The sequence below is a fragment of the Sus scrofa genome, chromosome 4 (assembly GCF_000003025.6).
Source record: "Sus scrofa isolate TJ Tabasco breed Duroc chromosome 4, Sscrofa11.1, whole genome shotgun sequence".
NCBI lineage: Eukaryota > Metazoa > Chordata > Mammalia > Artiodactyla > Suidae > Sus > Sus scrofa.
This window is the reverse complement of record NC_010446.5, coordinates 36,109,623-36,253,801: the sequence shown is the minus strand read 5'-3', so window position 1 is coordinate 36,253,801 and position 144,179 is coordinate 36,109,623. Positions and strand designations below refer to the sequence as shown.

Genomic DNA, 144,179 nt, shown 5'->3' with positions numbered 1-144,179 from the left:
CAGTTTTGTGGCTCGGGTCACTGCTGTGGCATGAGTTTGATCCTTGGCCTGGGAACTTCCACATGCCATGCACCAAAAATAATGGGAAACTTTCAAAAGGACACGTAAGTCAGCTTGAAGGGACTGCCATTAGCCAGATCATGGACAATGGGCACATATATTTAATAATGATAGTAACAGATTAGCACCCTCTGTATAAAGTAGGAAACCATGGCTCTGTGCGGATATAAATAAATCCCATCGTGGCTCAGCAGTAACGAACCTGACTAGTATCCATGAGGATGCCGGTTCAATCCCTGGTCTCGCTCAGTGGGTTAAGGATCCAGTGTTGCCGTGAGCTGTGGTGTAGGCCAGTGGCTATAGCTCTGATTCAGCCCCTAGCCTGGGAACTTCCACATGCTTTGGGTGCAGCCCTAAAAAGAAAAAAGAAAGAAAGAAAGAAATCAATGAATAAACGGAACATTTGACGAGAAACTGGGTATGTACATAGTTTCAAAATATTCCTAATGAAACAGGTATTAATTACAAAGGAAAAAAATAGCAACTAGGCGTCAGGTACAGACCTAAGTGTTCAAAATGAACATCCTCCCCCCGGCCCCCAGCAAAAAAAAAGAGTTCCCATCGTGGTGCAGTGGTTAAGGAATCCAACTAGGAACCACGAGGTTGCAAGTTCGATCCCTGGCCTTGCTCAGTGGGTTAAGGATACGGTGTTGCCATGAGCTGTGGTGTAGTTTGCAGACGAGGCTCGGATCCCGAGTTGCTGTGGCTGTGGCGTAGGCCAGCGGCTACAGCTCCAATTAGACCCGTAGCCTGGGAACCTCCATATGCCGTGGGAGCGTCCCTAAAAAAGGCAAAAAGACAAAAAGGCAAAAAAAAAAAAAAAAAAAAAAGAAATGAACATCATCAGTCATGGGACAAATGGAAATTGTAGTCCACCTGACAGGATGTACTAAGAAAGCAACATCAACTCTGTGACATTCCCATCAAAAACATAGAAACTCTCCATCTCACAGTGAGGAGACAGATGCGAATCATTACAGAAAAACTGGTCTCTCCTGTCCCCGCTCAGGAATGGGAATGGGAAGCGCAGACTGAACATTTGAAGGAGACAAAAAGGCATGACCACCAAATGTAACATGTGCTTTTCAACTAAACCCTTTTGCTGTAAAGGATGTTATTGAACCCCCGGGAGAAACTTGGGGTCTGAGAATTTAGAGGGTAGTAATGTATCACTAACACAGATGGTGGTCTTATGGTTCTGTAGGAAAATGTCCTTGTTGACAGAACACGAGCACTAACGTAGTCAAGGTCAAGGACATTAGGTTGGCAACTTAATCGCAAATGGTTTAGAAAAAATTCTTGGTATGTCCAACTTTTCTGTGACTTGGGGTTCTTTCAAAATAGAATTTTAAATTTGGTTTTAAAAAGAGTATGCTCCGTAGCATAGCAGGTCATTTCATCCAGCTACTCTGTGGCAAGGCATATTTTGATGGAGGCTTGATTATGAACATAATTGTTTGGATTTGGCTGTGTCAAAAACTCTTGGCGAAAAGAAAAAAAAAAAAGTTAAACTCTTGCCCGAAAACATAAAAGTCATTCTTTTAGGATGCAATAGACCCTTCTGAGATTGACTTTGTATTTCCCCATATCCAACCTCTCCCCCACATACACCCAGTTATAAAGGGCTTGGACTTTCCATTTCATTCTGAATCGGCTTTTAGGAGGAGTTATTATATGTAGACTAAGTGAAAGGAAAAAGCAATACAGACACTGTCTGAAAACGCGCCATGGGTCAAATGAGTGAGCAGGACCAAAAAGTACAAACTTCCAGGAGTTCCCGTCATGGCGCAGTGGTTAACGAATCCGACTGGGAACCACAAGGTTGCGGGTTCGATCCCTGGCCTTCCTCAGTGGGTTAAGGATCCGGCGTTGCCCTGAGCTGTGGTATAGGTTGCAGACATGGCTTGGATCCTACATTGCTGTGGCTCTGGTGTAGGCTGGCGGCTACAGCTTCGATTGGACCCCTAGCATGGGAACCTCCATATGCCGCGGGAAGCAGCTCTAGAAAAGGCAAAAAGACAAAAAAAAAAAAAAAAAAAAAGTACAAACTTCCAGTTGTAAAATAATGGGGGATGTAATCTACAGCATGGTGACTGTAGCTAACGACACCCTTGATTCTAGGTTTGAAAATCGTTAAGCAAGTTGATCTTAAAAGTTCTCACCACAAGAAACATTATAGCTACATGTGGTGATGGATATTAACTAGGCTTATTGTGATCAATTTGCAGTATATACCAATATTGAATCATTGTTGTGCACCTGAAATTAATGTTACTAATATATAAATATATTTATATATTTAATATATACTTTATAAATTATATAAATATATACTTATTTACAAACCCAACTAGTATCCATGAGGATGTGGGTTTGATCCCTGGCCCCCTTCAGTGGGTTAAGTATCCAGTGTTGGCATGAGCTGTGCTGTAGGTCACAGACACAGCTTGGATCCTACGTGGCTATGGCACAGGCGTAGGCCAGCCGCTGCAGCTCCAATTCAACCCCTGGCCAGGGAACTTCCATATGCTACAGGAGCAGCCCTAAAAAGCAAAAAAAAAAAAAAAAAAAGAGGGCAGACACCCTCCCCCCGCCCAGAAGCTTGTATTCAGAATGTATAAGGAATTCTACATCTCAATAAAGAGGTAAAAGCCTAATTTTTAAAACTTTAGCAAAAGACTTTAACAGACATTTCACAAAATAAGATACGCATGCAAGTGGCCAAGAAGCAAGGAAAAAGAGCCGTATCACTAGTGGTTGGTAGAAAGAACCTTTAAATTAAGAGAGGCTTGAGAGACGCGTCAACCAAGACAAATAAACCGAACTTATTAAATCCTGTTAGCAAAAAAAAAAAAAAAAAAAAAAAAAAAAAAAAAAAAAAATCCTGAAACGGAGAAATATGAACATTGACTGCATACCTTATGGTATTAAAGAATTACTGCTAATTTCTTTTAGCTAGAATGATGGCGTTGTGTTTAAGAGTCTTTTCTTAGAATTCCCATTGTGGCTCAGCAGAAATGAATCTGACTAGCATCCATGAGGACGTAGGTTCCATCACTGGCTTCGCTTAGTGGGTTAGAGATCCGGTGTTGCTGTGAGCTGTGGTGTGGGTTGCAGACACAGTTCAGATCCCACGTGGCTGTGGCTGTGGTGTAGGCCTGCAGCTGTACCTCTGATTCCATCCCTAGCCTGGGAACCTCCATATGCTGCAGGCGCAGCCCTAAAAAGCCAAACAAACAAAACAACCAGAAAAAGTCTTTCTCTTTTTTTTATAGATATCTTCTATAATAATTGGAGATAATAACTGGAGATACAGTGATAATGTTTGAAGTTTTCTTCAAAATAATCTGAGGGTATGTGGATTGTGGGGATATAGATGAAGCAAAATTGACCAAGTATTAATAACTGTTGAGTGGGTGATGGGATTTATTGTAATATTTCCTCTACTTTTATAGCCTCTATGCGCAAATTTCCAAAATAAAAATTTTAAAGGTCAAAATGACAAAAATGAAAGGAGAAAGGAAAGATAAAAGTGAAGCAGAATAAGATAATTGACTATAGATGATTAATACTTAAGAGTTAAAGGCTAGCCTTAAAAACTCAATTAATGTCATCCATCACATCCACAGGCCAAAGAAGAAAAATCACATGATCACATCATTAGATGCAGCAAAAACATTTAACAGAATCAATTACTCATTCAAGATAAAAGGCAAACTAGGAATAGAGGGGACCTTGTTCACTTAATAAAGATTATTTACAAAATCCTACAGTTGAAATCATACTTACTGGGGAGCCTCTCAAAGCTTTCCCACTAGATACTAGAAAACAATATCCCACTGCTCTTTTTCAACATTATACTGGCATTTCTTGCTAATACAAAAAAGCAAGAAAAAGAAATCAAAGAAATACCTACAGATTGAAAATGAACACATAGAGCTGTCTTTGGTTGCAGATGATATGATTGTCTACATAGGGAAAAAACCAATAAACTCCTGTAACTAATAAGCAATTATAGCAAGGTTGAAGGTACAAGGCTTAACATATAAAAACCAATTGCTTTCCTATATTAACCAATAATTAACAAGTGGAGTTTGAATTTTTTTTTTTTTGTCTTTTTGTCTTTTCTAGGGCTGCACCTGTGGCATATGGAGGTTCCCAGGCTAGAGGTCAAATGGAGCTGTAGCCACCGGCCTACGCCAGAGCCACAGCAATGCAGGGTCTGAGCCCTGTCTGCGACCTACCCCGCAGCTCACGGCAACACCGGATTCTTAACCCACCGAGCGAGGCCAGGGATCGAACCCACAACCTCATGGTTCCTAGTTGGATTCATTAACCACTGAGCCATGATGGAAACTCCAGAATTTGAAATTAAGAATACCATACCACTTACCTTAGAACACAAAAATATTTAGGTATAAATCTGACAAAGTATGTACAAAATCTATATGCGGAAAACTATATAACTCTGAACTACATCAAAGAAGAACTAAATAAATGGAAATTTGATGCTAATGGATAGGAAGATATTGTCAATATTGTCAATGTGTCTGTTCTTCTCAACTCGATTTATAGATTCTATGAAATCCCAATCACATTCCCAATGAGTAAACTTTGTGGATATCAACAAAACGATTGTGCAGATACATGGTTAGGTAAAAGGACCCAAAATAGCCAACCCCACACTGAAGGAAAATCAGAGTTGAAAGTCTTATGCTTCCTGGTTGAAGACTTTAATCAAGATAGTGTGGTATTGTTCAAACAAAAGACACATAAATCAATGCAATAGAATAGAGTACCCAGAAATAGACTCCCAGAAATCGAGTCAACTGATCTTTGACAAAGAGGCAAAGGTAATACAATGAAGCAAAAATAATTTCTTCAACAAATACATGCTGGAACAACTGGACTTTTGCATGGAAGGAGAAGAGAAAGAAGCAGGAGGGGGCGGGGGAAGAGGAGAATCTAGACAGAATTTAACCCCCTTCACAAAAATTAACTAACACTAGATCATAGACCTAAATGTACAAGGCAAAACTATGAAACTTTTAGACAATAACAAAAGAGATAACAGGAGAAAATCTAGATGACTTAGGGTATGAGGGTGCATTTTTAGATATAATGCCAAGGACACATTCAATGAAAAACAACTGATAAGCAGGACTTCATTAAAATTAAAAAGTCTGCTCTGTGAAAGACACTGTGCAGAGAATAAGACAAGCCACACAACAGGAGAAAATATTTGCAAAAACATAACCTGATAAAGGACTGTTACCAAAATATACAAAGAACTCTTAAATCTCAATAACAAGAAAACAGTCTGATTGTAAAATGGACAAATATCTTAACAGGCACTTAACCAAAGGAGAGATACAGATGGCATATGGGCATATGAAAAGATGCTTCACATACGTCATCAAGGAAATGGAAAGTCAGGAGTTCCCGTCGTGGCACAGTGATTAACGCATCTGACTAGGAACCATGAGGTTGCGGGTTCGATCCCTGCCCTTGCTCAGTGGGCTAAGGATCCGGCATTTCCGTGAGCTGTAGTGCAGGTCCCAGATGTGGCTCGGATCCTGAGTTGCTGTGGCTGTGGCATAGGCCGGTGGCTACAGCTCCGATTCGACCCCTAGCCTGGGAAGCTCCATATGCCTTGGGCGTGGCCCAAGAAATGGCAAAAAAAAAAAAAAAAAAAAAAAGGAAACAGAAAGTCAAAGGAAATGCTGCTACACACTGAGTAGAATGGCTGGAATGCAGAGCACCAGCACCACCAAATGCTGGTGAGGCTGTGAAACAACAGGAACTCTTACACAGTGTTGGTGGGGACGCAAAATGGTGTGGTCACTTTGGGAGGGTTTAGTAATCTTTCACAAAATTAAATATACTCTTAGCACATGATTCAGCAGTCATGCTCATTGGTATTTACCCGAATGAGTATAAACTTTTGATCACACAAACCTGCACGTGGATTTTCCTAGCAATTCGATCCCTGGCCTTGCTCAGGGGGTTAAGGCTCTGGCATGGCCGTGAGCTGTAATTATAAACTTTGGCTAAAAATCACAAAGCTGTATCCTAGATTTTTGTACCCAACTGAATATAATTATCTCAATTTAAAAAATAGAATTCAGGAGTTTCCCTCATGGTGCAGAGGAAACAAATCCAACTAGTATCCACGAGGATGCGGGTTTGATCCCTGGTCTCAGTGGGTTAAGGATCTGGCATTGCCATGAGCTGTGTTGTAGGTCGCAGATGTGGCTCGGATCCCACATTGCTGTGGCTGCGGTGTAGGCCAGCAGTTGCAGCTCCTATTCAACCCCTAGCTTGGGAATCTCCATATGCCACGGGTGCAGCCCTAAAAAAGCCAAAATAATAATAATAATAATAATAACAATAATAGAATTCAGGAGCTTTCTTGGGGTATAGCAAGTTAAGGATGTAGCGTTGTAACTGCAGTGGCTTGATTTGCAGCTGTGGCATGGGTTCGATCCCTGGCCTGGGAATTTCCATATGCCATGGAAGCAACCAAAACAAGATAGGATTTATGTAAAAATAAAACCTGGTTGTAGTAAAAACAAACAACAAAAAAACTTTCAGGCAGGGCATGGGGTAATGCTCCCCAATTGCCACATATCTAAGACATGATTAGAAGGAAATATACCAACGATACCTTTTTTACAGGGAGTTAAAAAATCTCTTAACTACACTCACACATGATACACTATCTCTCCACAAGACCACTGGTTTGTTTCTTCATGTGGAGAGCCAGGATGGCATCTATATTTATACTCAAATGCAACAAAATATATGTATTGCTCATCTATAATTTTCCTAGCTGAATCTTATTTGGCATATAATGTAAATTTAAGGTGTACATTGTTTTAATTTAATACACAATATACAAATAATTTGCATATTATACTTGCACTGTAGTGATAATTAGCACCTCTATTATGTTACATAATTGTCATTTCTTTTTAGTGGTTGGAAACATTAACTTCCAGTCTGTTACTAATGTTTGCGATTGTAATGCATTTTTTGTTGTCTGTATTTGCTAAACTGTACATTAGATCTCTAGGACCTATTTACTATTTGTTCAAGGTTTTCCCCTTAAATAATAGCTGTCCTATTCCCCCAACCCTCATCCCCTAGTAACCACCATGTTACTCCATGCAAGATCGCTTTTTAAAAAGCCAATTTAGGAGTTCCCGTCATGGCGCAGTGGTTAAAGAATCCGACTAGAAACCATGAGGTTGTGGGTTTGGTCCCTGCCCTTGCTCAGTGGGTTAATGATCCGGCGTTGCCGTGAGCTGTGGTGTAGGTTGCAGACTCGGCTCGGATCCCGAGTTGCTGTGGCTCTGGCGTAGGCCGGTGGCTACAGTTCCGATTCGACCCCTAGCCTGGGAACCTCCATATGCCACGGGAGTGGCCCAAAGAAATAGCAAAAAGACAAAAAATAAAAATAAAAAGCCAATTTAGGGAGTTCCTGTTGTGGCACAGCAGAAACGAATGCGACTAGTATCCGTGAAGATGCAGGTTCGATCCCTGGGCCCACCCAGTGGGTTAAGGATCCGGTATTACTGTGAGCTCTGGTGTAGGCCGCAGATGCATCTCAGATCCTGTGTTACTGTGGCATAAGCCTCGCCTGCAGCTCTGATTGAACTTCTGGCCTCGGAACTTCCATATATGCCAATTTAAGTTCATATTGATGTATAATTGTCATGTAACAGTATATTAGTTTCAGATGGAGCACAATCATTTGATACTTGTATTTATTTCAGAATGATCACACTAAGTCTAGTGTGATCCATCACCCACATACTTAGAATCTTTTTTGTAGTGAGAACTTTTTTTTTGTAGTAAGATCTACTCTCTTAGCAATGTTCAAATGTGCAGTACCGTATTAGCAACAATCGTCACCCTGCTGTATATTACATTCCCAGAGTTTATTTTTATAATTGGTATAATTTGTACCTTTTGATCCCTTTCATCCATTTCACACACTCCACACCCGACTCTGGCACCCACCACAGGTTCTCAGTATCTTTGAGCTCAGGGGTTTCTTTGTTTTTAGTTTTGTAGATTCCACATACAAGGTGACATCCCATGGTATTTGCCTCGGTCTGACTTATTTCACTTGGTATAATGCCCTCAAGGTCCATCGGCATGGCTGCACATGGCAAGATTTGCTTCACTTTTATGGCTGCATAATATTCCATTGTATACAGAGACATAGCCAGCCCTCCATATCTGCAGATTCTGTGTCCATGGATTCAACCAACCATGACAGAAAATACAAACATATGTTTTAATTCCAGAAAGTTTAAAAAAGCAAAATTTGAATTTGCTGCCTGCTGACAACTATGTATATAACATGTATATTGTATTATATTGTATGTAATTTAGAGGTGCCTTTAAAGTACACAGGAGGATGTGCATAGCTTATAGGCAAATACTTTGCCATTTTATATAAGGGGCTTGAATACGGGGGCTTTTGGTACCTGTGGGGGGTACAGGAAATAATTCCCCTCAGATACTGAGGGGCGATTCTACTACGTTTTCTTTATCCATCATCTGTATCTTGGCTACCGTAAACAATGCTGCAGTGAATACGAGGGTATAGCTTTTTTAAGTTAGCATTTTCATTTCTTTTGGATAAATACCTAGAAGTGGAACTGCTGGATCATATGGTAGTTCTATTTTTAATTTATTGAAGAAATTTTATACTGTTTTCCAGGTGGGAATAGAAATTGATGCAGCCACTAACAGTACACAAGTTTCCCTTTGCTCCACATCCTCACCGACACTTGCTACTTCTTGTCTTTTTGATAATAGTCATTCTAACAGGAGAGAGGTTATACCTCACTGTGGTTTTGATTTGCATTTCCCTGATAATTAGTGAAGTTAAGCACATTTTCGAGTACCCATTGCCATGTGTATGTCTGCTTTGGAAAAATGTCTTTGAGATCCTCTGCCCAATAATTAATTGAATTGTTTGTTGTTGCTATTGAGTTGTGTGTGTTCTTCGTATATTTTTGAGTGTTAACCCCTTATCAGATAATATGATTTGCAAAATTTTTTCCCCACTCTATAGGCTACCGCTTCGTTTTAATTGCTTTGTTTGCTGTGCAGAAGCAAGACCAAAGTCAAGGAGCTTTACACCTGTTTTCCTCTAGTTGCATGGTTTTGGTCTTATAATTTAAGTCTTTAATCTCTTTTGAGTTAATTAGGGAGTATGGTTTAAGATAAGTGGTACAGTTTTATTTTTGCATGTCCACTTTTCCCAACACTATTTATTGAAGGAACTATCCTTTCCCCCACTGTATATACTTTGCTCCTTAGTTTTAAATTAATTGGCCATATATGTGTGAGTTTGTTTCTGGCCTCTCAGTTCTGCTCTACTGAGCTCTGGTTTTTACCTAAAAATACACACATACTGTTTTGAGTATAGACCTTTGTGATACCGTTTGAAATCAGACCACATGGTGCCTTCAGCTTTGTTCTTTCTCAGTATTGTTTCGGCAATTTGGTGGATTTTGTTTGTGTCTATAGTTTCACACAAATTCTTGAATTGTTTTTCTATTTCGGTGAAAAATGTTACTAAAATTTTTATAGGGGTGTTCCCGTCGTGGCTCAGTGGTTAATGAATCCGACTAGGAACCATGAGGTTGCGGGTTTGATCCCTGGCCTTGCTCAGTGGGTTAAGGATCCGGCATTGCCGTGAGCTGTGATGTACGTTGCAGACGCGGCTTGGATCCCGTGTTGCTGTGGCTCTGGCGTAGGCTGGCAGCTGCAGCTCCGATTAGACCCCTAGCTTGGGTCTAATGCTGTGGGAGCGGCCCTAGAAAAGGCAAAAGACAAACAAACAAAAAATTATAGGGATTGCATTGAACCTGTAGATTGCTTTGTGTAGTATAGACATTTTAACAATCCATGAACCTGGAATACCTTTCCATTTGTTTGTGTCTTCTTCAATTTCTTTCCTTAATGTTTTATAGTGTTCGGTATACAGGTGTTTCTCCTCAGTTAAATTTATTCCTATTTATTTTATTCTTCTTGATGCAGTTGTACATAGGATTATTTTCTTCATTTCTCATAGTTCATTATTAGTGTGGAGACCTTTGTATTAGTTCCAACAGTTTGTGTGTGTGTGTTATCTTTGAGGCTTTCTAAATATAATAGCATCTGCAAATATTGACACTTTTACTTCTTCCTTTCCAATTTGGGTGCTTTTATTTCTTCTTCTTGCTCCGTTGCTGTGGCTAGAACTTCAATACTACATTGAACAAAAGTGGGGAGCGTGGGCATCCTTGTCTTGTTCCGGACCTTAAAAGGAAAGCTTTCCTCTTTTCTCTGTTAAGTATGATGTTAGCTGTGGGCTTGTGACATATGGCCTTTATTATGTTGAGGTATGCTTCCTTTATGCCCACTTTGTTGAGAGTTTTTATCATAAATAGATGTTGAATTTTGTCAAATGCTTTTCTGTATATACTGCAATGATCATATTTTTTTTATCCTTCATATGTTAATGTGTTATATCACCTTGGTTCTGTGTATGTTGAGTGACCCTTGCATACCTGGAATAAAGCCCACCTGATCACGGTGTATGATCCTTTCAATGTATTGTTGAAGTTAGTTTGCTCATATTTTGTTGAAGATTATTGCTTCTATATTCATCAAGGATCTTGGCCGTTAATTTTTTTTCTTGTGGTGGTCTTGTCTTATTTTGGCATCAGTGTAATGCTGGCTTTGTAAAATGAGTTTCAGAATATTCTTCTAGTTTTGGAAAAGCTTGAGAAGGGTCAGTGTTAATTCTTTTAATGTTCGGTATAATTCTCCAGTTAAGCCATGTGTTAAGTCCTGGACTTGTGTTTGTTAAGAGAGTTTTGATTACTGGTTCATTCTCCTTGCTAGCAATCAGTCTGTTCAGATTTCCTATTTCTTCGTTTGGTCTTGCTAAGTTGTATGTCTCCAGTAACTTCTCATTTTCTTCTAGGTTATCTAAGCTGTTGGCGTATAGAATTGTTCATTATAGTTTCATAATTCTTTCATTTCTGTGGTATCAGCTGCAACATGTCCTCTTTTGCTTTTCTGGAGAAATCTTTACCTCTTCTTTAATTCTGAGTGACAACTCTGCCTAGTAGAGTTTTATTGGTAGGTGTTTTTTTCTTTCAGCACTTGAATATACTGTGCTACTTCCTTCTGATCTGCAGTTTCTGTTGAAAAATCTACGGATGGTCTTGGGATTCCCTCGAATATAACAAATGCTTTTCTCTTGCTGCTTTTAAGATCTTTTCCTTGTTTAACTTTGATACTTAATCATAATGTGTCTTGGTGGTGTTCCCTTGGGTTCATTTTTTTGGAATTCTCTGGGCTTCCTTGATCTGGATTTCTGTTTCCTCCTCCAGGTGTGGCAAGTTTTCATCCATTTTTTTTTTCAAATTAATTTTCTGCCCCCCTTATCTCTCTCCTTTCTTTTATTTTTTCTTTCTTTTTTTCCCTGAACTAGTGGCATGCATAAGTTCTGGGGCCAGGTATCAAACCTATGCCACAGCAGCGAAAATGTCAGATCCTTAACCGCTAGGCCACCAGAGGACTCCCTCTCTCTGCTTTTTCTGATTCCCCTATAGTGTGAATGTTGGTCTTTTGGATGTTGTCCCATATGTCCCTTAAGCTATCTTAACTTTTTCTTTTCTTTTTTTGCCTTTTTTAGGGCCGCACTCATGGCATATGGAGGTTCCCAGGCTAGGGGTGGAATCGGAGCTACAGCTGCCGGCCTACACCACAGCCACAGTAACACAGGACCTGAGCCGAGTCTGTGAGCTACACCACAGCTCACGGCAACACTGGATCCTTAATCCACTGAGCAAGGCCAGGGATCGAACCCGCAACCTCATGGTTCCTAGTCAGATTCATTTCCGCTGTGCCATGATGGGAACTCCGACTTTTTTTTCTTGTCTTTTCTTTTTTCTGCTCTTATTGGATAAGCTGTACCTTCCTATCTTGGATTTAATTGATTCTTTCTTCTTTATCTAGTCTGCTGTTGAAACTCCTCTAATGTATTTTTCAGTCTGGTTATTATATGCTTCAGCCACATGACTGTTACTTAGTACCATCCTATATTTTCTATCTCTTTGTTGATATTCTTCTCATTGTGTTCACTCGTTCTTCTCCAGACTTTGGTGAGCACCGTTATGACCATTATCTTTTTTTTTTTTTTTTTTTTTTTTTTTTGTCTTTTTAGGGCTGCACCCGCAGCATATGGAGGTTCCTAGGCTAGGGGTCGAATTGGAGCTACAGCTGCCGGCCTACACCATAGCCACAGCAACGCAGGATCCAAGCCGCGTCTGCGACCTACACCACAGCTTACGGCAATGCCGGATCCTGAACCCACTGAGCGAGGCCAGGGATCGAACCCACAATCTCACGGATGCTAGTTGGGTTCGTTAACCACTCAGCCACTGTGGGAACTCCTATGACCATTATCTTGAATGCTTTATGAGATAAATAACTTTTCCTCATTTCATTAATGAATTTTCCTGAGGTTTTACCTTGTTCTTTCTTTTAGAACATATTCCTCTGTTTGTTCATTTTTTCTTACTCGTTTTCCTTGACACTATATGCTAGTTTCTCTGTATTAGATAAAACAACCACTGCCCCCTGTCCTGGAGTGATCTTGGGCAGGAGATGAACTTTATCATCCCACCTTCTCCTATCTTTTGATTGTCTCTCAAACCTTTGTGATTGTCCAAGCAGCATATGTTTCGAGGCTCCCAGTAGTTGAGGATATGTAAAGACCTGTCAATACTCCAAAGGGAAAGATCTCACTCTGGATGTCGATTCAGGTTGAAAGCTAGACTCTCAGGCAGCAACTTTTACAGAATGTAAATAGATACAGCCCTGTGGGACTGCAAGCATAACTTCCGCTAACCTTATTATGCTCAGATCCAGGTGATCTTGAGATGTTCTCTGGCGGCGGGGGCGAGCCACAAAAATTGAAACAACAGACTTTGGAGCAACAAATTTTCGAGTTCCCTTTGTACCAGTCCCTTTCAGGTGGTGACCAGGAGCAAGGTAAAGATAGAGTGGAAAATGGTGTCCAGCTAATCCCAGGAGCCTGATTAGCTCCTTGATGTGTGTCCAACCAGAAGCCTGCCCCTCAGGTTGAAGCTCCAGAATAAGCAAATGGACCTCTTTCACAGCAAGTGTGGGGGTGAATCTCCGTCTGTTTGCACAGCACCCTGGTAGCCAGCCAAGAATTTTCTTTCCGTTTGTCACAGTCCCATGGGACCCAGGAACACAAGCCCCTTGCAGCTAGGCAATCAAATGGCCTCCCTGGACAATAGCCACCAAAACCAAGGCGCCAGATATGTGTTCAAAGCTCCTCTCCAAGAGATACTGGTACTCTGGACCATGGCAGAAGGAAAGCACGAAGATAGTGCCCACACTTGATGTCTCTGGAGAGGGTGACAGGGGCCCCTTGTGTGTGTGTGTGTGTGTGTTTAATGAGAAGCATGCCTTTCAGGCCACAGCTATAGCCCTAAGCTAATAGGCTTCTTTCACAGGAAAAACGGGCATCTTAATCTGTTGCTTGTGTCCTGGGGTGGTAGCCAGTTAAGAATACTTTCTCCATGGGTTACATGCCATGGGAAGCCAGCTGATCCTAAAGGTCTTCCTGGTGGCAGCCACAAACATCAGAAGGTTAGAGGAGGGTACAAACCCCTTTCCCAGAGATACCAGCAAGCTGATGTGAGGCAGAGAGGGCAAAGATGGCACCCACCAGTGACTATGGCCAGAGTACTCCAGCAGGCCCCTAGGTATGTGTTAAAGTAGATGCCTTCCCTATAGACCCGTGTTTTAATGCAAGCAAATAAACCTTTATCACAGGAAGTCTCAGTGCCTCTGTGTTGGTCTCTGGGATAGGTGACCTCAGTGCCCCTGTGCTGAGCCCTTTAAGAGCCATTTCTCAGTTCCATATACCCTTGTAGTTACCACGGACATAAGCCCCAGTGGTTTTCAAAGCTAGGTGTTTGGGAAACTGTTTATAAAGTGCAGGTCTTAAAAGCCGGGGTGTTCAATATGAGGTTCAAACTCTTGGCTCTTTGAGAACTCCAAATTTTGGAGTTCCTTTTGTGGCTTAGTAGATTAAGGATGAGATGTTGTGTCTGTGAGAATGTGGGTTCAATACCTGGCCTCCCTCCATGGGTGAAGGATCTGGCATTGCCGCAAGCTGCGATGTATGTTGCAGATGCGGCTCAGATCCAGTGTTGCCGTGGCTGTGGCCTAGGCCTCAGCTGCATCTCCAGTTTGACCCCCCTGGCCCGGGAACTTCCATAGGCCGCAGATGTGGTTGTAAAAAAAACAAAACAAAACAAAAAACTCCAAAATTTGAGTTTCCTCCCAATTCAGGGTTCTCTGCACCAGGGTACCAGGGGTCAAGTTGATGGCAAGACTGTGTCTCAACCTCTACTATCCACTTCCTCGTGTGTTTTTACCTCATTTGCTTGATGTGTAGGAGTTGCTCAGCCTAGTTTGAGGGATTTTTTTTTCCCCAGAGGAAATTGTTGCATAAGTAACTATAGATTCAGTGTATCTATGGGAGAAGTGAATTCAGGATCTTGCTATATTGCCATCTTGAACCGGAACCCAGTGTGTTTTGGCTTTTGTAGATTCCACATGTAAGTGAGGTTATGCGGCGTTTATCTTTCTCTGTCTGACTTGTCTCATGTAGCACAATGAGGCCCATCCATGTTGTTGCACATGGCAAGATTTTCTTTTCTATTTTTTAAGGCTGAATAATATTCCCTTATGCATAGACCACATTTTCTCTATCAGTTCATCTGTTGATGGACACTTAGGTTGTTTCCATATCTTGACGATTGTGAATAAGGCTATAGTAAACATGAGCATGCATACATCTCTTTAATATCCTGTTTTTGATTCTTTGGGGTATATACCCAGGAGTGGAGTTGCTGGGTCATAGGATTTTTATCTTGAAAAGATGCATTTTGTCAAGTATTTTTTCTGAAAGTATGGAGATTCCTCAGAAAACTAAAAATAGAACTCCCATTTGATCCAGCCATCCCATTCCTGGGCGTCTATCCAGAGAAAACCATGACTCGCAAAGACACATGTACTCCAGTGTTCATTGCAGTGCTATATGTAATAGCCAAGACATGGAAACAACCTAAATGTCCATCGACAGAGGAGTGGATCAAGAATATGTGGTACATATACACAATGGAATATGACTCAGCCATTTAAAAAATAAAAGAAAGAAATAACGGCATTTGTGGCAACATGGTGGACCTAGAAATTATCATGCTAAATGAAGTCAGTCAGACAAGGAGACACCAACGTCAAATGCTATCACTTACATGTGGAATCTAAAAAAAAGGACACAATGAACTTCTTTGCAAAACAGATAGTGACTCATAAACTTTGAAAAACTTATGGTTTCCAAATGAGACAGGTTGGGAGGTGGGGGGATGCACTGAGGGTTTGGGTTGGAAATACTGTACAACTTGGTTGTGACAATGGTTGTACACCTATAAATGTAATAAAATTCATTAAGTAATTAAAAAAATTAAACAGTATTTTTTCTGTATCTGTTGGGATGAACATGTGATTTTTATGCATCATCAATTTTTTTTTTTTTTTTTTTTTAGGGCTACACACCTGTGGCATACGGAGGTTCCCAGGCTAGAGGTCAAATCAGAACTGTAGCCACCAGCCTACGCCATAGCCACACCAATGCCAGATTGAGCAGTCTTCAAACTACACCACAGCTCATGGCAATGCTGAATCTTTAAGTCACTGACTGAGACCAGAGATTGAACCTGTGCGTCCTCATGGATACTAGTCAGATTTGTTTCTGCTGAGCCACAGCAGGAACTCCCTATCCATCATACTTTCAATTTTGTATTATTGTAGTATTGTTTTGCATATGTTGAACCATTCTTGATCTCAGTGATAAATCCTACTTGCTCATGTTGTATAATCCTTTTTAATATGTTCTTGAATTCAGTTTGCTAAATATTTTACTGAGAATTTTGCCTCTGTATTTATTATCAAGGATGTTGACCTATGGTTTTCCCGTAGTGTCCTTATCTGACTTTGATGTCAGAGTAATGCTGACCTTGTAGAATGAGTTTAGAAGTATTCCCTCCTCTTTAATATTTTGGAAGAATTCGAAAAAGATTGGCATTAATTCTTTAAATGTTTGGTAGAATTTTCCAGTGAAGCTGTCTGGTTCTGGGTTTTTCTGCGTTGGGAGGTTTTGATTATTGATTTAATTTCTTTACTCATTATTCAGATTTTCTACTTCTTCCTGATTCAGTCTTGGTAGGTTGTGTGTTTCTAGAAATTTATTCATTTCTTCTAGGTTGTCTAATTTGTTGGCATTTATTGTGTCTCTTATGATCCTGTGTATTTCTGTAGCAATCAATTGTAATATCTCCTCTTTCATTTCTAGTTTTGAGTCTTTTCTCATTTTCTTAGTGTAACTAAAAATTTGTGAATTTGGTTTATCTTTTTAAAAACTAGCACTTAGCCTTGTTTATCCTTTGTATTGTTTTTCTGTCTCCATTTCACTTATTTCCACTCTGATTTTTATTACTTATTTCTGTTCACTTTGGGCTTAATTCTTTTAAAGTTGTTCCTTGAGTTCTTTTAAAGTTGTTCCTTGAGGAGTTCCCGTCGTGGCGTAGTGGTCAACGAATCCGACTAGGAACCATGAGGTTGCGGGTTCGGTCCCTGCCCTTGCTCAGTGGGTTAAGGATCCGGTGTTGCCGTGAGCTGTGGTGTAGGTTGCAGACAAGGCTCGGATCCCGCGTTGCTGTGGCTCTGGCGTAGGCCGGTGGCTACAGCTCCAATTCAACCCCTAGCCTGGGAATCTCCATATGCCGCAGGAGCGGCCCAAGAAATAGCAAAAACACACACACAAAAAAAAAATAAATAAAAAAAAAATAAAGTTGTTCCTTGAGTTGTCAAGTTAGGTTGTTTATTGGAGAGCTTTCTAATTTCTTAATATATGCATTTAATTGCTTTAAACCTTCCTCTCAGAACTGTTGCAACATAGGATTTGATATTTTGTGTTTTCATTTTCATTTGTTTCAAGATAATTTTTAAATTACTTTTCAATTTCTTCTTTGACTTACTGATTATTCAGAAATAAGTTCAGTTTCCACATGTTGATTTTTCCAGCTTTCCTCTTGTTGATTTTTAGTTTACTGTTGTCACAAAAGATAAATGTTGCAATCTTCTTAAATTTATTAAGACTTGTTTTGTGGCCTAATATATGATCTAGCTTGGAGAATGTTCTATGAGCCCTTAAGAAAGTGTATTCTGCTGCTATTGGATGAAATGTCCTGTGTCTATTAAGTCAATTTGGTTTAAAGTATGGTTCGATTTCAATGTATTCTTTTTTTTTTTTTTTTCTGCCTTTTTGCCTTTTCTAGGGCCGCTCCTGAGGCATATGGAGATTCATAGGCTAGGGGTCCAATTGGAGCTGTAGCCACCAGCCTACACCAGAGCCACAGCAACCTGGGATCTGAGCCATGTCTGTGAGCTACACCACAGCTCAGGGCAATGCCGGATCCTTAACCCACTGAGCAAGGCCAGGGATCAAACCCGCAACCTCATGGTTCCTAGTCAGATTCATTAACCACTGCGCCACGACGGGAACTCCAATTCCAATGTATTCTTGTTATTAATTGCGTGGATGATGTATTAATTGTTGATGGTGGGGTACTGAAGTCCCCTACGGTTATTGTATTGTTATCTATTTCTCCCTTCAGGTCTGTTAGCATTTGCTTAATATATCTAATGTGCTCTAATGTTGGGTGCATATATTTTTATATCTTCTTTCTATATTGTCCCTTTTTATCACCATATAATAACCATCCTTCTCTATTACTATTTTTGGCTTAAATTTGGCTTAAAAGTCTATTTTGTCTTGGAGTTCCCATCGTGGCGCAAAAAAAAAAAAGTCTATTTTGTCTGATAGAAATATGATCACCTTCATTTTCTTTGGTGTCCACTTACATGGAATACCTTTTTCTATCCCTTTGCTTTGAGCTCTGTTTCTTTAGGGCTTAGATGAGTCTCCTTAGGCAGTATATATTTATTAAGGGTTTTTTGTTTTGTTTTTCATCCAACCACTGGCCTGGAGGATTCAATGCATTTACATTTAGGGTGATGATTGGTATATAAGGATTTACTACTGCCATATTATATGTCTGGTTGTTTTGTATCTCCATTATTGCTTTTTCTTCTCTTTCTGCTGACCTTTATAAATTGGTGATTTTTTCCATGGTGGTATGCTCTGTCTCTCCCCTCCCCCTTCCTTCCTGAATCTACTCTAGATCTTTTGCTTTGTCTTTACCATGAGGCTTAATTAAAACATCTCATAGATAAAAACAGTCCACTTTATGCTGATAACAACTTAACTTCATATGTCTATAAAAGGCTCCACACTTTTTCTCCTCTACTTTTATGTTTTTGATGTTTTCATTCATCTCTTAAGCTGTGTATTCATTACAAACTATTGTAGCTATTTTTAATTCTTTTTTCCTTTAACCTCTATACTATAATAGTGGTTAATACACCATTCTAACACTGAGTTAGTTTTCTAATTCTATTTTTTTCATCTCTATCAGAGAATTAATATACTTTCATGTTTTCATGTCTCTAATTAGCATATTTTAATTTTACTTGGAAGAACCCTTTTCAGTATTTTTTTGCAAGGCAGGTCTAGTGTTGGTGAGCTCCCTCAGCGCTTGTTTTTCTGGGAGAGTATTTTACTTCATGTCTGAAGGATAATTTTGCCTGATTACGTATTCTTGGCTGGCTTTTTTTTTTTTAATCTTTCAACACTTTGAAGATATCATTCTACTCACTCCTGTCCTGAAGAGTTTTTGCTGAGAAATCCACTGCTAGCCTAATGAGGGTGCCTTTGTAGATTACTTTGTTTTCTGCTTGTCTGCCTCTAAGATTCTTGATTATTGGAGTTCCTATTTTGGCTCACTGGAAGCAAACCCAACTAGTACCCCCCCCCCCTTTTAGGGATGCACCTGCAGCATATGGAAGTTCTCAGGCTAGGGGTAGAATTGGAGCTGCAGCCTACACCACAGACACATCAACATGGGATCAAACCCTGAGTCCTCTTGGATCCTAGTCAGGTTCATTAGTGCTGAACCACAACGGGAATTCCAACTAGTATGCTTGAGGCTGCGGCCTCCTTAGTGGATTAAGGATCTGGCATTGCCACGAGCTGTGGTGTAGGTCACAGATATGGCTCAGATCCTTTGTTGCTGTGGTTGTGGTGTAGGCTGGCAGCTGTAGCTCTGATTTGACCCCTAGGCTGGGAACTTCCATATGCCACACCTTTGGCCCTAAAAAAAAAAAAAAAAAAAAAAAAAATTAAATAAAAAATTCTTTTGTCATTGATTTTTTTTTCACACAGTTTCATTATGTCCTACAGAAGGTCTTTTTGCATTGAAATATTAGGCTGTTCTATTAGCTCTGTGGTATGTATGTCTAAGTCCTTCCCTAGGTTTGGGAAGTACTCAGTTTTTCTTTAAATAATCTGTCTTCTTCCACTCTAGTACACTATTCTTGCCTTTCATATTGAATTCAATAGCTCTCTTCACTTTTTTTTAGACATTAATTCTCTCATCTTCTAACTGAATTATTGCTATATTCTTGTTCTCCAGGTCACCTACTCTCTCTTCCATATGGTCTGCCCTGTTACTGATGCTCTCTATTGGTATTCTTAATCTATTCATTTAATTCTTCAGCTCCAGAACTTGTTTGCTTCTTTTTTACAATTCAAATCTCCTTGGTAAGTAACTTCTTCTGTTCATTAATTTTTCTGAGTTTATTGAATTATCTGAGTTTTTTCTTGTAGCTCATTTAATTTCATCAAAACTATTTTGAATTCTTTTTCAGTTAGACTGCAATGCTCTGTGTCTCGTATTCAGTTGGTAGAGAATTATTTTTCTTTTTGTGATACTATATTTTCTTGATTATTCGTGTTTGCAGGCATGCACTCTTGCTTTCGCATTTGAAGCAGCAGCCACCTTCTTAACTAAGGTTTTATGTCCTCTTTGGTCCTTACAATTTAACAGATTGGCTATTAGAATACTTTGTTTTGTATTCCAGACTGTGACTCTATAGCTCAAGTTCATGGTTTTCTCCCTTGCCCACCATGATTGGTGGGTTACCTGAGCATCATGTGTCTACTGGAGCTGCCTCTTGGGATGCATTCAGGAGTGTGCATAAAGAGTTGGCACTTGAGTGGGGTTGGGGTGGGTTTGGCACTTGGAGCAATAGGGGTGCCACAGCCTGGTGGGGGGATCCTTCAGTGGGATACTCCAAGAAGTTTGTGGGTAGACTTCCTGCTTAAAGCAGACACCAGGAAATGCATTTCTTTAATGCCCACTGATATTCTTATATGCTTCCTTACCTTTTTCTTTCCTCTCTTCAGTCATGGAATCCTATCCTCTAGAACTCTAGATGCTGCTGGAGAGAAATGGGTTTCTCCAGCCAAACCCTGCATAACTGTGGTTGCTGGGCATTCATTCATCACCTCCACTTCCATCTGCAAGGTCCCCACTCTGTACCTCCTCTGCCATAGAGGTTGCCACTGCTATCACCAAAAGCCCAGTTCCTTGCAGTGCCCTCCTAAAGACAGGGGCTGCCCTTATAAGTTCTTTCCTCTTTTCTGCATCCACACTCATCTGTGTGTCTGTGCTGCTCTGATGAGGTGCTGTAATCTCCCCTCTGGCAGTCTGAATTTCCTCTAGTTCTCTCTCTCATGGGTATCTGCCCAGCTTTGCACTCTCCAAGCTTTTTACCCTCCATCATGACAAGAGGTGGGAGGTGGGGGTACAGGTTCACCAACCCCCTTGGATCCATATCCCTTACTGAAGTTTTTTTTTTTGTTGTTTGTTTGTTTGTTTGTTTGTTTGTTTTCACAAGTGGGCTGGTGTGTCCCTTGGTGTAAAGGGCAGAAGCACTTCTATTCTGTTATGGATGTCCAGTTAGTTGTTATAAAAGGAGAGAGAAGAGAGGAATGATGTAGACCACCATGATTCTGATATCACTTCATGATCTCTAAGACCAGGTGAAAGCTAAGTTTAAATGACCAAAAAAAGAAAAAAAAAATCTGTTTTTTAAAAGTTGTTATCCATTAATATAGTTGGTAAAGAAAATACAAAGAATTCCTGTCTGTTGAATTTTTTCATTATAAAGGATTAGCAAGAGAAAGAAAAAATCAACTGAAAACAAAACAAAAGTTAATGGCTCAGTCTCTGGAGTCAAAGAGCCTGGAGTTCTAGATTTGGCTTTGCCACTTACTAGCACTATGTGCTACTTAAAAACATAGCTAATTTTTTGGAAATTTCTTCTTTAGCAGCAATTGGCATTTTATCTAACATACTTGTAGAAAAGGCTGCTATCTTCCTAATTGGCACAGAAGTACAATACAGGGTCAGAAGGTTAATTCTTCAGGATTTATAAAAACCAATAATTAAAGTTTGGTTAAGCCCATTTACCAATTCCAAGGGACTCTAGAATGAGAACATGAACATGCTCAAAAAATGATTATAGGGCTGCTAAAGGAAATGTCTAATATTCCCAGGCAGTCCAAGATGTTCAGAAAAAAGGAAGATATTCTGATTTAGAATTTTAAGCTCAGTTTGGTTAAAGACCTCCTTTTTAATTTTTCTAAATAATGACTTTCTCTTTTCCTTAGTTTTCTGACTTTGTAAAATGTGTCAGCATTAAAGCATTTTTATGTTTTGGCTTACTGTCATGCACTTTGATAAACCTGTCATCCCATCTCCTGTCCCCAGGCTGAAGGTAGCCCAAGTACCTGAGATTTTACAGAACTTTTTCATAGTTCTTGGCAGTTGACACAGTGCCTAAGAGCAAACTCTAGAGCTGATAGGGTTGGATTCAAATATAGCTTCACCACCACTTACTATGTGACTTTGGACAAGTCACTAAGCTTCTTGAAGCTTTAGTTTCTTCATCTGTAAAACGGTAATATATTATTAAACCAATCTCATAGGGTGGTTATAAAAAATAAGTGCATGTAAAGCATCAACTTAATAAGTTAACATGTAGTACATGCTCAGTATTCAAAAACAAGCTTTGCAATGTTTAAAAAAAATTCTGATTTTTCAAATGCCCCACTCATCTTAAGAATCCCTGCTCTACACAGGTGCCCAACTGCTGCTTTTTAGTGGAGTGAGCTCACTTACTTTATAATACTTGTCACTCACAATTTGGTTCCATAATACCAGATTAGCATTGCATAACTGTAAATAATCACCAACACGTGTATATAACTTTAAACATGTTCAGATTTAACAAGTTTAAAAATTGAAAAGCATGTGTGTAGTATATAATTGGGCATCTGACTCACTTTATATTACTCGAACTTTTTATGCTGTTACTTAAGAAAATGGTCAAAATGTCTTTGATGACAACAGTTTAGGAAAAATACTCACATTTGGAGGAATATAAAATATCTTTGAATGTCTGGTACATTTACTTACCAATTTGAGAACGAGAATAAAGTATTCCAAGTACATTTTTTTTTTTTTAACTTGGAGCTGGAGATGCAGTGAAATAAAACTCCATCACCAATCACAAATCCACCTGCTCATACATATCTTATCGACTGTTCTCAGGTATTTTGTAGGATCTAAAAAATATTTCCCCACTTGTTCTCTACAGAGAATGTTAGGTTAATATTCCTTAGCCTAAACGATGTTGTTTTGTTTTCTGGGGATATTGTCAGTAAGAGTCAGTAAATAAATTGCATGTTTTTCTACCTTTGTAGATAAGGCAATTTTTCCCTCCAAGCTTGCCATGACTACAGACAGATAAAAGGTAAGTAACACCTACAGTTTGAAATTTACTCTTATCCTACCACGCATAGACATAAGCAATTGCAGCTAGGTGGTTGAGAAGACATAGCAACATCTGAGATGTATCAAAGAACCTAAAAAACTCTTAACTAGATTATCTAACTAAAGGTAAGTCATAGTCATAGGAGAGAGTGGGTCAATGTGAAGTCGACGAAGGTAAGACAAGAACGCATGCTGTCTCCAGAACAGCATGCGTCAGACCATCATAGCTGGACACTGCTGGCCAGTTCCACTGACTGCTTCCAACTTGAACCAATTTCTGGTTTTCATTTTGTTCCCAGGAGAACTGGTCTTACAGGGAGGATGCATTTATTTTAAGAATCCAGGTCCTCTTCATTTACCTACTGCAAATAGGGACCATGGTTCTCTATCAAAACAATAAGAAAATTTCAAAGTATTCTCCAAGATGTCACTCACTTGTGACCCATTAGTTTTGATAGGAAAGAAGTATAATCAAAGGTAGCATATTGTGAACAAGGTTTATTACCTTATTTTATCCACAGAAGTCTCAGTGTGCATGTCGACCTGGAGAAAAGATCCTAGACTAGAAAAAGTTTCCAAGTAGCTATTATACATCTACTACCTGTAGAAAATATTATCAGTTTAGTTTTTCTCAAACGTTCCAACAGAAAAAGCCATACACATGCCATAGAAGACATGGCAGTAGTGTCAGCTGCTTTGTCCTGCTTCCTCTTAAATCCTGCATGAAGCCATGTGTTTAGACAATTACAGATTGTGAGCCATCCATTTATCAGACACAACTAGTCAGTTCTCAGTTAATTGTGGCAGTGAAGTTTTGCCAACACAGCAATGAGTAAATACTGAATCACGGCCCCTAGGAGAAATAAAAGGGTTAAGTACCTGAGAGCCTGTCACATTTTCATCAATTGACACATAGCTTTGTGTTTTTTTCTAGACACCTCATTTAATATGTTAACGTTGAACCCACAGCGAACAGCTCTGTAACTTATGCACAAATAACTTAAGAGTTCCCATCATGGCTCTGTGGGTTAAGAACCCGACTACCATCCATGTGGATGTGGGTTCGATTCCTAGCCTCGCTCAGTGGGTTCAGGAATCTGTTGTCACAAACTGCAGCGTAGGTTGTAGACGTGGCTCAAATTTGGCTTTGTTGTGGCATAGGGTGGCAACTGCAGCTCCAATTTGACCCCTATCCTGGGAGCTTCCATATGCCATAGGTATGGCCCTAAAAAGAATTTTCTCCTCAAGGCACATCAGAGCCTTCGTGTACACACAAGTGCATGCATACACACAGCACAAGAATGTCAAGGTTGTGGCACTAAACAAACCTTGAAAAGGACACTCGTTTATGAGAGCTGAACCAGGCAGACTTGACCTCAGCTGGGAATGTGCGCATTCCAGCTGCCTCAACATTTTCAATGCTCTATGCATGTCTATGAATGACTATTATTTCCACAAAATTTGGAGGGTACAAGTCTAGTGAGTAAATGTGCAAATTCATTTACTTGAGTTTTGTTGGTTCCCCTCAATAGCTCTAACAGATTTCAGAAAACAGAGATGATTTATATTTGTCACAAGAATATTGAATTCCAACGAACAAAGTTACCCTAACTGCAGCCCTTGATTTAGAATGATTTTCATCCATGAGAACTTTAATGTGAGACACCTTAGAAGCTGCTCCTTTTAAAACCTCAAGGCTTGAACTATTTATTTTGTATTTTAAGAATAGTATTTCCCTGCTTTTCTAAAGTATTGGAGAAAAGCTCCCATGGTCACTCAGATTTTTTTCAACAGTCAGGGTAGGACTATAGTCAGGCAAAACACAAAACATTTATTACGTCTGCTAGGTACACTGACTTAAGCCATGGGATAGGAGGTGGGGTTTGTGTATAGCCTGAGTTTCAAAAAAAGCCAAAGTGGAAAGCATTCTAGGTAAAGAAGCATTGTAAGGCTTCATCATGCAGGGAGGGCTAACATCAGAGCCAAGGTTTTATTTGGATTTATTTGTTCCCAAAGGCTAGAGAGCTAGTGGTAGTTCTAGCCTGGTGGTAAGATAGTCAGATGTGCAATTTAGAAAGCTAACTCCAGGAGTAGTATCAAGAAAATGGAATAGAGATCAAAACTAGACCTTTCTCAAAAGTGCATTCAAATTGCCTGGGAAACTGTTTTATACAGATGTCCTGGGCCCTAGTCCTGGTCTAAATCCATTCTCCAGATGTGGAAGCCCTACATCTTCATTTATCACAAATACTTTGGATAAGGTATTACACTGAGTTAAGTCACAATCAACAATCAAATTAAGGTCTCTTTAAAATACAGTTCGAGTTCTGGCTGTGGCACATGATGGGTCTGGAGTGCTGCGACGCAGGTTGGCTCCCCAGCCCATCACAATAAGCCAAGGATCTGGCATTGGCACAGCTTCGATACAGGTTGCAACTGTAGCTCTGATCTCTGGCCCAGGAACTTAATATGCTGCAGGGTGGCAAAAAAAAAAAACAACCAAAGAAAACCCAAAAACAAAACAACCAAAAACCCTCTAATCCTAACTTTTGTACACTTGATATAATATGGTCTTAATATATTCCTAGGTTAACAAATTCATTTGTAAAATGAACTAGAGGAAACATCTTACCCCTCTTTTCCAAAAAACCAAGACACCTTTAAAAAATAACATCTTTTTAACACCAATTCTAGTTTATCACCTATTATAATTATAAAGAGAAATAAAACAGCATAACATCACTGTGCACTGTTTAAGGAATTTTTATTAAAGCAAGAATTTTATAATCCAAATTACGTTTCCTTGCTCAGTTATCAATTCTGTTGTTTCAAACAGAAGTGACATTCTGAGCTATTCCACAGTAAAGAATTACAAAATTAAAGAAAGGAATGCTTTAAATTTTTGTACTTTGCTGAAAATTCTTTTCCCAGGGTCTATAAAACATTAATTTGTTTTTATATTTTACTATTTTTTTGTGGTTTTTTTGTTGTTTTTAAATCAATAAGTAATCTAGGACTAGCATTGTCTGCTAGACCTGGCCATTGCTCGGTACATAAGGTTCAAAGTTTCCTTTCCTTTTTTTTATTTATTTTATATTTTGCAATGTTTTTTTTTCATAATATTAAGTTTTTCGATGTTTAGGTTATTTTTCTTCGGTGAAGCACGAGTTTCTTTTCGTGGTCCCTGATCAATCTATAAAATGCGGGGGAAAGAGAGAATAATTATCAAATTAGTTGAGACAGAACTTAATGATTCCAACGTACTTAAAGGATCATTACAAAAGTGAGGTGCTAATAATTATAGCTACAAAGGCAATCACATTATAATAAATATATCAAATTAGTATGTTGCACAGCTTCCCTTTGCTCACTAGTTTGTTTTTAAAAATATTTGACATGTAACAGCAGCAATTAAAAAAAAAAAAAAAAAGATACTGGCACTTGTCAGTAGTGAATTAAAAAGCCCTTGGCCAAATCCAGTCTGCAGACTGACTGTGTCAAGCTCTACTGGGAAGACGGGCACACCACTGACTCACATGAATGAGTCTGTGGCTGCCCTCACACTGACAGTGGAGCAGAGTTAACTGCAGCATATAACACGGCTTACAAAGCCCCAAGTATTTCCTATTTTACAGATGAGCTTCTCTTTTCCCTGGCTCCGGCTACATAGCTGCTAGCTCATGCCATTTCTTGGGGGGTAATGAAGGACAACAGTAGAGGCCAAAAGGCAGCTGTTGTTGCTGCGATCCAAGAAAATGTATACGCTATGAAAGTCCTTCAGAATAGTTCTACAAAGTGCCAATCCTGTTAGAGCCCTTAACACAAATTACCATACAGGTAAAATTTCCTTTAATCCCTCTGTATTTCTATTTCTCTTTGAAAAATTAGCCATACATTTAGAATAATGATAAAAAGAGGTTTTGCTATGTTTCAAAATATGTTCAAACTGTTAAAATAGATTTTAAAAAAACAGGCTCACTTTAAACAGTTGGAACACCAGTGGCACTGTTAACTGCTTTCTGGGCAGCCTCTTTAGCTTGGTGAGCTTGTAGTACAGCTACAGCTTCATCAACCTGAAAAATGGAAAACATTTGTTCTGAATAGAAGAGAATTTCAAATTGACAACACACAAATGTCCAACAAACGCAAACTCCTTTCCTCAGATGAAAGTGGGAAGAACTGTTATCAAAAAACATTCCAACTATGTCCAAATCTTTTGGGGTCCAGTCCACCACTGTTGTAGAATTACAAACCTCTTATACTTCTTACTCTCTTCCCCACCGAAAATCCCCCAAAGTTGAGAAACAGCAGCAAACAGCCCTTTCTCCAATAAAGAAGCACAGTTAAGAGAACAGCACAGATGTTGGAGTTACAGCGACTATACGAAACCAAGCTCTAACATTCACTAGCTGCTTTGTAATAAGCACTGAGCAAATTATTCAAGCTCTCTATGCGCTTCAGTTTCCCCATCTATAAAACGAGGTAACAGCATCATAGCTTATTATTAGGATTTACAATAAGTATTTACAAAGCTCTTAGAACTGTGCGTGGCTTGTATAAAGTACTCGTAAATGTTCCTACAAAACATCCTGGAATATGTGATATAAGAAGCTGCTAGATAAATGATAAATTTAAATTACTTTAGAACGGAGAGACTCTGGAGACTCAAGCATATGAAGAAGTTCTGAATTATCAATCTCCAACAACATGCCAGTGATTTTACCAGCAAGAGTAGGGTGCATGGCTTGAATTAGAGGAAAGAGCCGTTCACCTAGGAACAAGAACATTCAAAAACTCCTTCAATCAAAAAAAAAAAAAAATTTTAAGGCATCTACCATATTAAAACTGGAGTTTGAGAACCTTTTGTATATAGCAAATAAATGCTAACCCATAATCCAACATTTTAATATTTTTCATGAGAAGACTGTTATAAAACAAAATTAAGATCCATCACAAGGCAATTAATTCTTGGCAGTTACCAGTTTGCCAAAAAAAAAAAAAAAAAAAAAAAAAGAAATGAAGCTATGCTACTGTTAAAGTGTTAAATCTGCGTTCAGGGAAAATCAAGATGGTTTACTCATTTGGTTTAAAATCCTTCTTCCAAAAATCTGACGAGGTCCATGGCAATAGTACACCATTACCCTGTCCATCAAAGGCAACATTTTAATAGCTTTCTAGTCTTTTAATTAGTTAGGCAGACAAACTGTGCCACTGTAATCATTCATGCCAACTCAGATCCCTAGCTGTTTCTTAGTTGCAAAGGAGGTCTAAATGCCTTCCTATTTTCTAGTCTCTCTGTAACTGACAAGGTGGGACTAAAGTACTTACCCAACATTTGCTTCTGCTCTTGAGGAGGGGCAGATGCCAACATGGAAGCAGTCAAAGGCTCCTGACCTTGTACATGAACAGCAGGCTAGAAAGAAAATGGGAAGATTCCTAAGTTTAAAGTACAGAAGTAAGGGCAAGTACATAGTTATCACTGGATAAAAACTGTAATCTGTAATCTAAACACAAATGGGAAAAGCTGAGTGAGTCAGAAAAACAGCCTAAGGTAGGTATTAACACCTAAGCGCTATTATAAGCACATGGTACATACTGACTTTTCTTCCTCTGGCATCATCAAAGACAGTATATGTGTGTTGATGTATGGAGTAAAATGTCTCCCAACTATCTCACCCTTTCTTAAAACTATACTACACTGTCAACTCACATTAGTACTTCAGGATAGACTGCTGAGTGCTTGTCTAGTTCCTAGAGTATAATGCATGAGACATTTTTTATATACTATCAATTGGACCTCAAAATGTTCTAGATAGCTTAAACTTTGATGGAACATACAGTTGTCTTCAATGTCGCTGACTACCATCAAGGATGTCATCTTTATAAAGAAATTAAATCCACACCTGTTGCATGGTAACTTGTGGCTGGGCATTAAGATGTTGTTGAGGATTGCGAACTCCCGCAGCATATTTATACTGTGGAACGGTGCGAACAGCAGGAGTAGCTGCAGCAGCAGCAGCTGCAGGACGTGGACCCATTGTCTGTGTTGATGTGTTAGCTGAACAAATAAAAACATTTTGCTATTTATCTTGTTATTTCAAATTGGAGACCAACTTTTACAAGAAGGGTTAAGACTCACCAACACGCTGTGTGGACATGACTCGTGGAACCTGTGAAGAAGCTGGTCTCATAGTACTAAATGGTGGTCTAGGAGCAGCTGGGCGGATAGCACCGGGCATGTTTTGGAATGCTGTATTTAAAAACATGAACCCACATTAACTGGGGAAAACTTAGCGTTCAAGCTGCTTTTTTGCAGCTTAAGTTTGCACACGATAAACATGACTCAATATAAATGTGGTCATTGACTATCTGCCATTTCCCTGAACTTATCAGATCAAAAAGTATCAGTAAATAAATCTTTTATTCATGCAAGGGCATGTACTTATTAATATCTGAACATGATACATGGACCTAGTTCCCAAGTGTACCTGCAACAGAGCACTGGTCCACAGGACAAGGCGAGGTAACAGCCTGGTCCTCATACATAGAACAAGGTTCTTTTAAAACTACTGCCTAACTAAATATGAAATTCGGCTGGGTCCATTCCCAAACTTGTCATAAAGGAAAAGAAAAAAAAAAAAATTTCAAATCAGCATAGCAATTACTGTCTTATACTGTTGGGTTTAAAAGCTAACCTGCCCCATGTGTATTTATAGTCCAAATAGCCTGCAACCTTAAGTTAAAAGGAAAAAAGCTTACGATGAGGTCTGGCACCCTGAGCAGTCCAGCGAGGACTTGGTCTTAGTTGAGCAATTTGGCTAGGAGGATAGTATGCAGCACGGTTCTGAGTCTGTAAAAAGCAAGAATGTTATCAAGCTAAAGAAAAAAGCAAATAACTAGTTACAGGTTGTCAAAATATTTAGCAGGTGCTCACACTAAGCATTTTTTAAATCCAGTCACAACTCACATTGTAGAAGCTCCCGGGTGGAGACTGAACCTACTCCCTAGCAGTGACAACATGCTTAGCCCACCAGGGAACTCCCACATCTCTTAATGTTTTCATCCCGACTTTATTTTTTAGGGGGACACGAAACACTAAAAGGACCAATCAAGAAAACCTCATGTAGATGGTCTCTTCTAAAACCTACCTGTGGGATAGCTGCCATGAAGTAACCTGAAGGAGGTGCTGGCTGGTAGGGGTTGATTACAGGGTTGGGCACAGCTCTTACACTTGCCATTCTCTGCATATACTGGTTAGTGAGGTGGGCCTGGCGCTCTTCTTTGCGCTGAGCTAAAGCTACATACAATGGCTTGGTGGCCACAATTCTACCATTCATTTCTGTAACTGCTTTAGTGGCTTCTTCTGGGGAGGAGAAACAAACAAAACCGAAACCTTTGCTGCGACCACCCTCCATCATAACCTATTAAAAGAAAAAATAAAAACCACAGGATTAATGCAATGGTAGGATGAGGCACAAAAAGGAGAGCAATTACTATTTAGTCAACTAGATATAGCCCTTGACTCACATTTAACTAAATTCTGTCAAGGCTTTCATCGTTTTCTTCATAGTTTTTCCCTTAATACCCAAACATGAAGGGTAAACTACACGCATGCACTATCCTAACCAGCAAAAGAGTAAGTAAAGGAGTGGAGGGATAACAGTAACTTTGTTAAAGTTTTAGCTATTCAATCAGATTTTCACTATTAAGGCTAAATTCCTAAATATATTCAAGGCCTACAAAATTTTAGCACCACTAGAAACATGCACAATTAAAATTTTGACTATTCTAGCAATTCAAGACGACAAGATTTTTTATCACTCCTGGGAGGGGTAGGAGAACAATTTTTTTTTTTTTTTTTTTTTGGCATTTTTAGGGCTGAACCTGCAGCACATGGAAGTTCCCAGCCACGCCACAGCCACAGAAATGCCAGAGCTGAAGTCCATCTTCAAACTACACCGCAGCTCATGGCAATGCCAGATCCTTAACCCACTGAGGGAGGACAGGGGTCAAACCTACATCCTCTTGGATACTAGTTGAGTTCATAATCTGCTGAGTCACAATGTCAACTCCTGAACCTTTTAATATCCACATTTTAAAATAAAAATTTCAAGAGTTCCCGTTGTGGCTCAGTGGTTAACAAATCTGACTAGAAACCATGAGGTTGCAGGTTCGATCCCTGGCCTTGCTCAGTGGGTTAAGGATCTGGCGTTGCCGTGAGCTGTGGTGTAGGTCGCAGAATCGGTTTGGATCTGGCATTGCTGTGCTCTGGGGTAGGCTGGTGGCTACAGCTCTGATTAGACCCCTAGCCTGGGAACCTCCATATGCCTTGGATGCGGCCCTAGAAAAGACAAAATAAAAATTTCACATTCAAAATTGTAAGGACCTTAAACATTGGGATATAAACAGTACTTATTAGGAAGCTTCAATGACTGCAAAGATCTTTTAAACAAGCAACGAGATGCACAGAACTTCTCACTAGCCCTGCAATGTACGTAAGCATGCTGTACAGCTGCATTAATCAGTATGCTGGTGGCACAGGAACTAACAAAACAGGAATAAAAGGGAATCCCATGATCTTACGTAAATGTGGAATCAAAACAAAAAACTGGGCTTATGGATACAGAAAACAGATTGATGGTTGCCAGAGAGGTAGGCAGCAGGTGAAAAGGGGTGAAGGAGGCTAAAAAGGCTATCTTGCCTTTTTTTTTTTTTTTCAAGGCTGCATCTGCTGCATATGGAAGTTCCTAGGCTAGGGGAAAATTGATGATAGGACAATATTAACATTTATTGAGAGCCTACATTATGGTGGGAACTCTGCTAAACCTTTTTGAGTACTAATTTGCTTTTTTGGTTTTTTTTTTTTTTTTTTTTTTTTTTTTGTCTTTTTGCCTTTTCTAGGGCCGCTCCTGTGGCATATGATGGAGATTCCCAGGCTAGGGGTCTAATTGGAGCCGTAGCCACCAGCCTATGCCAGAGCCACAGCAACGCGGGATCCGAGCCGTGTCTGCGACCTATACCACAGCTCACAGCAACACCAGATCCTCAACCCACTGAGCAAGGCCAGGGATCGAACCCGCAACCTCATGGTTCCTAGTTGGATTCATTAACCACTTCCCCATGAGGGGAACTCCCTAATTTATTTTAAAATATACCCATCCCTGGGCATTTCCATCATCGCTCAGCAGAAACGAACTGACTAGTATCCACGGGACGCAGATTCGATACGTGGCCTCACTCAGTGGGTTAAGGATCCTGCACTGCCGTGGCTCTGATGTAGACTGGCGGTTACAGCTCTGATTCAACCCCTAATCTGAGAAACTCCATATGACGTGGTGTGGCTCTGAAAAGACAACCCCCCCACCGGGCCAAAAAAACCCAAAGAACAAAAACCACTTCCTACTAAATTGACAAGACCACTATTAATTTCTTCAGCCTTTTTGGACAATTCAGTTGTATTAATTTTAATTACACATACCCACTACCAATTTTAATTCTAGAACTTCAGAAAACTGGCATGTGATATGATCCAGCAATCCCACTACTGGGCATATATCTGGACATTTGTAATAATTCTAAAAGATACATGCATCTCATTGTTCACTGCAGCACTATTTACAATAGCCAAGACATGGAAACAACTTAAATGTTCAATGACAAAGGAACAGGTGAAAATGTAGTACATATATACAATGGAATATTACTCAGCCATAAAAAAGAAAGAAATGCCATTTGCAGCAACACAGATGGGCTTAGAGATAATCCTATTACATGAAGTAAATCAGAAAGACACTATCATGTATCACTCACATGTGGAATCACAAATGAACTTATCTATGAAACAGACTCACAAACTCATGGTTGCCAAGGGAGAGGGTGGGAGTGAGGGAGAGACTGAATGGGAGTTTGGGGTTAGCAAATACAAACCACAGAATGGATAAACAAAGATCTACTGTGTAACACTGGGGAAACTATATTCAATATCCTATGATAAAGCATAATGGAAAAGAATATAAAAATGTATAATAAAAATGAATATATATGTATAACTAAGTCACTGCTATATAGAAGAAGCTAAATCAACAGTGTAATCAATTATACTTCAATGAAAAAAAATACTGGGATGTGTGCAAAGATCTACGTTTATTAGAGTGGTGGGTCTAACAGTGTTAACATGTAAAACTTAACACAGGTACAGTAAAATAAATTATGGTCCATCTATACAATGAATATTCATCCCTTGGCCAAAAAAAAAAAAGCCTGAAATATGGACTTAGATCTACTATTAAGTAAAATGGCAAATTTTTACAGAATTCTTATAATACAATCCAATTTTCTGAAAGCTGTTTATATGTATACGAAAATGTACAAGCATGGAAAATTATCTGGGAAGGCCAAGCAAACTGCTTTTGGAGACTGAAAAGGAATACCAGAGTCGTATTTTACTTTTTACACTTCTGCCTTGATAAATGTTTCTCTCAGCAAGCATTATCGAGTTAACGTAATGACTCCCTCCTCTCAATAAATTCTTAATGAACTTTTCACCTCCTTGCCAATAGTGATACGATCCACAAAGACTTTTTAAAAGGGACTTGCATTTTTGTATTCACCTACTGTGCCCATAACATTCTCACTATCAATGGAGAATGGAGTTTGCAGAATAAAGTTTTAATCTTTTAAAGTTGACTTTTAATGTTTTCTATACTCTTTTGAGAATCTAGTTAAAGTTTTAAATACTCTTCCCAACACCCCAAAATACATGTGCATAAAACTTTACATACAGAAGGATTCTTGGACCATGGACACCAGAAAACAAAACAAAAACAAATAACCACCCAGAGCAGAGGTTCCTGTATTAAAATTCTAGAATTTAAACTAAAATCTTACTGCTGTTCTTTCATAGTTTCTGATTTCAGGTAAAAGCAAGTATGATCTCTACCTTTACCGTTAGGGGGCTTTAAGTTTGACTCCTCAGAATGAACTGTTTGTGAATATAAATTAGCCTGCCACTAACAACTACAGTTCCTTAATAAATTACCTTCTTTAATCAGTAAAAAACTAGTGTAATGAGTACAGAAGGGTGCATACCACGTAATGATTACTCACTACCTACAGTCATCAAATGCAGCCTTCCTTGGAGTTGCTGTTGTGGCTCAGCGGTTAATGAACCTGACTAACATCCATGAGGATATGGGTTTGATCCCTGGCCTCACTCGGTGGGCTGCCGTGATCTGGCATTGCCGTGAGCTGTGGTGTAGGTTGCAGACGCGGCTCTGACTCCGAGCTGCTGTGGTGTAGGCCAGTGGCTACAGCTCTGATTGGACCCCTAGCCTGGGAACCTCCATAAGCCACAGGCACGGCCCTCCTCATTACCTGCAAAAATAAACCACTGGCTACAACATCCACTTCAAATCTGAATTTATGCTTTTGAAGTAAAGATATAATTGTCTGAAAAATGATTTAGAGAAGAGAAAAAGAATGTTTGACCATTCATTTAAAGAAAAACTCTTTGAAGAAATTTATATACATATATCCATGTGCACAATTTCTTCCCAAATCTTATAAGTGCATCATATGCTTTACCTTTGCACTAGTGATTGTACCAAATGGAGAAAACTCTTTCCGGAGACGTTCATCATCAATACCATCATCAAGATTTTTCACATAAAGGTTAACACCCTAAAAAACAAACCACAGTGATTCTTAAGCCTGCTTACCATTATCTTAGTCCCTTTCTTATCCCATGTTTCTTCTCCTCCTCCCTTCTCAAACCCTCCAGTTACCTGACAGTAACTGAAATAAATGAACATAAAATAGGTTTCCTTATCCCTGTCTTATTTCTGCTTGTTTAGCTTAGAAGTGAACCTGGTATCTGGTGATCCTATCTTGCTTCATCTGTTCAAATTTGCGCTTAAGTTCCGTCTGCCGTTCCACTTTTTTCTGGGCTCGACCGACGTAAATTTGTTTTCCATTGAGCTCCTTTCCATTCATTTCATCTACGGCCTTGGAGAAATCACAAAAATTAATCGCTTGCATATATAAATCCATTTAATTTAAAAAATTTGTTATGAATATAAAAGCTTAACATGAACCCATCACAAAACTTAAAATCTGAGTTCCCCCCCACACCCCAGGGCCATGTTTTAGGACAGTACCTTTGGCATATGCAAATTCCCAGGTTAGGGGTTGAATCGGAGCTGCAGCTGATGGGCTAAACCACAGCCACAGCAATGCCAGATCTGAGCTTCATCTGCCACCTACACCACAGCTCACGGCAATACCAGATCTCTTAACCCATTGAGTGAGGCCAGGGAGTGAAGCCAAGTCCTCATGGATACTAGTAGGGTTCTTAACCCACTGAGGCACAATAGGAACTCCTCAACTTTGAGGTTATAGGACAATATAAGCTCTCAATTTATACTCTTTAAGCTTATATATATATAATGCAAGCAATTCAAACATGTAGAATAGCCACTGGCATCCATGTATATTTCAATGCAAGAGCAACTCGACTTTATATCCCCTGTGTCTGAATATAAAAATACAGAAAATCTTCAATGTGTTTGATTAGTATATTTAAATTCTTACTTTCTGTGCATCTTCATGCCTTTCAAAGCTTACAAATCCAAAACCTTTGGATTTTCCACTCTCGTCAGTCATTACTTTCACACTTAAGGCAGGTCCTAAAAAAAATTTTTTTTAATGATTCAAAGATATTCTATAGAACGTTTAGCTTATACATTTCAAGTTTCAATACACAAAGCCATAAAAAATACAAAAATGGGGATTAAAAAGAATTCCAAACATTTATTCCTCCTCTAACCACTCCCTCCCACTACAGGCATAAACATTTCCTTCAAAGATGTTTTATTTCTATTAAGAAACTAAGTAAATACTCTACTCCCTGAAACATTCCTCCTTCCACTTAAGCAGGTATGTTTTAGACAACTGTAAAAGATGATGTTTTAGTCTTAACATTAGTATAAAACAGATGCATTATTTTAAACAATTTGATTAATCAAGAATTTCTTAAGCCTTGGCCCACTTGATTTTCAATAGGAAGTAGAAAGAACAGAGTTTGACCTTTAGGGAGAGAGCAGAATCGCCTAGAAAAGGTGGCATGTTTATGAAGATACATGTTCCCTGGCCCCCCATGAAAAAGACTTAACTGAGGTGGGTCACTATCTCAGGTAGGTGGGGAAAATGGTTAAAAATGACATCTGATCAAAAAACTTTTAAGATGTATGGACACAGACAGGTTGTTTCTTTTGAATAGGCCTCTGTCCTAAGGCTCTACTTCCAATCTTGGCTATGCAAAAAGCCAAGAAAATATTCAACAAATTTACATATTGATGGTCAACTAACATAGCATTTCATTTATTCATTTGTGAAGTGGTTAACAATCTCCAACTTTAGAAATAGCTTCTAATTATAAAAGAAACAGACAGATGAAATATACAAAAACCAGTCAATAAAGAAAATTCAGAGTAAGATGCAACTATTTTCCTCATCTTACACAATTTACCTTTGTACAAACTGACAAATTTTTGCTCAAAATGGAGGGTTCAATGTGGCAAGCCACCTGGCAAGATTAAAGTATTAGATTTCCTAATTCTTTATGACTTGAAATGCAAAAAAAAAAAAAAAAAAAAAAAAGGACCCCTATTTAAGTCCAACAAAAGGAAAAGCAAAGGGTAAAGAAGTAAGCAAATCATCTTACAATTTAAAGTTCATCTTCTGAGAAGATCGGCTGCACAACTATCTCAAGGGAGGCTGGGTATACTTCATTACAAAGTTTAAGAAAGTTAATGTTAAAGGCAAGAAAAGAATAGTCCAAGATTCCACAGATTCAGAAGGCCATCCCAGGAGACATCCCCAGAAAATCCGGGTCTTTGTCTTTGAAAGTCATTCTTTCAAACTGCTCAAACGTGATGCTGAGACTGACCAAATATCCTAAAACTGGCCATCTTACCTGTCCCCTAGTTAAGCGACTACCTTCCAACCTAAGTGGACTGTCTCACATGCAATACCTTTGATGAGATGGGATCTGTAAGCGCATAAACCCAGTACAATTTAACATAGGAAAACCTTTTAAAACTTATTTCAATTACAGTCACACCTCACTGTGCCAATACGCTATTAACATTTAAACTCAACAATTTTACTTACATGCTACTTCATCTTATAATGGACTATCAGAAGCTTAATCTAAATAACTATGAATTTTTTTTAACTGAATATTTTCAAGTACCCAAGTATAAAGTACTACTGAAAACTAATACTGAGCAACTACTTAGAACTAAGTATAAAAATTTAATTCAGACACATTACCAAACTTGCCAAAGAGATCCTTAAGGCGCTCATCATCCATGTCTTCTCCAAAATTCTTGATGTAAACATTGGTGAACTCTTTTGCCCTAGCTCCAAGTTCGGCTTCTCGTTCTTTACGAGACTTAAATCGTCCAACGAATCTAATAAAATATGTCAGAACTATAAAATTAGATTCTATTTTATGAAATTTGGGTTAATGAAGCCTGATGGTTAATTCTGATAATTTCAGAATCCCTAATAAAGAATATACTATAAAACAGAAATACAGCCTGAAGGGAAGAAATGAAAGCAACAAATTTAAGAATAAGCCTCTTAAATCACAAAAAAAGAACACTTTTCTCTTCATGCACGCTCCTTTCCCTTCCTTCTAGCTAACCCTGAGTTAAGATTACATCCATCAATACAAATGAGTGGGAATACACCTGCAAAACATTCTTTACTGCTTCACCATGGCTTTTGCACTTTGTTTGAAATATTTCAATAGAAATTTAAACTACCCAACCTTTTTTTTTTTTTTTTGGTCTTTTTAGAGCTGCACATGGAAGTTCCCAGGCTGGGGGTTGAACTGGAGCTGTAGCGGCCGGCCTGTGCCACTGCAATGCCAGATCCAGGCCATGCCTGCAACCTATACTACAGCTCATACATGGCAACACCAGGTCCTTATTATTAACCCACTGAGCAAGGATAGGGATCAAACCCACATCCTCATGGATACTAGTTGGGTTCGTTACTGCTGAGCCACAATGGGAGCTCCTAAACTACCCAATTCTTTACTCTTAACATAAAACAGATTGTAGCAAACTTCTCTGCAGCATTATCAACGTTTTAAATATTTAGGTTTCCGGAGTTCCCGTCGCGGCGCAGTGGTTAACAAACCCAACTAGGAACCATGAGGTTGCAGGTTCGGTCCCCGCCCTTGCTCAGTGGGTTAATGATCCGGCGTTGCCGTGAGCTGTGGTGTAGGTTGCAGACAAGGCTCGGATCCCGCGTTGCTGTGGCTCTGGCGTAGGCCGGAGGCTACAGCTCCGATTCAACCCCTAGCCTGGGAACCTCCATATGCCAAGGGAGCGGCCCAAAGAAATAGCAAAAAGACAAAAAAAAAAAAAAAAAAAAAAATTAGGTTTCCCCAAAAACAAAAGCAGCACAAGTGTTATTGAAGAGCATTATCATATACATCAAGATAAAAAACCAGCTCCCAGGAGTTCCCTTCAAGGTCCAGTGGTTCAAATGCAACTAAGATCCATGAGGATATGAGGGTCTGAGCCCTGGCCTCCCTCAGTGGGTTAAGGATCCGGCACTGCCGTAAGCTGTGGTGTAGGTCACAGATTCGGATCAGATCCTGCCTGGCTGTGGCTGTGGTGTAGGCCAGCAGCTGTAGCTTTGATTCGACCCTTAGCCTGGGAACTTCCACATGCCTCAGTTTCAGCTCTAAAAAGCAAAAAAAAACCCACAAAAAACCAAAAACCCAGCTCCCATAATCCCACCTAAATTATGACTGACTTTTAGTATATCTTTTTGTTCTCTGTGTTTAAGAGCATTCCTCCAGCACAACTTCTTTCCATAGGAGATACCTAAGTTTATTTCCTTAATCCCCACCCATGCCCTTCCATATGATGGTGCTTCTCCATGATATTAGTTTTATAATGTTCTCAAGGGGAACGTAATATCCCACTGTGGACAGCACAACTTTCTACTTTTGTAAATAATGACCTGACTTTATGATACTTTCTATTATTTGTCCTTAGGGTAGAGTGGCAGAAATCATAGCAGTTCAAAGGGCATATATATGATCTTAAGTTTATACCTACAAACTTCTTTCCAAAAGGGTTTTATCATTTTATACTCAAAAGAGCAATAGAGAGTTCCTGCTGTGGCTCAGCGGAAACCATCTGACTAGTATCCATAAGAACGCATGTTCAATTTCTGGCCTTGCTCAGTGGGTTAAGGATCGGCATTGCCATAAGCTATGGTGTAGGTCACAGCTCCAATCTGGCATTGCTGTGGGCTGTGGTGTAGGCCAGCAGCCACAGCTAGACCTCCACCAGTGGGAGCCATCCCCGTTCTGCCCCCAAGCAATGCTGACAGGCAAAAGATAATCTCATTTGCGAATGCTAATAATGCTGACTACTTCTTTCATTTAAAAATGTTTATTTTTACGAAATTAGCCTTTGCAATAAGCATTCATCACTTTGAGGTCATACCACCTGATGCAGTGATTTATGAGAGTCACAACTTAAGAGTGATGAGTTTACACAGCAACATAAACTCAGATACTTAGAGATGAATAACCTTAGAGATGAATCTGCTCAGATAATTAAGCAAAATCCACTTGCACTGAGGATAAAAAATGAGATTTGTAATTTCTTTGGCTTCACAAAAATCTCAATTTTTACAATCTATAGCAAAAATAGTCCCACAGAGGTTTTACCAATGTCATTATTTTAAAGTTTGGATTTTTTAAGAACAAGTTTATTTCAGAAAAGATTAATCATGAAGACTTCTGGCTGAATTCCAATTTATCTTTATCTGAGGAATGGAACCAAAAGGTGTTAAAACAATCTTTAAAACTCCATCAATAAATTATGGGAGTATGGCTCTGAGTTCAGACCACTAGGTTTTTACCCTAGCTTATCTATCATCCCAGCTAAATACAGGCAAATTATTTTAGCCTCAGCTTTGAATGGAAAATGGGCTAATTACTACCTTGGGAATTATGATTAAATTTCTGCCTAGATTTCTAGTTTTTCAACTATGGACTTTATTTTGAAAAAGCTTTATATTCCAGCATACCCATCTTCTCCTGTCTTTCTCTTGGGTCTGAATGCTAAACAACTGCATCAATTTACTGTTATTTGTATGTTATATTGAATGTGGAGAAAAAACAACACCAAGATGTGGTTTATTCGCTTTTACTCTAGTTCTATCTCTTTAGGAGCACCAATATATTACTCATATATCTCTATTAAAAACAGATCTGAAGTATGATTAACTAAATATTTATACTTACACTTTTCGATCATTTAGAAGCATCCCATTCATTTTTTCAATAGCTCTTTCAGCTGCTTCTTGTGTCTCAAAATGCACAAATCCATAACCCTTGGAACCATTTTCATCACAAACCACCTAGGGAAAAATGTATACCAATTTTTCATTACTTGCTATTGATTTAGCATTTTTCCAGTATTCACAGATAACTTGTAAGCCACCCAACCTGGGTATCTGGGAAATAGAGATACCCATTCACAGAGAGCATGGTTGCTGTTTTAAGGGATAAACTATGAAGTAGCTAAAACACTGTCTGTATGCTTACCTGTCACATTTTTACTAACCTTACATGAAAGGATGTTACCAAAAGCTGAAAATGTATCATACAGTGCTTTATTATCAATGGATTTGTCCAAATTTTTAATGAATATGTTGCCCACTCCACTTTTGCGAAGTGATGGATCACGCTGAGACCACATGATGCGTACTGGCTTGCCCTTTATAACATCAAAATTCATGGTGTCCAAAGCACGCTCCGCTGCAAGAAGAACATTTTCAAAGTAAATATTATTTCAAAACTTTTACAGCCCACGGAAGATTATATAAACTACTGTGGAGGGTATGGCTGGGCACATGGTCTTCTACTTCTTTAAACTTCAAGATGGCTGGACCGTAACTTCATACCAGTCTGGATTTGAATTTTTTAACACAAAAAGAGAAGACAAATCCAGAAACCCTACATTTATTATGTTAACAGATATTTCTGAAACAATCTCTTCCTTTAATTGCCATGAAATTTAAGAGCACCTCTTCGTTCCTAGTCAACATAATATTGAGATTCTCCTTAACAGACAGTATGTTTATTTAATGAGCAACATAAAAGCCACCAAGCAACGACAGATTACCCACAGGCACAGCAGTGTGTGGGGATTTTCAAGCACTTTAACATCTTCCCTATTACTTGCCAAACTGACTTTCAATGCTCATCACTGTCAACATTATACAAAAATTAATCCATTTTCTTAAAAAAAATTTTTCTGACTTATTGGGGAATTTCAGTGATTCACGGCACAACTTCCTGTGGCCATGTGGAAAAAAAAAAAAAAAGGCTTTACCCAGTCAGGGCAATATCTGAATCAGGCCTTCAAAAACTAATGCTGCACACCCAGTTGTAGAAATACAAACTTTTTGAAATTCCAGGTCTACAGTATTCAGAATTCACTATTAATGCTTTAATTACATATAAAACCAATTTTATCTTAGATCATTTATTTAATAACTAATGGTTAATTATTTCTGGATAGTACTAGAAAAATGTCAATATCTACCCTACAATTTCAGAGTCTATAAAGGCTCAAATAATGTGCACCTGTACCATTAAAGAAATACTTCAAGTTTATGTAGACTCTAAATAGAAAAGACTAGTCCCTAAACAGGGGGAACACAGTCTGTCTGAAGTCCTGAAACACAAATTTTCACAAATTCCATGCCAATGTAACTGAAAAGTTAAGAGGACAAAATTTCTGGCTACTTCTTTCTATAAATGAAAGTTTCAGTTTCTAGAAGATAGTGACAACCAGCTGTCAGTTCATTATCAATTGACCACACCTACTCAGCTCCCCTACTTTTTTAGCTGACTTTGCTTGAGCTTCTTTTGAATGAGTCACCTCTTCCGGTTAAATTGGAAACTGGTCACTTTCAGAAGCTATTCTAAAAGTCCATCAATGTAGCAGTAATTAGGGGGTGGGGGGTTAAAAACCACTGAAAATATTAAAGAGGATCACTTGTACACATACAAATGAAATAAACATTAGATGGAAAAAAATGCTACCTTCTGTTGAGCAGTTTTAGTACTAGTCTACTGGTATAGATAGATAATATGCAGTGTACTGTAACCATGGTAACCTCCAAGTTTGACTTTTCAAATTCCAACAAATTTTTAAAAATTGTTTTTTTGGGATTTACATGTAAGTTTAGAAAGAACAACCACTTTCAAAGGTTTCCATTTTATGGTCTCTAGAATTCGTACAGATTTTCTCCATTGACTCTTTAGTTTATCTGCCCCCAAATTATCTTCCCTGATCTTACTTTATCTTCCATTCAGTGATAAATCTCTCCCAGAGTTGAGAAGAACTGCTAAGGAGTGACATGTGGAGCTACTGCTTACAGAGCAAAAGGGCAGGAAACCTGCAGTGCAGTTTTACAACTTTTGGCTCAGTGTCACTCAACAGTCTGCCTCCCCAAAAATCTCAGTATCAACTTTACCTAGTGAAAAGCTGACCACTAAATAACTCTAGGTCTGTTATTAGAAATTCAAATTCTACCCTTTAGATCTTTCCTACAAAAATAAATTCCTTGTATTTTGTAATACTTGACATGTATTCAAGTACCCTGGGAAAAAAGGAGGCAAAATAGGGTCATAAACTCAAGTGAAAATGACTTTTGTAAGTCAACTAATCCAAATATAAAGAAAAATCCTGGCAACTCATCAGGCTACATAGTTTATCTGTTTGCCAAAATCTGGATTTTTTTGAACTGTTTAACTTCAAATTAAAAATACAAGGTTGCCTGCATTTTCCCTCATAAATTTCAAGCTAACTCTGTATCTGTTAACATTGTGAGCAATCATTCCCCATGTAGGGATACTCTGGACCACTTTTAAAAATAAAGACACCCCTACTTGAATGCCACATAAGCATATTATGGTCCAGTCCACACCACACTCACAAGTAACATTTTACAGTCAAAACAGATGACATTTAAAAGTTAAACCCCTCCAAACCAGAGAAACTACTTGAGAGGGGAAAAAATATTCTGAACAAGTTACTAGTACTGCGAAATTAGTTTCATTAAAAAAAATTAAGACGACCTAAATTAAATTGCCTGAGAAAACGATGGCCTTCAAAGGGGTCATTTTCCATATCCCCTCCTCCCATCCTGTTAACGCTACAGTGAGAAGTGCCTGATCTCGGGGAAAACCCCCAACGCTGGGCTCACTGGTAATTTACACTTCTAGAGCCATCAGTCACTGACAAGTTATTAAGAACGGGAATCAGAAACCTGACGACCAGCACAAGATCCCCAAATTAACTTTATTCTAAGTCCCTGTGGCTCCCCCAGGCGACTGGGCCAGTAGCAGGAACAGGCCTCGGGCCTGTGAGGTTACAGGGTTCAACACGTGGTATTTTTCGAGCACCGAAAGGCACTTCCTCCCGGTCCTGGGGCGCCGGCAAGAACCTGGGGTGGAAGGAGCGCCTCCACCTATTGCCGGAGAAGGGGGCTCGACGCTCGACGCCCCAGAATCCCGCAGCTACTGGCGGGAGTGCCTTGGAAGAGTCCAATCTCACCCACTCTCCCGGCGCGTCATCACCCTAAACTTTGAGCCGCTGAGGCCGAGAAAATGGTCGCAGAGGAGGAAGTGCCAGGCACGCGAGGGGCGTGAGGCTACTGGCGGCACGGGTCCCGGAGGACACGGGGAACCGGGGTCCCGGCGCCCGAACCTCGCCCCACTGGCCCTGTGTGTGGGGGGGTGACATGCCCTCCCGCTCCCTCCCCCCGGGCCCGCCGGCCTAGCCCGCCCGCCGCCGCCGCCACCACCACCGCCTGAGCCTCATGGCCGCTCGCCCGCCCGGCCCGCATCTCACCGTCCGCCGGCTGCTGGAAGTTCACATACGCGTAGCCCAAGGAGCGGCGGGTGATCATGTCCCTGCAGACCCGGATGGAGAGGATGGGCCCGGCCGGGCTGAACTTCTCGTAGAGCATCGCCTCGGTCACGTCGGGGTGTAGGTCCCCCACGTAGAGCGAGGCCATGGGGTAGCTGGGGGCGCTGGGGTTCATCTTGGCACGGCTGCCCGCAGGGCCACAGGCCGCGACCTTTCCGTGAGAGGAGAGCGAGTGCTGGGGCCGGGGGGCCGGAGCCGGGGGGAGGGGAGCGGGGGCAAGCGCAGAGGGACAAAAATCAACCGGAATCGAAAACTACTCAACGGCCGCAGAACGGAGTCGATCCGCTTGCCGCTGGCTGCTGGCTGCCGGCAGGGGAGAGAGGGTGGCGGTGTCGGGTCCGGGCAGCGGGAAGGCCTCGGTCTCTTGGTTCCTTCTTGGAGCTGCTGCGGGGCCGCGGGCGGGCGGGTCGGTCTCGGCTGCTTCACCGGGTTATTTTATAAAAGAGGAAGAAAAAAAAATAAAAGTCTCCGGCGGGGGAGACGCGGATTTTTTGTAAATTTTTTTTGGGTTTTTTAAAAGATTTTTTTAGATTTTTTTTGGATTTTTTTAATAATAAATGTGTGTTCCGAGCCCGGAGCACACACTCCGCACTCTCAGCACTAACCGCCGGGGAGAAGGGGAAGCACCGCCTCCTGCACCCTCTACTTATACCCCCCGCCGCACTCGCCCCGCCCCCGCGCGTCTGACGCTAGGGCCCTACGCGAACGTCAGCGCCGGAGGAGGAGGAGAAAAGGGGGCAAGGAGGAGGAGGGAAAAGAAAAAAAGGAGGAGGAAAGAGCCGAGAGGAAGGGAGAGGTGGCGGCGGTGGCTGCTGCGGGCGTGGGGGTGGGGCTGGGGCGGAGGGGCGGGGCTTCTGCGCACGCGCCGCGGCCGGGGGAGGCGGAGCCTGTGCTGCGTAGCGCCTGTGGGGGAGGGGAGGGCCGGCTCGCGGGCTGCACTTGGAGGAGGTGGGTGGGACGGCCCCTCCTCCCACACACCCCGCCCCACCTCCACCCGGGAGAAGCGTTAACCCGTCACCGCGGCTGTGGGCGGCACGCGGGGCTTCCGGGTTCCCGGGCGCTAACTACCCCCCACGTGCACGGCCACCCGGGCCTCTTCCCGCCGCAGCCAACCCTGTTCCATTCGCCCACGCCCCCAAGGGATGCCGGGCACGAGTGGATGGGCGTGATCCCTTCCAGGCCCGGTTTCCCAAACGTGGGGGAAAGGAGCCAGGGCTGGCTCCTCCGTTCTCCTACCGGACCGCACTACGAGTCCCAGCGGGCAGTGCCGCCGCGCGCCTCGACCGCAGAAGCGGTGCTTGCTGGGAGCTGAAGTCCCCAACGGCCGCAGCGCTCGCTGACCCCAACTGGCCGCGGGTCCTGGCTGCCAGCTCGGGGACCTCCAACCGTCCGGTCCCTGGGCCCCAGTGGCGGCCCCGCGGTGCTTCCAGTAGAGGAGGAGAGAGGGGAGGGGCCCTCAGACTCCAGATCCTCTCGCTTCCGAGCCCTAGACTCTCCTCGTTCTGCCCGAAGGAGCTGTCGTTGGTCGAAGTGATTTTAATTTGGGGAAACTATTTTGGGGGCTTTGTCCACTTGCCTTTTTAAGGCATCGTGATCACTATTCACTTAGGTGGTAGACTGGAATCACTGATACGTGCCGTTTCTGCCAGAAATTTCTTTGAGGTAGAAAAAAGGTCTCGAGAAAAATTAATGTTTTTCTTTAAAGTATGAACATCAGTCATGCGTGACAGCACAGACCTGCAACCAAGCAAAATTAGTACTAGTCAAAACGCAGTATTAAAAATGTTTAAAACAATTTCGTAGTTAGTTATGGGCTTTAATAGGAATGCTAAACGTAATGAGTTGATAGCCATAAAAAATACTAGTTAATAGGAATGATGTTAAGTCAACATACAGATCCCACTTTAAAATAGTAATGCACTTTACAGATTTTAAAGCACTTGCAAAAACATCCTATCATTTGTTCCCTACAGCAATATTGTGTGGGAGGTGGAGCAAGGAGTAATTATTTTACTGTTAAAGGAATGGTCTCAAGTTAAATGCCCAATTCATTCTTCAATGCATGCCAGATACATTGCCAGGTGTGGACTGGGTACTTTATTCTCATTTAATTAAAATGTAAACTTGCAGAATCCCCCATAAGTGCTAGTCTGTCCCCAACTGGTAGGAAGAGTATAATATTTTGGAAAATACGTTGCTTTATGTGCCTTAGTATGCAAAAGAGCAAAACTGAGGACTATGCATTAAGAAGACATATCTACTACTAATGATAAATCACCATTCAATCTATTAGAACTCTGTGGTTAACAGCCGTCCATATATTTATTGAATACTTAGCAAGTGTATCTGTAGGGAAGGAAAACAGATGAAAGACACAAATACTTGTCTTCAAGAAGCTTCTAATGAGCTCTCTGGTAATCATATAAATATCAGCATTAGTCAGTACAATTAACAGCCAAGCCTAGCGTTTTATCTGGCTCTGACAATTTTCTATTAGATACTAAATTAGTTTTCTTAAAAAGAATGATGGAAATGCCATTATTGTACTTCAAAGAAAACATAATTTCCTTTTATTTAGTATTTTCCTTAAATTACTGAACAGAGACAATATGAAACACCAAACAGGGATAAAAGAAGAGGTGCACTCATTAAAAGCAGGGTGAAGGGAGAGCATCCCCCAACAACTTGCAAATTAGGTTACACCAAGGGTGAAAATTACCAAAACCCATTCATAATCACTCAGATCATCTATCCAGGAGCTTCAACATATTCCTCTGGTAGAGAAAGACGAGGGAGAAGTTTCTGGTGGACCTCACTAAACATTGTAAATAACAAAGGTTAAAAAAAAAAAGTCTTCTTGGGGTCTAGAAATTTTGTCAGAGGACAAGAGTTTGGCAAGCACTCTTCACAGTGGGTTTGGGAACTTCAGTCACTAGAACGGGCTTAACCTCAGGTTTCACTAGAGCCTGGATTAAGTAACTCTCAAAAGACTTCTCTTTGTTATAATCCATTTTGAACAAGCAACCTCCCAATTGCTAAATCCAATTAATAGTCAAGCCTCCAGGGCCTCTTGACAAAACAGGTTGCTCTGGATGGTAGACAAAAGTATTCTAGCTGGTCATCAGGATTTCTAGGCAGCTGTGGCTCTTGACATTCAGTGGGCATCACTGTCATATTTTAGGGAGGGACAGCTGAGTACCAGGGAGACTAGAAGCAAAGTCCATCCTTGAGGGGAGGAAACAAGTAGAATCAGGACAGGGAGTCAAGAGTCCATCTCAGAAGGAAACAGGAGTGGGATCTGGAACTGGAATCAAGAACCTGTTCCCTCGATCCATCCTCCTCCTCTTTCTCTTTCTCTCCAACCAGCTCCTTTCTTTCAGATTAGAAATCTCTCTTTCTGATTAAAAAAAAAGAAAATCAAAACAAACTTTCCCTTAAGGACGTATTCCTCTCTAATTCACTCTCTTTTCACAGCTGAGATTTTAATTTCCACTTCTCGCCTTCCCTTGATTCCTCATGACCACTACACTGTGACTTCTCATACCTCAACCTCCCCTCTAACTGCCTGTCACCTGTCACCAGCAATTCCCCCTTGTATTTGTCAAATCCAGTGGGCTTTCTTTAAGTCCATCTTGTTCAACATCTGCAGGAGCTGACACTCTCTCTCCATGCTCTTGGCTTCTGGTCTGAAACTCTCCTGGTTCTTCCAGGCTCACAGACTATTCCCTATTTCCTTATCACCCTTCACTGACCCCCAGATGGGGCTAGGTACCCTTCCTCTGGCCTTTACCCACACCAGCCCTCTGCTACTACATTCATTACATCATATTAAAATGGTCTGGTTTTGAGCTGTCTCCAAGATAAGTTTAAGCTCCAAAAGATAGCCTAGGTCCTATTTATCTGTATTCCTGGCACAGAGCATGAAGCCTGACACACTGGAGGTGATTTTTCTTTTTTGACCCAACCTCAGGGAAAAGGCCAGCCAGGTTTGGGGACTGACCACACAGGATGGAGGTTAATAGGGAGATCTCAACCTGAAGTTCACATGGGCAGCCAGGGCTGTGTTCAAATCCGGACCACGTGGTCTGCTGTGCTGTACTACCTCTGACCTCCACAGGCTACTGGAGGGGGTATTTCCTAACACACAGGCTCAGCACTCATTTCCACTTTAGATGTTTTACTATTTTAGATATTTCATTATTATTATTATTATGCTTTTTCAGGGCTGCACCGGCTAGATATGGAAGTTCCCAGGGTAGGAGCTGATTCAGAGCTGAAGCTGCTGGTCTACACCACAGCCACAGCAACCCGGGATCTGAGCTGCATCTGCGACCTATGCCATAGCTCATGGCAATGCTGGTTCCTTAACCCACTGAGCAAGGCCAGGGATGGAACCTGAATCCTCATGGGTACTAGTTGGGTTCATAACCCACTGAACCACAACGGGAACTCCAGGAGGTAGACTTAGTACCCGAAGTCAGGCAATCAGAAACTTACAGGGATGCTGGAAAAAAGGACTTTCTGGACCTCCAAAGTTGAGGACACTATAGCATGGCAATCCCATTAATGTCCTGTCATCCTTTAGAGGCTATCAGACAGCCTCCCTCTTGATCTTTTTGTTTTTGTTTTTATTTGGGGGGGGGGTTGTTTGTTTGTTTTGGCCATGCCCAAGACATGTGGAAGTTCCCAAGCCGAGGATCAAACCTGTGCCACAGTAGCAACCCAAGCCACTGCAGTGACAATGCTGGATCCTTAACCCACTTCACCACAAGGGAACTCCAGTATGATCATTTCTGATAGAGGTAATTAAGGCTACACGTAAAAGACAGAAGATGGAATATTTGTCAATTCCCCTTGACGTTTTGATTCACTACTCTCATTTTTCTCTCCCATCATTTCTTTTTGGTCTTAAAAAATGTGCTGTCTATGTTTATCTGGCTTGCCTGTGTATATCTAATTTTAGGTTGCAAGCTGTGGCACAGAATAATGTCTTTATATGTGTAGCATTGCACTGTGGGTGCCTAAGAATGTCTAATGACATCAACATCATTCAATTAACCCATTTTTATCTTAGCAAATGAAATGTAAATTTCTCCAGAGAACTTGTTCACTTGACCCTCACTAGAGATTTCTAAATAATTTTCAGGCTATCTCCTGAATATATTTGGAAAATATCCAGAATAATTTATAGTATTTCACGTAATGCATGACAAATTAAAGTTGACTGGCCTTGTGAGATCTTTAGGTAATACTGAGAAATGTATTTGAACTGACTAATAAGGAAATATAGCAGCTCTCTCTCAGCTGAAGAGCTGTACTTTTCTGTAGCTCCTTGAAATTGAAAAATATTAAACAATGTCCATGACAAGACCTAAAGTATATAATAGGTTCTTTAGATTAGCTCTTTGCTTCACTGATTTGCCGGATTGGTGAAGAGCATAACACCTACTGAATTTTTTTTTTTTTTTTTTTTTTTTTTTGTCTTTTTGCCATTTCTCGGGCCGCTCCCGCGGCATATGGTGGTTCCCAGGCTAGGGGTCGAATCGGAGCTGTAGCCACTGGCCTACACCAGAGCCACAGCAACGCGGGATCCGAGCCGCGTCTGCAACCTACACCACAGCTCACGGCAACGCCAGATCCTTAACCCACTGAGCAAGGGCAGGGACCGAACCCGCAACCTCATGGTTCCTAGTCGGATTCGTTAACCACTGCGCCACGACAGGAACTCCCCACCTACTGAAATTTGTAAATTTGTAAATTTGTAAATTCCCTTGTGGTGCAGTGGGTTAAGGATTTGGCATTGTCACTGCAGTAGCTCAGGTCACAGTGGTGGTGGCACAGGTTCAATCCCTGACCCCAGAATTTCCACATACTGTGGAAAAAAAGATTTTTTTGTGTGAAGTGTCATGCTTGTGATCAGAAGGATTCCTATAATGAGTCCCATTCATATTTTTTGTTTTCTCCCTTATGCATTACATATTTTCCTTATGCCGAAAGAACAAAGAGGTTTATAAACAAGTTTGCAATTGGTTCTGACATTGTGTGTCAGATGATGTAACATGACGTTGGTTCTGAGAAAATGGCTGCCAAGCAGGAAGACAGATCTTGAAACACAGATCTTGAGGCTCACTTAGGGTCATTAACTTACTCATAAACCGAGAAAGAATCTTGGGAGAGAAGGATAATTAATGGCTTTCTTGTGGAAGAGAATAAGAAACCCAGAGAAATCTCAGACTACTTAGGTTTCTTACAAAATGCTCTTTTAATGGCATAGCCATCCATGTTAAGCCAGTGTGTTTGTTATGATAACAGGGCTACTACTGTAACAGGCGTATTACTATCGCCCTAATAGGGTTATCGTGAGATCTGAAAAAGATACTATATGTAAATCTAAATTACATAATGTACGGTGTTACCATTTATTGAGCAGCTCCTATTTCTGTAAATATAACCACACATTAATTTGGCAGATACCAAATTCATACAGAAAGCACAAGTGTTATAGAGACATCCAATATACAAACATACAAAAGATAAGACTGTTACTGTCCAAAACTAATGGGGAAGAGAGAAAATTGCAACAGTTGTCTGTTGAGACGATATTAGGTGAACAACAATAACAACAATTAAAGTCGATTATCTCTCTAGGGTGTGGATTACGTGGGGAGGAGTCAACACGAGAACTTTGAAATGGATTCTACTCTAGGACCATGGTTCCTAAAGGCACAGATATCTTTTTTTTTTTTTTGGTCTTTTCTGGGGCTGCTCTCGCGGCATATGGAGGTTCCCAGGCTAGGGGTCTAATCTGAACTGTAGCTGCCTGCCTACTCCAGAGCCACAGCAACATGGGATCTGAGCTGTGTCTGCGAACTACACCACAGCTCATGGCAACACCAGATCCTTAACCCGGTGAGCAAGGCCAGGGATCGAACCCACAACCTCATGGTTCCTAGTCAGATTCGTTAACCACTGAGCCACGACGGGAACTCCAAGGCACAGATATCTTAAATACATAAGATGTAAAGAATGACAAAAATATCTTTCAGGTAAATAGAAGAAATTTTGTTAAAACTCAGACCTGATATTTCTTGAGCACTTACCCGACTCCTCACAACAACCCTATCAGATAGGAAACAACAATATTGCCAATGAGGAAACTAAGGCTTAAAGAAGTCAAACAACTTTGATTAATTTTCTTTTTTTTTTTTTTCCGGGCCACACCCACGGCACATGAAAGGTCCCAGGCTAGGAGTCAAATTGGAGCTGTAGCTGCCAGCCTACACCACAACCACAGCAACTCCAGATCCAAGCTCCATCTGCAACCTACACCACAGCTCACGGCAACACTGGATCTTTAACCCACTGAAAGAGGCTAGGGGTCGAACCTGCGTCCTCATGGATCCTAGTCAGATTTGTTTCTGCTGAGCCATGACAGGAACACCAAAACAACTTTGATTCAAACACAGGCAGTGCAAGATCGAAGGATGAGGTCTCTGATTTGGGAATTAAGGGCAGCAATACCTGGAATAATGAGAGCAAAAGGCATTGCAAGGTGAAGGAACCAACATCAGGAAGATGGTGGAGGTGGAAATAAACAAGGTATGTTGAGGGTGGGAGAAAATCTTATGGCTGAAACATGGCAGACAAAGGTGGGTAAAGGCAAGGGAGAGAGTGAAGGATCGGGGGCAAATATAAGGAAAAATGGAGCTTGAATATTAGAAAAAATAGATTGGGGCTTGAATGAAAAAGGAGCACAGAGTCTAATCTTGTGACCTTGTGGCGTATGGGAAGGTAATTCCAAGGTAATTCCGGTGGCAGTTTAAAAGAGGATTTGAAAGACAAAGACCAATTAAGATATTCTTGGAATTATCCCACTTTGCTCTTCCTAGAAATTCAAAGAACTTGAAAATAAGTTCTTACTGTCTAATGAAAAGAAGCACACAAGTTTATTCAGGAAGACAGACTGTTTCCCTGTAATAAATCTTAGAAAAGATTCATTTAGGTAGCTCTTTATATATGGGACACTGAACTATAGAATTCATTCATTCTTTTTGGTGACATATCTAATAAATTACTGCCATAGCCAATGTAAAAAAAATCATTCATTCATTCATTCACTACAAATCAAATATTCATTTAGCCCTACAGTATAAGCTTTAGGCCCTGTATATAAAACAATAAAACCAGTAAAGTCTTTTCCCTCATGGAGCTTACTTTCTAGAAGATTGGGCAATTCTCTCAGAGATTTTATCAAAAAAAAAAAAGTGCAGGAACAGTTTTCATGTGGACATTTTTATTTTGTCAACTCTGGTTTTTGTTTTTTTGTTTTTTGTTTTTTATTGTCTTTTGTCCTTTTCAGGGCTGCACCCACGGCATATGGAGGTTCCCAGGCTAGGGGTCTAATCGGAGCCGTAGCCACCGGCCTACACCAGAGCCACAGCAAGGCCAGATCCAAGCTGCGTCTGCCACCTATACCACGGCTCATGGCAACGCCGGATCCTTAACCCACTGAGTGAGGCTGAGGTTGAACCTGAAACCTCATGGTTCCTAGTTGGATTCATTTCCAATGAGCCATGAAGGGAACTCCATCAGTGTTTTTTTTTGTTTTTTTTTTTTTTTTGCCATTTCTTGGGCTGCTTCCACAGCATGTGGAGGCTCCCAGGCTAGGGGTCTAATCGGAACTGTAGCCGCTGGCCTACATCAGAGCCACAGCAAGGCCAGATCTGAGCTGCATCTGCGACCTACACCACAGCTCATGGCAACGCCAGATCCTTAACCCACTGAGCAAGGCCAGGGATTGAACCCGCAACCTCATGGTTCCTAGCTCGATTCGTTAACCACTGAGCCATGACGGGAACTCCTGGGCTTTTTTTTTTTTTAAAGACAGATTGATGTCACTTTCCAAGTGAGGTTATTATGTGGTTGACTGTTTTTATGAGGTATTTAAGTCTAACATTGAGACCGATTTGATATGAATAAAGAGGGAATATAGCAACCCCCAGCTGAAAAGGTAAACTTTCTGGAGACTTCTATAATGGTAAAATATTGCATGAAGAATAGTCAAATGGGTGACAGATGTGATTGCCAGCAATCACAACGCAACACAGAGAGTGGCATAGTGGTAGAGTGAATACAAGGTACTTTGGGTACATAAGCAGGTGCAGTGAACTCAGCTTTGGGTGTTTGGGACCAGGGGCATGAGAGAAGCATGAGTTTCCCTATTCTAACAACAGTCACCAGGAGTTTCTGTTGTGGCAGAGTGGAAACAAATCCGACTAGGAACCATGAGGTTACGGGTTCAATCCATGGCCTCACTCAGTGGGTTAAGTATCTGGCATTGTCATGAGCTGTGGTGTAGGTCGAAGACGTGGCTCTGATCCCACGTGCTGTGGCTGTGGTGTAGGCCGGCAGCTGTAGTTCCAATTGGACCCCAAGCCTGGGAATTCCCATATGCCGCAGATGGAGCCCTAAAAAGCAAAAAACAAAAAACCAGACCAAAAAAAAAAAAAGAAAAAAAAAAAAAAACAGCCACCATTTGGCAAGCTTGATTATACAACACACAGCTCAAGGCAGGAGCAAAGAGGCACCCAGGGACGGTCAGCACAGAGCTAGATCCAGGCCCACTAGCAATGCTTTAGAGAGGATGCCGCCTCCTCTGGGTTAGGCCCTGACAGAGAACTGCAGCTGCTCTTGTGAGTCATTAGTGACCTACCTGTCAAATTAAATGAAGAAAATTAATTCTGGTTCTGTATCATTAGCGATTAGGCAGCTCCTTTAATTGCGGTTCATTGGTTTACTTTGTTTTTTCTTCTAGGAAACCAACCAGGTATGAATAACTTCCTTCTAGAAATCTTTCTCTGGGCTCATTCACAGGTTAAGCAAGAAAATATATTTATGCTAAATGATGGATAATTGCCTACATCCTCACATGTGTACGTTAAATGATTGTAGTGACAAAATTAGGTATGTTTCTGACCTGGAAATCTATAATGGTATAGTTTGAATGTTTAAACCTGCATTTAATTGGTTAGTATCACTTCAGGCTTTCCATGCGACACCATTTCCTTTTCATTAATCAGTTTGGACCATTGGCCATGTCTTTCCATGTAAAAAATCTATTTTAACTTTTTTTTTTTTACTTTTTAAAAGTTTATTTATTTCATGATTTTTATTTGTTTCCGTTATAGTTGATTTAAAAATCTATTTTTAAAAGGTAAGGTGAAGATAGCCACTCTGCCAATTATGACTATTGATAATTTGCATTTGAAAAACAAAAATCCTAGTTTCTTTCTTTTTTAATCTCCTTGTATTTTTTTAACTTTTTTTTTTTTTTTTTTTTTTTTTTTGCTTTTTAGGGCCGAACCTGGGGCATACAGAGGTTCCCAGGCTAGGGGTATAATTGGAGCTACAGCTGCCAACCTACACCACAACCATGGCAACACCAGATCTGAGCCGCATCTGAGACCTACACCACAGCTCACGGCAACACCAGATCTTTAACCCACTGAGCAAGGCCAGGGATCAAACCTGCAACCTCATGGTTCCTAGTCGGATTTGTTTCCGCTGTGCCACTACGGGAACTCCATCATATTTTTTAACTTTTAATTTTATTTGGTGTAGTTCTTTTTTTAAAATTGCAGTATAGTTGATTTACAATGTTGTGTCCAAAATCCTAGTTTCTCAAGAGGAAAAACTGCGAAGCTGAAAGCCACTTTATCCAAGAACTCAGAAGTGTCAGTTGGCTGCCTGCTGCTGCCCTCAGATGGACCAAGACAAGAGGACCAAGCCCTACAATGTAAGCATAATACAGACATGCAGGATGGAGGCTTATCAAGTGGCAAAGTGGTTGATCTGGACAGTCTTAGTGAGATGCGGTCTAAGAGAAAAGCAAAGAAAAATTTGAATGTTATAGTTTCACTGTTAGTATCACTATTTCTGTACTGTTCTATGCTTTTATCATCAGATAAAAGAAATGAATAACTATGGTAACTTTGTTTAAAATCCAACATCTTTTTTTTGGCTATGCCCATGGTATAAGGAAGTTCCTGGGGCAGGGATCAAACCCATTCCCCAGCAGCAACCCAAGCTGCTATAGTGATAACACCAAATCCTTAACCTGCCGTGCCACAAGGGAATTCCAAGAATCCCACATTTTTATTTAGAGTGCTAACTGAATGTTTTGTTGAATTATATTTAAAAAGGAAATATAATTTGGATGAAGAATAAAACATTAAGGTAGGCATACTTTAATGTGAGAACTAGATTGGAAAGATTAATATAAATTAATGCCATTTAATAAAACATGTCTTTTCTAGCTCTGCTCAATGAAATGGCCAAGGAATAATATCACTCCACCATCAGGAGGCTGATGCTATGAGCTCCTAATTTCTTTTTCTTCTTTTTTATGGCTGCATCTGTGGCATATGGAAATTCCTGGGCCAGGGGTCAAATTGGAGCTGCAACTGAGTCCTATGCCACAGCCACAGCAACACCAGATCCTTAACCCACTGAGTGAGGCTGGGGAACGAACTCGCATCCTCAGAGACAACATCAGGTTCTTAACCTACCAAGCCACAACGGGAACTCCTGGGCTCCTAATATTTAAATGCTGGGATGTGATACTGTATTTCACTTAAAGCAACATGTCTAAGACTGATTCATGTCTGGTTTGGGGAAGGTACCGGTAAGTCTCGGAACATTTTATTGATCCAGAAAGCAGAAAACTCTCAAAAATAATGGTGTTGCACAGAGGTAAATAATGGTGAACACAGAGGCCAGTTTAAAGGGACACTCATTACCTCTGTCAATTTGAGTATCAAAAGCAAAATGGTGGAGTTCCCATCGTGGCACAGTGGTTAACGAATCCGACTAGGAACCATGAGGTTGCAGGTTTGGTCCCTGCCCTTGCTCAGTGGGTTAACGATCCGGTGTTGCTGTGAGCTGTGGTGTAGGTTGCAGACGTGGCTCGGATCCCGCATTGCTGGGGCTCTGGCGTAGGCTGGCAGCTACAGCTCCGATTAGACCCCTAGCCTGGGAACCTCCATATGTCATGGGAGCAGCCCACGAAATGGCAAAAAGACAAAAAAAAAAAAAAAAAAAAAAGCAAAATGATGATTATGGTCAGTCGAAATGTGTTAATTTGTGAAAAGCTGAGGTCACAAATGATTGCAAAAATGAGAAAAGTCGACAAATTGTGCTAAAGAAATTTCATAGAATTGAATGTCATTATTCACCCTTATCATGTTAGTACTATTGATTCATTTATTGAATCAGTGCAAAATATCAAATTCAGTAAATATCAAGTATGTTAGTTTTACTTAATCTGTTTACATTTAGAAAAACAATTCCTAACTCTTAGGCTATAACTGCCAGTGTCTACACTGGCACAAACTGATTTTTCCGAGTGACAAAATTATATCCTTGCTGGCCTTAGAAATCTATGGTGGGAGTTTGTTTATTTGTTTATTTGTTTTTAGGGCCACACCTGTGGCATATGGATGTTTCCAGGCTACAGGTCGAATTGGAGCTGCAGCTGCCTGCCTACACCACAGCCACAGCAATGCCAGACCTGAACGTTGTCTGCAACCTACACTGCAGCTTGTGGCAAATGAGCGGGGCGAGGAACTGGACCCACATCCTCATGGATACTAGTTGGGTCCATTACTGCTGAGCCGCAATGGGAACTCGTATGGTGGGAGTTTTGATTGTACCTCAAAGTACCATTCTAGTGAGTCATCTTGGAAGATCAGCACTGGAATATATTTGAATCATTGTACTCCTGAGTTTCTGTGTATTGATCAGCTAAGTGTTGAGAGCTAGATCAGAAACTGGGAGGTACTCTGCATAAGTCTATATAGTAGGCTGATAGAACTTTCCATGACGTGGAAATGTTCTCGATCTGTGCTGTCCTGTGTGCTAGCCATTAGTCACATGCAGCTAATGACTACTGAGCACTCGAAGTGTGGCTACTGTGACCAAGGAACTGAATATTAAATTGAATTTTATTTAAATTAATGTAAATACACATGGCTCACAACTACTGTATTGAAGAGCATAGGTTTACATTTTAAACTTCCTTTTTTTTTTTTTTTTTTGGTCTTTTTAGGGCTGCACTCACAAATCCAAGCCATATCTCTGACCTACACCACAGCTCGCGGCCACACCGGATCCTTAACCCAATGATTGGGGCCAGGGATTGAACCTGCGTCCTCATGGATGCTAGTCAGATTTGTTTCCTCTGAGCCATGAGAGGAACTCCAAAATTCCTTTTAATTGCATAGAATAACTTGAAGTTTACTCAGCAATGCAAATTTCTTCTCATTAGTTCTGGGACATAGTCCATTTCCTTTAAGATATTGAAAGGACTGGGAGTTCCCGTCGTGGCTCAAGTGGTTAACGATTCCGACTAGGAACCATGAGGAAAAAAAAAAGATATTGAAAGGACTATATTGAAAAAAATTTAGGATTAAAATTTTGTTTTGAGAAACTTATAAACCAACTAAACTTCAGTAAAACCTTTTTTTGAATAGGTAATACATTTATATTGTTTAAAACATTAAAAAAATTTTAAAAGTATACAGTAAGAATTCTCTCCCAGATGGAGTTCCCGTCGTGGCACAGTGGTTAACGAATCCGACTAGGAACCATGAGGTTGTGGGTTCGATTCCTGGCCTCGCTCAGTGGGTTAAGGATCCGGCGTTGCGAGCTGTGGTGTAGGTCGCAGATGCGGCTTGGATCCCGAGTTGCTGTGGCTCTGGCGTAGGCTGGTGGCTACAGCTCCGATTAGACCCCTAGCCTGGAACCTCCATATGCCATGGGAGCAGCCTAAGAAATGGCAAAAAGACAAAAAGACAAAAAAAAAAAAAAAAAGAATTCTCTCCCAGCTACCCAGGTCTCTTCACCATTGGTGTGACCTGTGTTATCAGTTTCTTATGTATCCCAGACATACTCTCTGCGTATATGAGGGATGATAGCACACCTTTGTTTTACATGAGACTTTTTCTTCTTAACATATTTTAGGGATATTTCACAGTAGTACATTAGCCGTTTCCTTCGTTATGACTGCATGGTCTTAAGAATCTATTTAAAGGATCTCTGGGAGTTCTCTTGTGGTGCAGTGGGTTAAGGATCCAGTGTTGTCACTGCAGCAGCTTGAGTCACTTTTGTGGTACAAATTAAATAACTGGCCTGGGAACTTACACATGCCACTCGTGCAGTCAAAAAAAAAAAAAAAAAAAAAAAAAATCCCTGAGGTTGACCTCTCTGCTGATGAGATAGCTTGCATTTGGAATGTTAGGAATTCTAATTTCACAAAACAAGGAGGTTTAACTGCAGATAGAACTTATGGCAGCTGCTCCCCAGTATGCCCCACCCATAAGTAGGAGGCCCAAATTAAAAAATGCCTAGTCCTTTTTCTCTTAAACTTACATTTTGAACCAAATCATGCTAAGCTTTGTGAAGTGGTCCAAGATATTGTAATACCGATTATGACTTTTAAAGTGATAGTATAATTATAATATCAATGATAGGTAAGCCCTGCTTATGGCTTTCCATTGCACATAGAATAAAAGACAAACTCCTCACCAAAACCCACTGGGCTTTGCATGGTCTGGCTCCAGTCTTCTTAATCTCCAGGCTTCGATCACATAGGCCCCTTAACATAGCTGGCCTCCTCCTGCCACAGGGCCTTTGCACTTGCTCTTCTCTCAATCTAGCATGCTCTTTACTGGGATCTTTTTGTGGCTCTCCACTTTATCCTGCAACCTCAGCTTAAACATCACCTCCTCCTTGATGTCTTTCCTCAATGTGCCATCTATAGTGTTCCCTCACCCTGCCCCCTCATTCCTACTTTCCTCATAGCACTTATAATCTACAACAATTTTGTTTGTTTACAAGTTCCCTCCCGTTGGAATGTAAGACCCCTGAGAACAGGAACTTGAACCATCTTCACCAGTGTATCTCCAGAACCTAAAATAGTGCTTGGTATACAGTTGGGGTACAATTAATACTTGCTGAAACAAAAAAAGTTAAATGAGTAAATTTGGGGGGGGGGCAGGCCCTCAGCATGCCAAATTTCCCAGGCCAGGGATCAAACCCATACCACAGCAGTAATCAGAGCCACAGCACTGACAATGCCAGATTCTTAACTCACTGAGCCACCAAATGAGTAAATATTGAATACATTTCAAATAGAATGCCCAGAACTTGAGAGAATTCGGTCAAGTGCCATGCCTTTCAAATAGTCTCACATAACTAAATAAACATACTAAAGTACTCTAAAAGAAACTCTATTTATATATGAGTTTTTTATTTCATGACCATCTATCTGGAGTCCTATTTACGCCTTCTCTAAGTCAGAGATGTTCAGTATGTTTGAATTACTAAAGCTACTTGCATCTGCTGTAATATGCTATCTATGAAGTCATGCTGCTTATGCCGTAATGGTATGTGCTCTTCCTCTTATAATCTTTTTGAGTCACTAAGGCCACATGTCTTGGTTATTATGTCAACACTTATTAGTCATGTGCTTACTTCGCATCATTACTAAAAAACATGCATTTACATGGTACTTTAAAGTCTGTTAAAAGTTTTTTATTGATGTCAAATTATTTGATTTTCACAACCCCCTCTACCCTGTAAGGTATCTTATGGTCACTTTACCGGTGAGGTCATTGGAACTCAGGGAAGACTAAACTTTGCTTAAAACAACATAACTGGTAAAAAAAAAAAAAAAAAAAAAAAAGTGGAACTGGTAAGTGAACTCTTGTCTTCTGACTCCAATTTCCCAATCTAAATCCTTGTCTTTTCCAGCCACCCCACACTACATTTGAATAAAACTTGGTAGTTTACAAAGTACTTTCACATAAACTATCTTTTGATCTTCTTCACAACCCTTGTAGTTGACAAGGCTGGTAAAATTCCTTCCCTGAAGAATTTCTACAGTTTCTTTAAGGAAACAATATACCTGCCATGAAGACATCATTACAGAGCTATGTGAGCACATGGAAATTAATTATGGAAATGTATACAGATGCCAAGGAGACTGTGAATTTTATACAGTTAAAGAAGATCTAGGAGTTCCCATCATGGCTCAGTGGTTAAGGAATCCGACTAGGAACCATGAGGTTGCGGGTTCGATCCCTGCCCTTGCTCAGTGGGTTAAGGATCCGGTGTTGCTGTGAGCTGTGGTGTAGGTCACAGATGTGGCTCAGATCCCAAGTTGCTGTGGCTCTGGTGTAGGCCGGTGGCTACGGCTCTTAGACCCCTAGCCTGGGAACCTCCATATGCCACGGGTGCAGCCCTAGGAAAGACAAAAAAAGACAAAACAAAGCAAAACAACCAAGATCTAGCAAAAGGCCTAGAAAAGGTGAATGCTAACAGGGTTTAGAAGGAGAGGAAGAAACCAGGTTTAAGGCATCAGAAGCAAGAGAGATGGATCCAAGCCTTCCACACAGAGGCAATGGGCCAAGTGAAGATGTGCCTATGGGCACAGTGTCGTATGGAGAGCGAGACCTGCAAATTAGCTTGACAAACATCAAGGGACTCCATCCAGAAATAATGAATGCTGAGAATGCTAAGATGAGGAATACTCCTAGTTGACAGAAGACCTAGGATGTCAAGGGGTGCTTGGATTTTATTTGACAGACGTTGGGGAGTTGATAAAAGTTCATGCAGGAGTTCCTGTCATGGCGCAGTGGTTAATGAATCTGACTAGGAACCAGGAGGTTGTGGGTTTGATCCCTGGCCTTGCTCAGTGGGTTAAGGATCCAGCGTTGCCATGAGCTGTGGTGTAAGTCGCAGATGCGGCTGGAATCCCGAGTTGCTGTGGCTCTGGCGTAGGCCGGTGGCTAAAGCTCCGACTGGACCCCTAGCCTGGGAATCTCCATATGCCGTGGGATCGGCCCTAGAAAAGGCAAAAAGACAAAAAAAAAAAACAAAAACAAAAAACAAACAAACAAAAAAAACATGCAAATAAAACATTAAGAGAGGAAAACCAAGTTTGATGGCTTTGCTGGCAGCTCTGTGTAGAATGGATTGCAGCAGGGGGACCGGCCAAAGGCTAGTGCAGTATCTGGGTGTGAGACCACGTGGTCAGAGTCTGGGGCAGCGACTGAGAAAGTGGGAAGGAAAGTGGACTTGCAGAGAAAGGCTCAATGGGACTGGGTCATGGATTTCGAGTGGGAGCGGGGAGAAGGAGTGAAAACTGGCTACAAGGTTTCCAGCCTATTGGGCTGAATTGATTGAGGTTCAATAAATATGCTATTTCTTTCTGAAGGGAAGCCTTTTGGTTGAGGCCAAGAGTAGAGGACTGTGGATAAAGAAGAAAGAATGAAGTTTTTTGTTTTTTGTTTTTGTCTTTTTAAGGCCGCACTCGCGGCATATGGAGGTTCCCAGGCTAAGGGTCTACTTGGAGCTGTAGCCCCTGGCCTATGCCACAGCCACAGCCACACCAGATCTGAGCTGTGTCTGTGACCTACACCACAACTCAAGGCAACACCGGATCCATAACCACTGAGCGAGGCCAGGGATCGAACCTGTGCTCTCATGGATACTCGTCAGATTCGTTTCCACTGAGCCATGACGGGAACTCCCTAAACTCAGTTTTTAAAAATACAAAGTTGAAAGTGATGCAGGACATTTAGAGGAAGGCAATGGGAGAAACAAGACTAGAAAGAAATTTCCTTGTGAACTTTCTGTATGGCAGCATTAAAAAAAAAAAAAAAGAAGAAGAGATTTTTTTTTTTTGCTATTTCTTGGGCCACTCCCGCGGCATATGGAGGTTCCCAGGCTAGGGGTCCAATCGGAGCTGTAGTCTCCGGCCCATGCCAGAGCCACAGCAACGCGGGATCCGAGCCGCGTCTGCAACCTACACCACAGCTCACGGCAACGCCGGATCGTCAACCCACCGAGCAAGCGCAGGGACCGAACCCGCAACCTCATGGTTCCTAGTTGGATTCGTCAACCACTGCGCCACGACAGGAACTCCAGAAGAAGAAGAGATTTTTAAAATGCATTAAGACTTTTTGCCCTGAAACATTTATTGGGAAGGCTCTTGGGTTTTTAAAAATTACCATGTATTCCTTTTAAAATCAAAATTTGTACTTCAGCTTTTACATGAAATGGGTCCATTTTATTAGTCTGTTTATAAATGTAACAAACTGACGTCCCATCCATTGGTTCCTCATTTTAAACTCTACTTATTAATTTACCACAGCCCAGGAATTGAGATGTTAGCCATTGCGGTGTTGATAGCAATGGAATGGATACAACAGAGGGAGGGGAGACTCAGGGGTGTCAGTAAGAGGAGGAGTTGGAACCAGAGAGGGAATGGAATGAGGGCAGACAGCTGGGGGCGGGGTGGGCAGCAGTGACCATGCGGTGCCATGTTGAACATGATGCACTGGGGCCTTCTTGCCCCACAGCAGTGATATTTGAAACAGCGTGAATGTTTCTGAGGGACTGTATTTATGTATTTATTTAAAAAATTCTTTTATTACTCAATGAATTTATTACATTTATAGTTGTACAATGATCATCACAATCCAATATCATAGGACTTCCATCCCACAACCCCAGCACATCGCCTCACCCCCCGAACGACATCCTTTGGAAACCATAGGTTTTTCAAAATCTGTGAGTCAGCATCTGTTCTGCAAAGAAGTTCATTCTGTCCTTTTTTTCAGATTCCACATGTCAGTGAAAGCATTCAATGTTGGTGTCTCATTGTCTGGCTGACTTCACTTAGCATGATAATTTCTAGGTCCATCCATGTTGCTAAAAATGCCAGTATTTCATTCCTTTTAGTGGCTGAGTAATATTCCATTGGGTATATGTACCACATCTTCTGGATCCACTCCCCTGTCAATGCACATTTCCATGTCTTGGCTATTGAGAATAGTGCTGCAATGAACATCGGAGTACATGTGTCTTTGTGAGTCATGGTTTTCTCTGGATAGAGGCCCAGGAGTGGGGCTGAGGGACTGAATTTAGAGAGGAAGGAACAGGCTGTGCACCACAGGACTTTTGAGGGCTCTGTATATTAATTAGGGAGTTGGGGAAGGGGAAAGGGATCCTCTGGGGAAAACAGAAATGGTATGAAAGAGATGATTTTGGGTATTACCAAATCACAGAGACCTAAGGAAGAAACAAACTTATTATCCCAACACGTGTCATTTAGTTTATGCAATTCATTTAGTGCCTTAGCCATATATATTCAACATCTTCAGTGAATGAAGACTGATATTCATCAAACAAGAATCCTGACGATAGCCCAGGTAAAGCCATTTCTCAACGTCCAGGGTGAATCCATCCAGGAAACAGGTCTGCCTGGGTGTGGTTGGGGTGCATGGCCACCAGTCAATAGTTTTCAAATTTGACTGCTCTTCACCCTCACCCTGAGGGCTTGTTACAACACAGATAACCGGGCCACACTCCTAGAGTTTCTCATTCAGTAGGTCAGGACCAGGGCCTGTGAATCTGCATTTCTAACAGTTGATGCTGAGGGTGCTGGTTCTGGGACTGCCCTCAAGAACCACTGCCATAGGCAGGTGGTGGGATGGGGTTGAGCTGTGAAAGCACAGAAACTGGAGTTCCCATCATGGTGCAGTGTAAACGAATCTGACTAGCATCCATGAGGACGCAGGTTCGATCCCTGGCCTTGTTCCGTGGGTTAAGGATCCAGGGTTACCGTGAGCTGTGGTGTGGGCTAGCAATTTCAGCTCTGATTTGACCCCTAGCTTGGGACCCTCCATGTGCCCTGGGTGCAGCCCAAAAAAGACAAAAAAATGAAAACAAAATAGAAGCTCAGAAACGAGTGCTATCCTTTGCCTTCCTCCTCAAAGCCTGACCCCTGAGGTTCTGTCGCTTCTTCTGTAGTCTTTTCTCCACAAGATTAGCAACTGTAGAGGCAACTTCTTCTTCTAAAACAGTGTTTAAAAGGTGTTTTAAAAGGCTGGAAATTGTGTTGGAAGAGAGGGGGCGAGGGCAATCAGTCCTTAAACCTCTCCCCATCCTGCCCATCCCCTCACTCTGCCTCCCTCCCAAGGCTCTGGCCCCGTTTCTGATACTGACAGATAACATCAGAGTTGCTCACTCCTATTTGGCTACCACAGAGATGCCTCCATCAAGAACCTGGAAATAGGAGTTCCCGTTGTGGCACAGAGGAAACGACTAGGAACCATGAGGTTGTGGGTTCGACCCCTGGCCTCACTCAGTGGGTTAAGGATCCGCCGTTGCTGTGAGCTGTGGTGTAGGTTGCAGACATGGCTCAGATCCGGCATAGCTGTGGCTCTGGCGTAGGCCGGCAGCTACAGCTCCGATTAGACCCCTAGCCTGGGAACCTCCATATGCTGTAGGTGCAGCCTTAAAAAGAAAAAAAAAAAAAGGAGTTCCCGTCGTGGCGCAGTGGTTAACGAATCCGACTAGGAACCATGAGGTTGCAGGTTCGGTCCCTGCCCTTGCTCAGTGGGTTAACGATCCGGCGTTGCGGTGAGCTGTGGTGTAGGTTGCAGACGCGGCTCGGATCCCGCGTTGCTGTGGCTCTGGCATAGGCTGGTGGCTACAGCTCCGATTGGACCCCTAGCCTGGGAACCTCCATATGCCGCGGGAGCGGCCCAAGAAATAGCAACAACAACAACAACAAAAAGACAAAAGACAAAAAAAAAAAGAAAAAAAAAGAAGAACCTGGAAATAAGGTTGAGTTCTTCAACAATGAAATCCACACTTAAAGGATCCCATCGAAAGCCAAAAGGCGGCCTTCCCTTACAGGCCTCTGCAGTAAGTCTGCTAAAGGGTTAATGAGGGAGAGAAGCACCCAGCTCAGGGCACTGGGGAAACTGGTCAGCCAGGGAAGTAAAATGGGAATGACAGAGACTCACGTTGGCAGTGATGAGCCAGGCTTTGGCCAAGGACGAGGGAGGGGAACATTAGTTAACAGACTTCTCATATTACAGTCCTACTGGCAAGGCCTTTCCTGATGTGGAGCTACAAGAGGCCTCAGATTCTTGAGCCCGATTCCACGACTGGTTTGATTTGTCTGCCTTCCCTTGTTGGGCCTGTCACTGGTCTCTATGGGTAGGTCTCTCTGCAGGGAAAGAAGGCAGCCGTCGCTCACCCTGCAGTATGACCATCCTTTCCAGTTATAGCTCTTATGAGCATTAATTTTTGATATTCTGACTTTATACATTTTTCAAGAAGTGAGCTAATTGGAGCCTGCCACTAAGAGATGGATCTGTTGTCAGAAGGCTGATGAGATCAGGTTTCTGAATCTGTCGGGTTGAGTACCAGACCCTGGGTTGGTAAATTCACCAAGGGACTACCTTGGGAGACAGTGCTAGTCTTCCCAATGGCTCTCCAGGACACATGGTCACAGGGTAAATAACGGGAAGCCATAAGCCACCTGCTGGTTCGGAGGGGGGTTCTTGCCCATGATAACATCTGAGTTACATCATCAAGACTGAGTGAGAGTTTGCAGGTCAAGAGAGGTGGGTGGGCAGAACAAGTGTCAAGTTGGGAGGCAGCTGGAGAAATAAATAGGGGTCAAATCAAGGAGAGCCTCAGGTCTCATGGGTAAGAGGGAGTCATTCAAGGTTTTTTTTGTTGTTGTTTTTTGTTTTTGTTTTTGTCTTGGCTTTTTAGGGCTGCACCTGAGGCATAGGGAGCTTCCCAGGCTAGGGGTCGAATCTGAGCTGTAGCTGCCAGCCTACGCCACAACCACAGCAATGCAAGATCTGAGCCACGTCTGCCACTTACACCACAGCTCACGACAACTCTGGATCCTTAACCCACTGAGCAAGGCCAGGGGTTGAACCTGCATCCTCATGGATGCTAGTCAGATCTGTTAACCGCTGAGCCACGACGGGAACTCCCAAGCTTTTTAAGCAAGAGAAAAACAGGGCAAATTTTGATTTATCACTGCTGCTCTAAGAGAATGTGAATACGAAATCTGGAATATAAGTTTAAAGAGCAGCTTGTCCAGAGGCAGTTAGGGGATGACAGCCCAGAAGAAAGAGAGTTCTGAATTATTACAGTGGAAAAGAAATTTTCAGAAGCAAACACCAGCAGGATTTAGGATGTGGACTTACAGTTTGGGGGGTGAGGGGATGTGCTTGGGCTGTGGGATGGAAATCTTGTGAAATCAGATTGTTATGATCATTATACAACTACAGATGTGATAAATGTATTTGAGTAATAAAAAAATAAAGTAATTAAGGGGAAAAAATAAATACATAAAAGCATAAAAAAAAAAAAGGAAGGGTCAGGGAGATGGGGGACTAAGAGGAGACCCGGGTTCTGGTTTGAGTGTCCACATGGATGACAGTGTTCCTCCCCTAAGGAACAGAAGGGGGTGCATCTCAGAATTTGTTTTGTAGACTCTAGGAACTGAGGAATTAAGTGGGGTGAAAATAATGAGGTGAGTTTTGAAAATGTTAATTTTGAGGTATCCTTGGGATCTCTAAGTGGAAACATCCAGCATTCAGTAATATCTAGTTTCTGGGAGTTCCCGTCATGGCTCAGCGGTTATTGAGCCTGACTAGCATCCGTGATGACACAGGTTCCGATCCCTGACCTCACTCCATTGCTGTGTGCTGTGGTGTAGGTCGCAGATGTGGCTTGGATCTCGCGTTGCTGTGGCTGTGGCTGTGGTGCAGGCTGGAGACTACAGCTCCAACTGGACCCCTAGCCTGGGAACCTCCATATGCCCTCAAAAGACAAAAAGTCCAAAAAAAAAAAAACACCTAACTTCTGGGTGCTCAGAGGAGAAGTTAGTGCTGGATGTAAAGATGTGGAATTCTCCACGTAGAGGTGGTCATCAAAGTCTGAGACTGGACAAAGCTGCCCAGGCAAGACAGGGAAGGACTCCGGTCCAAGAAAAAATCCCTGGGCAGCAAGTGTTTGCAGCAGAGGAGAAAGAAACCCATGCAGGGGACCAGAAGTCCTGATACCAGAGAGGAGAAGCAGAGGTAAGAGTTGCCAAGGGAACAGTTTCAAGGAGGAGGGGTGGCAACTCCCAAGAGAGATCCAGGAAATGAGGACTTCAGAGTATCCCCCGGACTCTGCACAAAGGGAGCCTCTGGCCTCCCCGGGAAAGGTGCAGGGGCGTGGCAGAGGTGAAGGGGAGGGGCGGAGGGGAAGACGGTGAGGGTGGATCATTCGTAAGGCTTGCTGAGCCTCTCCACCCTGAGATGCTGGCGTAGACCGCAGTCATTTCAGGGGGCCCCTCGCCTTTCCGCCTTCCCGCTTGCCAAGTGATTGGGTACAAGAACCCTAAAGTAAAGGAAGAAGCCCCAAGGCCAGCCCTGCTAGAGGCTTCAGGGCCGTTCTCTCTCCCCAGCATCACTCTGCTTTCACCTTCTCCATCTTTTGCTCCCCTCCTCAGGTGAAGGATGGATTCCAGGGTCCCATGGCAACAAGACCCCTCTCAGGCGGGAGCAGCAACCCCAGGGGCTCTGAAGAAGTGGTTACAGCTCTCAGGGGTGCAAAATGGGAAGAAGGAGACGTAGACCCGCTGTTGACCCTCAATCAGCACGGTTTCCCAAGCCCCTTTCCCCCCAGTTACTACCCTTGCTCTGACTTCCTCATACCCTGCCCGGCCCCCTCCCCCAATTTCTAGGAGCTAGAGAGCCAGCATATTATGGATGATCAGGTTCCCCGTCAAGCCCAGGCTTGTTCTGGAGGAGAAACTGAGGACTTGACTTGGGACTTCACCTGCACTCCGGGGGGACGGAGGCCCTAGCCTGTCCTTCCCTTGGGGTCACACTTGAACTCAATTAAAATGGTGTGTATGACTCTTCTGGAGGAAGGCTAGTCTTTGACCAGGAATTTTTTTTTTCTTTTTCTTTTTAAATTTATTTTTATTTTTATTGTTTATTACTCGGTGAATTTATTACATTTATAGTTGTACAATGATAATTACCATCTAATTTTATAGGATGACTGGGAATTTCTTAAGAGCAGGGAAGAGTGAGAGGGAACCGGGCCTCTTCTCTTCATCACTCTTTGGTTCTTCTCGCCCTGCTCCAGGCCTCCGCCAGGATCCAAAGCCTTCCTCCTTTACCATCCAGGTGGAAGCCAGCTCTGTAAGGAGGAGTGAGGCCTGCTTAGCCTGCAGCTTTGAGCCTGTTCTGGAAGTTCTGTTCCAGCCAGAGGGATCTGAGCAGTCAACCAAGCTTTTTAAAGAAAGTTAGTTTGTTTCTTAAAACTTTTCACATTAAAAGACCCAAAAAACTTGTTAGAAGAGAAGGCGAGAGAGTAGGAAGGTAGTAGAAGACACAAGGTCCACTGATGGGCCTTTTGTTTTGGCATAAAAGCCTTGAGAACACAGAGCCGGTGGACCAGAGACACGTAAGATACAGGGAAGAAAAAAGTTAATGATGGCAGCAGATTCCCAGAGGAGACGGGATGAGGGATGCGAGGGGGTCACCCGCAGAGGGGCTGGCTCCAAACAGGAAGATAGAGACATCCCTGGAGACCAGCAGGTGCGGATGCTACATAGGGTCAGACGGGGCCGGTCACACAAGATGCTCTTGGGGAGGGTCATTGGAATTTTCAGTGGATCCTAAGTTATTTAACAAGCTGGGGAATGCCTACTTGGTGAGGGCCCATTTGCACATATCATTTCTTGTCTTTTCTTTTCTCTTCTTTTTTTTTCTTTTTAGGGCTATACCTGTGGCATATGGAGGTTCCCAGGCTAGGGGGTTGAATCAGAGCTGCAGCTGCCAGCCTACACCACAGAAACAGCAACACCAGATCCGAGCTGCATCTGCGACCTACACCACAGCTCACGGCAACGCCGAATCCTTAACACACTGAGCAAGGCCAGGGATTGAACCTGCATCCTTATGGATGCTAGTCAGATGTGTTTCCGCTGAGCCACGACAGGATCCGCCACTTGCACATATCATTTCATTTCGTCCTTGGAACAACCCTTGGAGGTCAATCTATCTATTCTGATTTTACAGAATCAGAGGAAGGAACCTTGGGGTGGTGTGGGCGGCGGGGGGGGGGCAACATGGTTCCCAAGGAATTGGACATGGGCCCTTAATCCAGGCCTGTTTAGCACATGTTCTTTGTATAACCCCACGTTGCACCATGCCGCTTAGAGCAGAGGAGAGGGCGCTGTGTCTGGCACAGGAGGCCCCGTGGGTGGTATTGGGGGACTGCGAATCTTTTCATCCCGGAAATCACCACAGGGGTGTTAGCTGCCTAGGTGTGGAGCTTGTCCTAGATTCCAGATTTTCTAGTTTGTCTGCAAATCTGTCCAACTACAATAAACAGCACAGACCCACCCCGGGGCCTTGAAGAGACAGGCGATAGCTTGGTAAGGATTTGAATTGAATTAAAAATCAGCTGGAGTTCCCATCGTGGCTCAGTGGTTAATGAATCCAACTAGGAACCATGAGATTGCGGGTTTGATCTCTGGCCTTGCTCAGTGGGTTAAGGATCCAGTGTTGCCGTGATCTGTGGTGGAGGTCACAGAAGCAGCTTGGATCTGGAGTTGCCGTGGCTGTGGCATAGGCCAGCAGCTACAGCTCTGATTTGACCCCTAGCCTGGGAACCTCGATATGCTAGAGGCATAAACTGACCTAGCAAATGCCAAGTAGTCAGCTAACTCCCCAAAGACAGGCCTTTTGCAGTGCTGGTTCTTCTTGAGCACAGTAACTGGGAGTGTCACCAGATGCCCGTGGGTGTCTCTGCTCTAAAACCCAAAGCAAAGTGTGCAGAGCCTTTGGTCTCCACTTCAGAGTCCAAACCCCCCAGCCCCCCAGCACACTCTGCCAACACACCTCTCCCACTGCACCAGCATGTCCCAGGTGGAGTGGGAGGGACAGGTAAGGGCAGGAAGGGCTCTCTCCTTTGGAAGCCTGGGTGTTCTGGGGCTTAACGCCCAAAGGAGGGCCAGGTCCTGGGGCTGATTTGGTTGTTATATAAGCGTGCTCCTGAAATTGGGCTAGAGATCAAGTGGATGCAAAGGGCATGCAGGAATTTAGTGGTAAGAAAAAGAAAGCATAAGGATACCATGAGGGGAAAGGGTTTTTCATGTCTTAATCAAATAAGAAATTAAAATAAGTGTCTGGACATACTGGAAAATGTGGTTAAAAAGGTAGGTTGGGGCCAGTCTGTGGGACTTGGGAACCTTCCCGAATCACCCGCCTTTTCCATGAGGCTTCCCAGAACTGGCCAGAGAACAGAATCATGCTTTCCTTTGATGCGTCTAGACTCGGAATTCCATTCGTTACCCTCCCCAACCTCTATTCTAAAACACTGGGCATGTCCTACGTACTGGGCTCTGATCTAGGATTTTAGGAATACAGGGTGAATAAGAAGGACGAGGTTGCTCCTCCTGCTGATGCAAGCAGTTAGAAAATATCCAGTGCTATGAAGATGCCATCAGAGTGATGAGCTGGAGTGGACGGGCAGGCTGCTTTAGGTGAAGACAGTCATACAAGGCCTCTCTGAGGTCAAGCTGTTTAGCTGAGACCTGAATGAGAAGAAACAAGCAGGCTTTGAAGATGTGTGAGCTGAGCATTCTAAGCAGAGGCAATAGCAAAGGCAAGAGCTCGTAAGCGGAGATACAGGAAGAACAACGTGGCTGGAGTGAATGAGCCGGGCTCAGAGGTAGGGAAGAGGTGCAGAGAGGAGGTTGGAGCCATGGGCTCCAGCTGAAGAGAGGCGTCTGAATTTTACTGTAAGGGCAATGGGGAGCCATTGAGAGTTCTAGGCAGAGGACAGACATGATCCTATGTATGGGGCAAAAGCTCTCTTTGGCCATGATACAGACAAGAGATTATATAGGGCAGAGTGGAATCAGAGAAATCAGGAGCTTATTGCAGATATAATTCAGGTGATAGGCTTGAACCAAGGTGGAGAAAAAGGTGAAGGAGGAGAAACGACGAGGAGATCCTGAATATGTTTTGGAAACAGAGTCAGCATCGCTTGCTGATAAATTAGGTGCAGGAGAGAAGAGAGAAAGCAGTCAGGGATCATTTTGAGGTTTGGAACTGGGCAACTACGAATTTTTCCTTATTTTCTACTGCTATTATATAACTTAAGAAAACTTGAAAATGTTGATTAGAGAAGCAATATATATTCATGTAGAATACACAAAATTAAAATTAAATAGAAAAATACTGTATACCATCACTTGTATGTGGAATCTAAAATGTGACACAAATGAACTTATTTACCAAACAAAAATAGACACACAGACATAGAAAATAAACATGGTTATCAAAGGGGAAAGGGGCTGGGGGAGGATCCACGGGGAGTTTGGAATAATTGGATACAAACCACTATATATAAAGTAAACAACAAGGTTCTACTGTGTAGCACAGAGAACTATATATTCAATATCCTATAATAAATCATAATGGAAAAGCATATGAAAAAGAATATGTATATACATGTATAACTGAATCACTCTGCTGTACATCAGAAACTAACACAACTCTGTAAATCAACTATACTTCAATTAAAAAAAGTGAGGAATTGAAAGTCTCATGAGCCCATAATTCTTAGTTAATACGATTAATCTTTTTTTTTTTTTTTTTTTTTTTTTGTCTTTTTGCCTTTTTTAGGGCCGCTTCCCCAGCATATGGTGGTTCCCAGGCTAGGGGTTGAATCAGAGCTGTAGCCGCTGGCCTACGCCAGAGCCACAGCAACGTGGGATCCGAGCCACATCTGCAACTTACACCACAGCTCACGACAACATCGGATCCTTAACCCACTGAGCAAGGCCAGGAATCAAACCTGAAACCTCATAGTTCCTAGTCAGATTCGTTTACCACTGCGCCATGACGGAATTCCCTAACTTTTCCTCCTTTTTAAAAATTTATTTTATTTCATTTTTTTGGTCTTTTTAGGGCCATACCTATAGCATATAGAGGTTCCTAGGCCAGGCACTGAATTGGAGTTGTAGCTGTTGGCCTATACCATAGCTACAGCAGATCTGAGCCGTGTCTGCAACCTACACCACAGCTCATGGATCCTTAACTCACTGAGCAAGGCCAGGGATCAAACCTGTGTCCTTATGGATGCTAATCAGATGCGTTTCTGCAGAGCAATGATGGGAACTCCTCTCTTTTTTTTATTATTTATTTTATTTATTTGTCTTTTTGCCTTTTCTAGGGCTGCTCCTGTGGCATATGGAGGTTCCCAGGCTAGGGTCTAGTCGGAGCTGTAGCCACTGGCCTACGCCAGAGCCACAGCAACACAGGATCCAAGCCGTGTCTGCAACCTACACCACAGCTCATGGCAACACTGGATCCTTAACCCACTGAGCAAGGCCAGGGATCGAACCTACCACCTCATGGTTCCTAGTCAGCTTCATTAACCACTGCGCCACAACGGGAACTCCTCTCCTTTTTAAAAAAAATGAAAACATTTCCCAGGTGAAAAAATTATGCATATTAATTAGGAAAATTACAGAAAAACATAGAAGTTAAAATCACCCAAGTAGATCCAGAATTATTTTTGTGAATGATATACACATTCGTATTCAACAAATTTGAAAATTCTTTTTTTTTTTTTTTTTTTTTTGTCTTTTTAGGGCTGCACCTGCAGCATATGAAGTTTTGCAGGCTAGGGAGTCCAATTGGAGCTACAGCTGCCAGCCTACACCACAGTCACAATGCCGGATCTGAGCTGCATCTGCAACCTACACCACAGCTCATAACAACGCCAGACACTTAACCCACTGAGAGAGGCCAGGGATCGAACTCGAAACCTCATGGTTCCCAGTCGGATTTGTTTCTGCTGCACCATGATGGGAACTCCTCACATCTATGCTACTTCTGATCCTGCCCTCCCGGCATGAATCGCCCCACCTTCAATCAGGTGGGAGATGATAAGGCGGATATCTCTCCATCACTTGGAGGAGGCAAATAAGAAAGCCCAGTACCATCTGGAGAGAGGCTCTCCGTGCCCACTTCTTGATTGATTGATTGGATGAGCTGCCCTTTTCATTTACATCATTATGATTAGTTTCTCACCATAGGCAAAGAGCGCCGCAGTTATTATCCCAAAGAGAATTTGGTTTATTTTTAAACCATAGCTGAATTGGAGTTTTATAATCATCAGAGTCTGAGCAACTGCCGCAAGTAAACATACTTCAACTGCATAAATCTGAACCGGTGCCGAGCGGGAAGCTGAAGGATAATAATACTTTATATTTGCACCACACTGATACATATTGCCACGCTCTCCCAAATTATCGCTTCTGCTCATTACAACGACTTGTTGAGACAGGCAGAGTTGATATTCTTATTTCCATTTTATAGGCTCAGTTCATTAGACTTTGATTGATTCCTTTTTATATATCTGGTTCTATGCTGGGTCCTGGGGATACTGAGAGGAAGATACAGTTTCTATCCTCAAATCGCTCACAGTCTGGTGGGAGACACAGATATAGCAACTAAGTAAAGTATGTGTGGTGAGCATTACGCAAGTGGTAGGAACAAAATGTTAGAGGCGCCAAGAGGAAGGAGTAAAGCAGGGGGTGGCAAGAAGCAAACATCAGTGAGGGCCTATGAAGGGCCAGGCACCTGCTATGGCCTCGTTCCTCAAAGTGTGGTCCGCAGACCACCAGCATCCGCATCCCCTGTATGCTTATTAGAAATGCTGAATTTCAGGCCCCATCCTAGACTACTGATGCAGAATCTGTGTTTTAGATATTCAGGACCTCTCTAGGTCTGTTAAAGTCTGAGGAGCCCTGGGCTGGGTGATTTACAGGTTTTGTTTCATTCACAACCCAGAGAGGTAATTATTATGAGACCCACAGTATAGACAGGAGACGGCATGAGCAAATTCTCTCTAGGTCGCACAGATATGTCACCGAGTTGGAATTCGAACAAGGCCCACTGGACTCCTGGCCGGTAGTCATTACCCTGTGATGTTACTTACTCTCCGGGGGTCTTAAAGAGGCCTCGGGGATGAGCTGCTTCTTGAACTAGACCTGGAAGAACCTAGTTGGGAGAAGGAAGAGCATTCCTGTCAAAATGCCACTTGAGCAAATGCTTGGTATGGCAATGGACTAGGCCCATCATGGGGAGTGTGGGAAGTAAGGTGAGCAAAGAAGATTGGAATCAAATCATAAAGGGCCTTGAATGCCGCCCTGGGGAACTTGTATCTATCCACGAGCAGGTTTTGCAACTTGCTATGGACATGTGGTTATGGGTGGACTGCTTGTGTCAGAAGTCCAGCCTCACCACGTACTAGCTCCATGACTTCAGGCAGTGTCACTGATGGGTTCTCTAGAAGCAGATCCTGAGGTGCACTTGGGGGTACAAAATGGTTATTAGAAATCAAGACCTGGAGGGAGTTCCCGTTGTGGCTCAGTGGTTAACAAACCCAACTAGCATCCATGAGGACACAAGTTCAATCTCTGGCCTTGCTCAGTGGGTTAAGGATCCGGTGTTGCCCTGAGCTGTGGTGTAGGTTGCCGAGGCAGCTCAGATCCCACATTGCTGTGGCTGTGGTATAGGACGGCAGCTCCAGCCCTGATTCAACCCCTAGCCTGGGAACCTCCATATGTCGCAGGTGCAGCTCTAAAAAGACAGAACACAAAAAAAAAAAAAGAAAAGAAAAGAAAAATCAAGGCCTGGAGCCCCCATCATGGCTTAGCAGTGACGAACCCAACCAGCATCCACGAGGAGGTGGTTTTAATCCCTGGCCTCACTCAGTGGGTTAAGGATCTGGCACTGCCATATGCTGTGGTGTAGGTTGCAGATGTGGCTTGGATCCTGTGTTGCTGCGCCTGTGGCATAGGTTGGCAGCTACAGCTCTGATTCAACCACTAGCCTGGGAACTTCTATATGCTGCAGGTGCGGCCCTAATAAGAAAAAAAAAAAATGTCATGTAAGTTGAACCATGAAGGATGGACTACAGCGCATATTATTTGGGTATTAGCTAAGCTTCCTAAACATAGAGACTCAACATAAGACCAGAACAAGAGAATTTCTTTCTCATGTAACAGTCAGAAAATGAGTGGTCAAGGGCCACAGAAGTGGCACTGCTCCATGAGGCCACTTGGGGACTGAGTTTCCTTTTAACTTTGCTGCTCTCCTATCCCCGCCAAGACAGTGGTCCCTAAAGTGTAGTCCCTGGACCAGCAGCATCAGTATCACCTGGGAACTTTACTAAAAATGCATATGGTGGGGCCCAGCCACCAATGCTTTAGCAAGCCTCTGGTGGTTCCAAGGAACAGGTGCCTAAGATTTTTATCCTCATCTATGGTTACAACGGTGGGATGAGCCTGTGGAAAGGTAGAAAGAAAGCACAAAGAGTGCAAACCATTTCCGTTTCAGAGAAAGTGCCTAGAAGGTGAATGAATCACTTCTGACATCCTATTGGCTGACACCTAGTCATGTGACCATCTGGTTATGAGGAAACTTGGGAACTGTAGTCTCTACTTGGAGAGCCTGTGTCCAGTTAAAACTTGGGGTTCTAGGAGTTCCTGTCGTGGCTCAGTGGTTAACAAATCTGACTAAGAGCCATGAGGTTATGGGTTTGATCCCTGGCCTTGCTCAGTAGATTAAGGATCTGGTGTTGCTGTGGCTGTGGTGTAGGCAGGTGGCTACAGCTCTGATTAGACCCCTATCCTGGAAGCCTCCATATGCCACAGGTATGGCCCTAGAATAGACAAAAGAGAAAAAAAAAAACACAAAACAAGCAAACAAAAAAACACTTGGGGTTCTATACCACAAGAGAGATCAAGAAATGAATACTGGCAGAAAATTAATAGCCTCTGTCACTACTGTAATAGAACAGACCAAAAAAAAAAAAAAATGAGGGGGCAGAACTAAAACAGTGGGTGTGTACTGAAGAAGAAGGGATGTATTTGAAAAACAGATTCTGTTTTGATCCTATGCTGAGGGAGAGGAGGGAGAAGTGACAAACCCCGTGTTTCTAGGTGAGTGGCTGGTGATGGTGTTACCTGGAGGAGAGATTCTAAGGGAAAAGAGGACAATATGACCTTTGACATGAAACATAACGACCTTAAGCTGCCTGAGGAATATCTAGGGGGAAATATCCAAATCTGTAGGCACTTGGAAATACTTGTCCAAGGACCCTGAGAAAGGTTGGTGCTGAGATAAAGACTGGCAAATACCATGGTGATTGGCATTTGAGGGTGAACTGGGTTGCCTAGCATGTGGCATGGGAGGAGAAGTGCAGGAGGCGTGGTCAGCGTGGTATTGCGGCTGAGACCAGGGATTAGAGAAGTCAGTGGAGGAAGGAAGGCACTTCATGGTCAGAGTGGGTGCCAGTGTCAAATGCTCCTCCGAAGAGGTCTTTGGTGACACATGAGAAAAACTGTGTCTCGGACAGCTTAAGAGACACCCCTAAGGTTCCACAGCTCGTAGGCAGCAGCGTCAGAAACAGCCATGTCTTCTGGCTCTAGTCTTCCCCTTAGACGGTGCAGAGGGAGCCACTGTTGCTCTCTTCCTGACACTGTCTGTGCAGGAGGCCTTAGCATCCTCTCTGACACTGAGCCAGGATGTAAAAGCTGGCTTCTGGTTTGTGACTCTCTATTCATCTGTAGGACTGGTTTCCAAAATTGTCATGGCTCTTTCTGCCTCCCATTTGCTTGTGCTGACCTACCCTGAGTCTAATTGTGACACCAGGTTAGGTAATGGGCTTCCCTTTCCTCCCAAACATTCCACTGTCATGTGGCCTTTGTCCTTGTGGCGTGCCTTGCTCCACATCCCAGCTTCAGAGCAATGGGAAGCAGTTGTGGTCACACCCTTACCCACCATGCTATAGGCCCAGTGCTAGAAAGAGGAGCTTGGTGGCTAAAAAGCAGAACTCAAGTTCAAATCCATTGCAATGCTTATCCTACTGTCTATGCATTTTATCTTAATTTAATTTATTATTATTTTTTTTAGGGTCGCACCTGCAGGATATGAAAGTTTCCAGGCTAGCTGCGGGCGAATCGGAGCCGCAGCTGCCAGTCTATACTGGAGCCAGAGCCACACCAGATCCGAGCCTCATCTGCAACCTACACCACAGCTCACGGCTGCAGCAGATCCTTAACCCATTGATCAAGGCCAGGGATTGAACCCTTGTCCTCATGGATACTAGTTGGGTTTGTAACCTACTGAGCCACAACGGGAAGTCTCGTTCACGCAGTTTAAAGTGCAAACAGCTTGATTTGCTGGGTCAAGGACAAACCCTACCAGTGTGACCCTATTCAAAGGTGGCCTGTTGGTCTGGAGGTTGATCATGGACTTGGCACCATACAAAGTTGCTCATCTCCACACTGTTCAATTTTTATTTTTTTTATCCTGTGTTTCGAAATCTTTGACAGTTGTGCATCAGGGTACTTTCAAGACAGCAGAGTTCTATGGAAGCTTTCAGCATCCTATTACTGGTGAATGTTTTTACCTGCTGCAAGGACTTTGCAGCTACAGGCAGACTCCCACCATCCACCAACAGGCTCATTATCAATCCATAGTTGTGTGCTGACTGCAAAGTGGCCCCAGGTTTTTGCATATCTTGTGAGATCACTATGGGAACACAGTCATTATGATACAGCAGTTCCTGTCTCGAGTACTTCAGGTAGTTTTTTCTTATGGTTTCATTTCCTATTGATATGAAAGAGGCTCTTGCTAATCAAAGATAAATATGTTCACGAATTCCAGGTTCCTTGTTTCATATATGAGTGACTTCATCATCTAAGTTGAATAAACCCAGGTGTGTGATGCAGCTGCATATTCTCATAGCAGGTGAGTCAGGCAGGACTCCATCAATTCTGATATATTGGATGACCTTGAGAATGCAGTGATTTCCTATGACGTAGAACAAACCAGGTTGAGAGCTGCCCACTGAAACCAGGCATAACTATTACCAGTAATACTACTACTGGTTCTAAAATATATACCTTATTGGTGTTCCCACTGTGGCTCAGTGGTTAACGAACCTGACTAGTATCCATGAGGACATGGGTTCAATTCCTGGCCTCACTCAGTGGGTTAAGGATCCAGCAATGCCATGAACTGTGGTATAGGTCGCAGACATGGCTCTGATCTGGCTTTGCTGTGGCTGTGGTGTAGGCCCACAGCTGTAGCTCGGATTTGACCCCTAGCCTGGGAACCTCCATATTCCACGGGTGCAGCCCTAAAAAGAAAAAATAAGTAAATAAATGAAATAAAATACATACCTAATCAACTCATACATCACTTCCTGCTTTCACTCTGACCCCCTCCATCCATTTTCCACCCCAAAACTAGAGTCATTTTGTTAAGTAAATTGGATCATGTCACTCATATGCTTAAAACTCATCTGTGATCCATCTCATCTCAGAATAAAACCCAAACTTAACACTACAGTCTGTGAGGCCCTGTGTGATACGGCCACTGCCTGGCTCTCCCATCGCATATCATACCACTCTCTTCCCCTTTGTAATAATCTGTCTATACTGGCTGTCCCCTATCTTGTAGTGATCTATCCACACTGACGTTCCTATTTCTTGTACACAAGACCACCATGTACAGATGTGTAGGCTGTACACTGCACAACTCCAGGAGGGGTATTCAGTAAGCTGCAGGGTGAATGATGGCCCAGGAAATGCGAGGCATGGTGGCCCAGCTTACATGCGCCAAGCTCCTCCTCACTTAAGGTTTCAGCATTTGCTGGTTCTTCAGCATTCTGCCTGGTACATCCATCTGCAGGTTCTTTGCACGGCTGGCTCCTTCTTGTCATTCATTCAACAATTATTCTACAAAGCGCTCTTCTCTACCAGGCAGAACTGGTTACATACTTGGCAGGGCCCAGCACAAAATGAAAATCAAGGTCTCTTACTCCCAAATTATGAAGAATTTCAAGATGGTAAAGGCAGAGCATTAAACCAAGCACAGGCCCTTCTGAGTGTGGGGCCCTGTGTGACCACACAGGTCACGCCCCATGAACTTGGCAGTGGCCTCAGTCTCAGCTTAAACATTACTATCCCAGAGGGGCCCTTCCCAACCACCCAAACCAAGGGAGGCTTCTCATTGCTGTCGAAGGCGAGCTCAAGACTTCCTTTCCTCTCCAGGTAAAATCATAGCATTTGGAATTACAGATGAAACAAGGATCCTGGGTTCCACTCACACTGTGTTTTTAGGCTGAACAGCCAATCAACTTCAAAGGTTTTGTGTTTCTCTTTAATGAGGTCTTGGACTGGTTCTCATTTTTCTATACATTGGCCCCAAAGGCACTGACGGGCCTCATAAATGAAGGAGAACTTTGGTGTACAAAGATCAAAAAGGACCCATTACGACATTAAAAATTTGAAAAGGCTACTACAGTGGGATTTTTTTTCCTAGTAAAAAAACAATAATGCACATTTTCTGGAGCTAAGGATTTCATGTGTAATAATGAACCTAATTGTATTTTAAAGTTTAGTAGAAATTGCACAGTTACTAATTGGCTATCATATATTTCTCTCTGCTTCTGAACGTTAAAGTTTCTACTTTTGATGAAATAAAAGTTATTTAAGCAGAATTTTATCCTTGAGAAGTCAACGTCTGGTTGTTTTGGAACACTGTGAAGTTTCTCCTATAAAACACAGTTAGTTCTAAATATATGTATTGCTTTCATTCATAAGACATTCATAAATAATGGATTATAAAGTTCCAGATATGGTATTTGACTTGGAAAAAAGGATGCAAAGAATGGTTTCTTTAAATATAAGATCTTCTCATCTTGTTCTGGGTTTCTTTCCTACTCCAAGGAATCTAATACTCTCAGCCTAATAACAGGAGACGCAAAAGTTCAAGGCTCTGTAACAGTGAGATAAGGGGAGAATATGTAATTTTCAGAGAGACCGCCATTCCTGCCACCATCCTCTGGCGAGGCAATGCCAGCTGGGGGCTTCAGATATGGTTTTCTGTAGTGGATTACCCTTGGGTTACTGTCACAAGTAAAGCAGATGTAAAAATGCAACTTCCTAAAGGCATTTGCAGCCAAGGGAGAAAACAACTTTCTGCCTCAATTTTTGCTAATTTTGTAAGCAATTATTAAAAAAAGAAGAAGAAGAAGAAGAAGGAAAGAGGAAAGAAAAAAAATAGGCCTAAGAATGATAGGTGTTTATACTTGTGTAATGCAAAGAATGAAAGTTAAAGCTAACCACACATGGAGTTCCTGTCATGGCTCAGCAGTTAACGAATCTGACTAGCATCCACGAGGATGCAGGTTCAATCCCTGGCCTCGCTCAGTGGATTAAGGATCCGGTGTTGCCGTGAGCTGTGGTATAGGCCGGCAGCTGTAGCTCTGATCAGATCCCTAGCCTGGGAACCTCCATATGCTGCAGGTGCAGCCCTAAAAAATAAATAAACAAACAAATTAAAAAAAGGTAACCACACATAAGGTACCTCACTCAAGGAGTCTAGCTCTGAACTAACTTATGAAGGAAGCAAAACCTGACTTCCTGCCCTCTTGCCCCACTTGCTCTCAGAAAAGTAGCTGAAAAACTTATACTAAGGTATAAATGGTTAATAAATATTAATGGATTATCTTTTATGGAGTATTTGCTTTAGAATAGGTGAAAAGAGTCTTTGCCAAAGAGCTGAACATTTTAGTGGTGGAATTTCAACAGAGCCCAAAACTCATCCACAAACGGTTCTAACTTGAGAGAAGAGAGTTGTCTATATTTACTAGTTCCTGTCTATCTTCTCTCATTTCTCTCTCTCTCAACCTCTCTCAACTTTTTTTTTCTTTTGCGACCACAGCTGTGGCACATGGAAGTTCCCAGGCTAGGTGGAATCAAGCTGCAGCTACAGACCTGCGACACAGCCACAGCAACACCAGATCCGAGCTGCCTCTGCAACCTACGCCACTTGTGGCAATGCCAGATCCTTAATCCACTGAGCAGGGCCAGGGATGGAACCTGCGTCCTCACAGAGACAACATTGGGTTCTTAACCTGCTGAGCCACAACAGAAACTCCTCTCTCAATTTTTGGTTTTGAAGTAATTTCAGATTCACAGAGATAATACAAGAGACTTCCCACGTATCTCTTACCCAGTTACTCTCGATGCTAACATTCTATGTTACTCTGGCGCATTTGTCAAAATCAAGAAACTAACATTGGTGCATACTGATTCGCACTCCAGACTTTATTAGAGCTTCACCAGATTTTTCACTAATATACTTTTTTCTGTTTGTTCCCATCCAGGACACTAATCAGGCTTTCATCCCCAGAACTCCACGTGTAGTCTGGTCATGTTACTTCTTTTTTCTTTCTTTTTCTTCTTTTTTTTTTTTAGGGCCGCACCCGCGGGATACAGAAGTTCCTAGGCTAGGGGTGGAATCGGAGCTGCAGCCGCCGGCCTACACCACAGCCACAGCAACTCGGGATCCCAGCCATGTCTGCGCCCTACACCACAGCTCACAGCAACGCTGGATCCTTAATCCACTGAGCGAGGCCAGGGATTGAACCTGCATCCTTGTGGATACTAGTTGGGTTCATTAACTGCTGAGCTATGATGGGAACTCCCTGGTCATGCTACGTCTCTACATAAACACTCCTACAGCGGTGTCCACTCTCATTCAAAGTAGAATTCAAAGCCATTACCAAGACTGCAAGGCACTACATGATCTGCCCCCTCCTCCAACTCCATCTTCACTGCGCACCTGCCCTCTCCCACTCACCCCACTCCAGCTACACCGGCCTCCTCGCTCTTCCTTTGACCTACCTACATGTTTTGTCCCAGGACCTTTTATTGCTAAGGCTTCTCCTTGGAAAGGTTTGCCTCTAGGGACTTTCCTTGCTTGCTGGGAAGGGAGGTAAAGTTGAATGCCCCGCAGGGTGGGGCGACCAACACCTCCAGGTTTTCCAGGGACTGTCCTAGGTTTTTTTTTTGTTTTTTGTTTTTTTTTTTTTTTTTTGGTCTTTTTTTCCTTTTAGGGCTGCACCCACGGCATATAGAAGTTCCACAGGCTGGGGTCCAATCGGAGCTGTAGCCGCCAGCCTACACCAGAGCCACAGCAACACGGGATCCGAGCCACGTCTGTGACCTACACCACAGCTCACGGCAATGCTGGATCCTCAACCCATTGAGTGAGGCCAGGGATCGAACCCGCAACCTCCTGGTTCCTAGTTGGATTCGTTTCCGCTGCCCCATGATGGGAACTCCTGGGACCATCCTAGCTTTAAAACTGAAAAGCTTATATCCTGGGAGTCCCCTCAGTTCCTGACAAAGCAGGACTGCTGGTCATCTAGCAGGGGTAGGTGTGTATACGGGGTGGGCCAACATTTAATATGAAGGTCGGAGAAGGCCAGGCAGACAAGGAGACATCTGGGTGAAGCCTTGATGGAGAGGAGGGATTGAGTTTGCCATTCCTTGGAGTGGTGTGGTTCCTGGGGGGCCTGTCTACAGAACCCATGGAGCACAGATAAAGAACACTCAATGGTTATCAAAAAACACATTTAAATTGTTTTTTAAATGATACAAATGAACTTATTTACAAAACAGAAACAGACACACAGACATAGAAAACAAATTATGGACCAAAGGGAAGGGGGGGATGGATGAATGAGGAGTTTGTGATGAACAAATACACACCACTGTTTCAAACAAAGAAACCGTAAGGATCTACTGTACAGCACAGGGAACTATATTCAATAACCTATAACGGAAAAGAACCTGAGGAGTTCCCGTCATGGCTCAGTGGTTAACAAATCTGACTATGAACCATGAGGTGGCGGGTTCGATCCCTGACCTTGCTCAGTGGGTTAAGGATCCAGCGTTGCCATGAGGTGTGGTGTAGGTTGCAGACACGGCTCGGATCCTGCATTGCTGTGGCTCTGGAGTAGGCCGGTGGCTGCAGTTCCGATTTGACCCCTAGCCTGGGAATTTCCATATGCCGTGGGAGCAGCCCAAGAAATGGCACATACACACACAAAAAAAGACAAAACAACAAAAAAAGAACCTGAAAAAGAATATATAGAGAGCTATATCTATATATCTATGTATATATCTGAATCACTTTCTGTACACCTTAAACTAATGCAACATTGTAAATAACAATACTTCAATTATAAAAATATTTTTGCTTCCATTTTCATTGAGACATAATTGACACACAACACTGTGTATGTTTAAGGTGTACAGCAAAATGATTTGACTTACATACATCATGAAATGATGTCACAAACTTCCAGTTACACGATAAGTAATTACTAGAGCTGTAACATACAACATGATCAATATAATTAACACTGCTGTAAGTTATATATGAAGTCCTTGTCACAAGGAAAAATATGCTTTTCTTTTTCTCTTCTTTTGTTATCTGTAAGAGATAATGGATGTTCACTAAACTTATTGTGGTTAATCATTTAAAATGTTGTTTTTAATAATTGTGTGCTCCGATTTTACAAGATCTACAAATAATGACCTAGGAGGCTTTGGAGCCTAGCAAATTTGGAGCCTTGGCTCTCCTATGCGACCTTGAACAAGTTATTTTATTTCTCAAAGCCTGATTTTTCTCATTTGTGAAATAAGGGTTATAAAAAAATCTTAATTGTTACTGTGAAGATGAAAAGAGTTAATATATTTAAGGTGCTTTGAACAATTCTGACACATAAACGATCAGCTATAATGTATTATTGTTCTTGTCTTACCAGTTTTCAGTGGGGCATCAATAGTCACTGTGAATGCTGAGGTATGCAGGACACAGGGCTATAATCAAGGCTTGTGGAAAGGGAGAAGGCCATAAAAAAGGGGGGTGTGAAAGATGACTTAATATAAGTACTTAATTTTATTTTTAAAATTTTTATTAAAATTTGGGGGGGAGGCGTTCCCTTCATGACTCAGCAGAAACCAATCTAACTAGCATCCATGAGGAAGCAGGTTCGATCCCTGGCCTTCCTCAGTGGGTTAAGGATCTGGCGTTGCCGTGAGCTGTGGTGTAGGTTGTGATGCGGCTCAGACCCCAAGTTGCTATGGTTGTGGTGTAGGCTAGCGGCTGCAGCTCTGATTTGACCCCTAGCCTGGGAACCTCCATATGCCATGGATGCAGCCCTAAAGAGACCAAAAAAAAAAAAAAAAAAAAATTGGGGAGGGATCTCGAAGTTCCCGGGCCAGGGATTAAACTCATGCCACAGCGGTGACGACGCTGGATTCTTAATCTGCTGAGCCACCAGGGAATTCCTAGGTACCTGTTTTTAAGTGATCTTATTTTGAGAGAAGTACAAATTTATGGGGCAGTTATAAGAAATAATTTAGAGATGTCCCATCTACCCAGCTTCCCTCAGTAGAGACATCTTATGTTACTACAATACCATATCATGAGCAGGAAATTGATACCGATACAAGGCATGGTAACTACTCCTCATCTTGTTACTGAAACTAAAACTGTCATCTTCATGGAACTGAAGGTGGAGGGCCGGGGCCAAGGAGTGTAGGCCCACTGTCCTTATCACTTCAATGATTGATTTTGCAGGGGGTTCGTCCCCTTGTCCTCTGCTCCAGTCCACTGTGAACCACGGCCTGTGCTTCTGATAGGACCGCTTCTTGGCAGAGTTCTCTTTTGCCTCAAGTATAGTCAAAGCCATCGCAGTGAGCACAGGCTCTGTGCGAAATACTTTTCATGCATTATCCCAACCTTGACTATAGCCCTGGGTGATAGTATTGTGCCCATTTTATAAGTGATAAGACTGAGGTCTCAGAAAGTCAAGGAACCTGCCTTAGGTCCTATATCTAGAAAGTAGGAGAGCTGGGATTAAAACACAGGGCCACCTGATTCCAAAGATGCTCTGACCCACCGACCTGCCCGTGGCCTCCTCCTACACATGGCAGAGTGCAGCGGAAAGGGATTGGATTGACAGGTACTTTCTTTCCATCTTCAGCCCAGGTCTCCCTCCTGCCCTTAACCAAACGGACCTGTGGTGGACTTTCCTTAGAATTCACAGTTATCTGAAATTCCCATTGTAGCTCAGTGGTTAACGAACATGACTAGTATCCATGAGGACGTGGCTGGGTTCGATCCCTGGCCTCATTCAGTGGGTTAAGGATCCAGCATTGCCGTGAGCTGTGGTGTAGGTTGCAAATGTGGCTCGGATCTTGCTTTGCTGTGTCTGTGGTGTAGGCTGGCGGCTACAACTCCAATTGGACCCCTAGCCTGGGAACCTCCATACACGGTGGGTGTGGCCCTAAAAGGACCAAAAAAATAATAATAATAATAATAATAATTCATAGTTATCCTAATAGCCAGCATGTAGAGAGTTCATGGGCTAGTCACTGTTTTAAGTGCTTTACATATGGTAACATTTAATCCTCAAAAAAATCTAGAGCATAAGTACTACTACTAGTTCTGTTTTACAGATGAGGCTATAGATGCACAGAGAGGTCAAGTAATTGTCCAAGGTCGCCCAGTTAGTAAGTGAGAGCCAGGATCGGGACGCAGGCAGTTTGTCTCTAAATGCCCTGCTTTGGAGCTCTGTGCTCTGTTATAATTTTTGTGTTTCTGTTTCTAAGCCCTCGCAGGGGCCCTGCCCTCTACTTTGCAAGTCCTTTTTACACACCTCTATTTATAAAATCTCACCTGGTCAAAACTCAAGTTAAAGAGCACAGCAGCCGTTACCCAAAAAGGAACAAGCACCTTCTGAAGAATAAACTTCTGGGACTGGCCCTGGGCACGGTGATTCACCTTTCATTTTCACAACAATCCTGTAAAGCTTGTATTAATGAAAAAATAGGGCTTTGGGGATATTAAGGAACTTGTTCAAAGGCTGAGATTCCCATCTGAAACCCACACCCTCTTCTGGAGCTCACATCTCAAATCCCTCCTTCTCAGAGGCCTTCCCTCCCTACCACCCTGAAGCCACGCACCAGGCCCCTGATCTGTGCTGGCTGCATGCATTCTGCACCCATTTAGAAATTTGCACATGCAGCCTTAATGGTTTTCTCAGCAATTTTCCTATCCAGCCAAGAGGAGATCCAAGTGTCAGGAGACATGGGGCCCACTTTGTAGGGCTTATAACATCTAAGATTCTACAGCTGGAAAGTGTCCGGAGATAATCAGATCCACTACCCACCCCAGGGAGAGGCTCCTTCTAAAAGACCCCTGGTCATTTATGCCCTCAGCATTAAATGCCTACTGTGTGCCGTGTGTGTCCTGAGTGCTGAGGATAGGGCAACAAAGAGAATAGGTAAATCCTTTGTCTCCAGCAGGGTCCCTTCTGGTTGGGGAGACTGTCAATAAACGTGATTTAAAAGTAGAATATATAGGATGTTAGGTGTTGATGTACAGTAAGGAGAAACAATTAAAAAATAAAATAGGGCGTTTCTGCTGTGGCTCAGCAGAAACAAACTTGACTAGTATCCATGAAAATGCGGGTTCAATCCCTGGCCCTGCTTGTGGGTTAAGGATCTGGCATTGCTATGACTGTGGTGTAAGCTGGCAGCTGTAGCTCTGATTTGACCCCTAGCCTGGGAACCTCCATGTGCCGCAAGTGTGGCCCTAAATCAAAAAAATAAAATATGGATTTCCTGTCGTGGTACAGCATAAATGAATTCAACTAGGAACCATGAGGTTTCGGGTTTGATCCCTGGCCTCACTCAGTGGGTTAAGGATCTGGTGTTGCCATGAGCTGTGGTGTAGGTCGCAGACGTGGCTTGAATCTTGGTGTTGCTGTGGCTGCGGCGCAGGCCAGCAGCTACAGCTCTGATTCGACCCCTTAGCCTGGGAACCTCCATATGATGCGGATGCAGCCCTGAAAAGACAAAAAGACCAAAAATTTTTTTTAATTTAAGAATTTAAAAAAATGAAATAAAATAAAGCACAGAATGGGGGGGGTCAGTACAGAATTGTGTGTGTGTTTGTGTGTGAAAGAGAGACAGATACAGAGAGACAGACAGACAGAATAGAGATGTTAGGGTGGTCAGGGGTCGTCTCTGAGAAGGATTCCTCCCTCAAAGTCTGCCATCCACCATTTCTTTGAATATGTCCAGCTACAGCGAGATCATTCCCTAAAAGGCACTCGTTCCACTTTTAAGAAGCTCTGATTGTTCTGAAGTTGATCAGCTCTTCTCCCAGTGGCTTGTACTCTTCATCCTGAGTTCTGTCTCCAGCAGCTGGACCCAGCAAGCCTAACCCCCTGTCCTAGGACAGACCACCCTCCACCTGTTGGAGGACATCTGTTTCCTTCAGGTAGTTTCCCCATAACCCCAACAACCTCAGTTCTTTCAGCTGTTTCCTGAATGACCTGGTTTCAATACCTGTCACCCTGGTGGCTGCCCTCCTTTGAAGCCACAGCCCTTTATCTCAAGAATGGACCTTTTCCTTCTATGGTGAGTTGATCAGTGCAGAACATTCCAGATTATGGCTCCCTGGATATGAACCCAGTCATCTATAAAAACGAAATGAAACATGTTTTTAAGGTTGGTCCCCACCTGAGGGGAGCCACTCCAGAAACAGCAAAACCTGGAAGCTTGAGGAAATCCAGGGGCCAGTAGAGGGGAAGCCTTTCTGTACGCCCAGTGGGGGTTCTAGAAAGAGGCAAGAGGGGGAGTCCAAGCTGCAGAGGGGCAGCGTGAAGAAGATCCTGCATTTGTCCGTGGACAGAGGTCCTGGCAGGGAGGTAGGCACAGTATCTGAGAAAGAGTGCAGAAGACAAGTAGCTTACTGTGGTTTTGACTTGTCTACTTGACTTTTCTCATGAGTGAGGTTAAATATATATTTTTTTTCTGTTTAATAGCAAGTTATGTTTCTTTTAAAACTCCTTTGCAAGATGGCCAAAAAGCACATGAAAAGATGATCAACATCACAAATTATTCGAGAAATGTAAACCAAAATTACAATGAGGTATCACCTCATGTCAATCAGAATGGCTATCATCAAAAGGTCTACAAACAATAAATGCTGGAAAGAATGTGGAGCAAAGGGAACCCTACTACATTGTTGGTGGGAATGTAAACTGGTGGAACCACTATGGAGAATGGTATGGAGGTTCCTTAAAAAACTAGAAATTCCATATGATCCAGCAATCCCACTCCTGGGCAGATATCCTGAGGAAACCATGATTTGAAAAGGTACATGCACCTCAGTGTTCATTGCAGCACTATTTACAATAGCCAAGACATGGAAACAACCTAAATATCCATTGACAGGGAAATGGATAAAGAAGAAGTAGTACATATATACAATGGAATATTACTCAGCCATAAAAAAGAATGAAATAATGCCATTGGCCACAACATGGATGGACCTAAAGATTATCATTCTAAGTGAAGTAAGTCAGAAAGACAAATGACATATGATATTACTTATATATGTAATCTAATAAAAATGATACAAAGGAACTTATTTACAAAACAGAAATGGGTGCACAGATTTCAAAAAACAAATTTATGGTTACCAAAGGGGAAACATGGGGGAGTGGGACAAATTAGGAGTTTGGGATTAATATATACACATTACTATATATAAAATAGATAACCAACAAGGACCTACTGTATAGCATAGGGAACTCTACTTAATATTTCATAATAACATATATGGGAAAAGAATCTGAAACAGAATAGATATATGTATACCTGAATTATTTTGCTATATACCTGAAACTAACACAACTTAGTAAAGCAACTATACTTCAATAAAGTTAAAACAACAACAGCAACTCCCCATCCATTGAAAAACTTTTGATTAGTTTACAGGTCTCTTCCTTAATGATTTCTAGAAAATATTTATATATTAGGGAAATTAACCATTTGTGTTAAATGGTACAACTACTTTTTCTGGTTTGTCATTTTTTGTTCACTTTATGGTATTTTTTATGTCTACATAGAAAAATTTTATGTTTTAAGTAGTCAAAAGTATCACTTGGGGCTTTTTTCTTTTTTATCTCCTTCTCCTCTTCCTTCTTCACACATATCATTTCTTTTTTTTTAACTTAATAAATTTTATTACATTTATAGGTGTACAACCACCATCACAACCAAATTTTACAGCATTTCCATCTCAAACACTAAGTGCACGCCCCCACCCCCCCAACCTGTCTCATTTGGAAACCATAAGTTTTTCAAAGTCTGTGAGTCAGTATCTATTCTGCAAAGAAGTTCATTGTGTCCGTTTTTTAGATTCCACATGTCAGTGAAAGCATTCGATGTTGGTGTCTCATTGTCTGGCTGACTTCACTTAGCATGACAATTTCTAGGTCCATCCATGTTACTGCAAAGGCTGCTATTTCTTTCCTTTTAGTGGCTGAGTAATATTCCATTGTGTATATGTAGCACATCTTTTTTTATCCACTCCTCTGTCAATCGACATTTAGGTTGCTTCTATGTCTTGGCTATTGTAAATAGTGCTGCAATGAACATTGGAGTACATGTATCTTTTCGAGTCATGGTTTTCCCTGGATAGATGCCCAGGAGTGAGATTTCTGGCTCAAATGTGAGTTCTATTTTTATTTTTCTGAGGAATCGTCATACTGTTTCCCACAGTGGCTGCACCAATTTACACTCCCGCCAACAGTGTAATAGGGTTCCTTTTTCTCCACACCCTCTCCAGCACTTATTGTTTGTAGACTTTTTTTTTTTTTTTTTTTTTTTTGCCTTTTTAGGGCCACACCTGAGGCACATAGAGGTTCCCAGGCTAGGGGTCTAATCAGAACTATAGCTGCCGGCCTATGCTAGAGCCACAGCAATGCCAGATCTGAGCCACATCTGTGACCCACACCACAGTTCACAGCAAGGCCAGATCCTTAACCCACTGAGCAGGGCCAGGGATCAAACCTGCAACCTCATGGTTCCTAGTCGAATTTGTTAACCACTGAGCCATGACGGGAACTCCCATGGACTTTTCATGGTAAGCAATCCCGTTTACCATCGCATCCAAAAGAATAAAATACCTAGGCATAAACCTACCTAAAGAGACAAAAGACCTGTACTCTGAAAACTATAAGCCACTGATGAAAGAAATCAAAGATGACACCAATAGATGGAGAGACATACCATGCTCTTGGATTGGAAGAGTTAATATTATCAAAATGAATATACTACCCAAGGCAATCTACAGATTCAAGGCAATCCCTATCAAATTACCAAGGACATTTTTCACAGAACTCAAACAAAATATTTTAAAGTTTGTTTGGAAGCACACAAGACCCAGAACAGCCAAAGACATCCTGAAAAAGAAAAATGGAGCTGGAGGAATCAGTTTCCCTGACTTCAGACTATATTACAATGCTACAGGCATCAAAACCATACGGTACTGGCACAAAAACAAAAGCATAGATTAGTGGAACAGGATAGAATGCACAGAATGTGGTATATATACACAATGGAATACTATTCAGCCATAAAAAGAACAAAATAATGCAATTTGCAGCAACATGGATGGAACTAGAGACTCTCATCCTGAGTGAAATAAGTCAGAAAGAGAAAGGCAAATACCATATGATATCACTCATATCTGGTATCTAATATATAGCACAAATGAACCTTTCTACAGAAAAGAAAATCATGGACTTGGAGAATAGACTTGTGGTTGCCCACAGGGAGGGGGAGGGATTGGGAGCTTGGGGTTAACACATGCAAACTATTGCTCTTGGAATGAATTAACAATGAGATCCTGCTATGTAGCACTGAGAACTATGTCCAGATACTTACAATGCAGCATGACAATGGGAAAAAAAATCAGGCATACATGTATGTGTAACTGAGTCCCACGCTGTACAGTGGGGGGAAAAAAGTGTGTTGGGGGAATAACAATAAAAAATAAATTTAAAAAAAAGAATATACAATGGAGAAAAGACACCCTGTTTAACAAGTAGTGCTGGGAAAATTGGACAACCACATGTAAAAGAATGAAAATAGAACACTTCCCAACACCATACACAAAAATAAACTCAAAATGGATTAAAGACCTAGATATGAGACCAGATGCTATAAAACTCTTAGAGGAAAACATAGGCCAAACACTCTTCGACATAAACGACAGCAACATCTTCTCAGATCCACCTCTTAGAATAATGACAATAAAAACTAAAATAAACAAATGGGACTTAAATGTAAAAGCTTCTGCACAGCAAAGGAAACCCTAAGCAAAATGAAAAAACACACAGAATGGGAGAAAATATTTGCAAATGAATCGACTGACAAGGGATTAATCTCCAAAATTTATAAACACATATGTCATTTCTAAAGGCCTTTTCAGAACCCTCCTACACTTTTGGTGGGAATATAAGTTGGTACAGCCACTATGGAAAACAGTATGGAAGTTTCTCAGAAAACTAAGGATAGAGCTACCATATGATGCAGCAATTCTATTCTGGGCATATATCCAGACAAAACTATAATTCAAAAAGATACATGCACCCCTATGTCCACAGAAGTGCTATTCACAATTGCCAAGACATGGAAACAACCTAAGTGTCAATCCACAGATGAATGGATCAAGATGTGTTATATGTACATATAGAATAGATAGAATACTTCTCGGCCATAAAAAGGAACAAAATGGTGCCATTCACAGCAACATATACACAACTAGAGATTATCATACTAAGTGAGTCAGAAAGAGAAAGACAAATACTATATGATATCACTTATATGTAGAACCTAAAATATGACATTATCTATGAAAGAGAAATAGACTCTCAGACACAGAGAACAGGCTTGTGGGTGCGGGGGATGTGGTGGGAGGAGGGATGGAGTGGGAGGTTGGGGTTAGCAAATGTGAGCTATCATACATGGCGGGGAAAGCAATAAGACCCCACTGTATAGCACAGAGAGCTATCTTCAATAAACCACAAGGGAAAAGAATATTAAAAAAGTATAGGTGTATATATGTATAACTGAATCACTTTGCTATACAGCAGAAATTAACTTAACACTGTAAATCAACAATACTTCAATTTTTAAAAAGCTGTCTCTATTCTGATACTACAAAAATAATCTCCCATGTCATCTTCAACTATTTTTATTATTTCACTTTTTACATTTAAGTTTTTTTTAATGTCTTTTTAGGGCTGCACCCACAGCACATGGAGGTGCCCAGGCTAGGGGTCCAATCAGAGCTATAGCCTCTGACCTAAGCCAGAGCCACAGAAACGCGGGATCCGAGCCGCATCTGCAACCTACACAACAGCTCACGGCAACGCCAAATCCTCAACACACTGAGCAAGGCCAGAAATCGAACCCGTAACCTCGTGGTTCCTAGTTGAATTCATTTCCACTGCACCACGATGGGAACTCCCTACATTTAAATTTTTGATCCATCTGAAATTCATTCTGGTGTACTATTTATTGTTCATTGACTTTCTGTGCAGTCATGGCGTTCTGCTTTTTTTTTTTTTTTTTTTTGTCTTTTTGCCTTTTCTAGGGCCGCTCTCGCGGCATATGGAGGTTCCCAGGCTAGGGGTTGAATCGGAGCTGTAGCCACCGGTCTACACCAGAGCCACAGCAACACAGGATCAGAGCCACGTCTGCGACCTATACCACAGCTCACGGCAACGTGGGATCCCTAACCCACCGAGCAAGGCCAGGGATCAAACCCGCAACCCCATGGTTCCTAGTCGGATTCGTTAACCACTGCTCCACGACGGGAACTCCGAGCGTTCTGCATTTTATATACATTATCTTCTTTAATAATAATTAGGGTAACCTCTATTTTACCAATAAGGACATTGAAGCTTAGCAAGGCAAACTCAGCCAAGAGCACGCATCTAGTGACTGTCAGGATAGAACTCAAGTTGGCCTGAGTTCAACTGTTACACTCTTCACTATAATATTTATAAACGTGGCATCTTCTGTTGTTTGGAAGTCCCCAACTTCCTGACTGCTATTTTAGGAAAGCTTGTTGCTGAGTATGTGATGACTCCTGACCATTCCATGAGATGTAAGGAACCAGGAAGATGCACTGAGGTGGGGCTGCTAGATGTCAGGGAGGCAAAGGGATGCCTCAGCTGAGTAGCTCACTCATGGAAGCTGAGGGTTCAAACTCTTCTAGCAAAATGATGGATGGTTTGATTCCATTACACCAGAGTAGATGGAATTGTGACTATTAAATCCTTGAATGTTAGGGTTTTTTGAACCTCCCTTGTCCTAGAACAGTATAGATTCTGAAGTCTGGATTGGGTTAGGCCTGCAAGTAGAGCATAATTGCTGAATTTCATTGAATCTTAGATACACATCTTTTCACATTTAGCAGCTCAGAAGTTAGGATGCCTCTGCTGATCAATGATATCCTATAATTGCTGTTGGCCAGGTACAGACACTATATAGCAGTGGCTGCCTGCATATGTGCCAATTTTTTTTTTTTTTTTTTGTCTTTTGTCTTTTTAGGGCCACACCTGCAGCATATGGAAGTTCCCAGGCTAGGGGTCCAATCAGAGCTAAAGCTGCCAGCCTACATCATAGCCATAGCAATGTGGGATCCAAGCCGCATCTGTGACCTACACCACAGCTCAGGAAACACTGGATCCTTAACCCACTGAGCAAGGCCAGGGATCGAACCTGCATCTTCATGGATACTAGTTGAGTTTGGTAACCACTGAGCCATGACAGGAACTTCTGATTTATATTTCTAATGGTACAAATGGACAATGGCAATTCAACAACTTTTCACTTCACAAACAATTTAAGGATGATTTCAGGAAGTAATACAATTTTGGGTTTTTTTCTGGAATCTTCTGTCTGTCCTTCCTGACAAGATTAAGAATGGAGCTGTATAAATACTCAACATCGCTGATTATAAGAGAAATGCAAATCAAAACTACCATGAGATACCACCTCACACCAGTCGGAATGGCCATCATTAATAAATCCACAAATAACAAGTGCTGGATGGGTTGTGGAGAAAAGGGAACCCTCCTGCACTGTTGGTGGAAATGTAAACTGGTACAGCTACTATGGAGAACAGTCTGGAGATACCTTAGAAATCTATACATAGAACTTCCATATGACCCCGCAATCCCACTCTTGGGCATATATCCAGACAAAACACTACTTAAAAGAGACACATACACCCGCATGTTCATTGCAGCACTATTCACAATAGCCAGGACATGGAAACAACCCAAATGTCCATCAAGAGATGACTGGATTAGGAAGATGTGGTATATATACACAATGGAATACTACTCAGCCATAAAAAAAGAATGACATAATGCCATTTGCAGCAACATGGATGGAACTAGAGACTCTCATACTGAGTGAAATGAGTCAGAAAGACAAAGACAAATACCATATGATATCACTTATAACTGGAATCTAATATCCAGCACAAATGACCATCTCCTCAGAAAAGAAAATCATGGACTTGGAGAATAGACTTGTGGCTGCCTGATGGGAGGGGGAGGGAGTGGGAGGGATCGGGAGCTTGGGGGTATCACATACAACTTAGAATAGATTTATAAGGAGATCCTGCTGAGTAGCATTGAGAACTTTGTCTAGATACTCATGTTGCAACAGAAGAAAGGGAAAAAATGTAATTGTAATGTATACACGTAAAGATAACCTGACCCCCTTGCTGTACAGTGGGAAAATAAAAAAAAATTATTTAAAAAAAAAAAAGAATGGAGCTGTATTAAAACTTGGGGGTAGGAGGTAGAGTCATTAGCTTAGGGAAAAAATCCTGCATAAGTGACACCTCAGGTGGTACAGAGGATGACTGTGTTTGGCAAAACAGGACATATATACCTAACTCTGAAGTGAGATGATTTTCACAAGATTGGGCTCTGCATGAAAAGTCTGGGGAACACCTTAGCCTATTTATTTGTCTTATAATTTTCTTTGGTATTATGCAGTTGATGTGATAAAAAATCTGTGTCTATTAAACCATTTTTTTTTTTATCTTTTATCCTTTTTTTTTTAGGGCTGCACTTGCAGCATATGGAGGTTCCCAGGCTAGGGGTTGAATTGGAGCTGTAGCTGCTGACCTACGCCACAGCCATAGCAACACGGGATCCGAGCCGCATCTGCAACCTATACCACAGCTCATAGCAAGGCCAGATCCTTAACCCACTGAGCAAGGCCAGGAATCAAACCCGCAACCTCATGTTTCCTAGTCGGATTTGTTTCCGATGCACCACAACGGGGACTCCTATTACACCTTTTTTTTTTTTTTTTTTTTAGCAACTTGTAATCTACTAATATAAAATAACTGATTTATTGATTTTTGTCTTTTTAGGGCCACACCCATGGCATACGGAGGTTCCCAGGCTAGGGGTCTAATCAGAGCTGTAGCTGCTGGCCTACACCAGAGCCACAGCAACGCCAGATCTGAGCTGAATCTGCAACCTACACCACAGCTCACGGCAACACTGGATCCTTAACCCACTGAGCGAGGCCAGGGATTGAACCCACAACCTCATGGTTCCTAGTCGGATTTGTTTCCACTGTGCCATGATGGGAACTCCTCAAATAACTGATTTAAACATCAGCAATGGTGATGTCAACCTATACTCCTGGCTCTGTTTTGTTTTTTTGTTTGTTTGGTTTTTTGGGTTTTTTTGTTTTTTTTTTGGTTTTTTTTTTTTTTTTTTTTTTTTGGTCTTTTTGTCTTTTAGGGTCACATGGGCTGCATATGGAGGTTCCCAGGCTAGGGGTTGCATTTGAGCTGCAGCTGCCGGCATAAGCCAGAGCCACAGTCATTCGGGATCTGAGCCATGTCTGCAACCTATACCACAGCTCACGGGCAACGCCAGATCCTTAACCCACTGAGCGAGGCCAGGGATCGAACCTGGGTCCTAGTGGATGCTAGTCGGGTTTGTTAACCACTGAGCCATGGCAGGAGCTCCCTGGCACTGTATTGATAGAAGTAATCTGTTGAAGCATCTCAGAAGAGCTATGCAAATCAATGATCACTTCTGGACTCTCAACTGGAAATGATTCCAAATCCTAGAACCTTCAGCATGAGGAATTTTTCTTGTAGCGATAATCTGAGTCTTGGTAGAAGACGTAGTCCTTCCACTTTGAGGTTCTTTTCCTTTATGCCTCTGTTAAAGATGCTCACACCTTCTGCGGGGGTTCCAATGTAGCTGGTTTGTGTGACCTGAATTTGGAGCCTCTCTCTGGCTCCAAGGGTGTCTTTCCAGTTTCCTTAAAACTTCCTGACCAGCCTGTTTCTGCACAAGAACTAACAGCTGAGGGTCAGGAGCTGCAACAGCCACTGTATCTTCCTCAAAGAGGTAGTAAAGTTTTAAAAGTTCTTTTAATCATTATAAAGTCAAAATGCTAAGTGATACGAAAGCCTTGTGTCCTAGTTTAATTGATGGTACTCCCTCCCCTCTCTCCATGGTACTCAGCCACTGGTGCATCTTGCAATCAATGGCATCTCAAATTAAATGAAACATGGCATTCCCTTGGTGGCGCAGTGGTTAACGAATCCAACTAGAAACCATGAGGTTGCAGGTTCAATCCCTGGCCTTGCTCAGTGGGTTAAGGATCTGGTATTGCCATGAGCTGTGGTGTAGGTTGCAGATGTGGCTTGGATCCCACATTGCTGTGGCTCTGGCATAGGCCGGTAGCTACAGCTCCGATTCGACCCCTAGCCTAGGAACCTCCATATGCCACAGGAGCGGCCCTAGAAAAGGCAAAAAGACAAAAAAAAAAAAAAAAAAAAAAAAAAAGAAAGAAATAGATGGAACATACTACCTTCAGCTTTGGAGGGGTGTGGGTCAGGGAGCCAGTTAGACCAAGAACTACATAAGGTCATTTTGTTGTCATTGGATACCTATCTCTTTGAACTAATCTATAGTAGACTATATCAATACATCCAATTAATCTCCTATGTTATTGCATTTTGTCTTATGTGCTTAAGCTGGGTGTTTTTGGAGTTCCTATTGTGGCTCAGTGGTTAATGAACCCGACTAGCATCAATGAGGATTTGGGTTCGATCCCTGGGCTCTCACAGTGAGTTAAGGATCTAGTCTTTTTCTTTTTCTTTTTTTTTCTTTTGTATTATTAGGGCCGCACCTGAGGCATATGGAGGTTCGCAGGCTAGGGGTCCAATTGGAGCTGTAGCCACCAGCCTACACCACAGCCACTGTAACACTAGATCTGACCGTGCCTGCGGCCTACACCACAGCTCATGGCAACACTGGATCTTTAATCCACTGAGAGAAGCCAGGTATTGAACCTGTGTCCCAAGGATACTAGTCAGATTCGTTTCTGCTGAATGATGACGGGAACTCCCAGGGATGGGTATATTTTAAAACAAGTTAGTACTCACAAAAGGCTTAGCAGAGTTCCCACCATAAAGTAGGCTCTCAATAAATATTAATATTGTCTTATCAAGGAGTTCCCATCGTGGCGCAGTGGTTAACAAATCCAAGTGGGAACCATAAGGTTGTGGGTTCGATCCCTGCCCTTGTTCAGTGTGTTAAGGTTCTGGCATTGCTGTGGCTCTGGTGTAGGCCGGTGGCTACAGCTCCGATTGGACCTCTAGCCTGGGAACCTCCATATGCTGCAGGAGCAGCCCAAGGGAAAAAAAAAAAGGCAAAAAAAAAAATGTCCTATCAATTTTCTCAGAGTTCTTCATCTTGTTTAATACATATCATGACACCTTGTCAAATGCCTAAGAAAAACACAACATAAACAAACTCCATCATTTGACTATTCTAACAAACTTACCAAAAAATGAGATCAGTTTAGCATATGTAGTTTTTTAGTTATAATTTACAACATGACTATTTTAACCAGAGTTTGATGCAGCTTAAAATAAAAGATACATATAGATTTATTTGTGGCGACTCCAGGCTGACTGTTAATGATCAACACGCCACTTTTAAGTGCTTATGAACACTATGGCTTAGCCCTTTCCAAAGTTTTGCTAGGAATCCATACAAAACTGATAATTCTATACTTTATCAAATCCCTCCTTTTGCCATGTAACGGTAACCAATATTTGCCTATCTCTAGGCCTCTAGTAATCACGCCATTCTCATGATTTCTTAAAGACTGATGTTGATGATGGAGTTCCTGTCGTGGCACAGTGGTTAACGAATCCAACTAGGAACCATGAGGTGGCAGGTTCGATCCCTGGCCTTGCTCAGTGGGTTAAGGATCACAGCGTTGCCATGAGCTGTGGTGTAGCTCAGATCCCAAGTTGCAGTAGCTGTGATGTAGGCAGGCAGCTACAGCTCTGATTTTACCCCAAGTCTGGGAACCTCCATATGCCATGGGTGCGGCCCTAAATAGACAAAAAGACAAAAAAAAAAAAAAAAAAAAAAAAAGACTGATGTTGATGTCTGTATGATCACATCTGCAAGTTATTTTATTATCCTGGATGTATTTCATAGGAGTTGCAGAATTAAATGTATTTGAAGCAGCTGGTACTCTCACCATCTTCTCATTTATCTTGGACTTCATTTCCTTAAAACCACTGTCATTCTGTCCTTAAGAGTAGGGGTTTTAAATCTTTAGAGACGCCTGAATCACTTGGAGGAGGAAGAGCTGTTAAAAATACACACCCCTAACCTACTTCCAGAGGTTTAGTCTTAGTAGCCCTGAAATGAGGCCTGGGAATATGTATTTTTACTAACACTCTAGGGGAGTTTGATGTACCGCCTATGAGAAACACCTTTTATAGAGGAAATGATGGGAAGTAATTTGGTAATTATGATTTTTTTTCTTCTAATGTTCTTATATATGTTAGCACTATACATATTAGCAAGTCTCCCCCAAAACTGATCATAGTCTTACTTGGTTGGTTGTTTTGGTACAAACATAGGTTATCAATAGCCTTTAGTGTAGTATTTTTCATAAATCTTGGATTATTCTAGATTTTGACCTTCCTGACATTACTCACAAAGCTTATGCCTTTTTTTTTTTTTCTTATGACTACAATCATGGCATAAAGAAGTTCCTGGACCAGGGGTGGAATCCAGGCCACAGCTGAGGCAACACCAGATCCTTTAATCTACTGCGTCTGACCAGGGATTGAATCTGCCCCAGTGCAGTGACCCAAGTTGCTGCAGTCAGGTTCTCAATCCACTGTACCACAGCAGGAACTCCAAGGCTTATGCCTTTTAAAAATAATTGTTCTTGGCAATCCCACTTCTGGGCATATATCTGGACAAAACTTCAATTCAAAAAGATGCATGTGGAGTTCCCATCGTGGCGCGGCAGAAATGAATCTGACTAGAAACCATGAGGTTGCGGGTTCGCTCCCTGGCCTCGCTCAGTGGGTTAAGGATGCAGCGTTGTCATGAGCTGTGGTGTAGGTCACAGATGCAGCTCAGATCCACTGTTGCTGTGGCTCTGGCGTAGGCTGGTGGCAAAAGCTCCAATTCGACCCCTAGCCTGGGAACCTCCATATGCTTCGGGTGTGGCCCTCAAAAGACAAAAAGACAAAAAAAAAGAAAAAAGACACATACACCCCTATGTTCATAGCAGCACTATTCACAATAGCCAAGACATGGAAACAACCTTAATGTCCATCAACAGATGATTGGATTAAGATGTGGTAGGGGAGTTCCCATTGTGGCTCAGGGGTAACCAACCTTACTAGTATCCATGAGGATCCGGGTTTGATCTCTGGCCTCACTCAGTGGGTTAAGGATTCGGCATTGCTGTGAGCTGTGGTATAGGTTGCAGATGCGGCTTGGATCCCTGCGTTCCTGTGGCTGTGGTGTAGGCCTGCAGCTGCAGCTCTGATTCAACCCCTAGCCTGGGAACTTCCCTATGTTGCGGGTGTAGCCTAAAAAGAAAAAGAAAAAAAAAGATGTGGTACATTTATACAACAGAATACTACTCAGCCATAAAAAAGAATGAAATAATGGCATTTGCAGCAACCGGATCCAACTAAAGATTCTCATATTAAGTGAAGTCAGAAAGACAAATACCATATAATATCACTTATATGTGGAATCTAAAATATGGCACAAATGAACCCACCCACAAAACAGAAACAGACTCACAGACAAAGAGAACAGACTTGTGGTTGCCAAGGAGGAAGGGGGATGGAATGGGATAGACTGGGAGTTTGGGGTTACTAGATGCAAGCTATTACATTTAGAATGGATAAAAAAATGAAGTCCTACTGTACAGCATAGGGAACTATATTCAATCTCTTGGGATAGAACATGATGGAAGATAGTATGAGAAAAAGAACGTATATGTTTATAAGACTGGGTGACTACGCTGTACAGCAGAAATTGGCACAACACTGCAAATCAACTATACTTTAATAAAAATAAATAAAATAATTGTTCTTGGGAGTTCCCTGGTGGCCTAGCAGTTAAGGACTTGGTGTTTTCACCACTGGGGCTTGGGATCGATCCTTGGCCCAGGAAATTCTGCATGCCACAGGAATGGTCAAAAAAATAATAATTGTTCTTGGTTATGGGCCACCCCTGTCATGAGCATGTGTGGTTTATAAGCTCGAGCCCACTGGAGCACTCTCTCCACTATCCTACTTTGGCTCCTTCAGACACCCAGGGGTGGAATCCTAACCCTTGTGGCATTCAGCCAGGATTCACTGATAATGAGATGAAGGCTGCAGACAATAGAGAAGAGAGCTGTGTGGACTATTTAGTAGAAGGCCTATAGGAAATCTGTCCAGAAACTGCTCATATCCTGGCGGTCTGCCATTTGAAAATGGTTGTGGTGGGAAGGAGTAGAATCAGGCCTTCCAGCCTTCTGAAATTGCTAAGTCTGGCCTTCTCCTAGACCCTTCCCTGATGTGCCCAACCTCCTTCTTCCTCTCTGACCTTCTGGAACTTAATATGCTTTGATGACTGCATATTCCACACTAGACTTTAACTATTTGTTCATGCGTTTGCCACTTATTAAATAAAGGAATAACGTATTATTTAAAACAAAAACAATACAAAACGAACAGAAGCCTACACTTTGCACACTGTTCGATATTCAGTATTGTTGACTTAAACCAGGAATAACAAATATTCCATGATTATACCGTACTTTCCGTCTTATGCTGGAGCAGACATTGCTAATCCATCTCAGAGCTCTTTCCTCCTGAACTCGGTAGCAGTTTCAATATTCTTCAGAACACAGCTTTCCATCCAATCTACCAGACTTGGCATGCAAAACTACTTGCCAATTCTAAAAAAAATCCTAAGTCCTCTTCTCCTACTAAAGTGTAGTGGTTAACTCCATTTGTGGAATAAGAAAAGAAAATAGCTTACAAATGCAAAGTACTCGAAACGTCAAGTTGTATCATAAATACTAAGGGGAAAACACAAGGAATTACACTGGATATGGAGTAGCCAGCATCTTGCAATAAGCAGGTATCTGGGTTTTCCAGCTTTTGAGATGACTCTAGAATGATACTAACCATACAATAATGAGAATGATGCTGAAACTCAGCATCTCATCTCATAATCAGGCAAGTTTGAAATCTCTCAAGTAATGATTCTCCTATACCACAGAGGCAGGGCCCACGTTTCAGTGGGATCCAAAACCAATATGTAAGTTGAGGGCTATGTCTCCTAATACACATCAGGAGCCAGGGAAGGCATCATTTGTGCTGAAAGGGAGATAAAAGCTGCATGATCTGGAGAATATTTCTTTCCCCTACACCATTCACCTCCCCTTCCCCATGCACTTTTTTTTTTTTTTTGTCTTTTTGCCTTTTCTGGGGTCTAGGTGGCATATGGAGGTTCCCAGGCTAGGGGTCTAATCAGAGCTGTAGCCGCTTGCCTATGCCACAGCCACAGCAACATGGGATCCAAGCCACATCTGCAACCTACACCACAGCTCACGGCAACGCTGGATCCTTAACCCACTGAGCAAGGCCAGAGATCGAACCCGCAACCTCATGGTTCCTAGTCGGATTCGTTAACCACTGAGCCATGACGGGAACTCCTCCATGCACCTTTTGAACCCTGATTATTATCTATCAGTTAACAATCTTGACTGTCCCATTTTGACCTCTTTTGTGTATCTATATACACAAAATGGGGCTGCTCTAAAGTAAATCCAGACCTTCTCCATCTCTGCCTCTTTCTCGCAAACAAAAAATTTGAACTGCATAAAAATTTTCAGGAGCATATGTGAAATTTTCTAGAAAATGATTTCCCCAAAAACTTAATTTTCTAACCACTGCTAAATTATTTTATAATTGCAACACTTTATCCATAAATTACTTTTCCATCAAATTCAACCACCCAAGAATCCAAGAGTAAAAGTAAATAAAATGACTCTGCATAGTCCAATTAGATGGCAAGAGGGTTGCCACCTTATTTAATGTACTTTGTTCAACATCTATAGTCCTCATTGAAAGTTGGTTAACTCTTATTTTATACACAATTCAGAGCAACCTCATCCTCTGATTTTCTAGCCCATAAACCCTAAGAAGGAATAACTTGAAAGAAAACAGGCATTTTGAAAGGCAAGTTCATTATAAGAACCAGGAATGGCATCTGACAACCCCGCAAGTAGAGTGGGCAGGACTATAAAAATCTGTCCAAAAATGGTCAAAAAAAAAAAAAAAAAGGTCAAGAAAAGGCACAATGGAGGCATTGTGCCCAACATTCTACGAAAGCTCAAGAGAGTCTTGCTGCACTATCCACCAGCTTAGAAAACAACCAAAAATTTTTATAACTTCTTAAAAACATCAAAGATCTGGCATACTATTAAAAAAAAAAAAAGACCCCAAATCAAAGGGAAACAAAGTCTCTGAAAGCTAAGTGGCACCCTAAAGCTATTTTTGAACTAAGGACATTTGCCAATTTAGACAAACTTGAACTTTGGTTCTCAAGGCTTCTCAGGACAAGGAGGACAGAATCAAAGCCCAGAGTAGATTCCTCCCCTCGTGAATATGGGTAAAACCCTCAGGGCAAAGGTGAAACAAAAGTAAATGTGCCTCCTCCCTCAAGCCCAGGAGATTATAGGAAAAGGTACCCTGTAGATGAGCAGAGCAGGTCAGGTGATAAAAAGTAGGAACTGCTCTGAGAAGTTATAACTAAAAGTTGGTACCTTCACAACTTCCAAACTCATATCAGTTTGATGATGAAAAAAATTAAAACAAAGAGAAAAGGAAACCATAATACTATTAAACCCTCTGAAGTTGTTAATTTAGTTTAAAGTGGCCCTTTGTGCCCAGCAGAGGCAAATGAATGTTCTCTCTGGAGAAAATTAGTGTCATCCTAGGCTTCAAAGGATCTATCCAAATAAAATTTCAAGGACAATAAACAGCATACAGTCAAAAACAGCTAAGTCTGCCAGGACAAAAGCCATGAAGAATAAAAACTAGGGAGTTCCCATCGTGGCACAGTGGAAATGAATCCAACTAGGAGTCATGAGGTTGCAGGTTCGATCCCTGGCCTCACTCAGTGGGTTAAGGATCCAGTGTTGCTGTGAGCTGCGGTGTAGGTCACAGACGAGGCTGAGATATGGCGTTGCTGTGGCTGTGGTGTAGGCTGGTTGCTGTAGCTCCGACTGGACCCCTACCCTGGGAACCTCCACATGCTGCAGGTGCAGCCCTGAAAAAAAAAAAAAAAAAAGAAGAACTATAAAAAAGAGACCTCCAAAGACTTTAGATTTTTGAAATTACTAGATGATCTATAAACACAATCACACTTACTAAATTCAAAGAAAAAGATAGAAAATATATGTACAGAAAAGGAAATGATAAAAAGTGATTCAGCAGATTTTAGAAAGCACCAAATAGAATGTCTCAACATAAAAAATACAATAACCTGGAGTTCCCGTTGTGGCTCAGTGGTTAATGAATCCAACTAGGAACCACAAGGTTGTGGGTTCAATCCCTGGCCTTGCTCAGTGGGTTAAGGATCCGGCGTTACCCTGAGCTGTGGTGTAGGTTGCAGACGTGGCTTGGATCCCGTGTTGCTGTGGTTCTGGCATAGGCCGGTGGCTACAGCTCTGATTAGACCCCTAGCCTAGGAACCTCCATATGCCATGGGAGTGGCCCTAGAAATGGCAAAAAGACAAAAAAAAAAATACAATAACCTAAATAAAAACTCAATAGATATGTTTAGGTAGTTTAGACACAACTGAAGAGAAATTTGGAGAAGTGAAATATATATCAGAAGAAATTATTCAGGGTAGAGTAAAAACAAAAAACAAACAAAAAAAGATAATATTTGAAGAGATAATGGTTAAGAATTTTTCAGACTTGATCGAAGATATTAGTCTATACATGCGAGAATGATAAGTAGAAAGAAATTTTTACCTGGAATCATTGTGAAACTTTAAGAAACCAAAGACAAATAAGATGTTAAAATTAACCAGAAAAAAGAATGATCTTCAAAATAGTGGCAACCAGACAATAGCTGAATTCTCAATGGTAACAAAGGAAGTAACAAAGGAAAGAAGAAGCCAGTAGAATGAAACTGTCAATACTGATTACTTATAAAAGCCTCTGATTTATAAGCTTCAATAACTGGCAACCTAGAATTCTACACCTGGCAAAAGGATCTTTAAAGAATAAGGTAAAAATAAAGTTATTTTTAGACAGAACAAAGCTAAGAGTATTTGCCACCAGCACATTCTGATTTAAGAACTTTCTTTTAGGTAAAATAAAAGTGGGAGCTTCTATTGCAGCTCAGTGGGTTAAGAACCTGACATAGTCTCCCTGAGGATGCAGGTTCGATCCCTGGCCTTGCTCAGTGGGTTAAGGATCCAGCATTGCTGCAAGCTGCAGTGTAGGTCAAAGATGTGGCTGCAGCTCCTATTCTACCCCTAACTAGGGAACTTCCACATGCTGCAGGAGCAGCCCTTAAAAAAATAAAAGTGATCGCTCTAGGAAAATTTAGGATGGAAGACAAAAGAAAAAGCAAAGAAAATGATAAATATATGGATACATCTAAGTGAACATTAACTTAGAAACAACAACTATAATGTCTTGAAGGGCAAAATTTACAACAATAAAAAGATAGAACTAAAATATCTGACAATAATAACATGTCAGGAACAGTAAATGGAATTAAAATATTTTAAGGCCTTTGAATTATGTGGGAGAAGGGTAAAGGCACTGATTAATTTCAGACTTTAGGAAGCATGTTGATTTCTAGAATAACCACTAAAAAATAGAGCATATAATTTTCATACCAGAGGAAGGAAAAGAACAGAGTTATTTTATTTATTTAATTATTTTGTTGTTGTTGTTGTTGTTATTGTTGTTGCTGTTGTTGTTTATTTATTTAATTATCATTATTTTTTGGCTACACTCACAGCATGCAGAATTTCCTGGGCCAGGTATCAAATTCATGCTGCATCAGTAACCAAAGTCATGGCAGTGACAATGCCAGATGCTAAACCCACTGAGCCACCAAAGAACTTTTTTTTTGGTCTTTTTAGGGCCACACCCATGGCATATGGAGGTTCCCAGGCTAGGGGTCCAATCAGAGCTGTAGCTGCTGGCCTACACAACAGCCACAGCAATGCCAGATCCAAGCTGCATTTGAGACCTATACCACAGCTCATGGCAATGCTGAATTCTTAACTCACTGAGCAAGGCCAGGGATGGGACCTGCAACCTCATGGATACGAGTCAGATTCATTTCCACTGAGCCATGACAGGAACTCCCAGAGAACTACAATTTAAAAAAAAATTTTTTTAACAATCCAAAAGGCAAATAGGAAAGAAAAGGCAATACATGGAGTTCCTGTTGTGGTGTAGTGGAAACAAACCTGACTAGTATCCATGAGGGCATGGGTTTGATCCCTGGCCTCATCCAGTGGGTCGGGGATCAGGAGGTGCTGTGAGCTGTAGTACGGGTCACAGACGCAGCTCGGATCTGGCATTGCTGTGGCTGTGGTTTAGGCCGGCAGCTGTAGCTCCAATTCAACCCCTAGCCTGGGAACTTCCATACGCTTTAGGTGTGATCCTAAAAAGCAAAAAAAAAAAAAAGGCAATACATACTACTTTGGACAAAAAATATAAATGAGATGGTAATTTTAAACTATACCATATGATTCCTTATAAAGTTCAAAAACAGACATAACTAAAGGAAATTATTTAGAGGTTGTGATAAACCGGTTGGTGACCCCAAAGATGTCCATTTCCCAATCCCTGGAACCTGTGAATATGTCCCCTCACAAGGCAAAAGGAACTTTGCAAATGTTATTAAGAATCTTTTTTTTTTTTTATTTTTAGGGCCATTCCATGGCATTATGGAAGTTCCCAGGCTGGGAGTCGAATTGGAGACGTAGCCACCAGCTAACGCCACAGCCACAGCAATCTGAGCTGCATCTGCAACTTAAACCACAGCTGTGCCAACACCAGATCCTTAACACACTGAGCAGGGCCAGGGATTGAACCCACATCCTCATGGACAGTAGTCAGGTGCGTTTACTGCTGAGCCTCAACAGGAACTCCTAAATTAAGAATCTTGGCATAAGGAGATTATTCTGGATTATCCAGCTGAGCCCAGTGCAATCACAAGGGTCCTTATTGAGAGGAAGGTGGGAGAGTCAGCGCCTCAGAGAGAACAGAAGCAAAGGGCAGGGAGGAGAGAAGATGCCACACTGGCTTTGAAGATGGAGGAAGGGGCACCACACCAAGGAACACAGGTGGCCTCTAGAACCGAACAAGGCAAGATACAGACTCCCCCTGCCTCTAGACAGAACACAGCCCTGCAGAGCCATTGTAGATTTCTGCTAATCTTACACCACCCAGTTTGTGGTAGTTTGTTACAGCAGCAATAGAAAACTTGGAATGTACATCTCTTTATCTCTATTGAGGTGGCAAAGTAACAAATAAAAGCAAGGAAATTTGTGAGAAATTATCACAGAAGGCAGAGTGACAATTCCTCCAACACTCAGGGAGTGAGATAAGGGGCTGGGGGGCGCTGGGGGGAGTGTCAATGTTCTGAGGCCCTGGTAATTCTATTTCCTGCCATGAGTGGAGGTTGTGCACATAATAATTATTCTTTTTCTTTTTCTTTTTTTTTTTTTTTTTGTCTTTTTGCCTTTTCTAGTGTCACTCCCGTGGCATATGGAGGTTCCCAGGCTAGGGGTCGGATCAGAGCTGTTGCTGCTGACCTACACCACAGCCACAGCAACGTGGGATCCAAGCCGCATCTGCAGCCTACACCACAGCTCACGGTAACACCGGATCCTCAACCCACTGAGTGAGGCCAGGGATCAAACCCTCAACCTTATGATTCCTAGTCGGATTCGTTAACCACTGTGCCACGATGGGACCTCCACATCATAATTATTCTTAAACCATAATATGTTTATGTATTTTTCTCTAATAACAAATATTGTATAATAATAAAATATGTAAAAAGTAAAAATAAAGACCAGGAAGCCCAGAATTTAAGTGGACTTCACATAATATTTACTTAGTAATAAGTATTAATCATGAATAAATAATATTTATTTGTTAATTATCAATAAATAACATTTATTTTTTCTATATTATAAAATATAGAATATATATTATAAATAATTATAAATATATTTATTTAATCATGTTTAATTATTATCAGTTATTATTAATAATTGAAAAACAGATTATCTGCAGAATATCCCCACTTTATAGTGCCCCCCGATAGCCTCTTGCTATTTGACCTCTGGCTGCTCATTAACACCCCCACATAGTTGAGGACAGAAAAGATCTGGAGGAACAAAAGCCACCTGTAGGCTCTACCATTTATTAATTTGTGGACTTAGGCAAGTTACTTAAACTCTTGGTTTCTTAATCTATAAAATGGAAATAACAGTCATATCTTCCTCTATAAAGTCATTACAGGAAATAAATGAGATACAGTCCTTAGCACAATACCTTTCTAAAAATGCTACCTCTTGGGAATTCCCGTTCTGGTTCAGCAGAAATGAATCCGACTGGTATCCATGAGGATTCGGGTTCAATCCCTGCCCTCACTCAGTGGGTTAAGGATCCGGTGTTGCCGTGAGTTGTGGTGTAGGTCGCAGATGCAGCTCAGATCCTGCGTTGCTATGGCTGTGGCGTAGGCTGGCAGCTGTAGCTCCAATTCGACCCCTAGCCTGGGAACGTCCATATGCCTCGGGTGCAGCCCTAAAAAGCTAATTAATTAATTTTTAAAATGCCACCTCTTTTTAATGTCATTCATCTATCCCCTCCTGAAGCCCACCTCTCCCAAATAATGTTTATGGAGCACTTGCCTTATACTAAGTCCTTCGCTAGGTCCTAGGGATGCAAAGCCAAATAAACCATGGTCCCATCTTTCAACAGTTTTTAGTTCTGTAGAGGAAACAGATGAAAAATAAGGAATTGTTGTGTAAAGAGTTAGCAGGACAGGAATGATATAAACATTGTGCTGAGGCTTGTAGGACATGGGGTCATTTCCTGGGCATGTGGAAGAGTGAGGAAGGGGACTCGGCAAAGAAGCCTGCTCAAAGGTGACCCTGGAAAAAGGTCTTGCAGGGGGAGTAGGAATTCAGCAGCTGGAGACGAAGGAAGGCTATTCCTGTAAAAGGATCAGTATAAGCAAGCCTGGGAGGAGATAATGGACAGGGGAATGGCAGTGGGGGGTTAAGAATATTGAGGGGAGAGGGGAAGGGAGAGTAATCAGCTGGCGTCAGAAATTGAAAGGTCACATTTACCACGTGAAAGAGTGTGGACACTTCTCCCCGAGGCAGTGGAGGGCTATATGCAGAGGAGGGCTTAGGACGATCTGAGCCATATTTTAGAAAGAACACTCTGTCTCCATGCAGATGGGTAGGAAGGGTTCCGAAGAGGACTCCTTGCAGCAGTCCAGGTGAGAGGGCTTGAACTAAGGCACTGTTCTTGGAATGGACATAGATGCAAGAGCTATTTGGGGAGTTCTCGTCATGGTGCAGCAGTTAACGAATCCGACTAGGAACCATGAGGTTTCAGGTTCAATCCCTGGCCTTGCTCCATGGGTTAAGGATCCAGCGTTGCCGCGAGCTGTGGTGTAGGTCGCAGATGCAGCTTGGATCCCGCATTGCTGTGGCTCTGGCGTAGGCTGGCAGCTACAGCTCCAATTAGACCCCTAGCCTGGGAACCTCCATATGTCGCAGGAGTGGCCCAGGAAATGGCAAAAAGACAAAAAAAAAAAAAAAAAAAAAAAAAAAAAAGCTATTTGGGAGGTAGAACTGAGTGGACGTGGTAACCCGCTGACTCAGGGTCAAGGTAATGATCCGATTTCCAGCTTGTGCTAATACTGACGGTGGGTAACAATGCCATTCATCAAGTTTGAAGAGACCAACAGAGCAGGGTGTGGGGTGAAGGGAATGGACACTTTATTTTAGATTTACTGAGTCTGAGTGGCATGTAGGATGTTTGGGTGGAGATTTCTAGCGACGAGTTAGAAATTGGGTTCTGAAACTCGGGACAGCAATGGAATGTAGAGATGGCGTTTGGAAGCCGGAACCATATAAATGGAAGTTGAAGCCGGAGGAGTGTGTGGGGTGGTCCAGTGATCAATACGTTCATTGAATCTACTTGTAAAGAATGAGGACTCTGCTCACCTGAGTGCTTGTTCCTTAGCATTCATTTCGGATCTAGAGTAAGAATGTTTCCATAAGTATCTTCCTTTACCCATGACTGAATGTATTGATCTCTCCTTAGAGTAACTACTAATGACGTGAGCATGTTACAGCTTTAATTAATCAATTTTATTTTTAGGGCTGCACATACAGCATATGGAAGTTCCCAGGCTAGGAGTGGAATTGGAATTGCAGCTGCCAGGCTACACCACAGCCACAGCAACGCAGGACCCGAGCCGCATCTGTGACCTACACCAGAGATCCTTAACCCACCAAGTAAGGCCAGGGTTGAAACCTGTACTCTCATGGATACTAGTTGGATTTGTTACTGCTGAGCTGCAGTGGGAACTCTGATTTAGAATGCTGGATTTTACCAAAGCCATTTAAGAATGAGAGACATGTGAAAAATTCTATTAGAGTATCCTGATGGGCAAATCTTTTACCTGGATACTAATTAAAGAAAAAATTTGCACAAAATATTTAGTATAGCAAGAGTTCTCAGGACTCCAAGATATGTACTCTTCTCAGAAATTCAGTAAGCAACTTATTAAAAACATAAATAAAAAATACCCAATGTTAAAAAAAAAATTTTTAATGCTGTGGGTGCGGCCCTAAAAAAAGACAAAAACAAAAATAAAATAATGGAAATTAAGAATTAAAAAAAAACAGCATTAATTTTTTTAATCAAATACTGTGATTTTTCAGTAATACATCTTGGAAGTTTCAGAACTTTTGAAACCAGAACTATAGAATTATTAGCCCTGGAAGGGATCTTAGGGGTTGTTTAATCAAACACTTTAAGTTTCCAAAGAGAAATTAAAGAGAATGTTATACCATGGTCACTCCCTACCGTGGTCACTCCATGCCACAGCCACTCAGCCTGCGATGAGGGACCAGGTCCCTTGATCAGTCTTTTCTTTTTACACCATCCGTCTCTACAATGGAATCCAATCTTGCTAAAGTTTCAGGATAAAAATGAACTAAGCTTCAGCTGTCCAAATGAAAGGTTTTAATTTATTTATGAATTTAATGCATGTCTGTGACACTCAGAGCTAGATAAGAACAAAAAGCCAAGTGTGATTAAGATTTTTCCTTTGCCTCATTCTGTCTCAGGCTTCTTGGCAGAATGAATTATTGGAGTCCCACAAGGACAGACCCAGAGGAAAGGACAATGACAAGAGTTTGATCTTGAGCAGGGTTGCCAGATTTAGCAAGCAAAAATAAGAGGCTGCCTGGTTGCATTTGAATTTCAGACAAATAATGAATGCTTTTTTTTAAGCATTAGTATGTCCCAAGTATTGCATGGGACATACTTATGCTAAAATAGGTATTCCTTGTTTATCTGCAATTGAAATGTACCTGGGACATGTGTGTGTTCTCTGGAAACCCACATCTTGAAGTTAAGGACATAGACTTTCAAGCACTCAAAGATGAGGGAGGCAGATAGAGTGAGCCCCACTAGAGGTAGCTGATGTTTTACAAAATTGCAAACTTCAGAAGGAGGATCTGCTACTCTGTGCAAAAGTGAAGGCGATAAGCTGAGGCACTTGCCATCCCCTTGTAGACTGATCTTTCAGATTAGCAGGGATGGAGGAGGCCCTGGGTCCTACCAACACGGCATCTCCATCTCTGTGTCTTCTAAAGCAGTTCCCCTCTCTCCTGTGTCTTTAACAGCTCAGACAGATTTCGCCGGCATGGAACCAGAATTCATTATATAATCGGTGATTACAAAACCAAAGCTAAGATGTGGAACAACGCAATGTTCCGTCACAGAAAACCATAAAAAAGAAATGTTTTGCAAGACTGCGTCTCGCCTGGGCATCCAAGGCCAGAACCCTGCACATCATCCTCATTTAACAAAAGCCTAAGCACAAAGTCTCATCAGGCAGCAGGGAACCTCATCACAAAACAAGGGTTGAGTGATAAGGGTGATGAAAGGTCAGCCGTGTGTCAGCATCTTAGCAGAATTTGGCCACACACTCAGCACCCGTAGATGTCTTGACAATACGAGCTCTAAGAGTGATTCTCAAGTTCAGCTACAGTTGTCACAGCAATGCCAAATCCAGGCTGGGGCCATAGGTATGAAATGATCACCCAGGTAGCTCAGGGGTCCTCGATGGGAGGTGATGAGAGGGACAGCAGCAGTGGCGGTGCCACGGGGAAGAGGCACACCTGGGGAGGAACAAGATTTAACTCATCAACAGGACTGGGTTATGTGCAAGCATAGTTGTAAAGCTGCACCTGGAGCCATGGCTTCCTCGGAACAGCACTGCGAACTGTGTGATCCGCTTCAGTTGCATCCTCAATGCTCAACAGAAATGCTCTTCCAGGACATGTAAGCCTCGTGTTTTTTTAAAAAATCATCTTTCAATCTTAACACTGCCTTAGAATAAAAAAGAAATGTTGAAAACCAGGCAGGCCATAGCTGAGGTTGAGAATGTGGTTAATTATAAAAACCTTACGTGGTGGCCAAAAAAATCACATGGAACAACTGGGTAATAATTCTATTTTCTAAAATTTTAGTGAAGGAGGAAACTAATGGTATCTGGGTCCACTGTGGGCTGAGGCTTTATAGGAGTTTTTAATCATGGCATCTATTCTTTTCATTTTCTTAGCATTTTTAATTGCGGTAAGATCCACCCAAATGTAAAATTGACCCCCTTACATTTTTCAGTGTGCAATTCAGTGGCATTAAGCACATTCATAACGTTGTGTGAATTATCACGGTTCATCATCTCAACAGAAACTCTGCACCGTTAAACAATGGCTAGAACTTTTTCATCATCTCAAGAGAAAATCTCTACCCATTAAACAATAGCTCCTCATTAGCCCCCAACCTCTAGTCTTCATGACCACTATTCTATCTCCTGCTGCTATGAATTTGTCTGTTTTAGGCACTTCATCTAAGTGGAATCATGCGGTATTTGTCCTTTTATGCCTGGCTTATCTCACTTTTTCCAAAGTCCACTCATGCTGTAGCATATATTATCTTATCTAACTTTTGTGGGGTTTTTTGTTTTTGTTTTTGTCTTTGTTTTTTTGCTTTTTGGGGCCGCACCTATGGCATATGGGGGTTTCCAGGCTAGGGGTCGAATCAGAGCTGTAGCCGCCAGCCTACACCACAGATACAGCAATGCCAGATCCGAGACATGTCTTTGACCTACACCACAACTCAAGGCAATGCCAGATCCTTAACCCACTGAGCGAGGCCAGGGATCGAACCGGCCACCTCATGATTCCTAGTCGGATTCGTTAACAACTGCGCCATGACGGGAACTCCATGAAATCATGCATTTTTGGCAAGAATATCATTCTTGGGGCAAAATATTCCTGGGGTATACAGTCAGTGTGTCTTAACACTGGTGACATGAGCCTCGATCACTTGGGTAGGCTCACGTCTGCTGGATTTCTCCACTGTAAAGTTGCTATTTTTCTCTTGGTAATTATTAAGTGTGATTGAAGAAACACTTTAAGACTATGCAAATATCCTATTTCTCTCCAAACTTTTGCTTGCTAAATTTAGCACCCATCACAGTATCTTGCCTGCAGCAGTTATTACCGTGGTGTTCTAATGGTGATTTTCTAGTTTCTTCATTTTTTCTGCAATTATTAAGTGGAATTCTTTTGTAAGGACTAGCTCTCCTTTCTCCTACATTTCTTTTCTCTCTTTCTTCCTTTCCTTTTTTTCTTTCCTTTTTTTTTTTTTTTTTAAAGTGCTGTACCCACGGCATATGCAAGTACCCAGGCTAGGGGTTGAATTGGAGCGACAGCTGCTGGCCTACACCACAGCCACATCCACGTGGGACCTGAGCCACATCTGCAACCCACGCCACAGCTCACGGCAACACCAGATCGACAACCCACTGGGCGAGGCCAGAGATCAAACCCGAATCCTCCTAGATACTAGTAGGATTCATTTCTGCTGTGCCACAGTGGGAACTCCTCCTTCTACATTTCTTTAGTTATTTATGCTAGGATGGATATTTATTTATACCCATGAATATTTTATACTTCGATGCTTTAAGAAATTAATCAAATGTCAAAGCAGTTCTAAGAAATCCCCCTTTCTCACTTTCATGTCTATTCTCCATCCCTTCCTCTGCTGCCCTGGCTTTGTTGGTGCCCTAACCACAAGGCTGACATGGCTCTTGAGCCAAGGCTCTGAAGAGATGTGAGTGAGTTGGTGGGGGCACCATTGAAAGGATGGTCCAGGAAGTCTCTTCCTGCTGGGCTTGGGGGGCAGGTACCTCCAATGCTGCCATGACGCACCTGGAACGAGGGGCCAAACCCATGACATCCAAGAGGGTGGGAAAGGGGGAAGAGCCTCCCCTTCAGCCAAGATGGGCAGGAAAGAGGAAAGGAGGGCTGAGGGAAGCCAGGAGGTTGATCGTATCTCATACCTGACATTTCTCAAGTCCTACGGCTCAGATTGGAAGGAAATATGATTACCAAGGTCAAAGTCTCTAACTGCAGACACGAAGCATTGGCTGGGGGTAATCTCAAGGCCACCTCCGTAATGAATATCTGTTTACTCTTGTGCCAGTCCTTTGGGCATGGGAGGACAAGGTGATTATTTGGGTGAAAGGTCTCCTTTATGAAGGGATTCACTTTGAACGACAGAAAACAACCCCCTCTTCTTCCAAGTACACTTGATAATTAATCCCTTTATAAGGAGTCAACCCGGGACTTGGTAATCCAGCCAAAGTTGCATTCAGGGGTGAATGAGCCCTATTGATCATCCCTGTGTCCACAAGTCACCTGGCAGTTTCCAGCCTGACCTTGTACAAGGCTGTCCTACAGGGTCAGAGGTCCCCAAAGGCACATGGGGCACTGTCTTGTCAGGAGAGAAGAACCGGGGCTCGCCTCCCACCACCGCAGGCTTAGAACCCTCACCGACAGAGAAGCCCCTCTGCCTGGCCTCTTAGCCTCACTTTTGAAGGAAACATAAGGCTCTTCCTCGGCAGAGGCATTTAGGGCAAGACAGAACCATACCTGGGAGTAACCTTGGTTTTCTTGTCACCAGTATAATTATGTGTGCATGTGTCTGTCTGCCATTCCTTTGCTGAGCCCCTTCCATGTACCAAATGCTTTTCCATCACGATGAAGCCTTCGGGTAAGTACCATTGGCCCACTTTCCTCATGAAGAAACTGAGACCCAGAAGTTTCCATCACTAGGAGGGCAGGACTAGAACTGAGGTCTCTCTGGCTCCAAAGTCCAGCCTCCTTTCATCAGGCGTCCCCACTTTTCAGAGGGACTCTGTCCAGGTTCAGCTCTTCTTGCATTTCCTGTGATCCTCAAACACTGTGCCTTTGGCATTTCTTTCTTGGCTTCAGGCTTGGGGTCTCAACTCCACCGGGCCTGCAGGAACATGTGCGTAGCCCTCTGGGGAGGTCCTTTCCCCCAAAAGCATGGGCTCCTCAATGACAGAGCTGGTGGAAGGGGAGTCAGAGCTTCAGAGTTTGATGGCTCCCCTGGGTGAATTCCAGAGTAACAGCAACAGGAGCAGATGGCTCCTAATCTGAATGTTTTAAAATAATCAATTCTAGTTTGTATTTCTTGAGCTTTTACAAAGTGCAAGGCATTGCTACAAGCACCTGACACGTGTTATTTCCCGGAGTACTTCCAACAACCCCAAAGGAACAGGTCCCAGTCCCTTACCCAGATCCCAGTCAGATCCTTAGTAAGCTTCAGAAGTCTAAGTTGTTTATATATATTTTTTCTTTTCACGGCCACATCGTGACAATAGGGAAGTTCCCAAGCTAGGGGTTGAATCAGAGCTACACCTGCCAGTCGACACCACAGCCACAGCAACTCGGGATCTGAGCAGTGTTTGCCACCTACACCACAGCTCACGGCAATGCCAGATCCTTTACCCACTGAGAGAGGCCAGGGACCGAACCCACATCCTCATGGATATTTACTAGTCAGGTTCTTAACCTACTGAGCCATGATGGGAACTCTGAGAGTTGTTCATTTTTATGAGAGATGAATCTGCTTGTGCTGGATTATTCACAACACCCCCGTAACACCCATCCATCATCAATATTAATATTTCTGCAGCAAACATATGGATAATCATGGCTTAATGGACTAAATAAACCTATATAAAGGCTCACATTAGTTCAAGTTTTGCCATCACATGAATTACCTGCAAGCTTAAAAAAAAAATCTGTTTTTCAGAGCCTTTTGGGTTTCAGAATGGCTAAAAAGGATACAGAATATTATAGCCCCATTATACAGGTGAGAAAACTGAGGTTTCCATCTATGCAGAGCCTCCCCAAGGTCACACTGAGGGTGATGGAGCCCGCCTTTGGACTGAGACGGACTGTGCTCACCCGAAGTCACGTCTGAACCTCGGCTTGACTCCAAACCTGTGTTCCCGAGGCAGGAGGGAGGGTACTCAGACCTGCCCTGCTCCACGTTCACCTGAGAAACCCGTGATGGCTGACAAATTCATTTCCACTGGGAATGAGATCAATTTTCTTATAAATTAATAGGCTAGAGCGCATATGGGAACGCCTTCTCAAAGAGGTTAGGAAAGTGAAACCAAACTCCAGTCGCGTCTGCGGAGGGGAGGGGCAGGGTGTGTGACTTTCCTGTTCTCGCAAAGCAAATACCTTGTCCTTCTGTTTTATCCAACCTCATGTGCTTTCTGTGATGCCACTTCTGCTCCGATGAACGGAGCGCCAGCCTCGGCTTTCCGCGGAGCAGCTGGGGTTTCCCACTGCTGCTTCCACCCGTGCTGCTGGTTCTCTGGAGCTGCTTCCTCTTTCCTTAGATCAGGTCTCTCTTCACCACGTCACTGGCCCTGGTGTTCGAGACGCTCGTCAGTCCTCTCCTCTGCTGATGCGAACCCTGTCACGTGGGCACCTGCTAACTCAAGAGCAGAGAAATAGAATGATTTCCCGTCAACGGCCTCAGTCTCGCTCTAGAACTAAAGGTTTGTCATTCTAACTGAAGTTAAAAAACAAAACAAAACAAAACAAAAAAAACCTGTTTCAGGGCATTAAAGAAGTGTATGTGTGTGTCTCTGTGTGCATGTTATTGCTGCCTTGCCAAGGCTCCTGCCTCTTCCGAGTCAACCAGCAACTTAGCAAGACATCAGATTCCAGGCGGCAGGAAAGAAAAGCAGAGAGACAGTGATTTTTTTGGCCCTTGAATTTCTGCGTTTCAGTGGTGATCGGCCTCAACTAAGTTCTCCTCACTGGTCTTTCCCTCTGGATAATGAGATGAGATTGTGGTGAATTTACACAAGTTTGGGTAACTTTGTATTTTTTCCCTTAAGTATATTGTCTTTCTTTGGCTATGTCTGAAGCCTGTCCAGACTTCCATGGGACAGAGCAATTGCTAGTATTTGCTCAAATTATTTGGTGGAGTCTGACATGGGCAAAGAAAAACTAAATAAAAACCGGATTGGCCCCCTTTAAACATTTTCTTTTTCCACAAGGATCTCTCTTCTTGTGAAATCCTGTTTACTCCTTGATGATCTTATGAAAGAGACTCTTTTGTTCTTCAAGTTATGAGAAAACAAACCATGGAAAGTAACAGGAACACCACTAATTTTCATTTAGGGCTGATGAATACTTGGGTGAAATCTATTAATGACAGAGATCAAAGGAGATAATACATTTTAACTCAAAGTTCTTTTTTTCTGCGATGGACCTCAGTGAAGACAAGCATTTCCTAACCTAATAAAGAAATCTGTGACAATTTGCTTAAGAGTTTTGTGTTTAGGAGTTCCCATTGTGGCGCAGTGGTTAACGAATCTGACTAGGAACCATGAGGTTGCAGGTTCGATCCCTGCCCTTGTTCAGTGGGTTAAGGATCCGGCATTGCCGTGAGCTGTGGTGTAGGTCGCAGACGCGGCTCGGATCCTGCGTTGCTGTGGCTCTGGCGTAGGCCGGGGACTACAGCTCCGATTAGACCCCTAGCCTGGGAACCTCCATATGCCGCGGGAGCGGCCCAAGAAATGGCAAAAAGACAAAAAAAAAAAAAAAGTTTTGTGTTTAAATTACATATGGTGTGGTGGGTCTTGACCTCCCTGTGTTTTTTCACAATGCAAGTCCAGTGAAATAAATTCCAGCAAAGGTTTTCATGGGCACAGTCTCTTCTGACAGTGAAGCAGCCCCTCATTTCTTTGTTGTTGTTCTGCAGGAAATGTGCAGTCGCAGATCACAGGGCCTCTCTTCCCTCACCTTTGGTTCCAGCTCACATCTTCTGCCCTCGACATTGCAGACTTGTCGACACATGATTTTATTTTATTGATTCTTTTTAAAAAAATTTTTTTTTAAATTTATTTTGGCCATGTCCATGGCATGTGGAAGTTCCTGGGCCAGGGATTGAACCCACACCACAGAAGCCACCCAAGCTGCTGCATTGACAATGCCAAAACCTTAACCCATTGTGCCACGAGAGAACTCCACATGGTTTTCTTTTCTTTTTGCTTTTTTGCTTGTTAGGGCCCACGTGCAGCATATGTAAGTTCCCAGGCTAAGGGTCAAATCAGAGCTGCAGCTGCCAGCCTACATTACAGCTCATGGCAATACTGGACCCTTAACCCACTGAGCAAGGCCGGGGATCAAACCTGCATCCTTGGAGTTCCCATGGCTGTCATGATCAGGAGCTCCCATTGTGGTGCAGCGGAAGTGAATCCAACTAGGAACCATGAGGTGGTGGGTTCGATCCCTGGCCTTGGTCAGTGGGTTATGGATCCGGTGTTGCTGTGAGCTGTGGTGTAGGTTGCAGACTCGGCTCAGATCCCACGTTGCTGTGACTGTGATGTAGTCCTGCTGCTACAGCTCTGATTAGACCCCTAGCCTGGGAACCTCCATATGACGCAGGTGTGGCCCTATAAGACAAAACAACGACAACAACAACAACAAAAAAACAAAAAAACAACCCCTGCATCCTCATAGATGCTAGTTGGATTCTTAAACCACTGAGCCACCATGGGAACTCCCTCCACATGGTTTTCTAATCAAGCTTCCCTATTTTCTTCTAATACACTGTCCCTCTGTGATTACCCACTGCTATGACCTGAATGCTCATCTAGGAGCTGGAGACCCTGATATGCATCCATCCCCATAAAGCTCTAGAACTAAGAACTCAATAGCCTCCTCTTGGAGTCTCTGTTGGGATACTCCACAGGCACCTCAAACTCGACATGTCCCAAAGTGCACTTGTCATCCAGAGCTGCTCTTTTTCCCTCCATCACTGCCAACCCCTTCCTCCTCCTCCCCCTCAAACCTATTCCTTCTCTTCAACTTCAAGCTCAATGGACGGCCCCATCATTTACCCATCTCCCAAGCCAGAATTAACCTCAGGTCATCTTCCGTGACTCCATCATCCTTCAAGTCCAATCAGCTATGCTTCTCGACCAGCTCTGGGAACCATTCCCTTTCTCCATCCCACTGCATCTACTACATCTTACTAGAGACCCTCCTCCTCCCTCACCTGCAATCCAAGACCACTAGGCACTAATTCCTGCCAGCCTGGGTTAGCCCTAACCCTAACCCTCACCTCAAACCGGCTGTCACACTGTGCTCTCCGCTGCAGCTAACTTTCTCCAGCACAAATCGGATTCTTTTTTAGCACATCTTTAAAGCCCTTCAAGTGTTTCCTCTTCATTTACCAAATGAAGTCCTCGCTCCTCAGCACTATCCTCAAGGCCCCTATGTTCTGGGCGCATTGTCTGCCTCTTCTCTTGCCTTCTCTTGCCTTCCATGTTGAGACAATCCGATAGGTCCCACTGATCCTTGTACGTAGCAAATGGCTTTAACACTTTGGGCCTCTCTGTACATGGAAATCCCCCTACCTAGAGTGCTCTTCCTTCCTCCACCTAGAAGACATATACAATGTCATTAAACAAACATTCAACGGGGGTCTATTACGTGCCTTAAGACTGTGCCAGGCAGAGAAGACAAAAATGAGAAGGCATGGTTGTTTTTCTAACCACCCAGTTCCAAGAACAGGTTTTTTTTTTTCTTTTCATGCACCTGCAACATATGGAAGTTCCCAGGCTAGGGGTCAAATCAGAGCTGCAGCTGCAGGCCTCTGCCACAAGCTACAGCAACACCGGATCCAAGCTGCATGTGCAACCTATTCCGCAGCTTGTGGCAACACCAGATCCTTAACCCATTGAGTGAGGCCAGGGATGGAAACCATGTCCTCACACTTTATCAGTTTCCTAACCCTCTGACCCACAATGGAAACCCACAAATAACTCTTTTTGACGCTTCTTTAAATAACTCCTCAGCATCCCCACCACACTAGACCACTTTTTCTTTCTGCTTTGTGCATGTTTTTCATTGCACTTGCATATGATTTTTGTCTGTCTGCCTAGGCTCAGAACCAAGGCCGATAACTTGGGTGAGAGGCAGTGAGTAGTTTAAAAGTATGTGGGCACTGAAATCTGTATGGTAGGCAGAATTCTCAAATGGTCTCCCTGGAGTTTCCTGGTGGTTCAGTGGGTTAAGGATTTGGTGGTGTCACCTCTGAGACTCTGGTTACTGCTGTGATGTGGGTTTGATCCCTAGCCCGAGAACCTCTGCATGCCATGGGCATGGTCAAAAATTTTTTTTAAAAATTGGAGTGGCCGTCACGGCGCAGCAGAACAGAATCTGACTAGGAACCATGAGGTTGTGGATTCAATCCCTGGCCTCGCTCAGTGGGTTAAGGATCTGGTGTTGCCATGAGCTGTTGGTGTAGGTCACAGACACAGCTCAGATCGGGCATTGCTGTGGCTGTGGTGTAGGCCAGCAGCTACAGCTCTGATTAGACCTCTAGCCTGGGAACCTCCATATGCTGCTGGTGTAGCCCTAAAAAGCCAAAAAAGAAAAAAAAAATTCTTTTTCAAATGGTCTCCCAAGATTCCTGCCCCTTGGCAAATTCTATGATGCTGATAAATCTTAGATAAGGTCCCAGAATAACAATCTTAAAGTTGCAAAAATATTAGTATTCTTAGAAAGTGTTCCAAAGGAGGTGTTTGTTAATAAAACATTCTCCTCTCCTGACCATTCTCCTGAACCAGTAATTATCTCTCACTGCAATAAAGTATTTAATATCCAGGTGTCTGTGTTGAGGGTGGATAGTATTAGTGCAGAGTTTTGCCAGCTGTTAATGCAACATGCTTTCTGATCAAATGATAAAGATGAACTTGGAATTCTTACTTTGTTTAATAATGTGTAGTTCACTCAACAATCTTCAAATTCCTAGTAACAGGAGGGATATTATGACCTAAAACTAAAAATGAAGGAAGTGCTTATACCTAACAGGTGATGAGATTTTCTTTTATTTGTGTTTTGCTCTGAAAAGGTATGGGATACACAGTCACTGAAAGTTGGCAGAGGGGGGTGAAAAAGAATCCAACTGTAACTGTTGCTTGTATACACACACACACACACACACACACACACACACTTTAATCATAAATATGATCATTAATACTGACTTGACACTAGGATGTTTGGCATCTATAGACTAAGATCCCAGAGGGAGCTTGATTATTACCCAGAGATCTGATAGAATGTTAATACTCTAAGCTCTGTTTCAAGCTATGTTTCAAGATCAGCCAAGCTATGTCCCTGGCTGATCTTGCCTCTTAAGAGAGGAACTAGGAGAAAGCTTTCTTGAAGGAGCAAGGCTTCGGTGGAAGAAGGTGAAGAATTCCATATCATTCACAGCACTGTCTTGAGCCATTTAAGTCTTCCATTAAACTTATTTTTTCTTCCAGTTTTATTGAGATAGAGTTGACATACAGCATGGTATAAATTCAAGGCATGTAGCACAATGATTTCATATACATATATATCATATGATTATCACACATGAACATCCATCATCTCATATAGATACAAAATTAAGGAAATAAAAAAATTATAGTTTTCCTTATGATGAGAACTCCTAAGATTTACGCTCTTTTTTTAAATTTTTAAAATTTTTTTATTTTATTTTTATTTATTTATTTATCTATTTAAATTTTTTCCTGCTGTACAGCATGGGAATCAAGTTATCCTTACATGTATACATTACAATTACATTTTCCCCACCCTTTGTTCTGTTGCAATATGAGTATCTAGACATAGTTCTCAATGCTATTCAGCAGGATCTCCTTGTAAATCTATTCTAAGTTGTGTCTGATAACCCCAAGCTCCCAATCCCTCCCACTCCCTCCCCCTCCCATCAGGCAGCCACAAGTCTATTCTCCAAGTCCATGATTTTCTTTTCTGTGGAGATGTTCATTTGTGCTGGATATTAGATTCCAGTTATAAGTGATATCATATGGTATTTATCTTTGTCTTTCTGACTCATTTCACTCAGTATGAGAGTCTCTAGTTCCATCCATGTTGCTGCAAATGGCATTATGTCATTCTTTTTTATGGCTGAGTAGTATTCCATTGTGTATATATACCACATCTTCTGAATCCAGTCATCTCTTGATGGACATTTGGGTTGTTTCCATGTCCTGGATATGGTGAATAGTGCTGCAATGAACATGCGGGTGCGTGTGTCTCTTTTAAGTAGAGTTTTGTCTGGATATATGCCCAAGAGTGGGATTACAGGGTCATATGGAACTTCTATGTATAGATTTCTAAGGTAACTCCAAACTGTTTTCCATAGTGGCTGTACCAGTTTACATTCCCACCAACAGTGCAGGAGGGTTCCCTTTTCTCCACAACCCATCCAGCACTTGTTATTTGTGGATTTATTAATGATGGCCATTCTGACTGGTGTGAGGTGGTATCTCATGGTAGTTTCGATTTGCATTTCTCTTATAATCAGCGTATGCTCTTTTTATATAAAACACACAGCAGTGTTAATTATTTGTATCATGTTCTCCATTACAACCTTGGCATTTATTTCTCTTATAATGGGAAGTTTGTACATTTTGACTGTCTTCATCCAATGCTCCCTATCTAAATTCCTGCCTCCGATAACCAAAAATATGATCTCTTTTTCTATGGGTTTATTTTTTTCTTAATGTTTTTGACGTACAAGTGACCTATAACACTATGTTACTTTCTGGTACCCAACATAGAGATTTGATATTTCTATGCATTTCACAATGCTCACCATGATAAATCTAGTTACAATCTGTCACCATATAAGATATTACATAATTGTTGATTCCCCACACTGTATATTTCATATTCGTGACTCATTTATTTTGCAACTGGACATTTATAGCTCTTAATCCTCCTCACCTAATTCTTTCCTCCCTCTCCTCCTCTCCTCCCTGGCAACCACCTGTTTGTTCCCTGTATCTATAGCCCTATTTCTATTTTGTTATGTTTATCCATTTGCTTTTTACATTTCCAATATAAGTAAAATCATACAGTATTTGTCATTCTCTCCCTTTTTTTTGACCACACCCATGACATGTGGAAGTTCCCAGGACAGGGACTGAACTTGCAGCAACCTGAGCCACTATAGTGACAACACTAGATCCTCAACCCATTGTGCCACAAAGGAAATCATTTGTCTTTCCCCACAAGGGAAATCTTTTCCCCACAAGGAAAAGTATTTGTCCTTCTCTGACTTATTTTACTTAGTGTAATTCCCTCTGGGTCGATCCATGTTGTTGCAAAGAAAAAAGATATAGTTCTTTTTTATGTAAGAGTAATATTTCACTATATAAATACATATATGTGTGTGTGTGTGTGTGTGTGTGTATATGTATATATATGATCTTTATCCATTCATGTATTGATGGCCACTTTGGTTGCTTCTCTATCTTGGCTGTTGTAAATAGTAAAAATAAAATAAGGGTGCATATATCCTAATTAAAGATTTCATTTTCTTCAGATAAATATTCAGGTGTAGAATTACTACATTATATGGCACTTCTATTTTTTTAATTTTTTGGAGAAATCTCCATTCTCTTTTCATAATGTCTGTACCAACTTATATTCCCACCAACATCCTTTTTTCCACATTCTCACCAGCACTTGTTTTTTGTTGTCTTTCTGATAATATCCATTTTGACAGATTTGAGGTGATATATCATTGTGGTTTTTGATTTGCTTTGCCCCAATAACTAATAATATTGAGCATCTTTGAATGTGCTTATTAGCCATCTGTACATCTTCTTTGGAAAAATGTCTATTCACATCTTCTGTCCATCTTAAATTGGGTTGTACATTTTTTTGAAATTGAGTTGCATGAGTTCCTTGTGTGTTTGGAACATGAAACCCTTGTCAGATACATCATTTGTAAATATCTTCTCCCATTCAGTACATGGCACTTTCATTTTGTTGAGAGTTTCCTTTACTGTGCAAAAGTTTTTAGTTTGATGTGTCTTATTTATTTATTTTTGCTTTTATTTCCCTTGCCTAAGGAGACATATCCAAAAAAAACTACTAAGGCTGATGTCAAAGAGTGTACTGCTTATATTTTCTTCTAGAAGTATTTAGGTTTCAGGTCTTATATTAAATCCTTAATCCCTCTTGAATTTACTTTTGTGTGAGAGTACTCTAGTTTGATTCTTTTGCATGCAGCTGTCCAGTTTGATTCTTTTGCATGCAGCTGTCCAGTTTGATTCTTTTGCATGCAGCTGTCCAGTTTTCCCAATACCTTTTTTTTTCATACCTCCATGGCCTAAATGGAGGTTCCCAGGCTAGGGGTCCAATTGGAGCTACAGCTGCTGGCCTATGCCACAGCAACATGGCCACAGCCACTTCCACAACCCATACCACAGCTCACGGCAATGCCAGATCCTTAACCAATGAATGAGGCCAGGGATCGAACCCATATCCTCATGGATGCTAGTTGGGTTCCTTAACTGCTGAGCCACGAAGGGAACTCCCCCAATACCATTTACTGAAGATGCTTTTTCCCGCAGTATATTTTTGCCTCCTTTTTGGTAGAGTAATTGTCCATATAAACATAGGTTTATTTCTTGAATTGCCATTCTGTTCCATTGATCTATGTGGCTGTTTTTGTGCCAGTGCCAGACTGTTTTGATTACTGTAGCTTTGTAGTAGACTATGGAATCAGGGAATGTGTTGCCATGAGGTTTGTTCTTTTTCCCCCTCAAGGTTGTTTTGGCTATGTGGAGTACTTGTGCTTCCATAATTTTTGTTTTGTTTGCTTTTTTGTTTTTTTGCTTTTAGGGTTGCACCCACAGCATATGGAAGTTCTGATCACCATACTATTTAAGCAATTGTTTGTGAAGAATGAGGTCCAGGAAGAGTGACTAGTTAATGTGTGTGTTTATTTGTGTCTTTGTATCTATGTTGTGTTTCTGTGCTTCTGGGTAGGTAGGAATGCAGGTTAAAGGGTCAAACAACTTCTACTCACCCATGTCTGCTCCCAGCAGATGGTTGACTGTCCCAGGGTGGAGCAGAGCCAACAGAGGGTCTTGGCATGATTATTAGTGGCCTGGAGGAGAAAAAAGCCCCATGTCACTTAAAATGGCTCAGCCTTACCTTCTGAGGGTGGAAAGGAACAGGTGAGCCTGTGCAGGGAGTAGAGAGAGAGGAGTCTGTGGTTATCAAGGAAAAGAAAGGAGAGGCCAGATGTTCTAGGCCCCTAAAGATGCGTGGACCTTGGATAGGCTGCAACCCCACTCCTTCCTGATGTGACCACAGCCCGAACAGCCCAGGAAGCTCTAGCTGCTTCATTACCTACTGTTCCAAACACTCTGGTAAAAAACCAGACCCAGGCCAAATACCAGGTTCTGGGATGTTCTTGGTTTGTGAAAGGTACTCCCTTCTCCCTCGTGAAGAGGTACAGGCTAGAGTAGAAAAGCTCCCACTCCTGAGCTCTGGGAACTGAGTCATTTGTAGACTGCTTTGCAGTTACAGAGAACCTTCCTTTGCTGGGTCTCACCGAATTAGCACCACAGCTCCACGAGATAGAAACTGTCATTCTTACTGTGATTATTGTGCAATAGAGGAGGAAACTGGGTCTTCATAATGTTAAGGGGCTTTCCCAGGATGACATGGCCAGCAAATCATACAGATGACTCCTAACTCAGGTCTCTGTGGCTTGACCTTCTTTTAATCCCATGCTCCATTCTTTTGATGCCATAGGGTAAGAAAGAGAAACAAGAGCAGGGATCATGTCCATTCCAAGACAGGAACCTCAAGACCCTCCTTGTCGCCGTATTTCCTGGGCCACACTGCAATTCCATTCAGGCAGCGGGACTTGGGCTTGTCCTCTCCCTGATTCTCTAGTTTAGCTGGTTCTGCGGGGTCATGGACTGGCGTCTAGGGGAAGCTTCAAAACACCTCCAGCTGTGCATGGTGAGAGACAACATCTGGGGGAGGTAAGAGCCCATGTGTGTAGTGGATGTGAGGCACCTAGGGGAGCACCAGCAGGGTCGCCTGTCAACCCAGGTAAGTGTGTGGAGGAAGCCCCACCCACCCTCCTCTCGGGAGGTAGGAAAGCGCAGGTCTAGAGCATGAACTGTGCAGCCTGACATCCTGGGCCAACCCCCACCTCTACAATGATTAGTCATAGACCTTGAGCAAGTTATTTACTTTTTCTAAGTCCCTGGTTCCTCAATGGGAAAAATGGGAAAAATAATTACACCTCCCTTATGTTGTTAAGAGGATTACATGAGATAAAGAATGCAAAGCACTTAGCAGAGTTGCCAGACCCACTGAAAGAATTCTTTAATGACATACAACTCATAACACACAACACCCCTTCATTTATTCATTGGGCAAGAATTTACTAAATGCCCAGTCTATGTCTAGCAAGCAGTGTGCTAAGAACTCAATCCCTGGGGCTTTACCAACACAGGTCTCCTTAGAATCGAATCACACAAAAGATCCTTTATCCATAAATATTATAGCAGGAACTGGTTTTATGAACATGGAAAATGGTTTTTGATGCTTGTGTTATTTCTGTCCTTTATTCCTCCTTCATTTCCAGCATGAGAACATAGTTGGAAGCAGATGGGACTTGGAGTGAGAGAGACTGTGTACTAGCCATGAACACCTGAGCAAGTCATTGCCCTCTTCCAGCTCTCAACTTCCCATCTGTAAAATGGGGAGAATTATACCTTCCCCATAGGATCGTTGAAAGAAGAAAATGAAACAATGGATTGGGTAAAGCCCTTGATTTAGAGCAGGTGCTCCATACTTATAAGCTGTCTTTCTACATTTCAAAACATGGATGGAACATCTGGTTTCTGGTCTGGCATGCAAGAAGCTTGAAAGGCACCACTCCATCCCAGCAACAAGTGAAAACCTGAACACACTGAAAAATGAGCAACTCTTGCTAGATCCTTATAGAAGTGAGGTCACAGGGCAAATCACTGCCTCTCATATTGGAGAAAGGGACAGGAAAATACAGAAATTCCAACCTACCAAAGCAGAAACCTCCATGGGAGCCACTGCCATGTTAGGGAAAACCTGACCTGTATTTCATGATGTGCTGGAGGCTCAGTGTAGACAGCTCTGAGAATTAAAAACCCCAGGAGGATCCAGTCATCAGGGCACCCCCACACATCTGTGAGTTTTACTTTCTGGAGCTCTACCAGATTCTCACAGTGAATACTGGAGAACTATCCCCCTCATGCTTCTGGCAGGGGAAGGGGAAAAGAAACCATTCTGGAATCTTTCAGAGCATTTTGTTCTTAACCAGAGCCTCACCTGCTGGGGTTTTATCAGAACCTAACTGACTCCAGCTGGCTCTAGCTGTCCCCATAGACAGGAAATACTCAACTCCCCTCAGCCATCTGTCTCCTCTAAAGTGAGGAAGTGCTGAGAAGCACTTGTGAAGTTTACAATTCAGAGACACAGTCTCACTAAAAGCCCTCATCTTAGACTATAAAATGCTTCCTCTACTCCCACAACCTATCACCACATCACCAAAGTCCTATTTATATCAGTTCCTTTTAGCCAGTACAATGGTTCTGGCTATCAAGAAAAAATTAAAAGGCACAATGAAAAATAAAAACGCTGTTTGGGAGTTCTCACTGTGGCACAATGGAATTGGCGGCATCTTGAGAGCACTGGGACGTGGGTTCGATCCCTGGCCTGGCACAGTGAGTTAAGGATCTAGCATTGCCACAGCTGTGGCTTGAGTCACGACTGCAGCTTGGATCTGATCCCTGGCCCGGGAACTCCATGTGTCAGGGTGCAGCCAAAAATGAAAACAAAACACCTCCACAGTTTGAAGAGACAGAGCAAGCATCAGAATCAGATTCAGTTGTGGCAGAGATGTTGGATTATCAGACTGAGAATTTAAAAGAACTATGATTAATATGCTAAGGGCTTTAATGGATAAAGTAGTCAGCATTCAAGAACAGATGGGCAATGTAAGCACAGAGATGGAATTCTAAGAAAGAATTAAAAAAAGAAATGCTAGTGATCTAAAAAACTGTAAGTAGCATTGGTGGTACAGTGGTGAGCATAGCTGCCTTCCATCATAAAAAAACTATAACAGGAAACAAAACAAAAGCACAATAGCAATTTAAAAATGCCTTTGACGGGCTTATTAACAGACATGGCTGAAGAAAAGATTACCTCAGCTTGATCATACCTCATTGAAACCTCCAAAACTGAAAATCCAACAGAAAAAAAAAAAAAACACACACACACAGAATATCTGAGATCTATGGACAACTACAAAATGTATAACATATGTGTAATAGGAATACCAGAAGGAAAAGAGAAAGAGGAAGGAAAGAAGTATTTGAAATAATGACTGAGGATTTCCTCCAAAATTAATGTTAGGTACTATCGCCTAGATCCAAGAAGCTCCAAGTATACCAAGCAGAATAAATAGCAAAAATCCTACAGCTAGGCATATTATTTTAGAGAAAATCAAAGATAAGAAATTTCTGAAAAAGTCAGAGGGGAAATCCTGAAAAAGTTAGAGAAAATCAAAGATTAAAAACAATCCTGGGAGTTCTCATCGTGGCTTAATGGCTAATGAATCTGACTAGGAACCATGAGGTTGAGGGTTCAATCCTTGGCCTTGATCAGTAGGTTAAGGATCTGATGTTGTTGTGAGCTGTGGTGTAGGTCACAGACGCAGCTTGGATCCCGAGTTGCTGTGGCTGTAGAGTAGGCTGGCAGCGTAGCTCTGATTTAACCCTTAGCCTGGGTATCTCCATATGCCATGAGTGTGGCCCTAAAGAGACAAAAAGACAAAAAAAGAAAAAAACAAAAACAAAAAAAACAATCCTGAAAAAAGTCCTTCAACTTACCTATAAAGGAGCAAAGACAAAAATATATCTGACTTCTCAGAAACCATGCAAACAAGAAGAGAATGGAGTAGAATGTTTTAAGTGTTGAGAGGGAAAAAAAAAAAAAAAAAAACCGCACCAACCTGCAATTCTGTACCCTGTGAAATTAACCCTCAAAAGTGAAAAAGAAATACTTTCTCAGACAAACACAAGTTGATTGAGGGGGTCTGTTGCCAGGGGGCCTCCTTGCAAGAAAGGTTAAAGAAATTCCTTTAGCAAGAAGGAAAGTGAAATATACAGTTTATAAACTTGGATCTATGTAAAGGAAGAGCATAGGAGAAGGAATAAGTGAAGGTAAAGTGAAAACTTTTTTTTATTTTTAATTGATATGATAGATAATAGTTCATTCATAATATATTAGCAACAATGTATTTGAATGTAGGTGAATGGATCAATAAACTGTGGTCTCTTCAGGAAAGGGAATATTATTCCAGGCTAAAAAGAGACGAGCTATCAAGACATGAGATGACATGGAGGAACCATCAATGTGTATTACTAAGTGAAAGAAACCAATGTGAAGGGCTACATACTGTATAATTCCAACTATATGACATTTCAGAAAAAGAAGACCATGGGGACAGTAAAAGATCAGTGGTTGCCAAGGGTTGTGAGTAGAGGGATGAATATGTGGAAAGAGCTCAGAGGACTTCGAGGGCAGTGAAACTATTCTATACCATATATAAGACACATGTGTCCAAACCCACAGACTATACAACACCCTAATATAAGCTATGGTCTTTGGGCGATCATGATGGGTATAACGTAGCTTCATCAATTGTAACAAATGTACTGTTACCCCCCAAAATTGGGTTTGCCTCTTGGGTGTTGAGCCAAAAGACACAACCAAGCCAAAGATCGGGAGAAGGAAGGCTTTGCTACTTGCAGCAAGTAAGGAGAACACTAGGATCTTTCCCAAAGCAGTGTCTCCCCAACAGCAAAACTGGGCACATTTTAAGCTAAGGGTACATGCATATTCAGGGAGGAGTTTGAGCAGAGGAGAATGGAGCATAGAACCGGGGCAAAGGTTGTCAGAGTCCAAGCTTTAATTGAAGTCACAAGGGCCAGAAAAGGTCAATCAATATCATCAGCCCAGTTGATCTGGAGGTCTCGGCGTGCTTAAGGCTAATCTTTATCATTGAAACAAAACAGCGAGTCCTTACAACTGCTATCTTTACTATTGTTACTTCTCTGGCCTGATAACAGTCATCTGTTCCTGCAGGCTTCTGTTCCCTTAAGATCACTGAGTCCTGAACCCTGTTCAGGGACAGGCATTGAGGCCAGGCTTAGATCACAAAATGGTTTCGGCCAAAATGGCTTCGCTTAGGTCAAGAAAGGCATGCCTGGTTCTCTTTCTCTAGGGACCCCCTACCCATTTGCCTACAGTGTCACTTTGGTGGGGATGTTGCCTATGGGGGAGGTTATGTGTATGGCAAAAGGGTATATAGGGGAAATCTCCAAAACTTCTGCTCAGTTTTGCTGTGACTCTAAAAGTGCTGTAAAAAATAAAGCATATTTAAAAAAAAATAAGTAATGGGAAAGGAAAAGAGAAAACATTTGGATGAGATTAAGGAGTTCCTGTCATGGCTCAGCAGTTAATGAATCTGACGGGTATCCATGAGGACACAGGTTCGATACCTGGCCTCGATCAGTGGGTTAAGGATCTGGTGTTGCCATGAGCTGTGGTGTAGGTTCCATACGAAGCTTGGATCCGGTGTGCCTGTGGATGTGGCCAGTGGCTACTGCTCCGATTAGACCCCTCGCCTGAGAATCTCCAAATGCTTCTGGTGCAGCCCTGAAAAGACCCCCCCCCGCACCCCCAAAAAGAGATTAAGACATGTTAGCCCATGGCTGTTCTTCAGTCCACTAAAGAAGACTCAGCCCATCTGCCCAGTTCTCCACCTTGCCAAACCCAGTGGGGCTTTTGTGATGGAGATTTCAGAGAGAAGGTGGAAAGAAGGGTGATGAGAGGCTAAGGAGGGCTTTCAAGCTACTACAATGTTTTGGGAGAAGAACTATGGGCCACTCGGGAGCAGCAGTGCCAGTGTGGGCAGTGACCACCTGTCCTCCTTTCTTGGTATTTGAGAAATATAAGAAAAGAATCTCAGTACAAATGAACTTATTTACAAAACAGAAAATGACTCACAGACAGAGGAAACAAACTTACGGTTACCAAAGGGGAAAGGGGGTTGACGAGGGATAAATTAGGAGTTTGAGATTACCAGATATAAATGGCTATATATAAAATAAACAACAAGGTCCTACTGTATAGTACAGGAACTGTATTCAAAAATTTATAACCTATAATGAAAACGAAGCTGAAAATGAGTATACAACTGAATCAGTTTGCTGTATACCCAAAACTAACACAACCTTGTAAATCAATTATACTTCAATGTAAAAAAAAAGTATTAGAGGAATTTTGAAATTATCTTCATTTTCATGGACTGTTTTCTTCACTTCAGTTTCTAGCTATTACCTGATGCCAACATCAGTCCAGAGCAGAGCCTCCTGGGTCCTGGCTGCATAGGCATTTGTGTCTACCTTCCCTGGGTCTGGTGGGAAATACTAAGACAGGTTTCTGCTTTTCCCTGGTACCATCCTTGAAGCTAGATACCAGTGAAGGACATATTGAACGATTTGGAGATGCGGGCTTCAGGTTCTCGGGGTCCTCTGTCCACAAAGAGCTTCCCGACCTGTTGATTAACCTCTGACACACCCTTAACTTTTTTTACCTCCCTCCCCACCTCCTGCTACTACATCCTGACGGCAGCCTCTCAATGCATCTCCTCGCTTCCACTCTCTTTGTGGCCAGTCCAGACCTACACGCAGCTTCTGGACTGGTCTTCCTAGAGCAAGGTGGGTAACCTTTCTCTAAAAACCCAAGGATAATAAATGTTTTAGGCTTGGAGAGCCATTCAGTCTGTGTCACAACTGCTCAGGTTTGCAGGGCAGAGCACATCAGCCATACTTTGGGGTAACTTCTGATGCAGCAGTAGCAGCCAGAACCATTTGTCTTCCAGCTCTCGAGAGAGGAGACTTAGCCTGGTTGACTTTGTTCCTCAAGTTACTAGCCAGTCTGTCACCTGCATTTGGGTCAGGTGTCCACCCCAATGCCCTCACCTATGCCTAGGCACCCTGGTCACCAGAAACAGATGTAGGGGCTTAGAAAGAGGTTCTGGATAAGAAGCAGAGTGTACATGTGCCCCGTAACCGGCTCCAATCTACCTTCCAACTGATTTCCTTTGATCGTCTCAGCCCAGCACAGCTTCTGCTTCCTCACTCTGAATTCTTTTCCTTTGCCTTCTGCCCTAAATGTTCCTGCCCCACCCCTACCTCCACCCATTTCCAAAAGCTGCCCAGCTGTCAAGGCTCCTCTGAAGTGACTCTTCCCCACCTGGAAGCCATTGCGTTCTCTCTTCTGAGCGCCCATATTGCACTTTACCAGCTCTTTTAGGACACTTTCTATTTCTTTTCTTTTTTTTCTTTTTAGGGCTGCACCTGTGGCACATGGAGATTCCCAGGCTAGGGGTCAATTTGCAGCTACAGCTGCAGGCCTACGTCACAGCAACAGCAACACCAGATCTGAGCCACATCTTAGACCTACACCACAGCTCACGGCAATGCCAGATTCTTAATCCACTGAGCAAGGTCAGGGATTGAACCTGCATCCTCATGGATACTAGTCAGATTAGTTTCCGCTGAGCCATGATGGGAATTCCCCTTTCTTTTTTTCTTTTTTTTTTTTTTTTTTTTTTGTCTTTTTGCCATTTCTTGGGCTGCTCCCACGGCATATGGTGGTTCCCAGGTTAGGGGTCCAGTCGGAGCTGTAGCCACTGGCCTATGCCAGAGCCACAGCAATGCAGGGATCTGAGCCGCATCTGCAACCTACACAACAGCTCACAGCAAAGTGGGATCCCTAACCCACCGAGCAAGGCCAGGGATCGAACCCGCAACCTCTTGGTTCCTAGTTGGATTCGTTAACCACTGAGCCACGACGGGAACTCCCTCGACTTTCTATTTCTATCTCACTCTTCAGTCACTCTCACAGGATCCATGTCTGATTCATATGTGTGTCCCACAGTTTGTACCCTAATGTCTGACTTAAACAAATCATAGACCCCCAGAAATGGTTACTCGAAGAATGGTTGCTCAAAGAATGGTTGCTCAAAGAATCAAGGCAAGTGTGTGATGGAGACGGACCATGTCACCTGAGAAGCATTCGTAGGAGACTATTTAGCAGAAATCATAGAATATAATAACCTACCAGCTGTTAACGACTTACCATGTTCCAGGCATTGCACTAAGAGCTTTTACATTGATTTTGCCCTTTAGTCTTCACAACAGTTTGATAAGGTTGGGTTGGGCTGCACCCCACGGGCCTGCAAGCCCTATGCTGGCTCAGCCTCAAGATCGAAGAAGGAGCCCGGAGTCAGTGACAGAGACATAGTGGTTTAATGGATTGGGGGAATCTCACACGTCTGAAGTAAGGTCCTGGAGAGATGTCCCCCCGTGTGTGGCAGACGCAGGGCAGACTGTGGGAGCAGTCTTTGCAGCGGGGGAGTAGAGGGCGGGGAGATGACAGCTTACAGAGGGACGTGATGGCAGGTTGGCTCATTGGTTACCAGGGAAACCAGCAGAGGCGCACACCCCTCCCCGCCCGTTTGAGAAGCTATCATAGTGGAGATGTTCTGATCTAAAGAGGAGAACAATCACTAGCTGGGGCCTTAGGATTAAGAGGGAAGGTCCGCTGTGTGACTCTGGGTGTAGGAGAAGCACGGGATGTACAGAGAGCAAGAGAACAGCCCTCTTGGTTGGCCGGATCATACAGATCTGCACTAGGATTAAACCTATTTACAGTGGTTAAGACCTTGCTCAAGACACTCAGCTAGTGAGTGGAAGCTGGGATACAAACCCAGGCAGCCTGATTCTAAGACCGGAGCTCCAGACTACCTCACTTGGCTGTCTGGGATGTTCACCTGGGATTTACTGGGGATACAGAGGTATCTGCCCATCACTGTGCTGTAATTCCTACATGATTCTGAGTCCTCAGTGTCTCCCATCATGCCATGCAGGCTTGGAATGACTTGGGAAATCTAGCTTGGGGCCCTCCTGGGCACCAGAGTCCAAGATAATTCCCAGTAGCGCCAACATCCATTTCTCAAGGGGTTAGAAGCTCTTAGAAGGTTAGGTAATGGTGGAGTGAGGCCCAAATAAAAGAGCAGAGACAGAAGGCCAGGAAGGAAAGTCTCTGCAGAATCTCTCCCATCACCTGCCTTTTTGCTGCTCAGTCATGGTCTCAACATCCCTTACGAGGCTGCTTCCCAGTATACATATGTAAAGTTTAAGTGTTTTCTTGTTTTTTTCATTCAATCATAGAATATCAGCAGAACAACGATTCTCTACCAGGCATCTAAAACAATAAATTTACCTAGATCAATAAGAATAATGAGGAAATAAGAAGTTTGAGGGAGGAGAGAGCAAGTTCTGCTATATTTCTTATACTCATGTCAATGATTAAGTCTTTTCCATGGAAGCAATCTAAATGTCCATCGACAGAGGAATGGCTAATGAAGCTGTGGTACATGTACACAATGGAATATTACTCAGCCATAAAAAGGAATGAAATAATGCCATAAAAAGGAATGAAATAATGGCATTTGCCACAACATGGATAGACTTAGAAATTATCAGGCTAAGGGAAGTTAGACAATGAGACATGAATGCCATAGGCTATCACTTATATGTGGAATCTAAAGAAAGGATATAATGAACTTCTTTCCAGAATAGAAACCGACTCACAGACTTTGAAAAACTTGGGGTTACCAAAGGGGACAGGTTGGGGTGGGGGTAGGGAGGAATGGGCTGGGTGGGGGTTTGGGATGGAAATGTTGTAAAAGTGGGTTGTGATGATGGTTGAACAACTATAAATATAATAAAATTCATTGAGTGAAAAATAATTGTCTTTTCTTAAGAAGTTCTATATTCCGGATGAAAGTAGATTGGAAACCTCATCGTTTTACCTGGGTAAAGCTGAACACCTGCCTACACCATACACCAGTGAGTCCTGTATATAAGTCTACCAAAGTATCCTGTGATAATTGACACATCCCATTTCGGGGGTTTATTCCTGAACCCGCCCCCTGCCACGCCCCAGCCATCTCTTATTGGCCAGTAGGATATTAACATTACGGAACGCCTGCCTGCGCCCAGCCCCCACAAACACCTTTGCCCCTGCTCCTTCCTAATGTTGGTGTGATCCCCTGACCCATCTTTCAGAATATGCCACAGTCCCCGTGTCCAGTACCTCCCCTCTTAGTAGAGCTAAGGACTCAGGAGCCCCCGTGTTCACCCTTTAGCTGGCCACCACTGCGCTTATAACAGAGACACACATCATCCTAGAATTGACCTAGGCTACATTTTTACACTTACCTTTTGTGTTTGTAAGGGTACCTTCAGATCCGGCAAGAATGCGCCTGTATGTGCACACACACGGGCACACGTGCCTGCACACTACTTCAGTATAAATTATCTTTCGGGCCAGTCTCCTAGCTCAGCCAGAACTCGCCCTCATGTACAGCTGCCGCAGGCGAGTCCTGCTGACAAGCAGCGCTCGAGGATGAAGGACCGGCTTCGCTGAAAGCACATGCGCAGGGGCTATTTGGTCCTGGAGCAGAGTCTCCGCTTTTCCTGAATGCGTGTCCTACCAAAGAATTCTGCCAAGCTTTCCCCTGATCATCATATGGCCTATTTATTGTTGTATATAACAGGTATATAACGTTGTGACTCTATTCCAGACCCTATTTATAGCGACCTCATACCTATCTTGTCCTTTTAAAAGCAAAACGTTTCAGCCAAAGATTTCAGAGGAATTGACCAAACGATCCCACCCCGTCCTCCTCCCATTTGACAGGTGGAGAGACTGAGGCTTAGTGAAGCCAGAAGAACATAGTCAAAAGGTGAGTCAGAGATGGAGCCGGCTGTGCCTGGTTACACCTTCTTGCTCACCTGTGCTTACCCCCTGCCATCAGGGACTTCCTGGAAAAGGGTAGCTACTTTCTGACTTATCTGGTGAGTAAGCATTGCTGCGAGCTCTCAAATGTTTCCCCAGGCCAGAGGAGGCTGTGTCTCTGAGAAGGAAGTCAGAAGTGAAGGGCCTCTTGGTCAACACAGGTTTCCCTGTGGTTTAATTGCAGTCCTCAGAATCCAGCCTCCTCCTACTCTGATCTGTTGCAATACCTTTTGGCAGTTCCTTAGCAAATCATTGCTTGGGAAGTCCCAGAGTGTCACATCACTTTCCTCACCCATCTCCTACCTCAGTTTGTGGCTGTGAACGACTGGGATGGTGGGGTCATCTGCCTCCCTCGCTCTTATGTAATCCCATTCCCATGAAGATAAGTTTTGCTAAACTTTCTGCCCTTTTGCTGTCCATGTTGCCACCAGCTCCATGTCTGGTCTCTTTCCTGGGAAAGCTCTTCGCTCTGTCCTAGTCTGAAAGGAGAATTTGAAGCAGTGACATTTCTCCCTCTATCACAAATGAGATGTTTTGTTTCGTTTTGTTTTGTTTTTAGGGCTGCACCTGCAGCATATGGAGGTTCCCAGGCCAGGGGTGGAATCAGAGCTGGAGCTGCCAGCCTACACAACAGCCACAGCACTCGGGATCTGAGCCACGTCTGCAACCTACACCACAGCTCACGGCAATGCCAGATCCTTAACCCACTGAGTGGGGCCAGGGATGGAACCCGTGTCCTCATGGATACTAGTTGGGTTCGTTACCGTGAACCACAGCGGGAACTCCACGAATGAGACATATTGTCAAGATCTCATGGAATTTCAGATTTGCAGAGTTAGGCACAAAAGAGAAATGTTCCCAAGGATAAGAAAATAGAGAGGCCTCTAATTCCATCATAACAATCATGGCACTAGATTCCAAAACAGTCTTATCTGTTGCCAACTGGCAATCATTCCTTTCCATGTTCATAGTAAGAAACTGTATGAATATATTTTTAAAGGATAGGTGCGAGTGAAAGCAGGTTTGGTTTCCACTTTCCCTTTGGTAGATAATACGCTGTGAATGCTTTCTTTAAGAATATTTGTAAATGTGCCCAGAGGTTAGTGAAAAATAAGAACATTTGATACAGCAAATAATACCAGCTTTGTGTGTTCTCCCGGAAGCTCCCTCAGCTTGGATCCTAAGGTGGCATCATTTTCTCCAATATCCCAAAAAACCACATAAAATAAAAGGCAGAGGAACTTGGTAAAACCTGGGAAAGTAATGTTTACAAACAAATCAAGGAACTCCTCAAATTTCTGTAGATAAGCAGGCCCTTAGGTGAAAAATCACATTCAGGGGGGAAAAAAAATCTGAGCATCGAAAACAGTTGTGACAAAGCCCAAGCAAGCACTTAAGCATTATTAAGAGGGAGGCCCTTCCATCATCATTTTTTCAGGGCTTATTGGCTCCTAGTTTGCACACATTCCTATAAGACATGGTGTCTGACTTTCATGCACCATTTGGAAAAGGAAGATCAATGCAAGCAGGGCTCACGTAACAGAAGTGAGAGCTAGGCGTGATAGCTAGGGAAGAGATGAAAACTATTATGTTAAAGCATAATTTAAGAATTACTAGCCAAAGCCATTAGCATGATTTATTAAGAAAAAGTTAGATCATGTTCATCACCCTCCATATGTAATCCCTTTTAGGCCTTCCGTCAAAAGGTGAGCCCCAAGCATGTGAAATATTCCCTTAGGTGGACCATGACCTTGCTCAACCAGGAAGCCTTCCCAGGCTGACTTCACATCCTTCCGCAGTCACGCTAAGAGAGGGGCGGGGCGCTGGCTTCCTGCCTGACTCATTGGCTGTTTATAGGCAGCCCCTGGCTTCTCAGGCCGCTTCCCCTCCAGTAAAGTGAGGGAAGACGCTCACGAGTACTTGGTAAGAAGCCCTGGAGACCTTTGATGGCAGGTCTAAAACAAAGCCTGGCTCCACAATAGGGCAATTAATGCTTTAGGCCAATTGGTGCGGAGACGCCATCAAAGCACCATTTTGGAACACAAACAAAATAGCAAGAGGGTGTTGGTGTTTGGCAATAATGCTGGAACCCCTAGAGACACGGGGGAGACCCACAGGAACCCTGGAGATGAGCCTGAGAGCCCAATACTGCACGGAGAGCCCTCCGCCTTGGTCCCGGGCAAAGGGGGACCACGGACCGGTCCCCTTGAGAGCTTCGTAGTCAATCGAAAACCCTGCCCCATCCCCTCCCCAGCACAGCGCTAGCAGCCTGCCAGGCGCCCCCAGGGGCGAAGTGTCTTCAAGGCCCTCTAGGGATTAAGAAGGAGCAGGGGTGCCTGCCGCCCAACCCCGCCCACCCCTTCTCCTCCTTCCCTTCCAGACCAGCGTTAGATTCTGGAGATGCCAAAGTGAGGGCGACAGGGAACATTTTAAAATGCTGAGGCTCTAGTCTGCAAAGCCACCTGCCATATGCGGCCACTGAACACTTGAAATGCAGCCAGTGCAAACTGACGGGATGTGAACATAAGTGAGTTCCCACACAGAAAGAGGGAGATGATCTCATTAGCAACTCTTTCATACTGATTGCATTTATGGACCTGATAATATGTTGGAGATATTGGGTTAGGTAAAATACGCTATTAAAATGAATTTCATGTGTTGTTTTTTGTTTTTGGGTTTTTTTGGTCTTTTTGCCATTTCTTGGGCCACTCCTGCAGCATATGGAGGTTCCAGGCTAGGGGTCGAATCGGAGCTGTAGCCACCAGCCTACACCACAGCCACAGCAACTCAGGATCCGAGCCACGTCTGTGACCTATACCACAGCTCACGGCAACGCAGGATCCTTAACCCACTGAGCAAGGCCCGGGATCAAACCTGCAACCTCATGGTTCCTAGATAGATTCGTTAACCACTGAACCACGACGGAACTCCTTCACGCGTACTTTTAATTTTTTAATGGGGCTACTAGAAAATTGAAAATTATATATGTATGTGGCTTGCGGCTGTGGCTCCAATGAGCTTTTTACTGGCTGGCACTGCTGCAAGTGGTTCTGCCCCATTCAGGACGCTCAGCCTGGCGGGCTTTAGCGAACTGCTTTGGGAAGGCAGGCGCTCAGAGGGACATTTATGGCTTTTCAGTTTCAATAGTTTGGGCCAATGGGGGAAAGGAAGTAGTCTGGCAACGAGAGAACCAGAGAACCGTGGGCAATGATACAGGCACAGAGCACCCCAGGCACCTTCCCACCCCTCTACCCACCTCAGACCCGGTTAGGCCTCCCCAGGTTGGAGGGAAAGGGGTGAGGAGGTTGGAAGAGGGCTGAGGAGAACTTAGTTCTAGTGTGTCCCAGAGAAAGGGGAAGGTGACCAGCCACACTGCAAATCTAGGTTGAGCTTCTGCCCTGTGTGCCTGAGATATGGTTCTAAAGAGCTGGGTTCCTACAGGGAAAAGCAGAGTCCCTGTCTCCACAGGCGTGAGACAGAGAATAAACATGGGGACAAATAAATAAGAAAACCACAGGTATTGCTAAGTGCTACAAAGACTCTCGGGTGGGTTTGGGGGACCGGAGACCATGTACCACCTGGGTCCCATTCTGCTGCCCTTTCTGCTAAATGGACTTCTTTTTTTTTTCCTTTTGTCTTTTTAGGGCCACACCTGCGGCATATGGAGGTTCCCAGGCTAGGGGTCCAATTGGAGCTGTAGCTGCCACCCTGCACCACAGCCACAGCAACGCCAGATCCAAGCCACATCTGCGACCTACACCACAGCTCACGGCAATGCCCGATCCTTAACCCACTGAGGGAAGCGGGGGATTGAACCAGCAACCTCATGGTTCCTAGTCAGATTCGCTAACCACTGAGCCACGACGTGAATTCCTAAATGGACTTTCTAAGAGTGCTCGGTCCTAGTTTTTTTAATCCTTTGCATTCCTTTTTTTAAAAATTTATTTTATTTTTTTATTTTTTAGGGCTGCACCTGCAGCATATGGAGGTTCCCAGGCTAGGGGTCAAATTGGAGCTGTAGCTGCCAACCTACACCACAGCTCACGGCAATGCCAGATCCTTAACCCACTGAGCGAGGCCAGGGATCAAACCCTCATCCTCATGGATACTAGTCAGGTTCGTTAACCGCAGAGCCACAAAGGGAACTCTTGCATTCCTTTTTAAAGTAGTTCATTTTCTGGGAGCAGTTCTAGGTTCACAGCCAAAATGAGAGGAAGGAACAGAGATTTCCCACATATCCCCTCCCTCATCCCCATGCCTAGCTTCCCCCTTCCCAACATTCCCCAGCAGAGTGGGACACCTGTTACACCCAAAGAACATACGGTGACACATCGTGATCACCAGAAGTCCATAGTTCGCCTTGGTGTTGTGCAGTCTCTGAGCTTGGCCAAATGTATAATGACATGTAGCCACCACTATAATAGATAATAGGATACAGAATAATCTCACTGTCCTAAAAATCCTCTGTTTTTTTTTTGTTTGTTTTTGCTTTTTAGGGCCATGTCCACAGCATATGGAGGTTCCCAGGCTAGGGGTCCAATCAGAGCTACTACAACTGCTGGCCTACACCACAGCCTCAGCAATGCTGGATCTGAGCCAGATCTGCGACCTACACCAAAGCTCACAGCAATGCTGGATCCTTAACCTTAATTGAGCAAGGCCAGGGATGGAACCTGCATCCTCATGGATCCCAGGTGGGTTTGTTAACTGCTGAGCCACGACGAGAACTCCAAAGTCCTCTGTTTTTGAAGTTCCCTTGCGGCGCTGTAGGTTAAGTATCCAGCATTGTCACTGCTGTGGCTTGGGTTTGGTCCCTGGCCTGAGAACTTCCATATGTCATGGGCGTGGCCAAAAAAATCATTTTCAATTGTAATGAAATCCATCTTATCAACTATTTACTTAATGAATTGTGCCTTTGCTGTTGTATCTAAAAAAGATATCACCATACCCAGAATCAGCTAGGTTTTCTCTTCCAGGAGTCCTAAAGTTTATCACTTTACAATTAGGTCTATGATCCAGTTTTTGTAATAGGTATAGAATGTGTCTGGATTCACTTTTTTGCATGTAAATGTCCAGTTGTTCCAGCACCATTTATTGAAAAGACCATTTTAAAAAGTTTCATCTGTTTTGTCGGTTGGTCAATTTGTTTCATTTATTTATATTTTTCTTTCTCTCTTTTTTTTTTTTTTTTTTTGTTGTTGTTGTTGTCTTTTTGTCTTTTCTAGGGCTGCTCCCACGGCATGTGGAGGTTCCCAGGCTAGGGGTCGAATCGGAGCTGTAGCCACCGGCCTATGTCACAGCCACATCAACACAGGATCCCAGCCGCATCTTTGACCTACACCACAGCTCACAGCAACGCCATATCCTCAACCCACTGATCGAGGCCAGGGATCGAACCCGAAACCTCATGATTCCTAGTCAGATTCGTTAACCACTGAGCCACAACTGGAACTCCCATTTATTTATATTTTTCAACTTGTGCCTCTGAACCGTGATTTCTCCTTGGAGGTTTTCCCACTGTGCCGACCCAGGGAGTCTACCCTCTGAGCTTTCAGCAACGTTTAGGTTTTCTTGCTATAATTCAAGTTAAAAATGCGTTGTTTAATCTGCCTTGCTGAGAAGCAGCAGCCTTGCTGGAATTCTTAAAATGTTTTATAATAATCTAGTTAGCTTGATATTAAAAAATTTTCCCTTGTGTTTATAATTTATATTTTTTCCCCCTGAACCTTATTTCATTATGTCTTATTATATCTGCTATAGAGTGCTACTTAATTTCTCAGTCTTTCTTTGGGTTTTGAACCAATATATGTTTAACTGCTGTACAATTATTATCCATCCCTCCAACTGATATATATATATATATATATATATATATATATATATATATATATTTTAGGCTGTACCTGCAGCATATGGAAACTCCCAGGGGGTCAGTTCGGAGCTACAGCTGCCAGCCTACACCACAGCCACAGCCACAGCAATGTCAGATCCAAGCTGTGTCTGTGACTACACCACAGCTCACAGCAACACCAGATCCTTAACCCATTGAGCGAGGCCATGGATTGACCCACATCCTCATGGATGTTAGTTGGGTTCGTTACCACTGAGCCACATAGGGAATCCTCCAGCTGATATTAAACTGCCCTCATGTCTCCGGGCCTCCTACATCAGAGGTGACTAGCAGGAGCTCCTCTGGGCTAAGCTTTGGGCTCTCTCTTGTGCAAATAACAGGCCTATAGGGCCTCCTCAGTGGGAAGTGGAGCCTGTCCCCCACCAGCATGCACACAGCAGGTACGTCTCTAAACATAGGAAGGGGGTAAAATGTTTGGCTCCTGGTCCCCCACCTGCCAAACTTGCCTGTCCCCTATAATTGGGCAAATCCTAAAGAGACACATAATTTAGTGCCTCTATGACAGGTGAGGGACAGATGTGTCATCTGTGGGCTCTCTTTTCCGTCTCTAGCTTCTACTTCTGGGGATTAGAAAAGGTACCATCAGGCGTGTGTAACTAAATCTTTTAAAGGAAAGGTCTGTAAGTAGCAAACATAACCTCTGCTCACAGGCTCCTGGGAGGATCTTAGGCACAGAGCCTCTTAGCTGCAAGGGAGACTGGGAAATGTAGTCTTTGCCTGAGCAGCCATGTACTCAGCCGAACCCTGTTACTGTGGAAAGAAGGGGAGGCTGGATACAAGGACATCTAGCAGTCAGCCACAAGTATCAAGACCATTCCCAAGTAGAACTAATACCCCAAGTTCCAGGAGTCTGGAACCCAAGGCAATAGCTGTGGAGTCAGGCAGGTTCTCTGAACATCTGCTTCTGTTTCCGCTGTCTTGCCTACTATCATTTTAAAGACATCGTGAGGTCTCTGGCACCATGGCTACTGCAGTGTTATTTTCAGGACTCCACTTGGGCCTGTTTCTCACCAAGGTTCTTTGAAGATTTAAAGTTTTTGGCATATCCTAGGCTTTCTGGCACACTAGAGAAATATTAGCTGGTCTTCCTATGCCTACAGGGACCTTAGTTTTTAGACCTTAGTTTTAGAAAAACAAAGGACATGACACATACTCTGACAATGGAACAGGATACCTAAAAGTCTGGAGAGTTCTGGAAAAACTAGCACATGTGGTCACCCTGCCCAAGCTACTCCAGTAACAGTCCACTGAAGGGGCCTCTGGGGATCACCTTCTTTCTGGACAGAGGCATTATCCACATAGCTCCATACTTCTTGGCAAGCCACTTTTATGCAAAAACATGTAGCATGAAAGCATGAAAGAAACAGTGGTGGCCCAAAATAGACTGCTTTCCAGTTAAAATGTTTACAAGTCAATGTAGAATCCATCCTTTCCAATACAAAGAGAAAAGGGAAGATTTTGCAGTCCTGCCTCCACAATAGTCAATACACAATGCTGTCTGGAAAAAGACAAGTCAGGAACATTCAGCAACAGAGAGCAGAGACCCAGACAATTAACCAGAGATAAATTTTTAGCATTGGACCGATCACACTAAGATGCTCACAGGTGGAGTTCCCGTCTTGGCTCAGCAGTTAATGAACCCAACTAGCATCCATGAGGACACAGGTTGAATCCCTGGCCTCGCTCAGTGGGTTAAGGATCTGGCATTGCCATGAGTGGTGGTGTAGGTCACAGACACAGCTCAGATCCTGAGTTGCTGTGGCTGTGAGATAGGCTGGCGGCTACAGCTCCGATTCGACCCCTAGCCTGGGAACCTCCATATGCTCTAAAAGACAGCCCTAAAAGACAGAAACAAAAACAAGATGTTCAAAGGTAGTAAAGATATTCCTCAAACCTTCATGGTTCCCAGCAAGGAAATCCAGACTCCTTAGCTTGGCACTCAGGGGTCTTCAAAATTAACGTCCTATTCTAAATTATGGACATAGATGCAAAAATACTAAATAAAAAAAAATTTTAAGTAATGCATTATGACCAAAGTTGTCCAATTTTAGGGATGCAAAAGTAGTTCAACTTCAGGAACTTCATTCATATAATTCACTATGTTAATAGAATAAAGGAGGAAAATCTTCTCAGAGGTGTTGAAAAAATTTTCATTAAATTCAATACCTGTTGCTATTTAAAAACTCTTGATAAATGGAATAGATGGAAACTTAGTTACTGGGACCACACAACAAACCTGATACTTAGGGGCATAAAAGTAGTATTCCCACAAAGCCAGGGAAAGGATGGTATGATTTTCTACCTCTGTTACTATTCACTGGAACCTATGAAAAGTCTTGCTAAATCAATAAAATTAGTACAAGAAAAGCAGTACAAAGATTGAAAGGAAGAATTCAACTGTCACTGTTTGTAAACAACGTCACTGTCTACATAAAAAATGCAAGATCGTCAAGTGAGATATTATGAGACTAATAAGGATACAAAATCAACACACCAGGACTCTATTTATTATTGCCATACACACCAAAATGCTAAAATAGGTCAGCATAAATATTATCAGAAACATGCAAGATATGACTAAAATCTTAAATTTACTGAAGAACATAAAAAAAGACCAAAAGAATAGCAAGACGGAGTTCCCATTGTGGCACAGAGGAAACAAATCCTACTAGGGGAGTTTCCGTCGTGGCGCAGTGGTT

At 42.5% G+C, this 144,179-nt stretch overlaps 1 protein-coding gene across 1 annotated transcript; it reads right to left on the bottom strand.

Moving 5' to 3' along the window:
* PABPC1 (poly(A) binding protein cytoplasmic 1) lies at window positions 25,727–116,158 on the bottom strand. The gene is made up of 16 exons (XM_001927747.4): window positions 115,977–116,158; window positions 43,940–45,754; window positions 40,640–40,833; window positions 40,318–40,433; window positions 37,311–37,450; window positions 35,568–35,662; window positions 34,845–34,982; window positions 34,563–34,658; window positions 30,128–30,400; window positions 29,739–29,829; window positions 29,119–29,229; window positions 28,883–29,037; window positions 28,308–28,392; window positions 27,620–27,750; window positions 26,959–27,052; window positions 25,727–26,172 (listed from the first exon to the last, which is right to left on the bottom strand). The coding sequence occupies exons 2-15, from the start codon at window positions 44,130–44,132 to the stop codon at window positions 26,960–26,962; spliced, it is 1,911 nt and encodes a 636-aa protein (XP_001927782.1). The 5' UTR covers window positions 44,133–45,754; window positions 115,977–116,158; the 3' UTR covers window positions 25,727–26,172; window position 26,959.

Excerpts from the sequence above, each read along its gene's own strand:
- PABPC1 (XM_001927747.4), bottom strand. The coding sequence starts at position 44,132 with ATGAACCCCAGCGCCCCCAGCTACCCCATGGCCTCGCTCTACGTGGGG. Across the intron at positions 34,983-35,567 it reads GGCATGAAGATGCACAGAAA|GCCGTAGATGAAATGAATGG; the intron begins GTAAGAATTTAA and ends GATTTCTCCAAG. Across the intron at positions 29,830-30,127 it reads TCATGGCAGCTATCCCACAG|ACTCAGAACCGTGCTGCATA; the intron begins GTAGGTTTTAGA and ends TGCTTTTTACAG.